Source organism: Ranitomeya variabilis, chromosome 1 (genome assembly GCF_051348905.1).
Source record: "Ranitomeya variabilis isolate aRanVar5 chromosome 1, aRanVar5.hap1, whole genome shotgun sequence".
Lineage (NCBI taxonomy): Eukaryota > Metazoa > Chordata > Amphibia > Anura > Dendrobatidae > Ranitomeya > Ranitomeya variabilis.
The window spans coordinates 1,111,098,460-1,111,242,638 of record NC_135232.1 but is presented as its reverse complement, the minus strand read 5'-3'; the positions used below and the strand labels follow the sequence as shown (position 1 = coordinate 1,111,242,638).

Sequence of the window (144,179 nt, the reverse complement as noted above, 5' to 3'; positions counted from 1 at the left end):
GTATTCTCAGGCTTTGAGCACTGAGTGCTACCTCAATAAATTCCCAAATGTTTCTATAGTTATTGTAATGGAGAGGGGGAGTAAGATTTGGGGACACAGTTTGAAGAGTGAGGAAGGGATAGTTGCAGACACAATATGGGGACTTGGGAGAAGTGGGAGAAATTTGAGGACACAGTATGAAGAGCAAGGTGGAAGATAAAGGGCATGTATGAGGAAACAGTATGAGGGGTGCATGTGTATGTATGAGGACACAGTATGTTTAGTGGGGTGGATTGGTGCGGACTCAGTATGAAGAGCGAGGGAGTAATGTATGCTGACACAGAATGGGGAGCAAGGGATGGTATGGGTGCACACACTGTATGGTGAGTGGGGGGATGGTGCAGACACAGTATAAGTAGCAAAGGGGAATGTATGCAGACACAGTATGAGGAGCGAAGGGAAAAATGTATGCGGACACAGTACAGGGAGCAATGGTGATGGGAGCAGACACAGTATGGGGAGTCCGGTGATTTGTGAGGAAGCAGTATGGAGAGCGAGGGGGTAAATATGTGAGGAGACAGTATGGTTAGCAGGGGGGATGTGAGAGGAGACCATATGAGGAGGGAGGAGGAAATGTGTGAGGAGACTATTGAGGGAAATAGTGTGAGGAAACAGTATGGGGAGAAAAGTGTGAGTAGGCACAGAACAGAGTCTGAGTAGTTTGGGGGGTAGCATGGGGGGACAATGTAAGGACACAGCCAGGCAGGGACAATATAACAAAGAGGGGGCGTGTGATGAAGGGGCACAGTGTAGAGACTGGGTCCTATAGAGGGGAATCAGTGTAAGAAGACAGTATGAAAAGGGGGAGCACTTACCATAAGAAGGAAAGGTTATGGGTCGTATTTTGTGCAGGGACAACTATTTATTTAGGGGCATAGCATAGGGCAGATATTTGTATTCAGGAGCATTACAATAATAAATAATAACTATAATAACACTGCTATGTTTAATCGTATCATGTGGGGATGTGCTGTACAAGACCGGAGAAGATGAAAATCTGTAGAGACAAGCTTTGGCCGTGAAAAGTCATCATGGTGTCTGGACAAGATGAAGAAAAGAAAGAAAATTACTCCAATCACAGACAAAGTCATCTATAAGATACCTGGATATAAATGTTTATTAGTGATACCGACTAATTCTCATCAGTACTGTGGTTCCTATATGGTCCGCAGTCTGAAGATGACTTATAGCAACAACTGCTAGTATTTCGTATCTCAATATCAGTATTTAGGATGTACTGGAAGTTGTAGGCTCATGCAATACATATGTATATGAGTCTGACCTGACATAACAATTGATGTACCATGTACTGATGGTATTCCTAGTGATGTATTCAAGTACGGATGGTGGGCCTGGTGATGTATTCCTGTACTGATCGTGGTGCTTGCGATATATTCCTGTACTGATGAGGGATTTGATGCTATATTTCTGTACTGATGGTGGTTCTGATGATGAATTTATGTACTGCTGGTGGTTCTGGTGATGTATTTCTGTACTGATGGAGGGTTCTAGAAATGCATTTATGTACTGCAGGTGGTTCTGGATTCTTGTGCCCTTATTTGTTCTGATCTTGAATAAATGTAACAATCCATAACTTGTAAGGCTGGTTTCACACTTGCGTTTTTATCTGCATGCGTTGTGTGAAAAAACGCATGTAAACGCGGTAAAACGCATGCGTTTTTTAGACGCATGCGTTTTTATAGAAAAACACAAGAAAACACAAGAAAACCCTAACCCTAACCCTACCCCTACCCCTAACCCTAAACGTGACTGAAATACGTGGCACTGAAACACGTGGCACTAAAATACGTGATACGTGGCACTTAAATACGTGGCACTTAAATACGTAGCACTGAAACACGTGGCACTTAAATACGTGATACGTGGCACTTAAATACGTGGCACTTAAATACGTGGCACTGAAATACGTGATACGTGGCACTTAAATACGTGTCACTGAAATACGTGGCACTGAAATACGTGATACGTGGCACTGAAATACGTGGCACTTAAATACGTGGCACTGAAACACGTGGCACTTAAATACGTGATACGTGGCACTTAAATACGTGGCACTTAAATACGTGGCACTGAAATACGTGATACGTGGCACTTAAATACGTGGCATTTAAATACGTGGCACTTAAATACGTGATACGTGGCACTTAAATACGTGGCACTGAAATACGTGATACGTGGCACTGAAATACGTGGCACTTAAATACGTGGCACTATGACTGTCAGAAAATGTTCATTAAACGGTTAGGGGTGAGGTTAGGGATAGAGTTAGGGTTAGGGTTTGGATCCCTTTATCACCTTGATGGTGGTGGGTGGCTTTTCAGTGTGTTTTCTGTTTTTTTGCGTTAAAAACGCATGCGTTTTTAACGCAAACAAACGCATGTGCTTAAAAACGCATGCGTTTTTTCGCGGCAAAAAAATGCGCAAAAAAATACTACAGGTTGCATTTTTGAAAATGAACGCATGCAGAAAAAAAACGCATGCGTTTGAAAACGCGACCAAAGGCTACGTTCACATTTGCGTTGTGCGCCGCAGCGTCGGCGCCGCAGCGCACAACGCAAACAAAAACGCGGCAAAACGCACGCTAAACCGCTGCGTTTTGCGCCGCATGCGTCCTTTTTGGCCGAAAGTTGGACGCAAAAAAAATGCAACTTGAAGCGTTTCTTGCGTACAACGCTTGCGGCCATGCGGCGCAAAACGCAGCACAACGCATGTCCATGCGCCCCCATGTTAAATATAGGGGCGCATGACGCATGCGGCGACGCTGCGGCGCCCGACGCTGCGGCGCTGACCGCAAATGTGAACGTAGCCAAACGCGTACAAAAAAAACGCATGCGTTTTCAATGTTAAATATAGGGAAAAAACGCATGCGTTTTTTGTGCAAAAAACGCTGCAGACAAAAACGCAAGTGTGAAACCAGCCTAAGATTACGTGATACATGGCTATGTTAAAGTGTTGTGCTGTCTGACAAGTTAAGGGTTACTATGTTTTTTTATGTTAAGAGCATTAAAGGGGTTGTCCAAGTTCGTGACGTATCTGCAGTCATACTATGTGACCATAGACTTCTGAATTTTCACATCACGCACTGTAAGCTGTCAGGATTCTCTGGTGCCGGCAGTGAAAGTGGGAGGTCGTTAAACCGCAAGTATGCGATTTGCATACGTGCGGTCACATTCTGACTAGACATGTGTGGCCTCACTCAATGAATTGAGTGAGGCCGGACACAGCTAGTCAAAATGTGACCAGAAGTATAGAAATCGCATACTTGTTCTCACATGACCGTCCACTCTTGACACCAGCAAAGGAGAATCCTAAAACTGTGCATGATAATTCAGAAGCCTACATAGATAGGGCTAAGCCTACAGTGAAAGCAGACCTAAGGTCTGTCTAGTCAGCAGAGCTGCGTGACGTGGGTGACCCTGACATGAGTGGAGACAGAGGCAGTTGATAGCAAGATCCGGAGCAGAGATGAAGAAAAGTGACAGAAAAACAGAGTGATGCACTGGAGACGGGTCCTGAGACAGGATGCCAAGTGGTACGGCCTAGAGTTCGCAGGATGGAGAGGAAACTGGCCAGAACGGAACAGGGAATGTGAGGTGAAGAAAGAGCCCAGGGTGGGAGTTCCAAAGAGTTAAAAGCAGAGCAGCTAACCAACGGCCATAGTGGCAAACTCGCTCCCCGAGGGGGAAAAAGGGACGCAGAGCCGCAGGACGAGGATAGGACTCTAACTTACTGGACTGTAGTACTGTGCTGGGTTGTGGTGAAGGCAGATAAATTTGGGAACAGAAGCAAATAACACTGTGAGAGATAGAGAGACTGTGTGTGAAGATGCCCTATGTTGTAAAGGAAACGTTTGTGAAGTTATACACCCGCTATCTATTGTATATAATTCCCAACAAGTTACTGTTGAGTAAAAAATTGTTTATTGTTGACTGGTGGTCTCCCTCATTGAACCTCTCAACATCTGGTCCTGGCCAGCCGAAGTCACTGGCATCATGCGGCCTGGATGGGCGTAATGCCCCCATAGCTAATGTCCACACATCCAGCCAGGACCCACATTTCTTGTAGTGTGCCAGGGCGTGAAAGACAAGTACTTCGCCCGCTGCTACTGCCATGCACCACGTTATACCCCCTATATACACAGGCATGGTGAATTTTAATGCAAGATTCTTTTCTTATCCTCTTCTGCCAAAGATGTCTGTTACTCTGCTCTCCCCACTGAAAACACGTACATCCACACACCGTGGTGTACAGTCTCTATAGCAGGTCTACTGATCCCGTACACCACTATGTGCTTACTAATACAGAAGCTTAGCTATTCCGCATAATGTGCGGGTCATATATCCTGAAACCCCACGGCTACAACATATAAAAACATGAAAAACTACAGTTACACTTTAAAGTCCCTGGGCCCAGAGGTGTAGCTAGGGTTTCAGCTAAGAAAAATCTGAGTGGGACCCTAAGCAGGTAATCCTGAGTACAGCTACGCTGCACACCCTAATTGTGAGTATAGGGGAAAATCAGCAGATGACCATGCTGTGATTGAAAATAAATCTATATACAAAAATAAACACTGATATTACTATATGTAGACCAGTGTCAGCCGGAGACTTCCTGCTGCTGCTGCCGGCTGTCATGTGTGCCGATACTTAAGAGAAATGAATATTCATGGAATGGGGTAAATATTAATTTCTCTTAAGTAGCGGCACACATGACCGCCGGCAGCAGCAGGAAGTCTCCGGCTGACACTGTGCTCGCTAGAGAGCAATGTATACTCACTGCTTTGTGCGCACACAGTCCCGGCGTGCAGAGCATTCATTATTCCGGCAGCTGTGCTCTGCTTGTGAGTAGCGCATGACGTCCCTACCACGCGCTGCTTACAAGCATAAAGCAGTTGCTGACATCGGAACAGGACGTTGCGAGGGAACGCTGGGAAGGTAAGTATAATGGTTTGTTTTTTAATGTTTTCTGATGGGGCCGTGCATACCAGGATGGGGGTGGGGGCCAATCATAAGGATGGGCCCGTGCATACCTGGATGAGGGTGGGTAGGGGCTAATCATAAGGATGGGGCCATGCATACCAGGAGTGGGGTTTGGGGCCAATCATACCAGAATAAGGATGGGGCCAATCATACCAGGATAAGGATGGTAGAATGCATAACAGGACCGGGATAGGGGCCAATCATACCAGGTTAAGGATGGGGCCCTGCATACCAGGATAGGGATGGAGCAATGCATACTAGGGCGAGATGGGGGACCCTGCATACCAGGATAGTGATGAAGGGGCCCATTCCTACCAGGATAGGGATAAGGGGGGCATGCATACCAGGATGGAGATGAGGGAGCCATGCATACCAGGGTAGGGATGAGGGAGCCATGCATACCAGTATGGGGATGAGGGAGTCATGCATTTCAGGGTATGGATGAGGGAGCCATGCATACCAGGATGGGGATGAGGGAGTCATGCATACCAGGGTAGGGATGAGGGGGACAATGCATACCAGGAGTGGGATAAGGGGGACAATGCATACCAGGATTGAGGGGACCATACAGTATATACCAGGATAGGGGACATTAAGTATAGAATTGACCACATTTTTTGCTTCAATTTTTTTTCCTAATTTCCGCTTCAAAACCTAGGTGCGTCTTATGGACCGGTGCGTCTTATAGTCCGAAAAATACGGTACACTGATTAGAGACTTCTGCTCCGCTCCATGAAACACTGGAGCAGCAGACAGGTCGCAAACTGCAGGAGATGGAACGGAGCGGCGGTGAAAACAGATGAAAACACTGGAAAGTATCAGACAGTCAGTAGACGTCTTGGATTTTAAAGTGCCACTCCAGCGGTAACATAAAAAAAATGCTGAAATAGTGCTTTAAAGGGAATCTGTCACCCTCCGGGATGTGTATGATCTATTAATATAGGCATACAGGTTATAGAAATGTTACACTTTTCCTACCTGTATGCCTCATATTAATGGTCTTGTTGCTGAGAAATGTTATATTTTTTCTTTATGTTAATGGTTTCTTCCAGGCTCCGAGGCGTGCAGTGCTTGTAAGAAATCCCTGCCTCCTGTCCTCATTGTAATACTCGTCTCTTCCATCAGCGTCAGTTACGGCTGTGGAATCCCGCGCCTGCGCCCTGTACTCCCTTAGGAATACATACCTCATCTTCCCTTCTGTGGGCACTACATTCAGGGATTTTCTGCGCAGGCAAGTCACTGTTACCTCCGGTGTGCGCGCCAATAAGATGATCTCCCCACTTCCTCCCTGCACAGCAGAGGCGTACCTAGGGTTTTGGTTTGGGGGGGGGGGCGAAGCTTCTGAGTGGGCCCCTAACTAGGTACCCTTGATTATAACTGGGTGACGCACCCTAATAGTGGAGGAGAATCTCAGCAGATGACCGCGCTGTTACTGAAGATAATCTCTATATAAAGACCAATATGGATATTACCGCCATATGGTCAGTGGTAGATACCAGCCCTGCAGAACATATAAGAGATCACAGCACAGTTACAGATAATGTCTTACCGCTGACGTTCTTTCTGATGGAGTCGTCACTTTTTCCCGTCTTTTCCATCTGGCCCAGACCGACATGACAACTTCTTCCAGTCACAACTCGGCTGCAGAGAAAACAACAAAGACACATTTCACATCTCATATTCCAGCCATCACCATCTATTCCCAACCTGCACAAACTCCTCATCCTGCTGATACCCCAATACTGAGCCACTGCTGCCGTATGTGACTCCATTACTGCACCTGCTGTGTGGTTCTCTGTGCCTTCTAAATTCTAAAGCACCCCTCTATAATATAGTAATGCCGGGTGCTAGTGCCCTAGAAAACAGTGCCCATATTTTGCCCTCTAGAAAGTAATAATGCCCTGTGTGCTCCTTTGATAGTCACAGTAACCTGAGTTTCCCTATAACAATAAGTGCCCACACAACATTGAATAATGTCCTGAGTATCCTCCACTTACAGCTCCCCTATACACAGTATGATGCTCTTTTATACACAGTATAATGCACCCTCACTGTATAGTGCCTGTTATGACCCCAATGGCGAGGGTCTCAGAGGAACGTGGAAGTCTGCAGAATACAAAAATCCAGCTCATAGGGCAGTGGTAACTGGGATGACCATATATCTACTCCTAACGCCAACACTAGAAGTAGCCGGGGATCATTCCTACGTTGATTCTAGATGACACGCGCCAGCCGGAGAATCTAGCTACCCCTAGTAGAGGAAAACAAAGACCTTTCTTGCCTCCAGAGAAGGGGACCCCAAAGCTGGATAGAAGCCCCCCACAAATAATGACGGTGAGGTAAGAGGAAATGACAAACACAGAAATGAACCAGGTTTAGCACAGAGAGGCCCGCTTACTGATAGCAGAATAAAGAAAGGTAACTTATATGGTCAACAAAAACCCTATCAAAATCCACACTGGAAATTCAAGAACCCCCGAACCGTCTAACGGTCCGGGGGGAGAACACCAGCCCCCTAGAGCTTACAGCAAAGGTCAGGATGTAGATTTGGAACAAGCTGGACAAAAATACAAAACCAAAACAAATAGCAAAAAGCAAAAGGCAGACTTAGCTGATATAACTGTAACCAGGATCAGTAGACAAGAGCACAGCAGACTAGCTCTGATAACTACGTTGCCAGGCATTGAACTGAAGGTCCAGGGAGCTTATATAGCAACACCCCTAACTAACGACCCAGGTGCGGATAAAAGGAATGACAGAAAAACCAGAGTCAAAAAACTAGTAACCACTAGAGGGAGCAAAAAGCAAATTCACAACAGTACCCCCCCCTTAGTGAGGGGTCACCGAACCCTCACCACGACCACCAGGGCGATCAGGATGAGCGGCATGAAAGGCACGAACTAAATCGGCCGCATGAACATCAGAGGCGACCACCCAGGAATTATCCTCCTGACCATAGCCCTTCCACTTGACCAGGTACTGAAGCCTCCGCCTGGAGAGGCGAGAATCCAAGATCTTCTCCACCACGTACTCCAACTCGCCCTCAACCAACACCGGAGCAGGAGGCTCAGCAGAAGGAACTACAGGCACAATGTACCGCCGCAACAAGGACCTATGAAATACATTGTGAATAGCAAACGACACAGGAAGATCCAGACGAAAAGATACAGGATTAAGGATTTCCAATATCTTGTAAGGCCCAATAAAACGAGGTTTAAATTTGGGAGAGGAGACCTTCATAGGAACAAAGCGGGAAGAAAGCCATACCAAATCCCCAACGCGTAGTCGGGGACCCACACCGCGGCGGCGGTTGGCAAAGCGCTGAGCCTTCTCCTGTGACAACTTCAAGTTGTCCACCACATGATTCCAGATCTGCTGCAACCTATCCACCACAGAATCCACCCCAGGACAGTCAGAAGGCTCCACATGACCCGAAGAAAAGCGAGGATGGAAACCAGAGTTGCAGAAAAAAGGCGAAACCAAGGTGGAGGAACTAGCCCGATTATTAAGGGCAAACTCAGCCAACGGCAAGAATGTCACCCAATCGTCCTGATCAGCAGAGACAAAACACCTCAAATAAGCCTCCAAAGTCTGATTGGTTCGCTCCGTCTGTCCATTAGTCTGAGGATGGAAAGCAGACGAAAACGACAAATCAATGCCCATCCTACTACAAAAGGATCGCCAGAACCTGGAAACGAACTGGGATCCTCTGTCTGACACAATATTCTCAGGGATGCCGTGCAAACGAACCACGTTCTGGAAAAAAACAGGAACCAGATCGGAAGAGGAAGGCAGCTTAGGCAAAGGAACCAAATGGACCATCTTGGAGAAGCGATCACATATCACCCAGATAACGGACATGCCCTGAGATAGCGGAAGATCAGAAATGAAATCCATGGAGATATGTGTCCAAGGTCTCTTCGGGACAGGCAAGGGCAAGAGCAAACCGCTGGCACGAGAACAGCAAGGCTTAGCTCGAGCACAAGTCCCACAGGACTGCACAAATGACCGCACATCCCTTGACAAGGAAGGCCACCAAAAGGACCTGGCCACCAGATCTCTGGTGCCAAAAATTCCCGGGTGACCTGCCAACACCGAGGAATGAACCTCGGAAATGACTCTGCTGGTCCACTTATCCGGGACAAACAGTCTGTCAGGTGGACAAGACTCAGGCCTATCAGCCTGAAATCTCTGCAACACACGTCGCAGATCCGGAGAAATAGCTGACAAGATAACTCCATCTTTAAGAATACCAACAGGATCAGCGACTCCAGGAGCATCAGGCACAAAGCTCCTAGAAAGAGCATCGGCCTTCACATTCTTTGAACCTGGTAAATACGAGACAACAAAATCAAAGCGGGAGAAAAACAATGACCAGCGGGCCTGTCTCGGATTAAGGCGTTTAGCAGACTCGAGATACATCAGATTTTTGTGATCAGTCAAGACCACCACACGATGCTTAGCACCCTCGAGCCAATGACGCCACTCCTCAAATGCCCATTTCATGGCCAACAACTCCCGATTGCCCACATCATAATTTCGCTCGGCAGGCGAAAACTTCCTAGAGAAAAAGGCACAAGGTTTCATAACAGAGCAACCAGGGCCTCTCTGCGACAAAACGGCCCCTGCCCCAATCTCCGAAGCATCCACCTCAACCTGAAAGGGAAGTGAGACGTCAGGCTGGCACAAAACAGGCGCCGAAGTAAACCGGCGTTTCAACTCCTGGAAAGCCTCCACGGCAGCAGGAGCCCAGTTAGCTACATCGGAGCCCTTCTTGGTCATATCCGTCAAAGGTTTCACAATGCTAGAAAAATTAGCGATAAAACGACGGTAGAAGTTAGCGAAGCCCAAGAACTTCTGAAGACTCTTAACTGACGAGGGCTGAGTCCAATCAAGAATAGCTCGGACCTTGACTGGGTCCATCTCCACAGCAGAAGGGGAAAAAATGAACCCCAAAAAGGGAACCTTCTGTACACCAAAGAGACACTTTGAGCCCTTGACAAACAAAGAATTTTCACGCAAAATTTTAAAGACCAACCTGACCTGCTCCACATGCGAATCCCAATTATCAGAAAAAACCAAAATATCATCCAGATAAACAATCAAAAATTTATCCAGATACTTCCGGAAAATGTCATGCATAAAGGACTGAAAAACTGAAGGCGCATTGGAGAGCCCAAAAGGCATCACCAAGTACTCAAAATGACCTTCGGGCGTATTGAATGCGGTTTTCCATTCATCACCTTGCTTAATGCGCACAAGGTTGTACGCACCACGAAGGTCTATCTTGGTGAACCACTTGGCACCCTTAATCCGGGCAAACAAGTCAGACAACAGCGGTAAAGGATACTGAAATTTGACAGTGATCTTATTTAAAAGCCGATAATCAATACAAGGTCTCAAAGATCCGTCCTTTTTTGCCACAAAAAAGAATCCCGCACCAAGAGGGGAAGAAGACGGACGAATATGTCCTTTCTCCAGAGACTCCTTGATATATGAACGCATAGCGGTATGTTCAGGTACCGACAGATTAAACAGTCTTCCCTTAGGAAATTTACTGCCTGGGATCAAATCTATAGCACAGTCACAGTCCCTATGAGGAGGCAGTGCACTGGACTCAGACTCACTGAAGACATCCTGATAATCAGACAAATACTCCGGAACTTCCGAAGGCGTAGAAGAAGCAATAGACACAGGCAGGGAATCCCCATGAATACCACGACAGCCCCAACTTGAGACTGACATAGCCTTCCAGTCCAAGACTGGATTATGGGTCTGTAACCATGGCAGCCCTAAAACAACCAAATCATGCATTTTATGTAAAACCAGGAAACGTATCACCTCGCGGTGTTCAGGAGTCATGCACATGGTAACCTGTGTCCAATACTGCGGTTTATTTGCTGCCAATGGTGTAGCATCAATACCCCTAAGAGGAATAGGATTTTCTAATGGTTCAAGAGTAAAACCACAGCGCTTAGCAAATGAGAGATCCATGAGACTCAGGGCAGCACCTGAATCTACAAACGCCATGACAGGATAAGATGACAGTGAGCAAATCAAAGTTACAGACAGAATAAATTTAGGTTGCAAATTACCAATGGTGACAGGACTAACAACCTTAGCTATACGTTTAGAGCATGCTGAGATAACATGTGTAGAATCACCACAGTAGTAGCACAAGCCATTCCGGCGTCTATGAATTTTCCGCTCATTTCTAGTCAGGATTCTATCACATTGCATTAAATCAGGTGTCTGTTCAGACAACACCATGAGGGAATTTGCGGTTTTTCTATCACATTGCACCGAATTAGGTGTCTGTTCAGACAACACCATGAGGGAATTTGCGGTTTTGCGCTCCCGCAACCGCCGGTCAATTTGAATAGCCAGTGCCATAGTATCATTCAGACCTGTGGGAATGGGAAAACCCACCATAACATTCTTAATGGCTTCAGAAAGGCCATTTCTAAAATTAGCGGCCAGTGCACACTCGTTCCAATGTGTCAGCACGGACCATTTCCGAAATTTTTGGCAATACACTTCAGCCTCGTCCTGCCCCTGAGACATAGCCAGCAAGGCCTTTTCTGCCTGAATCTCAAGATTGGGTTCCTCATAAAGTAAACCGAGCGCCAGAAAAAACGCATCAAGATCAGCCAATGCCGGATCTCCTGGTGCCAGCGAAAAAGCCCAATCCTGAGGGTCGCCCCGTAAGAACGAAATAACAATTTTTACTTGCTGAGCAGAATCTCCAGATGAACAGGGTCTCAGGGACAAAAACAATTTACAATTATTCACGAAATTCCTAAACTTAAACCTGTCTCCGGAAAACAGTTCAGGAATCGGTATTTTAGGTTCTGACATAGGATTTCTGATAACATAGTCTTGTATGCCCTGCACACGAGTAGCCAGCTGGTCCACACTTGTAATCAAGGTCTGGACATTCATGTCTGCAGCAAGCATAGCCACTCTGAGGTAAAGGGGAAGCAGAAAAAAAAACAAAAAACAAAACTCAGAATCTTCTTTCTTATAATCCCTCTTCTGCAATGCATTAAACATTTAATACTGGCCTGGCAAACTGTTATGACCCCAATGGCGAGGGTCTCAGAGGAACGTGGAAGTCTGCAGAATACAAAAATCCAGCTCATAGGGCAGTGGTAACTGGGTTGACCATATATCTACTCCTAACGCCAACACTAGAAGTAGCCGGGGATCATTCCTACGTTGATTCTAGATGACACGCGCCAGCCGGAGAATCTAGCTACCCCTAGTAGAGGAAAACAAAGACCTTTCTTGCCTCCAGAGAAGGGGACCCCAAAGCTGGATAGTAGCCCCCCACAAATAATGACGGTGAGGTAAGAGGAAATGACAAACACAGAAATGAACCAGGTTTAGCACAGAGAGGCCCGCTTACTGATAGCAGAATAAAGAAAGGTAACTTATATGGTCAACAAAAACCCTATCAAAATCCACACTGGAAATTCAAGAACCCCCGAACCGTCTAACGGTCCGGGGGGAGAACACCAGCCCCCTAGAGCTTACAGCAAAGGTCAGGATGTAGATTTGGAACAAGCTGGACAAAAATACAAAACCAAAACAAATAGCAAAAAGCAAAAGGCAGACTTAGCTGATATAACTGTAACCAGGATCAGTAGACAAGAGCACAGCAGACTAGCTCTGATAACTACGTTGCCAGGCATTGAACTGAAGGTCCAGGGAGCTTATATAGCAACACCCCTAACTAACGACCCAGGTGCGGATAAAAGGAATGACAGAAAAACCAGAGTCAAAAAACTAGTAACCACTAGAGGGAGCAAAAAGCAAATTCACAACAAGTGCCACCCAAACAGTATACTGGCCCCTTAGTAGCCCCCAAACTGTTTGATGGCTCCAACACTGTAAGATGACCCCCTCACTGTAATTTCCACACTGTATGATGGCCCCTAGATAGCCTCCATATAGCATAATGCACCAAATAGCCCACAATATAGTATAATGCACCCCCATAGGACTCCATATAGTATAATGCACTCCTATATGCCTCTATATTGTATAATGCACCCCCATAGGCATACTCTATAGCATAAGGCAGCCCCCATAGGCCGACTCTGTATCATAAGGCAGCCCCCCATAGGCAGACTCATAGTATAAGGCAGCACTCCATAGGCAGACCCTGTAGTATAAGGCAGCACCCCCCCCCACAGGCAGACTCTCTTCTTCCTGTTTCCTGTGCTGCTCCCTGCTCCCACTCACCGCTGGGCAGTGACGTCATCGCACCCCCTGTCAGTGTCGGCGTCTGTGACATCAGATGCTGACAGGGGGATGATGGAAGATGGAGCGTAGCGCTCCTCCCCTCATCAATACGGTCAGCTGCATCAGCCACTACTGTCACCGCCCCCCCGCCTGCTCAGGGTCCCATAGCGGCCAGGCGGCAGAGCAGGGAGATAGATTCTCCCTGCTCCGCTGCAGAATGTAACTGTATTGGCGTGCTGTGCACAGTCATCGCTAGGAATCGTGTACATGGTGATGACTATGCAGGGAGGAAGTGGGGAGAGCTAAGAAAAAACAACAGAAAAATATTTCAGCTCCCCCTTCAGGAAACATTTCGTCATAGTCCTTGCAAGATCCGAGTACGGAAAGAGCTGCTGCCCCAGCACTCCTGAAGTAATGTAATTGAAGAGAAAATCCAGCTCAGAAAGTATTTAAAGATAAAAAATTATTTATTCCAAAAATTATTAAAAATGGAAACACTGCATGTCAAAATCAGCGAAAAACATATTTACAGAGGGACATCCATGAACTAGCTGAACGCGTTTCGAACACTCTCGGTGTTCTTAGTTCACAGCAAGTGATCCGAATGAGAAGTTCATATAGAAAAACATTCTTTGCCAGGTGAAGTAAGTATAGCAGGTGATCAAGAAACTCCTTGTGACATGACTAGAAATATTCCACACATGATGCTGAGCCTTTCAATCTATGAGGCAAAAAAATTAGATCACAAAAAAACCAAAAAACAACATTCATACAAGTATATATTACAAAATATATAATGAGAAAATATATATAACAATACAATTGCAAGAAATAGAAAAATAATGATTAAATGAAACAAACAGAAAAAAATATAATAAAAAAAATAAAAATATAACCTGAGCAAAAAATAATAATAATCAGTAATGCAACATGATTTATTTTCTAAGGTTTAAACCCATAGGTGTGCGTGTGTTTAATAAATAAATCCAGAAAGCTTCTCTGTCTCGCAACTTTTTTTCTTTATCGCCTCCTCGTATATCCTTATGAATTTTTTCGATTGCATATATTTTTAGATGTCATTTAAATGCACACGAAATCTATCTTTTAATTTGTCCCTCTGTAAATATGTTTCCATTTTTAATAATTTTTGGAATAAAGTGGGGAGAGCACCTTATCGGCGCGCACATCAGATGTCACTCGAGCAGAAGTCGTCGGCGCCTGAACAGAAAATCACTGAATGCAGCGCTCACAGAAGGGAGGAGGTGGTTTGTATTTCTGAGGGAGTGCAGGGTGCAGGTACTGGATTCCGGGGACATAACTCCATACAAGTCACTAGTTCGACCACACTTACAATACTGTGCACAGTTCTGGTCTCCGGTGTATAAGAAAGACATAGCTGAACTAGAGCGGGTGCAGAGAAGAGCAACCAAGGTTATTAGAGGACTTGGGGGTCTGCCATACCAAGATAGGTTATTACACTTGGGGCTCTTTAGTTTGGAAAAACGAAGACTAAGGGGTGATCTTATGTTAATGTATAAATATATGAGGGGACAGTACAAAGACCTTTCTGATGATCTCTTTAATCATAGACCGGTGACAGGGACAAGGGGGCATCCTCTACGTCTGGAGGAAAAAAGGTTTAAGCATAATAACAGACGCGGATTCTTTACTGTAAGAGCAGTGAGACTATGGAACTCTCTGCCGTATGATGTTGTAATGAGTGATTCATTAATTAAATTTAAGAGGGGACTGGATACCTTTCTGGAAAAGTATAATGTTACAGGGTATATACACTAGATTTTTTGATAGGGCGTTGATCCAGGGAACTAGTCTGATTGCCGTATGTGGAGTCGGGAAGGAATTTTTTTCCCCATGGTGGAGTTACTCTTTGCCACATGGGTTTTTTTTGCCTTCCTCTGGATCAACATGTTAGGGCATGTTAGGTTAGGCTATGGGTTGTACTAGATGGACTTAAAGTCTTCCTTCAACCTTAATAACTATGTAACTATAACTGACGCTGATGGGAGGAGGTAAGTATTACGATGAAGACAGGAGGTAGGGATTTCATACAGCACCGCATGCCCCGCAGCCTGCAAGAAATCATTAACATACAGAAAGAATATAACATTTCTCAGCAAGATAGCTAATATGAGGAGGCATACAGGTAGCACTAGCGGAACATTTCTATTACCTATATGCCCATATTAATAGGTCATACACGTCCCAGGGGTGACAGATTCCCTTTAAATGTGATGCAGCTCATGGTTACTATATGGGGGCTTGTTATACTAAGGCTAGGGTCACATTGCGTTATGTGACCCGCGTTTAACGGACTACGTTACACCGCGGCATAACGCGGTGTTAACGTAGTCCGTTAACGCCGCCATAGCCTGTAATGGTGAGCACGTCGCTAGCGCCCGCCCACATTGGGCGTGCGCTAGCGATGTCGCGTCATGTGAGTGACGGACCTCGGACGCTGCTTGCAGCGTCCGCGGCGCGCCCGAGGTCCGTTCCTCGCTAGTGCAGATCGGGGATCTGCGCTAGCGGGGACACCGAACGCGGACCCTAGGGAAGCATTGCGTTAGCGCAACCCGCTAGCGCTATGCGCTAAACGGATTGCCCTAACGCAATGTGACCCTAGCCTAATACTCATAAAAGACCCAGCTGGTAAGTATCCCCTGACCTCCCCATCGGCAGCCCCCCAGACAGCAACTATTACATGTAATAGAGTGTATATAATCTCCTAACAAAACAATATAATAAACAGCCCCCCAGTGCCCTGTCGCCCCTCACCCACCTCAGCCCTCACAATAACCCCCATCCTCTCACATTCACCCCCCAGTGCCCTGTCCCCCCTCCCCCACTTCAGCCTCCATCCTCTCACATTCACCCCCCAGTGCCCTGTCCCCCCTCCCCCACTTCAGCCACCACAGACCCCCATCCTTTCACATTCACCCCCCAGTGACCCTGATATGCCTTCATTTAATCAATCTAATAAAGTCCATCCCCACTTACCGACGAAGTTTGCAGGCAGTGAGGCAGGACCAGGAAGTGTCTGAGAGAAATGCAAGGTCGGCACTAGGACACAGTGTGCCTGAGCCAATCGGAGCGTGCACAAAACTGCAACCTGACATATGATCCTCAGGTCAGTAAGCCTGTACAGTGCAGGAGGGAGACTCTGCAACTGCCCACTGTGCTAACAGCCTGCAGAGTCTCTGTCAGGCAGGAGAGCAGGCATTTTGCTGCTCTCCTGCTGTGCTGTGTTCTGCCTCATCAAAGAAGTGGCAAAGAAGTGGCCCCTTCATGTGACTGGGCCCGAGGCGATGGCCACCTCTGCCCCCCCCAGTAGCTATGCTACTGCCTGGGCCCCAATGAAAAACCTGTAATAAAGTTCCCAATCTTTCGACTGAATTATTATAGTCATGTTTTCTCATGTGGGAAAAGGAGGAGACACAGGGTTGACAACTTGACTTTTTATTTATTCTGGCCAGCTTATCAAAAAAATCACAGACAGATAATATTTTTTTACAGACACATTGGTAAACCATAATAAATCATTATGATTATAAGTGATCCATGTCTAATTCTAATAAGATGTCAGCTACATTGACTGTGAACCATAAAATGATGATAATTACAGTCAAAATAATCTTTATAGGTTTTTCAGCTTCAAAACAATCATGGACACCTTCCATGTTTTTACAGACAGGGCAAAGAAGTGCCCTCTTTTTACGGTCTGTCCTAGAATTTCTGGATGTTTGGTAACCCAGAGGTGACACCACGGCTAGGGTGAGACCGGTACCTCAGCCCACCATACAGATACACCCTGACCCATATGTAAACCTAATGCATTTATTGCATACAGCACTATTTACAGACAGAGGTATATCCGGCACCCGGGGCGAGAATTCAGTTTGGTGTCCCCGTCAAGCACATATGTTATTTGCAGAGCTGAATCCTGACAGTGAGGATATTAAACGCTGTTAGGATTGGCATGCTACAGGTCCAGCACCCGAGATCTAGTGGCCGGCTCATGCTGACAGCCTGTGGGTTCAGGAGTTCAGCGTCTTGATTGACTGACTTTATAATTAAAGGGCTTGTCCAGATGAAAGATTTGAGATGAAAGTCTGCAATCACGCTAGGTGACTGAAAGCATCTGAATTTGCACAGTGCATGCACTGCAGACCTAGGATTCTCCCTTGCCGGTGGCAAGAGTGGACGGTCATGTCAGCACAAGTATACCTTCTGGCCACATTCCGACTAGACATGTCCGACCTCGATCAATTTACTTTCACTGAGTGAGACCACGCATGTCTAGTCGGCATGTTACCACACGCAAATCACATACATGCGATTTCATGACCTCCAACTTTCACTGCTAGCACCAGAGAATTCTGATAGCATGCAGTGCACGCTGTGAGGATTCAGAAATCTGCAGTCACATAGAATAACTGCAGACTCATCACAAATTTGGACAACCCCTTTAATGCTCCTAACATTTTCAGTACAAGAATGCATCACAAAAACCACCCTCCGTCCAGGAATACTTCACCAGGACCACCATCAATACATGAATATATCAGTAGAACCACCTACAGTACATCCCTCCTCATACTGTCTAGTTTCATATCCTCCCTGCTAACCATTCTGTCTCCTCACATATTTACTCCCTCGCTCTCCATACTGCCTCTTCACACATCCCCTAACTCCCCATACTGTGTCTGCACCCATTCCATCACCATTGCTCCTTATACTGTGTCAGCATTCATTTTTCCACTTGCTCCTCATACTATGCTGCATACATTACTCCCTCGCTCCTCATACTGTGTACGCACCCATCCCCCCACTCACCATACTGTGTCTGCACCAATCCCCCATCCCTGATTCCTCATACAGCGCCACTGCCCCTCTTAGCTGCTCACCCCTGCTCCTCCAAAACCAGCTTCTCCACCATGACAGAAGATCAGCTCTCCACCCTCCTGTCAAGATCACACCTCACCACCTGCACACTCGACCCACTCCCATCCCACCTCATCCCTAACCTTTCCACGGTCTTCATCCCAACCCTAACGCACCTCTTCAACCTCTCACTCACAATAGGTGTCTTCCCCTCATCCTTCAAACATGCGAAGATCACACCCATCCTCAAAAAGCCCTCCCTCGACCCATCCTCTGTGTCTAGCTATCGCCCGATATCTCTTCTTCCTTATGCCTCCAAATTGCTGGAGCAACACATCCATCTTGAACTGTCCTCTCACCTCTCCTCCTGCTCCCTCTTTGATCGATTACAATCTGGCTTCCGTTCCCATCACTCAACTGAAACTGCCCTAACTAAAGTCACCAATGACCTACTAACTGCCAGGAGCAAGCGACACTACTCTGTCCTCCTTCTCCTGGACCTGTCTTCTGCCTTTGACACTGTGGACCACTCCCTTCTGCTACAAATCCTCTCATCTCTTGGCATCACAGACTTGGCCCTTTCCTGGATCTCATCATATCTGACAGATCGGACATTCAGTGTCTCCCTCCGCCACACCACCTCCTCACCTCGCCCCTTGTCAGTCGGTGTTCCTCAAGGCTCTGTTCTAGGACCCCTACTCTTCTTCATCTACACCTTCGGTCTGGGACAGCTCATAGAATCCCACGGTATGCAGTACCATAATAATAATAATAATAATAATTTTATTTATATAGCGCCAACATATTCCGCAGCGCTTTACAACTTATAGAGGGGACTCTATGCTGATGACACGCAGATCTACCTATCCGGACCTGACCTGACCTCCTTACTTACCAAAATTCCACAATGTCTGTCTGCTATTTCAGCCTTCTTTTCTGCTCGCTTTCTACAACTGAACATGGACAAAACAGAATTCATCATCTTTCCCCCTCACTCTACCCCTCCACCAGACCTATCCATCAATGTCAATGGCTGCTAACTTTCCCCAGTCCCACACGCCCGGTGCCTCGGGGTGATCCTCGACTCTGCCCTCTCTTTCAAGCCACATATCCAAGCCCTTGCCTTCTCCTGCCGCCTCAAACTCAAAAACATTTCCCGGATCCGCGCATTCCTTGACCGTGACACCGCAAAAACACTAGTGCATGCCCTTATCATCTCCCGCCTCGACTACTGCAACCTCCTACTCTCTGGACTCCCCTCTAGCACTCTGGCACCACTCCAATCCATCCTACACTCTGCTGCTCGACTAATCTACCTGTCTCCCCGCTATTCCCCAGCCTCTCCCCTATGCCAAGCCCTTCACTAGCTTCATATCGCTCAGAGACTCCAGTTCAAAACCCTCACAATGACCTACAAAGCCATCCACAACCCGTCTCCTCCATACATCTGTGACATGATCTCCCGGTACCTACCTGCACGCAACCTCCGATCCTCTCAAGACCTCCTTCTCTACTCCCCTCTCATCTCTTCTTCCCACAACCGCATCCAAGACTTCTCCCGTGCTTCCCTCATACTCTGGAACTCTCTACCCCAGCACATCAGACTCTCGCCTACCATAGAAACTTTCAAAAAGAACCTGAAGACTCACCTCTTCCGACAAGCCTACAGTCTGCAGTGATCCTGAACCTACTGAACTGCCGCACAACCAGCTCTACCGTCTCCTAGTGTATCATCACCCATCCCCTGCAGACTGTGAGCCCTCGCGGGCAGGGTCCTCCCTCCTTATGTACCCGTGTGCCTTGTTTTTGCTCATGTTTAATGTATTTGTCTATATTTGCCCCGTATTTCACATGTAAAGCGCCATGGAATAAATGGCGCTATAAAAATTTATAATAATAATAATAATAATACTGTGTCCCCACCAACCCCCAATCACCATACTGTCTGCACCCGTTCCCTCCCTCGCTCCCCATTCTGTGACCAAATACAATCCCCCTCGCTCGTCATGCTGTCTCTTCACATATTTACCCCCTCACTCTCCGTTCTGCCTCCTCACACCCACCGACTCCCCATACTGTCTCTGCACCCATCCCATCACCCTCACTCTCTATACTGTGTCAATATACATTCTTCCCTCGCTCTTCATACTGTATCTGCATACATTCCCTCTCGCTCCTCATACTGTGTCTGCACCATCCCCCTACTTACTCATTATACTGTGTCTGCACCTATGCAATCCCTTGCTCCCCATTCTGTGTCATCATACATTCCCCCTCGCTCCTCATACTGAGTCGACACCAATCCCCATCTCAACATACTGTATCCATACCCATGCCCCCTCATACTGTTTCCTCATGCATTCCCCCATCTCCTCCCTTCCCTTCATCACTCATCACAATGTGTCCTCAAATCTTACTCCCCTCACTCTCCTATTACAATATAACTTCAGTCTCAGTGTTCTCTGGACTAAGGCAGTTTGTGCCTCTGCAGCACAGGGAGTGAAGTCACATCACCTGATCACATGACCGAATCATGTTGCTGATATCCCCTGACCTGTATTTTACACTGGGAGCCTCTGCACCTTCTCTGAGCTGGCTGTCAGTTTGACAGCCTGCTCAGAGAGCGGCTGACTCCCAGTGTGGGGTAAAGCACATGCCCCACCTGCTCCTCCCCCCTCCAGATATGCCTCTGATAAGGAAGAACATGGAGTTCTGGAAGTGATGATACAGCCCCTGCAGAGTCCTGATCTCATATCATCTAGTCTGTCTGGGATTACATGATGAGACATTAGGATTTTCACAAGCGACATCCACAGAAGATCTGTGGTTAGTTCTCCAATATGTTTGGAACATCGTTCTTTCAAAAACTGTGTGCAAGTGACAAATATCAAGAAGAATTGATGAAAGCAAATAGTAATCACCAAATATTGAGGTGATTCATATTTCACTTTTGTGCATTCACTAAAATTAGCTATTCAAATATCTTCCATTTTTTAAAGCATTCTTACTCTGCAGTATTTTTTCCCACGCTTGACTACAACTTTTGCACAATTTTTGCAATATTTTTGTGCTCATGTATCATTACAGATTAATTATTAAAGGAGTAAAACTAGTATACTAATAATACATTCCTAAAATATAGTGAACTATTCTGAACCCTTTAGGTATATTGTGACATCTGTGCAGACATCACTAGAGTGTCTGTTCCATCACACAAGGAATAAGAGGTGGGGTGGGCCGGACCCTGGTATCTACCCAAATCAAGTCTTCAATGAACCGCCTGACTCTGTGTGAGGATCTGTGCAGTTTTCAAGGGCTGTCAGTGCAGCGCCCCAGAGTCCTGGTCGTTGCAGTACTGTGGCTCTGCCACTAAGGGGAGCCATGGTACGTTCGATGGCACTGAAGGAGTTCCTCCAATCAGGTATCACAGACACCAATATGTTTCACAGCAGGGCCTCCGGGGGGAGCTAAGGGTGCTATTCATTAGGCCACTCCCCACCATAGTGGGTAAACTGGGGGTCAGGCAGGAAGTTAGAGAGAGAACGCTGACGGGATTGAACAGAGCAACACCCTGTGGCAGAGGGTGTTGTGAAGGGAGAGACTGTAGGGTCTCTGCCAGGGGTGGGATCCTGGCAGAGGCTTGGCATTGAGAGAACGTAACGGGACCGTGCCTGCTCAGCTTAGCGGCGGTGCCCAAGAAAGGACTAGAAGCGAGGCAGATTGTGCTGAGTGAGAAACGAGATCAAGCAGAAGGAGAATACCAGCAGGGGTTTTGTTGAAAGAGGCAGCACCCTGCTGAGGCGCAATACCGGTGGCCGGAACGCCGAGGGAGTGGATTAGAATACAGCTTCAAGCCATACTCCAAACAGCGGCAGGACAGTCGGTCTCAGGCGGGCTGTCTACCACATATCACCTATGAAGTCTTGGGGGGCAATTGCGGGAGAGGGGCGTCTCTAGGGTCCCGGAAGAACTCCAGGCCTACCTGACAAACGGGTGCCATTCCAACCTGAATACAGGGAGGGGTGGATTACAGAGGAACATCAAATCGAGTTGTGAGGGAACTTAAGAAACAGACACAACCGTTGTGGGGTCACTTTCCGTGAGCACAGCAGGGAAGGACTACAACACATAGCGCTAGAAGGAAGGCACAGATTTCCACCTGAGAGGAGGACTCTGGAGGTGCCATTGGACCGGCTGGACTTGCGTAGCCTGGTGAACCGTGTTCTGGACTGAGGACTCAGAGATCTCCAGTAAAGAGGTAAAGAGACTGCAACCTGGTGTCCTTGTTATTTACTGCGACCTGCACCCCACAACTGCACCGCTACATCGCTATCATTACTACCAACACCCACACCTTGCATTCTACTGTGCGCCCCATGGCAGGGTCACGGACCGGGGCCTAGCCGCCGTGACAACCCCAGAAGCAGAGACTCAGAGGCCCGGTACCGGGTACCCCTCGGCCCTGCGGCGGTGGAGGGGGCGCTACAGAACTTGGCGTCACGAACAGGATCTACTTAAGCCTGAAGAATCAGGTCATGTGTGCCTAGAGACTGTGATTTACTGTGCTTGTACTTTATTGAGAGGACTGTGTGTTGTGCTATTTGCCGCCAAAATCCGCCGCCATTGCAGCGCTGAGGAGAGCGCAGGAAGAGAAGAGGGGCGTGGAGTGGGCGTAGACAAGCTGGAGAGCGCGAACAGCAATGGCCGCCCAGTCTAAGTATTTCTGTGTCCTGAGGACGTGCCCGTCAACAGCCGAGGTACGCCTCCTGATCTTGGTCGGAGGGTGGAGACCAGGGGGATGGGGCCGCCCACGGAAGAGACCGCGGGAGGAAGACGCGGGAAAAGAACGAGAAATGGCGACACCCGGAGCACCACGCGGCGCCGACCCGGTTCGGCCTGAGCCTGCACAGCCTGAAATAACCCCGGGGACGCCAACACTGCGGGGTCTGATCCCCACAGAGCCACCGATGGGTCGACCCCCTTTGCCGCTGTCCGAGGAATGTGTGGCTGCAGCCGAGGCCAGACAGCTAAGCCGCCGGCTGAAGGCCGCTGCCCGAGTGCTCACCCGGTTAGGTGAGCCCACGGAGATCCGTCTGACTCCAGCGTCTCCTGTCCCCTCCCAACTGACCGCGGCTGGAAGTACGCTATCAACACCGGATTTAAAGATCATGCCGGACGCCGAGCATCTACGGCGTCTGATGGCAGCATGGCGGAGCCGGCCCCAACTTGCAGAGCAAATTGATCTGGTCAGTGTTCCAGAGATTCCGTCCTCACACTGGGGTGTAGTGGTGGCCTTCAATCCCCGGTATGGAAGAGGGGTGATTCAGGAAATTGGAGAGCCGCTGCAGGTCCGCGTGGATCGGGAGGAGGTGGAGCCTTGCAGCGGGAGGCTCGATCGTGACCTGGAGCCAGGAGATGCCGTCACCTACACGAGGTGGAGGAAGGACACTGGCGAGACGGGCTGGTTCGCCCGAGGTGTTCAGCGATGCGTTGCCCTCCAGGCTGCTGGAACACAAGAAGGGGATGATCCCGTAGGGAAGGCAGCGGGACCCGGCCCCGTGGAATCACGAGAAGCACAGCCTCGCCGCGCCCCAGAAGGACGGGTGCACCTGCCGACAAGGAGGACCTCCCGGCGAGGGATTTTATCATTACTGGGACCGGAACGGCGTCCTGGCTCACCGGTGCGATCTGTTGGCCTGGTGAGGCCGGATAAGAGGTCGCCTTCCGCAGAACCCCAGTAAGATTTTATTGCTTTATAAAAATGTAAATAGTTTTCCTTTAACTGTTCCTGATTGTTTGTTGCTAAACCCGTCCAGGGTAAACTTTAAAAGGTGACCCCTTTGTTGACCCGGGGTCACTATTGTTGTTTTCCAGAAGTTTTACACAAACTGCAGTAATCATGGACTGTGCATGATTCGAACTTCCTTGTAAATAGTTGCACCTTCTTAAGGGTGCCTCCTACTGGTTTTAGTTAAAAGACACTTTGCGAAGATACCTTTCCTACTGGTTTTAGTTAAAAGACACTTTGCGAAGATGCCATTCCGGAGCCTTTGCGTGGACTGGTAGGCTGAGAAGACGAGCTACCTCAGAAAGGCTTGGTCCCCTCTTAAAGGGGATGCGTGGAATTGAACTTGAAAGCGATACTGTTTTAGAACGGTAATAGGATGATGCTTTGAGAAAGAATGTAACTGTTTTACATGAAAAGTTATATGTGTTTAAATTGTTTGAATTGTGAAATCTGAAAATAATGTTTTGTGAAAGGAAAAGATGCAGAGAGCCCGCAGGGGTAGAAGTAGAGATCTGCGTAGTTGAAAGTAAAGAAGTAATGATGAAGGTGAGGATAGAAGGTAAACCCTGCGTCCCCATAGAAAGTTACTTTGTTACTAAGGACAGAAAGCGAACCCGTAGGGGTTAGAGAGTGAGTCCTTAAAGGAGCCGAGTAGAGCTGGCTCAGAGTTCTTTAAACGAAAGGAATGTTATGTCTATACTATGTATAGTAGCGAAAGGCAGTAGGCCCTGGCTGAACGGGGCGGTCCTGTAAAAGAAAGGAGAGGCAGTAGGTCTGGTGCCATAGGGACAGGCGGTCCTGCAGGTTCAAAGTAGGAGAATGTGAAGTTACCCTACCCTGTAATGTGATTATAGGAAGGCCTTTGGTAAACTAAGAGTGTATGTTTCTTAAAGGCAATGTTAATTTATTGTTCCAGAATTTGCACTAAGTAGAATACCCGGTTGGGTAACAGGAGTTATGTATAGCCTGTAATTTATAATGTTGACTATGTTTGTAATGTTAAAAGTGTCCTCACCTCCCATAAAGGGAAGCCTGTTCAAGTATACTTATTGTTTTGCACTCAACAAAATTGTATGTCTGTTTACTAATCTGTATTGTTGTTTTTCTTCCCAGTCCCGGAGTACTGTGTTTAACCAGGGGGGAGTGCAGCGCCCCAGAGTCCTGGTCGTTGCAGTACTGTGGCTCTGCCACTAAGGGGAGCCATGGTACGTTCGATGGCACTGAAGGAGTTCCTCCAATCAGGTATCACAGACACCAATATGTTTCACAGCAGGGCCTCCGGGGGGAGCTAAGGGTGCTATTCATTAGGCCACTCCCCACCATAGTGGGTAAACTGGGGGTCAGGCAGGAAGTTAGAGAGAGAACGCTGACGGGATTGAACAGAGCAACACCCTGTGGCAGAGGGTGTTGTGAAGGGAGAGACTGTAGGGTCTCTGCCAGGGGTGGGATCCTGGCAGAGGCTTGGCATTGAGAGAACGTAACGGGACCGTGCCTGCTCAGCTTAGCGGCGGTGCCCAAGAAAGGACTAGAAGCGAGGCAGATTGTGCTGAGTGAGAAACGAGATCAAGCAGAAGGAGAATACCAGCAGGGGTTTTGTTGAAAGAGGCAGCACCCTGCTGAGGCGCAATACCGGTGGCCGGAACGCCGAGGGAGTGGATTAGAATACAGCTTCAAGCCATACTCCAAACAGCGGCAGGACAGTCGGTCTCAGGCGGGCTGTCTACCACATATCACCTATGAAGTCTTGGGGGGCAATTGCGGGAGAGGGGCGTCTCTAGGGTCCCGGAAGAACTCCAGGCCTACCTGACAAACGGGTGCCATTCCAACCTGAATACAGGGAGGGGTGGATTACAGAGGAACATCAAATCGAGTTGTGAGGGAACTTAAGAAACAGACACAACCGTTGTGGGGTCACTTTCCGTGAGCACAGCAGGGAAGGACTACAACACATAGCGCTAGAAGGAAGGCACAGATTTCCACCTGAGAGGAGGACTCTGGAGGTGCCATTGGACCGGCTGGACTTGCGTAGCCTGGTGAACCGTGTTCTGGACTGAGGACTCAGAGATCTCCAGTAAAGAGGTAAAGAGACTGCAACCTGGTGTCCTTGTTATTTACTGCGACCTGCACCCCACAACTGCACCGCTACATCGCTATCATTACTACCAACACCCACACCTTGCATTCTACTGTGCGCCCCACGGCAGGGTCACGGACCGGGGCCTAGCCGCCGTGACAACCCCAGAAGCAGAGACTCAGAGGCCCGGTACCGGGTACCCCTCGGCCCTGCGGCGGTGGAGGGGGCGCTACAGAAGCCGCCAGCATAATTCCGCCATTCACCTGCTCCCAGTGCATAGTTCTGTGTTTGGGGTGGAACAGGGGGAGGACAATGTCCTCATTCATTTGTATTTGGTGATGAGGCTGGGGAGGGTGAGCCCAAGGGAGTCTTCAGAGGGAGACGTTGGGGTAAGGCCAATGCTTCCACATCGCAAGACAAATTGCTGTTCTTTTTTTCCTAGAAGGCACTCACTAGGAACAAGATGACATTGAGAGAATAAGGAAAAAAGACAGGAAAATTGATACGTGATTTGTAAAGTAAGAAATCAGAGATGATGGGAGCAAAGAATGGGGGCGAAGGGGATAAATGTAGAGGCGCAAATCTCTGATCGCTAAACTTAATGCTGGAGTTGGTGTCAGCAGAAAAGAAAACGGCAAAGACGAATGTCCGGAGAATACAAAAAAGCAAATCCAAATCCAACCACTTTGTCAAAGCGTGAACTGCAGCAGTAGCAGAATTTATTGCCACAGATTACATTGGTGCTGTACAAATAGATAGCAATACTGGGGTCAGACGTGCCAGAAACCCCCATAGTCTAGGGAAACGTCAGTGTTATAGATGGCACATGGCAGGTTGGAGCCCTGATGCAGGTTTTGTTAAGACTGGGATGTGATGAAAACCATCAGCATGGAGGAACGATCAGCAATGGTTATTTAGATATCAGCATCAATGAGAGAGATTAGAGACCCCCGTATACCAGCAGCACAAAAGGACAAGCGACAAACTTTATAATGGCTCATTACGGACAATGGCAGGATGATGGATGCACAAGTCGGATATAATCAATGGGCAAAAATTGGGAGTTAATATGCGGGAAGTAATGTCTCTGTTATATCAGGCTGGTAGCTGAGTATTATACACATTAAAGGTTGACGTCTTAAAAACTGTGATTATAGCCTATTAGGGAATATGTGCGTCATAGGCTGTGGTACCCCATTCAAACCCCTTTATTGAGCCAGAGCAGCGATCCCCTAAGAGCGGCTCCATCTCTAGCCAACATGGGATGTTCATGGATTACATATCAGATAGTCGGTAATTCCCAAATAAACAAATTATTCTCTATCCACAGGATAAAGGAGAACTTCCTGATCACTGGGGGTCCAACTTCTGGGATTAATGGCAATGTCGGGATTTTGGAACCCCCAAGAACTGAGCTCTGCAGTGCCCTGTCTTGAATGGAGTGGACGTCTGAATACTTGACTTCCTCTCCATTTATTGTCTATGGGACTGTGAGAGAAAGCCAAGCACTGCCCTCAGACATTTTTAACAGTCCCATTACTTACTGTATTTTTTTTCTTTTATGATAACCTTTTACATATTGTATAAGGCTAATTCCCTTGAATGGAGCCACACTGCAGCGGGGGGGGCCTTGTGCAATGAAAAAATGATTAAAATGTCACAGTGGAGATGGGAATATCCCTTTACTCCTAGGAGATAGCAATACCCCTTTAATAGAGGGGGTATCAAGATCCAGACAGCTTTCCTGCCTCTGGATGTGAGCAAAAATGTTTGACCTACTGACAACAAGCAATGATCTTGTAAAAGTTCTGGAAATGAAATGCAAAGCATAGTAGGAAATTGTAGACATTTTCTTTCCAGGAATCTAATTCATGTCTGTCTGAAAATGTCTCGGTTGTCTCACTGCCAATACATAGGGACCCATTCATCAAGGCGTTTACACCAGAATTCTGATGTTAGACACCTTAATAAGTCACAAAAATCTTGCAACACTTGGCGTTTACATGGCAGTCTCGTCCAACAGCATAAATATGGTCGGGACTGGGAGAGACTTCACCTACCTGTAAAATTCATGAAAACTTATGCTGGCGCAACTTACACCTTCAGCACCCGCCTGGTAACAGATGCACCTAATTTATTAAGTGGCCTCATAATGAATTATTGTCGTTCCCAGCGAGCCCCTTCATTAAGACTTGAGAGCAATTCTAGCAATTATATTTATGAACTAGGAGGCCCAGAATGAACAGAACTACAGACTCTCAGCCTAAACCTATCATTACTTAATGCTTGGTTTGTCTTGTAAAGAACACAAATACAGTGGGTGAAATAAGTATTGAACACCTCACCAATTTTCTAAGTAAACATATTTCTAAAGGTGCTATTGATATGAAATTCTCCTCAGATGTCGGTAACAACCCATCCAATCCACAGAGGCAAATAATTCAAACCATAGATGTCCATAAATTAAGTTATGTGCAATAATGAGAAATGACACAGGGAGAAAGTATTGAACACATGAAGTAAGAAAGAGGTACAGAAAGCCATGGAAAGTCATGACACCATCTAAAATCTATCAGCAGTTAGAAAGCAATTCTGCCACTTAGTGAAAAATAATATCAGCTGGTTCAACTGATGGCCTATAAAAAGGTGTCTCATTACCAAGGTGCGAGGCAAGAAATGATGAGTAAAATCAGTGAGTTTTCTCAAGACATTTGCAACCCTATTGTTGTAAAACATACTGATGGCATTGGTTAGAGAATAATTTGTAAACTACTGAAGGTTCCAGTGAACTCTGTTGGGACCATAATCTGGAAGTGGAAAGAACATAATTTCAGAGGAGTAAGGGTACCGTCACACAGTGAAATTTCCATCGCTACGACGGTACGATTCGTGACGTTCTAGCGATATCGTTACGATATCGCAGTGTCTGACACGCAGCAGCGATCAGGGACCCTGCTGAGAATCGTACGTCGTAGCACATCGTTTGGAACTTTCTTTCGTCGCTTGATCACCCGCTGACATCGCTGGATCGTTGTGTGTGACAGCGATCCAGCGATGTGTTCGCTTATAACCAGGGTAAACATCGGGTAACTAAGCGCAGGGCCGCGCTTAGTAACCCGATGTTTACCCTGGTTACAAGCGTAAACGTTAAAAAAACAAACAGTACATACTCACATTCCGGTGTCTGTCCTCCGGCGTCTCAGCTCCTCTGCACTGTGTGAGCGCCTGCCGGCCGGAAAGCGAGCACAGCGGTGACGTCACCGCTCTGCTTTCCGGCTATGGTGCTTACACAGTGCAGAGAAGCAGAACGCCGGGGACAGACACCGGAATGTAAGTATGTACTGTTTGTTTTTTTTACGTTAACGCTGGTAACCAGGGTAAACATCGGGTTACTAAGCGCGGCCCTGCGCTTAGTAACCCGATGTTTACCCTGGTTACCCGGGGACTTCGGCATCGCTCCAGCGCCGTGATTGCAAAGTGTGACCGCAGTCTACGACGCTGGAGCGATATTCATACGACACTGCGACGTCACGAATCGTGCCGTCGCAGCGATGGAAATTTCACTGTGTGACGGTACCCTAAAAAGAATTATCAGAAGAGTTGTCCAAAAGTCAAGGACCACCTGTAGAGAATTACACAAAGACCTGTAATCAATAGGTACAATTGTTTCAAAGTAAACAATAAGTAATGCACTCAACCGCCATGGCCTGTATGCACAGTCATCACACAAGACTTAATTGAGAACAAAAGGCATGTTTAAGCATATTTAAAGTTTTCTAAACAACATTAAGAGAAGCCTGTGAAATACTGGGAGAATACAGTGGCTTGAGAATATATTCACCCCCTTGGAATTTTTCGTGTTTTACTACCTCACAACCATGAATTTCGCTGCTTTTTTAGGGTATCTATCAGTTCATGTAAAAAAACATGCCTACAGCTGTTAAAATTTGGGTTTCCTTTTATTGTAAATCAAAGAACAAATAGGACAAAATAAGTGAAAACGTCAGTGTGCATAACTATTCACCCCCCCAAAGTCCGTACTTTGTAGAGCCTCCTTTTGCGGCAATTACAGCTGCAAGTTGATTTGGATAAGTCTCTATGAGCTTTCCACATTTAGCCTGGGATTTTTGCCCATTCTTCAAGGCAGAACTGTTCCACATCCTTCAAGTTATGGTTTCCTCTGGTGAACAGTAATCTTCAAGTCTGACCACAGATTCTCCATTGGATTAAGGTCTGGGCTTTAGACTAGAGCACTCCAAAACATTTACACATTTCCCCGTTAACTACTCGAGTGTTGCTTTATCAGTATGCTTTGGAACATGTCTTATTAGAAGCTGAACCTCTTTCCCAGTCTTAAATCACTGACAGACTGAAAGAGATTTTACTCAAGAATATCCCTGTATTTCGCACCATCCATCTTCCCCTCAATTTCATTGTCCCTGGTGCCAAAAAAACATTCCCACAGCATGATGCTGCCACCACCATGTTTCACTGTGGGGATGGTGTTCTTTGGGTGATGAGCTGTGTTGGTTTGGGGCCAGACATAGTGTTTATCTTGGTGGCCAAAAAGTTAAGTTTTGGTCTCATCTGACCACAGCACCTTCCACTATACATTTATGGAATCTCCCACATGTCTTTTGGCAAACTCAAAAAAGAGTAATAGTTCACAGAAAAACCACAAAAATCCTTAAAAAATCTCTTTATTAACTAATTAATTTAAAAACTAGTGTATACAAAACCATCACCAGATAATCGACACTTGAAAATAGAAAAAGAACCTAGGGAGGTGCCTGTCCCTAGTAGCCTATCACTTGTAAGTACCCTACCTGTCAGCGGAGGTTGGCATCCTAGACCTGCGCAATGGCTCCCCCGCTCACCGTTGACTGTCCCTTCTAACCTGATACTCCCTATATGGGAAGGGAGGAAAAAGTGTGCAAGTGTGGTCCTAAGAAGTAGGGGCAAAAAATGAGGGTAGGAACTGTCCCTTGATCTCACCCTACCTACCAGCGGAGGTTGGCACCCTAGACCTGCGCAGTGGCGCCCCCGCTCCTCAACGGCTGTCCCAAGAAAAATTGCCCTATTCAAAAGATATCAGAGCCTCCTGTGTAGGGTGCTGAGATGTGAGACCGTGGTGAACCAGGGGGAAGAAAAAAAAAGGGGAAAAGGTGGTTCTCACACTTGGGATTTTGCAGAGGATGTTATAATCAAAATCACTATGTTATATCATATTGATCCAGATTTTGACAGCCCTAAATCTTAATATAAGAAAAAGGCACAAGATGATAATTTAGATAAAGGCAGTCAACCTCAATGGTACAAGATATATTGCACAATGCCCACAGTGATAATAGGACAAACTCCACATTGTATACAGATATTCATATATGGACAAAACTGCATTCCCCCCCCCCCAAAAAAAAAAAAAAAAGAGCAGAGCTGAATGCTGGCAGTGAGATTACTACATTCTGTTAGGATTGGCTGCAGGGCTTCATTTTATAATTAAATGGTGCGTCCAGGTTTGAGATGAAAGTCTGCAGTCACTATAGGTGGCTGCAGGCTTCTGAATTCTCACAGCGCATGCACTGTACACTTTTAGGATTATCCCTTGCTCAAGTATATGATTTGTATACTTCTAACCACTTTCCAACTGTGTCCGCCCTATAGGACTCAGTCTCTATACTGTGCCACCTCACCCTCCCTCTTTGGCTTACTATCCTTTCTTGACTGTGCCCTTACACTGTCACCCCATGCTACCCCCATACCACTCAGTCTTTAGTCTGTGCCCACTTTAGTCTGTGCTTCCCTCAATACTGTATCCTCACACTATTCCCCTCAATAGTCTCCTCACAAGTTTCCCTCCCTACTCATATATTTACCATCTCACTTTCCATGCTGCCTCCTCACACAACCCTCTGACTCCCAATACTGTGTCCACACTCATCCCATCACTCTTTTTCCTCATACTGTGTCCGCATACATTTTGCCCTCGCTCCTCATACTGTGTCCGAACCTATCTCTCAATCACCATACAGTGTCTGCACCCATATCCCCATACTGTTTCTTCATACATGCCCCATCTCACAGCTTGCTCTTCATATTGTCTTCAAATTTCTCCTGCTCCCCATATTGTGTCTGCATCGGTCTTCCTTGCTCCCCAAACTTGTGTCCTCATCTTGCCCTGTTACACTAAATCTCCCCCACAGACAATGTAAATCTCCCCATTACACACAGTAAATCTGCCCCACCACACACAGTAAATCTGCCCCACCACACACAGTAAATCTCCCCACCACAGTAAATCTCCCCCACACACAGTAAATCTCCCCCAGCCCCATTACACTAAATCTCCCCCACACAGTAAATACAGACTGCGGAGACCAGTGTGTCGTAAACAGTGCCTTCCCCCCTCCGACCAATACCATAATGAAAACACCTACAGGCCTGGATGGGTTGAACAGGTCGGTCACAGTTTATTAATTTGATGAGCAGAGAGAGGCAATTACATTTTGCAACGGGCTCATCGCTGAAGGTCCCGTCTGTGACCGCCAGGCCAATGAGGGCTACGAACCTTTGCCCCTCTCTACACTTCCGCTGTGATGTAATAATGACAGGAATAGTAATAAAAAACATTTTTTGCTTTTAACAATAGCAGCGCAGAACATCAATGAGTATATAAGGGAGGGAAGATGGGACAACAGCTTCCAAGGGTCAGCCGGGAGAAAGAGGAAGGTACTGACCCCGGGCACCTGAATTTAACCCTTGTGAGTATGGCCAGACGCTCCTTCCTCTTACCTCCCATTGGTCAGTTGGGCGTCCCAATTACTGCATCACCTGGGGAGTAGTGGGAGGGGGGAATTGGACACTGCACAGAGTTTTCTTTTAGCTTTCCCATAAGGGGCTCCGCTGTCAGAGGCACGTTTCTTAATTAGTACCGTGCCTGCCACCCTTAAACCTTTGCCATAATGCTGGCAGCACTCATGTCTTTTTTCAAAAGACAATCTCTGGATATTACGCTGAGTATGAGCATTCAACTTCTTTGGTCGACCATGGTGAGGCCTGTTCTGAGTGAAACCAGTATTGTTACACCACTGTATGGTTTTGGCCACCAGGCTGCAGCTCAGTGTCAGGGTGTTGGCAATCTTCTTATAGCCTCAGCCATCTTTATCTAGAGCAACAATTCTTTATTTCAGATCGTCAGATAGTTCTTTGCCATGAGGAGCTATGTTGAGCGTCCACTGACCAGCATGAGAGAGTGTGAGAGCGATGACACCAAATTTACCACATCTGCTCCCTATTCACACCTGAGGCCTTGTAACACCAATGAGTCACATGACACTGGGGAGGGAAAAAGGCTAATTGAGCACAATTTGACCATTTTCAATTGGCAGTGGCTTATTTTCTCTGAAGACAAAATTGTGACACCCCAGGGTCCTGGTTGTCACAGTGGCATTGCTTTCCTAATGGAGAGAGTGATATCACACTTGGAAGGGAAGGAAGATTTTCTTTATCAGGTAAACACAAACATACAACATGTTCACACTTCAGGCCAGAAGGGGGAGCTCTGATCCAGCTTATGGGTGGTTCCCCTATATATATATTCTGGTCTGGAGGGAAAGTTTGTTAGTGCCAGACAGCATACTGGAACACTCTGAGGCAGAAAGACGTGTGAGGGGCCGTGCAGCCAAGAGGTGCTGCAGCTCCTGGAGTGAGAGAACGCAGAGAGAAGAACACATTGTGGAGAGCGTGCAGGAGAGCGGAGCACAGAAGAGTGAGACCAGGGGAGAATAGCTGCGACAGCTATCTCCCTGCTGAGCACAGATACTGGTAGCCGGAAGACCGAGGTTGTGTCGGACTCCATGAGGCAAAGCAGAAACCGGCACCTGTCCGCCCTAACACCCAGGAGACACAGTGGTGCATAAAGCCCGGGTCGTGAGAGAGACCCTGTAAAAAGGCTCGAGCTACCTGTCATACGGGTTTGTTTCCTACCTTTAAGGAGGACAGAGAGAACTGTGAGGACCTTGACAGAGGCCATAGACCGCACTCAGAGGCGTAGCTAGGGTTTTGGTTCAGGGGGGGTGAAACTTCTGAGTGAGCCCCTAACCAGGTAACCTTAAATGCATGCCTAAGGTATGCTAGAAAAATGTTATGGGGCTGATGACTTAAGGATATTTTGCAGTGAGTGTCCAGCCAGCATACAGGGATCCGGAGAACGGCAAACAGGCTATGGATAGACTCAAATATGACTTTTTATTTCCCGCTCACAGAGCTGAGGGTTTGTTATAAGATTTTTAATACACTATAACAAACAATGCACCTGAGCGAGATGGAAAAGATGGGGACACTTTTTTTTAGCCACTGAATGTTTCCAGTCACTCTTAGCAACTGGTCGTTTTGAAATCGATGACGAATTGGAACGCAGAATGAAATATTCATCAATGTATTTTTGTATTCTGATCCCTGTAAAATATTTTTCCAACACTTAAGAACATGCCCCAGTGGGGAAAGTAACTTAATAAATCTATCTGGAAACTCACAGAACTTTTCAATAAGGTGAAATCCCAAGAAACAATGAAAACCCTATATTAAGGGTCACCAATCTAACCCAAGAAGAGGTGCGAAACCGGCTAAATAAGATTAAAATAGATAAATCTCCGGGTCCGGATGGCATACACCCACGAGTACTAAGAGAACTAAGTAATGTAATAGATAAACCATTATTTCTTATTTTTAGGGACTCTATAGCGACGGGGTCTGTTCCGCAGGACTGGCGCATAGCAAATGTGGTGCCAATATTCAAAAAGGGCTCTAAAAGTGAACCTGGAAATTATAGGCCAGTAAGTCTAACCTCTACTGTTGGTAAAATATTTGAAGGGTTTCTGAAGGATGTTATTCTGGATTATCTCAATGAGAATAAGGCCATGTGCACACGTTCAGTATTTTTTGCGTTTTTTTCGCGTTTTTTCGCTATAAAAACGTGATAAAAATGCGAAAAAAACGCTTACATATGCCTCCCATTATTTTCAGTGTATTCCGCATTTTTTGTGCAAATGTAGCCTTTTTTTCCGCGAAAAAATCGCATCGCGGAAAAAAAAGCAACATGTTCATTAAAATGCGGAATTGCAGGGGATTCCGCACACCTAGGAGTCCATTGATCTGCTTACTTCCCGCACGGGGCTATGCCCACCATGCGGGAAGTAAGCAGATTATGTGCGGTTGGTACCCAGGGTGGAGGAGAGGAGACTCTCCTCCACGCACTGGGCACCATATAATTGGTCAAAAAAAAAAGAATTAAAATAAAAAATAGTCCTATACTCACCTTCGATGTCTTCCCGCCTCTCCACTGCATGCTGCCGCTTCGGTTCCTGTAGCTGGTGTGCGGTGAAGGACCTGCGATGATGTCGCCGTCTTGTGATTGGTCGAGACCGGTCATGTGACCGCTCACGTGACCGCGACGTCATGGAAGGTCCTGCGCGCACACACCAGCTATACGGAACGGACGCCGGTGAGGAGATCAGCTGTCTGCGGGTGAGCATAAGCATTTTTTTTTTTTTTTTTAATTATTTTTAAACATTCTATCTTTTACTATAGATGCTGCTAAAGCAGCATCTATAGTAAAAAGTTGGTCACACTTGTCAAACACTATGTTTGACAAGTGTGACCAACCTGTCAGTCAGTTTTCCAAGCGATGGAAAACTTTAGCATCGCTTGGAAAACTTTAGCATTCTGCAAGCTAATTACGCTTGCAGAATGCTAAAAAAAACCGCAAAAAAAACGGAAAAAAAACGCAAAAAAAAAAATGCGTATTTCTTGCAGAAAATTTCCGGTTTTCTTCAGGAAATTTCTGCAAGAAATCCGGACGTGTGCACATACCCCAACTGTTTAACTCCATATCAGCATGGGTTTATGAGAAATCGCTCCTGTCAAACCAATCTAATCAGTTTTTATGAAGAGGTAAGCTATAGGCTGGACCAAGCTGAGTCATTGGACGTGATATATCTCGATTTTTCCAAAGCATTTGATACCGTGCCGCACAAGAGGTTGGTACACAAAATGAGAATGCTTGGTCTGGGGGAAAATGTGTGTAAATGGGTTAGTAACTGGCTTAGTGATAGAAAGCAGAGGGTGGTTATAAATGGTATAGTCTCTAACTGGGTCGCTGTGACCAGTGGGGTACCACAGGGGTCGGTATTGGGGCCTGTTCTCTTCAACATATTCATTAATGATCTGGTAGAAGGTTTACACAGTAAAATATTGATATTTGCAGATGATACAAAACTATGTAAAGCAGTTAATACAAGAGAAGATAGTATTCTGCTACAGATGGATCTGGATAAGTTGGAATCTTGGGCTGAAAGGTGGCAGATGCAGTTTAACAATGATAAATGTAAGGTAATACACATGAGAAGAAGGAATCAATATCACCATTACACACTGAACGGGAAACCACTGGGTAAATCTGACAGGGAGAAGGACTTGGGGATCCTAGTTAATGATAAACTTACCTGGAGCAGCCAGTGCCAGGCAGCAGCTGCCAAGGCAAACAGGATCATGGGGTGCATTAAAAGAGGTCTGGATACACATGATGAGAGCATTATACTGCCTCTGTACAAATCCCTAGTTAGACCGCACATGGAGTACTGTGTCCAGTTTTGGGCACCGGTGCTCAGGAAGGATATAATGGAACTAGAGAGAGTACAAAGGAGGGCAACAAAATTAATAAAGGGGATGGGAGAACTACAATACCCAGATAGATTAGCGAAATTAGGATTATTTAGTCTAGAAAAAAGACGACTGAGGGGCGATCTAATAACTATGTATAAGTATATAAGGGGACAATACAAATATCTCGCTGAGGATCTGTTTATACCAAGGAAGGTGACGGGCACAAGGGGGCATTCTTTGCGTCTGGAGGAGAAAAGGTTTTTCCACCAACATAGAAGAGGATTCTTTACTGTTAGGACAGTGAGAATCTGGAATTCCTTGCCTGAGGAGGTGGTGATGGCGAACTCAGTCGAGAGGTTCAAGAGAGGCCTGGATGTCTTCCTGGAGCAGAACAATATTGTATCATACAATTATTAGGTTCTGTAGAAGGACGTAGATCTGGGGATTTATTATGATGGAATATAGGCTGAACTGGATGGACAAATGTCTTTTTTCGGCCTTACTAACTATGTTACTATGTTACTATGTAATAATCAAAAGTAAAAAGTAAAAGTTTTAAAGGAGTTGTCCAAGACAGAAAAATGGTGGTTGCTTCTTTGCAGTTCAGTTTTATTAAAGTGAATAGGACAGAGTTTTAATACCAGACACAACCTGTGGATAAAGGTGGCACTGTTTTTAGTTGGAAGCAGTTGTTTTCTAACCAAGGACAAAATGAACAAAAAAAAGGGAATCCCTTAAGAACTCATGCACAAAGTGGGCAGAGCTTGTATGGAGTCCAACACTTGAGCAATACTTCTAGAGAGAATACCTTTGTCTTGAGCTAAAGTGTAAGCCCAGTGACTAGTCTGTCAAGAGGGACAGACAGCAGAGCAGGCACTTTATACCGTTTCCACACCTTACCAGTCACATTCTTGGTCTACTGCAAAAAAATAGTGTGGACGACAGTATATATGCAATGCACACAGACTTGAGGTATTCCAGCTCTTCTGTCTTTCAGCAACAATTCATATTGTTCAACATGAAGAACGAGATTACCCATATGGTTTGCTGCAATGTGTGCTATATGTTTACACAATTGACAGAGGAAAATACAAACTTTACGTGCCGAAATGTAAGCTTGTGACTCTGTTAGAAGAAAACATGAAACATATTAAGGAGAGAATAACTACATTGTAGCTCATCAAAGATTATGAGAATTTCCTTGACAGAGCAGAAGAATCTCTTTGGAATGTTGCAAGAGAAGAACTTTTCAGTGTTCCTGAAGAAGAAGAGAAATGGAAGCATGTGACCCAAAGAAGCAGGAGGATAAGGAGGCAGTCAGCACCTATACTGCTGAAGAACCGCTACCAAGCTCTCACGCAGGACAACAATGAAGGTATGCATATCAAAAATGCTTTGCCCACATAGAAATTTTTCCTATTGGTTCATTGTGATCACTGTAGTAGACCCTATCACAGTGATCAAAATAAATACATAGTAAATCAAACCCCCCTTTATCACCCCCTTAGTTAGGTAAAAATACTAACATAAAAAAGGATGTATTTCCATTTTTCCATTAAGGTTAGGGTTGGGGTTAGGGTTAGGCTAGGGTTAGGGTTGGGGTTAGATTTGGGCTAGGGTTAGGGTTGAGATTAGGGCTAGGGGAGGGGTTAGGGTTATGGTTAGCGTTGGGATTAGGGCTATTGGTGAGGTTAGGGTTGTGGTTAGGGTTATGGTTAGTGTTGGGATTAGGGCTAGGGGTGAGGTTAGGGTTGTGGTTAGGGATATGGTTAGGGTTAGGAGTGTGTGGAGGTTAGGGTTCTGATTAGGATTGTGGATAGGGTTGGGATTAGGGTTAGGGGTGTATTGGGGTTAGGGTTGGAGTTAAAATTAGGGGGTTTCCACTGTATAGGTACATCAGGGATCTCCAAACGCGACATGGTGCAAACCATTGATTTCAGTCAATTTAGCGTTCAAAAAGTCAAGCCTTGCTCCCTCCCTTCTGAGCCCTGCCATGCGCCAAAACAGTGGCTTTCCCCCACATACGGGGTATCGGCATACTCAGGAGAAATTAAACAGCAAATTTTGTGGTTCATTCTCTCCTCATACCCTTGTGAAAATAAAAAAATTTGGTTCCAAAGTAAATTTTTTGTGAAAAAAGTAAAATGTTCATTTTTTCCTTCCACATTGCTTTAGTTTTTGTGAAGCATTTGAAGGTTTAATAAACTGATTGAATGTTGTTTTGCACACCTTGAGGGATGCAGTTTTTAGAATGGTGTAACTTTTTTGTATTTTCTGTTATATTGACCCCCCAAACTCACTTCAAATGTGAGGTGGTCCCTAAAAAAATGGTTTTGTAAATTTTGTTGGAAAACTGAGAAATCGCTGGTCAACTTTTAACCCTTATACCGTCCTAACAAAAAAAATATGTTTCCAAAATTGTGCTGATGTAAAGTAGACATGTGGGAAATATCACTTATTAACTATTTTGTGTGATATATCTCTCTGATTTAAGGGTACAAAAATTAAAAGTTTGAAAATTGCTAAATTTTTGCCAAATTTCCATTTTTTTTAAATAAATAAATGCAAGTTATATCGAAGAAATTTTACCACTATCATGAAGTACAATATGAAAGTTGAAGATGAAAAAATCTCTAAAAGGACTAAAGTTAACCCCTTCCCGACCCATGACGCCACGTAGGCGTAATGAAAACCCGTGCCAATCCGACCCATGACGCCTATGTGGCGTCATGGAATGATCGCGTCCCTGCAGATCGGGTGAAAGGGTTAACTCCAATTTCACCCGATCTGCAGGGACAGGGGGAGTGGTACTTCAGCCCAGGGGGGGTGGCTTCACCCCCCCGTGGCTACGATCACTCTGATTGGCTGTTGAAAGTGAAACAGCCAATCAGAGCGATTTGTAATATTTCACCTAAAAAACTGGTGAAATATTACAATCCAGCCATGGCCGATGCTGCAATATCATCGGCCATGGCTGGAAACACTGATGTGAGCCCCACCCCACCGATCGCCCCCCCAAGCCACTGATCTGTCCCGTAGTCCCCTCCGTCCTGTGCTCCGCTCCCCCGTCCTCCTGTCCGCTCCCCCCTGCTCCTATGCCACCCCCCCCCGTGCTCCGACGCCCCCCCCGTGCCCCGATCTCCCCCCCTTATACTTACCGAGGCTCCCGGTGTCGGTCCGTCTTCTCCATGGGCGCCGCCATCTTCCAAAATGGCGGGCGCATGCTCAGTGCGCCCGCTGAATCTGCCGGCCGATTCGTTACAAGTACATTTTGATCGCTGTGGTAGGTTCTATCACAGCGATCAAAATAAAAAAAATAATAAATAAACCCCCCCTTTATCACCCCCATAGGTAGGGACAATAATAAAATAAAGAAAATATATTTTTTTCTTTTTCCACTAGGGTTAGGGTTAGAACTAGGGTTAGAACTAGGGGTAGGGTTAGGGTTAGGGGTAGGGTTAGGGTTAGGGGTAGGGTTAGGGTTATGGCATGTGCACACAGTGCGGATTTGGCTGCGGATCTGCAGCGGATTGGCCGCGGATTCGCAGCGGATTGGCCGCGGATCCGCAGCGGATTGGCCGCGGATCCACAGCGGATTGGCCGCTGCGAATTCGTAGCAGTTTTCCATCAGGTTTACAGTACCATGTACACCTATGGAAAACCAAATCCGCTGTGCCCATGGTGCGGAAAATTCCGTGCAGAAACGCTGCGTTGTATTTTCCGCAGCATGTCAATTCTTTGTGCAGATTCCACAGCGTTTTACACCTGTTCCTCAATAGGAATCCGCAGGTGAAATCCGCACAAAAAAACACTGGAAATCTGCTGTAAATCCGCAGGTAAAACGCAGTGCCTTTTACCTGCAGATTTTTCAAAAATCGTGCGGAAAAATCTCACACGAATCTGCAATGTGGGCACATAGCCTTAGAGTTAGGGTTGCAATTAGGGCTACGGTTGGAAATAGGGTTAAGATTAGGCTTGTGGTTAGGGTTACGGATAGGGTTAGGGGTGTGTTGGGGTTACAGTTGTGGATAGGGTTGGGATTAGGGTTAGGGTTGGGATTAGGGTTAGGATTAGGGTTAGGGTTGGAATTAGGGTTACGGGTGTGTTGGGGTTAGGGTTGTGGTTAGGGGTGTGTTGGGGTTAGGGTTGTGATTAGGGTTATGGCTACAGTTGGGATTAGGATTAGGGGTGTGTTGGGGTTAGTGTTGAAGTTAGAATTGAGGGGTTTCCACTGTTTAGGCACATCAGGGGTCTCCAAACGCAACATGGCGCCACCATTGATTCCAGCCAATCTTGCGTTCAAAATGTCAAATGGTGCTCCCTCCCTTCCAAGCCCCGACGTGCGCCCAAACAGTGGTTTACCCCCACATTTGGGGTACCAGCATACTCAGGACAAACTGGGCAACAACTGTTGGGGTCCAATTTCTCCTGATACCCTTGCAAAAATAAAAAATTACTTGCTAAAACATAATTTTTGAAGAAAGAACAATTATTTTTTATTTTCACGGCTCTGCGTTATAAACTTCTGTGAAGCACTTGGGGGTTGAAAGTGCTCACCACACATCTAGATAAGTTCCTTTGGGGGTCTAGTTTCCAAAATGGGGTCACTTGTGGGGTGTTTCTACTGTTTAGGCACATCAGGGGCTCTGCAAATGCAACGTGATGCCCCCAGACCATTCCATCAAAGTCTGCATTTCAAATGTCACTACTTCCCTTCCGAGCCCTGACGTGCGCCCAAACAGTGGTTTACCCCCACATATGGGGTACCAGCACACTCACAACAAACTGGGCAACAACTATTGGGGCCCAATTTCTCCTGTTACCCTTGTGAAAATAAAAAATTGCTTGCTAAAACATCTTTTTTGAGGAAAGAAAAATGATTTTTTATTTTCACGGCTCTGCATTGTAAACTTCTGTGAAGCACTTGGGGGTTGAATGTGCTCATCACACATCTAGATAAGTTCCTTGGGGGGTCTAGTTTCCAAAATGGGGTCACTTGTGGGGGGTTTCTACTGTTTAGGCATATCAGGGGCTCTGCAAACGTAACATGATGCCCGCAGACCATTCCATCAAAGTCTGCATTCCAAAACGTCACTACTTCCCTTCCGAGCCCCGGCATGTGCCCAAACCGTGGTTTACCCCCACATATGGGGTATCAGCGTACTCAGGAGAAACTGGACAACAACTTTTGGGGTCAAATTTCTCCTGTTACCCTTGCAAAAATAAAAAATTCTGGGCTAAAAAAATATTTTTGAGGAAAGGAAACACATTTATTATTTTCACGGCTCTGCGTTATAAACTTCTGTGAAGCACTTGGAGGTTCAAAGTGCTCACCACACATCTAGATAAGTTCCCTTGGGGGTCTAGTTTCCAAAATGGAGTCACTTGTGGGGAGTTCCTACTGTTTAGGCACATCAGGGGCTCTGCAAACGCAACCTGACGCCCGCAGAGCATTCCATCAAAGTCTGCATTTCAAAACGTCACTACTTCCCTTCCGAACCCCGACGTGTGCCAAAACAGTGGTTTACCCCCACATATGGGGTATCAGCGTACTCAGGAGAAACTGGACAACAACTTTTGGAGTCCAATTTCTCCTGTTACCCTTGGGAAAATAAAAAATTGTGGGCTAAAAAATCATTTTTGAGAAAAGAAAAATTATTCTTTATTTTCATGGCTCTGCGTTATAAACTTCTGTGAAACACTTGGGGGTTCAAAGTGCTCACCACACATCTAGATTAGTTCCTTGGGAGGTATAGTTTCCAAAATGGGGTCACTTGTGCGGGAGCTCCAATGTTTAGGCACACAGGGGCTCTCCAAACGCGACTTGGTGTCCGCTAATGATTGGAGCTAATTTTCCATTCAAAAAGCCAAATGGCGTGCCTTCCCTTCCGAGCCCTGCCGTGCGCCCAAACAGTGGTTTACCCCCACATACGGGGTATCATCGTACTCAGGACAAACTGGACAACAAAATTTGGGGTCCAATTTCTCCTATTACCCTTGGGAAAATAAAAAATTCTGGGCTAAAAACCATTTTTGAGGAAAGAAAAATTATTTTTTATTTTCATGGCTCTGCGTTATAAACTTCTGTGAAGCACCTGGGGGTTATAAGTGCTCACTATGCATCTAGATAAGTTCCTTGGGGGGTCTAGTTTCCAAAATGGGGTCACTTGTAGGGGAGCTCCAATGTTTAGGCACACAGGGGCTCTCCAAACGCGACATGGTGTCCGCTAACGATTGGAGCTAATTTTCCATTCAAAAAGTCAAATGGCACGCCTCCCCTTCCGAGCCTTGCCATGCACCCAAACAGTGGTTTACCCCCACATGAGGTATCGGCGTACTCAGGAGAAATTGCCCAACAAATTTTAGGATCCATTTTATCCTGTTGCCCATGTGAAAATGAAAAAATTGAGGCTAAAAGAAATTTTGTGTGAAAAAAAAGTACTTTTTCATTTTTACGGATCAATTTGTGAAGCACCTGAGGGTTTAAAGTGCTCACTATGCTTCTAGATAAGTTCCTTGGGGGGTCTAGTTTCCAAAATGGGGTCACTTGTGGGGGAGCTCCAATGTTTAGGCACACAGGGGCTCTCCAAACGTGACATGGTGTCTGCTAGCGATGGAGATAATTTTTCATTCAAAAAGTCAAATGGCGCTCCTTCCCTTCCGAGCCTTACCATGTGCCCAAACAGTGGTTTACCCCCACATGTGAGGTATCGGTGTACTCAGGAGAAATAGTCCAACAAATTTTAGGATCCATTTTATCCTGTTGCCCATGTGAAAATGAAAAAATTGAGGCTAAAATAATTTTTTTGTGAAAAAAAAGTACTGTTTCATTTTTACGGATCAATTTGTGAAGCACCTGGGGGTTTAAAGTGCTCACTATGCTTCTAGATAAGTTCCTTGGGGGGTCTAGTTTCCAAAATGGGGTCACTTGTGGGGGAGCTCCAATGTTTAGGCACACGGGGGCTCTCCAAACGCGACATGGTGTCCGCTAAAGATTGGAGCCAATTTTTCATTGAAAAAGTAAAATGGCGCTCCTTCCCTTCCGAGCCCTGCTGTGCGCCCAAACAGTTGTTTACCCCCACATATGAGGTATCAGTGTACTCAGGACAAATTTGACAACAACGTTCTTGGTCAAGTTTCTCCTTTTACCCTTGGGAAAATAAAAAAATTGTTGCTAAAAGATCATTTTTGTGACTAAAAAGTTAAATGTTCATTTTTTAGTTCCATGTTGCTTCTGCTGCTGTGAAACACCTGAAGGGTTAATAAACTTCTTGAATGTGGTTTTGAGCACCTTGAGGGGTGCAGTTTTTAGAATGTTGTCACTTTTGAGTATTTTCAGCCATATAGAACCCTGAAACTGACTTCAAATGTGAGGTGGTCCCTAAAAAAAATGGTTTTGTAAATTTTGTTGTAAAAATGAGAAATCACTGGTCAAATTTTAACCCTTATAACTTCCTAGCAAAAAAAAAATTTGTTTCCAAAATTGTGCTGATGTAAAGTAGACATGTGGGAAATGTTATTTATTAACTATTTTGTGTCACATAGCTCTCTGGTTTAACAGAATAAAAATTCAAAATGTGAAAATTGCGAAATTTTCAAAATTTTTGCCAAATTTCCGTTTTTTTCACAAATAAACTCAGAAATTATTGACCTAAATTTACCACTAACATGAAGCCCAATATGTCACGAAAAAACAATCTCAGAATCGCTAGGATCCGTTGAAGCGTTCCTGAGTTATTACCTCATAAAGGGACACTGGTCAGAATTGCAAAAAACGGCTAGGTCATTAAGGCCAAAATAGGCTGGGTCATGAAGGGGTTAAAGATGACACACTTCCTTTGTATTTTAGGCAAAAAAATAATATATATTGTCATCTTTTACATTTTAAAATTTGCAAAAAGGAAAATGGGCCGATGTAAAAGTTTGGACACCCTTGGAGATTTGTGCGCTCAGATAACTTTGACCAAGGTTTCAGACCTTAATTAGCCTGTTAGGGTTATAATCGTTAGGAAAGGCCAGGGTGATGCAAATTTCTCAGCTTTATAAAATCTCAGCCTCCTCTAACCTTGTGCCAAAAAACAGCCGCCATGGGTTTTTCTAAGCAGCTGCCTAGCACTCTGAAAATGAAAATGGTGGAGGCCCACAAAGCAGGAGAAGGCTATAAGAAGATGGCAAAGTGTTTTCAAGTTGTCCTTTCCTCAGTTCAAATTGTAATTAAGAAAAGGCTGTTACCAGGAACAGTGGAGGTAAAGATAAGGTCTGGAAGACCAAGCAAAATTTCAGTCAGTGCTGCATGTAGGATTGCTAGAGAGGCAAATCAGAACCACTGCTTGACTGCAACTTGACTGCAAAAGACCTTCAAAAACATTTAACAGACTCTGGAGTTGTGGTGCATTGTTCTACTATTCAGAGACACCTGCACAAATATGGTCATTATGGAAGAAGAAAACCTCTCCTGCATCCTCACCATAAAATCCAGAGTTAGAAATATGCAAAAGAACATATAAATAAGCCTGATGCATTTTGGAAACAAGTCATGAGAACCGATGAAGTTAAAATAGAACTCTTTGGCCACAATGATCAAAGGTATGTGTGCACTCCGGAACTGGGAAAAACACAAGCCAGTGCACCGCTTACCGAAGGTTAGGAGGTAAATGGAGCTGGCTTTCCCACATGAAGTCCGGGCTCCTTTGTTACTGCAGAGGCCTTCGCTTCTCTTTCATCAGTATCCTGGCTTGGCATGGAGAGGGGTGAGTCTCACATGCTGCTCAGCCATGATGGCACCGATGCTTTCCCTATTACTTTTGGAGCTATGACACAGATAGACTTACAAAGTTTTCATGTCCTGACTAAAGCTTTACCTACTAGGCAAGATCTGGACGCTTTAATTGCTAGAGTGGAAGCTACACAAGAAAGGGCACTTACAGCTGTTAGAAGTGACCTAGAGTCCTTATCTACAAGAACTGTGTTTACTGAAGAGGCCTCTACCTCATTGTCAGATAGGGTCACACAATGTTGTGACCAAGAGAACAGAGGGAGATTAAATATTATCCGTCTTAAAGGGACCCTTGAAAGTATTAAAGGTACCGTCACACTCAGCGACGCTGCAGCGATATAGACAACGAGCTGATCACTGCAGCATTGCTGTTTAGGTCGCTGGGGAGCTGTCACACAGACAGCTCTCTCCAGCGACCAACGATCAGGGGAACGACTTCGGCATCGTTGAAACTGTCTTCAACGATGCCGAAGTCCCCCTGCAGCACCTGGGTAACCAGGGTAAACATCGGGTTACTAAGTGCAGGGCCGCGCTTAGTAACCCGATATTTACCCTGGTTACCATTGTAAAAGTAAAAAAAAAAAAACAGTACATACTCACCTTAGTGTGAAGGTACCTTAACTCCAAAAATTATCTGCAAAATGTAATTATCTTTAACCCCTTAACGACCGCCGATACGCCTTTTAACGGTGGCAGTTAAGGGTACTTAAACCACAGCACCGTTAATTAACGGCGCTGTGGAAAAAGTATATAGCGACCCCCAGAGTCGGAATTTCTCTGTGGTCTCGGTTGCCGGGGGTTGCCGAGACCCCAGAGAACATGATTCGGGTCAGTTTTTACAGACCTCCAGGTTGCGATCACCGGTAAATAACCGTTTACCGGCGGCCGCAAAAAAACCCAAAAAACGCGATTTCCCATTTAATTTCTCTATCCTCCGATGTGATCGCACATCAGAGGACAGAGAAATGGGTCCCTGATAGCCCCCCGATACTCACCCATCTCCCCCGATCCTCCTCGTGGCTCCCGATGGGCGCTTCCATCTTTTTCCGGGAAAAAAATGGTGGGCGCATGCGCAGTGCGCCCGCCGTCCGGCACCCGGAAGATCTTTGAGGTCTTGGCTGCCGGGGGTAGCCGAGACCCCAAAGAACATGATCAGGGTCGGTTTTTACCGACCCCTGTTTTGTGATCGCTGGTAAATGACCGATTACCAGCGACCACAAAAAAAAAACGGCGTGTCATTCTCTGTCCTCTGATGTGATCGCACATCAGAGGACAGAGAAATAGGGGGATTCAGGGACGCAATCATACTTACCGGCATCCCTGGGTCCTCCCCCATCCCCTCCTGGCCGCCAGCTTCTTCCTCCGGGAAGAAAATGGCGGGCGCATGCGCAGTGCCGTGATGTGCCGGCCGGCAGAGGAAGATTCTTCCTCTTGTTTTATTTTGGTCACTGTGAGATACTATCACAGTGATCAAAATAAAAAAAAATAGTAAATAACCCCCTTTATTACCCCCTTAGTTAGGAAAAAATGATAAAATAAAAAAATAATGTATTTCTATTTTCCAATTAGGGTTAGGGCTAGGGTTAGGGTTAGTTCTAGGGTTAGGGCTAGGGTTAGGGTTAGCGTTAGGGTTGGGGCTAAAGTTAGGGTTAGGGCTAGGGTTAGGGTTGGTGCTAAAGTTAGGGTTGGGGCTAAAGTTAGGGTTAGGGTTGGGGCTAAAATTAGGGTTAGGGTTGGGATTAGGGTTAGGGATTTGGGTTTGGATTAGGGTTGGTTTTAGGGTTAAGGTTGGCATTAGAGTTACGTTTGGGATTAGGGTTAGGTTTGAGGTTAGGGTTGAGATTATGATTAGGGGTGTGTCGGGCTTAGAGATTTGATTAGGGTTAGGGTTGGGATTAGGGTTAGGGGTGTTTTGGAGTTAGGGTTTTGATTAGGGTTATGGATTGGGTGGGGATTAGCGTTAGGGGTGTGTTGGGGTTACGGTTGGAGTTAAAATTGGGGGTTTCCACTGTTTAGGTACATCAGGGGGTCTCCAAACGCGACAGCCAATTTTGCGTTCAAAAAGTCAATTGGTGCTCCCTACCTTCTGAGCTCTGCCGTGCGCCTAAACAGTGGTTTACCCCCACATATGGGGCATCAGCGTACTCAGGATAAATTGGACAACAACTTTTGGGGTCCAGTTTCTCCTTTTACCCTTGAGAAAATAACAAAAATGTGGGCTAAAAAATCATTTTTGTGGGGAAAAAATGATTTTTAATTTTCATGGCTCTGCGTCAAACTTCTGTGAAGCCCTTGGGCGTTCAAAATGCTCACCACATATCTAGATAAGTTCCTTGGGGGGTCTAGTTTCCAAAATAGGGTCACTTGTGGGGGGTTTCTACAGTTTAGGTACATCAGCGGCTCTGAAAATGCAACATGACACCCGCAGACCATTCCTTCAAAGTCTGCATTTTAAAACGTCACTACTTCCCGTCCGAGCCCTGATGTGTGCCCAAAGAGTGGTCCCCCCCACATATGGGGTATCAGCGTACTCAGAACCAATTGGACAATAAATTTTAGGGTCCAATTTCTCCTGTTACCCTTGGGAAAATAAAAAATTGGGGGCTAAAAAAATCATTTTTGTGGAAAAAAATATATATTTTCACGACTCTGCATTATAAACTTCTGTGAAGCACTTGGGCGTTGAAAGTGCTCACCACACATCTAGATAAGTTCCTTGGGGGGTCTAGTTTCCAAAATGGGGTCACTTGTGGGGGGTTTCTACTGTTTAGGCATATCAGGGGCTCTGCAAACGCAACATAACGCCCGCAGACCATTCTATCAAAGTCTGCATTCCAAAACGGCGCGCCTTCCCTTCCGAGCTCTGCCATGCACCCAAACAGTGGTCCCCCCCACATATGGGGTATCAGCATACTCAGGATAAATTGCCCAATAAATTTTGGGGTCCAATTTCTCCTGTTACCCTTGTGAAAGTAAAAATCTGGGGGTGAAAAGATCATTTTTCTGTAAAAAATATGAATTGTATATTTTCATGGCTCTACATTATAAACTTCTGTGAAGCAGTTGGTGGTTCATAGTGCTCACCACACATCTAGATAAGCTCTTAAGGGGGTCTAGATTCCAAAATGGGGTCACTTGTTGGGGGTTTCTGCTGTTTAGTTACATCAGGAGCTCGGCAAATGCAACATGACGCCCGCAGACCATTCCATCAAAGTCTGCATTTTAAAACGTTACTACTTCCCTTCCGAGACTCGATGTGTGCCCAAACAGTGGTCCCCCTCCACATATGGGGTATCAGCGTACTCAGGACAAACTGGACAACAAATTTTGGGGTCAAATTTCTCCTGTTACCCTTGAGAAAATAAAAAATTGAGAGCTAAAAAATAATTTTTGAGGGAAAAAAAAGGATTTTCTGTTTTCACGGCTCTATGTTATAAATTTCTGTGAAGCACTTGGGGGTTCAAAGTGCTCACCACACATCTAGATAAGTTCCTTAATGGGTTTAGTTTCCAAAATGGGGTCACTTGTGGGGGGATTCCACTGTTCAGGTACATCAGGGGCTCTCCAAACGCGACATGGCGTCCGATCTCAATATCAGCCAATTCTGCATTGAAAAAGTCAAACGGTGCTCCTTCTCTTCCAAGCTCAGCTGTGCGCCCAAACAGTGGTTTACCCCCACACATGGGGTATCGATGTACTCAGGAGAAACTGCACAGCAACTTTTGTGGTCTAATTTCTCCTGTTACCCTTGTGAAAATAAGAATTTGTGGGCGAAAATCATCTAGATAAGTTCCTTAAGGGGTCTATTTTCCAAAATGGTGTCACTTGTGGGGGGGCTTCCACTGTTTAGGCACATCAGGGGCTCTCCAAATGCGACATGGCGTCCGATCTCAATTCCAGCCAATTCTGCATTGAAAAAGTCAAATAGTGCTCCTTCTCTTCCAAGCCCTGCCATGCGCCCAAACAGTGGTTTACCCCCACATATGGGGTATCTGCCTATTCAGGAGAAATTGCACAACACATTTTGTGGTTCATTTTCTCTTTTTACACTTGTGAAAATAAAAAAAATTGGTTCTGAAGTAAAATGTTTAAAAAAAAAAAAAAGTTAAATGTTCATTTTTTCCTTCCACATTGTTTCTGTTCCTGTGAAGCACATCTAGGGTTAATAAACTTCTTGAATGTGGTTTTGAGCACCTTGAGGGGTGCAGTTTTTAGAAAGGTGTCACGTTTGTGTATTTTCTGTCATGTACACCCCTCAAAGTGACTTTAAATGTGAGATGGTCCCTAAAAAAATGGTTTTGTAAATTTTGTTGTAAAAATGAGAAATCGCTGGTCAACTTTTAACCCTTATAACTTTCTAACAAAAAAAAAATTTGTTTCCAAAGTTGTGCTGATGTAAAGTAGACATGTGGGAAATGTTATTTATTAACTATTTTGTGTGACATATCTCTCTGATCTAAGGGCATAAAAATTCAAAGTTTGAAAATTGCAAAGTTTTAAAAATTTTCGCCATATTTCCATTTTTTTCATAAATAATCGCAAGTAATATCGAAGAAATGTTACCAGTAATATGAAGTACAATATGTCACGAAAAAAAATCTCAGAATCAGCGGGATCCGTTAAAGCGTTCCAGAGTTATAACCCCATAAAGGGACAGTGGTCAGAATTGTAAAAATTGGTTCGGTCATTAAGTACCAAATTGGCTCTGTCACTAAGGGGTTAACCAAATTACCCAGAGACCCCTGGAAGCTACATATACAGTAGATAGAATACATTGGGTCTCTCGAGAGCGCTCCCTAGACTCTGCTAACCTTGAGATGTGTTGTGCAGACTACACTTTTTGTTACTGACAAAGAAACCATACTCAGGCATGCTTGGTCCCATGGGAGAATTTCTATGGAAGGAGCCGAGATCCGCTTGTTTCCTGGCATTTTTAGCCGCACTTTATGAGAAGACAACTCCAAACCCTTCTTCATAAAATTAAAGACAGTGGGGTCACATATCACTGTAAGGAAAAATGGTTCACATTATTTTTTGAAAAAAATGGAGGATCTAGAAGTACTATTTAAATTCTGGGAATTCCTCCTTTTCCAGTCCCCAATTGGATGATCACAGACAGATCCCCTCAAGAGCACCAAAGAAAGAAGAGGAAAGAACTACAGAATACTATGTCCTCCTCAGACTTTTAACCCCTTTATGACCGGAGCTTTTTCAGTTTTGCGGTTTGGTTTTTCGCTCCCCTCTTTCCCAGAGACATAACGTTTTTATTTTTCTGTCAATATGGCCATGTGAGGGCTTATTTTTTGCAGGATGAGCTGTACTTTTGAACGACACCATTGGTTTTACCATCTCAAGTACGAGAAAACAGGAAAAACATTCCAAGTGTGGTGAAATTGCAAAAAAAGTGCAATCCCACACTGGTTTTTTGTTTGGCATTTTTGCTAGGTTCACTAAATGCAAAAACTGACCTGCCGTTATGATTCTCCAGGTCATTACGAGTTTATAGACACCAAAAATGTCTAGGTTCTTTTTTATCTAAGTGGTGAAAAAAATTCCAAACTTTGGTAAATAAAAAAATAAAAAAAATTGCACTTTTTTTTTCTCGCTACGCTGTTTAGCGATCAGGTTAATCCTTTTTTTATTGATGAATCAAGCAATTATGAAGGCGGCGATACCAAACATGTGTAGGTTTGATTTTTTTTTTACTGTTTTACTTTGAATGGGGCGAAAATGGGGTGATTTAAACTTTTATATTTTTTTTATTTTTTTCAGATTTTTTGAAAAACATTTATTTTACTTTTGCCATGCTTCAATAGCCTCCATGGGAGGCTAGAAGCTGCCACAACTTGATCGCCTCTGCTACATAGAGGCGATGCTCAGATCGCCCCTATGTAGTAGAATTACAGACTTGCTATGAGCGCCGACCACAGGGTGGTGCTTATAGCAATCTGGCATCAACAACCATAGAGGTCTTCAGGAGACCTCTGGTTGTAATGCCGATGCACCGATGATGCCCGATCACGTGACGGGGTCACCGATGCCCGCATTTTGGACCCGATGACTGGAAGCGCTTGTTAAATGCCGCTGTCAGAGTTTGACAGCGGCATTTAACTAGTTAATAGATGCGGGCTGATCGCGCATCTGCCCGCGCCTATTGTGGGCACATGTCCGCTGTTCAAAACAGCTGACATGTCCCGGCTTTGATACGTGTTCACCACCGGGGCCCACATCAAAGCGGAGGTTAGTCCACCTTCGTGACCGGTTGCCGTGAGCGACTGCACCGCCATGTTAATGTTCAACTCACAAAAAACACAGCACACGATATCCTCCGGGAACCATATGCTCTGGATTGCAGCCAATAAACACACCAATCCACCTTTGTGACTTGTTACCGTGGGCGACTGCACCGCCGTGTTAATCTTTAACTGACAGCACTACACAGTTCACGATACCCTCCGGATCACAGCTGGGCACCATATCCTCTGGATTGCAGCCGATAAACACTCCAGTCCACCTCCTGAGACCAGTTGCCTTCCAGTTGCCTTGGCTGTTTGGCTCGCTTGCCTGTGTTGCCTTCATTTTGACGCATGGCACAAAATCATGTTCATTTAACTTGAGTTCTTTGAAAGTGGCAAAAAAAAAGTAATGAATGCAGCACAGATGTGCACTTTATTGATATGTGCACTATCGTCCATACGAGAGAGAAGTCACTGTGTGTTGCTGTGAGGGTGGGCCAGAGCGGTAGTCGTGGCTGAGAGCATTTGTGTTAGCGTGCCCTGCCCTCCCATCACATGCAAACAGTGTCCATTACTTCTCATAACTGTGGCTTTATTTTCTGCCCCGTCAGGGTCTCCTCGGTATTGCTGAAGGCTCCCTGTATACGGTTCCGCACAGAGACACAGTCCATTTCAACTTTCAAACGAACAACTTTACTGGTTGTACATCCATATTCTCATCCGACTACATGCACTACCAACCAAATTCCCTCACACCTTCCAGTCTCTCTCTCCAGTCATCACAACTCACCTATCTTTAATCTCTCCCTCTCCTCTGGCATTTTCCCCTCCTCCTTCAAACACTATCATTACTCCATTACTAAAGAAACCCACCCTGGACCCATCCTGCACAAACAACTACAGACCAGTCTCCAATCTCCCCTTCATCTCTAAACTCCTGGAGCGCCTAGTCTACTGCCGCCTTACCCGTTTCCTCTCCACTCACTCCCTCCTAGACCCGTCACAGTCCGGTTTCCGCCCCCTACATTCAACAGAAACTGCACTCATCGAAGTGACCAATGACCTTCTGACAGCAAAATGTAACGGTGACCACTCTCTGCTCATTCTTCTCGACCTTTCTGCAGCTTTCGACACTGTTGACCACCCTCTCCTACTCTCTAGGCTCCAGTCACTAGGCATTAAGGACACTGCTCTCTCCTGGTTCTCTTCCTATCTTTCTGACCGCTCCTTCAGTGTTCTGTTCTCTGGCTCCACTTTGTCTCCTCTTCCTCTCACTGTCGGGGTACCCCAGGGCTCAGTCCTTGGCCCCCTTCTCTTCTCTCTCTACACGGCCCCAGTTGGACAGACCATCAGCAGATTTGGCTTTCAGTACCATCTTTATGCTGATGACACACAACTATATACATCATCCCCTGACCTTACCCCCGCTGTACTACAGAACGCCACTGACTGTCTGTCCGCAGTCTCCAAAATCATGTATGCTCTCTATCTGAAACTAAACCTCTCCAAAACTGAACTTCTTCTGCTCCCCCCATCTACTAACCTCCCTAAATCTGACATTTCCCTCTCCGTGGGTGGCACCATAATAACACCCCGGCAGCAGGCACGCTGTCTGGGTGTTATGTTTGACTCCGATCTCTCCTTCACATCCCATATACAATCTCTTGCCCGCTCGTGCCGCTTACACCTTAAGAACATCTCTAGAATCCGCCCTTTTCTCACCATGGAAACAACAAAAACCCTCACTGTCGCCCTGATCCACTCCCGCCTGGACTACTGCAACGCTCTATTAATTGGCCTCCCCCTCACTCGACTTTCCCCTCTCCAGTCCATCCTTAATGCAGCAGCCAGGGTCGTCCATCTGGCTAATCATTACTCGGATGCGTCCGCTCTTCGCCAGTCGTTACACTGGCTGCCCATTCATTACAGGATACAATTCAAAGTACTTGTTCTCACCCACAAAGCTCTCCACAGTGCGGCACCCCCTTACATCTCCTCCCTTATTTCTGTCTATTGGCCTAACCGACAGCTGTGCTCTGCAAATGACTTTCGACTAACCTCTGCACTAATCCGTACCTCACACTCCCAACTCCAAGACTTCTCCCGTGCTGCACCAATCCTCTGGAATGCTCTACCCAAAGTTATTAGGACCATCCACAATTTGCATAGTTTTAGGCGCTCGCTCAAAACACATTTGTTCAGAGCGGCCTACCACGTTCACTAATCAAAGTCATTTTATGTTTGTGTGTGTAGCCCATTCACTATCCCCATCCATCCCCCGCCCCCTGAAGATGGCTGGACCATCATTGTAAATACATCATTGTAAATACACACCTGTACTTTGTATCTCCCCCACCTCATAGTAGATTGTAAGCTCTCATGAGCAGGGTCGTCTTATTGTGCTTTAATTATTGTATTGTTAACGTTGTTACTTATGACTGATGTGTTTGAAACTGTTAAACTGTAAAGCGCTGCGGAATATGTTGGCGCTATATAATTAACCCCTCTGTGACCTTAGACGTACTATCCCGTCGAGGTGACCTGGACCTATCTGACCCTCGACGGGATAGTACGTCATAGCCGATCGGCCGCGCTCACGGGGGGAGCGCGGCCGATCGCGGCCGGGTGTCAGCTGACTATCGCAGCTGACATCCGGCACTATGTGCCAGGAGCGGTCACGGACCGCCCCCGGCACATTAACCCCCGGCACACCGTGATCAAACATGATCGCGGTGTACCGGCGGTATAGGGAAGCATCGCGTAGGGAGGGGGCTCCCTGCGGGCTTCCCCGAGACCCCCGGAGCAACGCGATGTGATCGCGTTGCTCCGAGGGTCTCCTACCTCCCTCCTCGCCGCAGGTCCCGGATCCAAGATGGTCCCGGATCCAAGATGGCCGCGGCATCCAGGTCCTGCAGGGAGGGAGGTGGCTTACCGAGTGTCTGCTCAGAGCAGACACTTAGTAAGCCTGCAGCCCTGCACAGCAGATCGTCGATCTGACAGAGTGCTGTGCACACTGTCAGATCAATGATCTGTAATGTCCCCCCCTGGGACAAAGTAAAAAAGTTAAAAAAAAATTCCCCACGTGTGTAAAAAAAAAATAAAAAAAATATCCTAAATAAAGAAAAAAAAAAATATTATTCCCATAAATACATTTCTTTAGCTAAATAAAATAAAAAAAACAATAAAAGTACACATATTTAGTATCGCCGCGTCCGTAACGACCCAACCTATAAAACTGCCCCACTAGTCAACCCCTTCAGTAAACACCGTAAGAAAAAAAAAAAAAAACGAGGCAAAAAACAACGCTTTATTATCATACTGCCGAACAAAAAGTGGAATAACACGCGATCAAAAAGACTGATATAAATAACCATGGTACCGCTGAAAACGTCATCTTGTCCCGCAAAAAACGAGCCACAATACAGCATCATCAGCAAAAAAATAAAAAAGTTATAGTCCTGAGAATAAAGCGATACCAAAATAATTATTTTTTCTATAAAATAGTTTTTATCGTATAAAAGCGCCAAAACATAAAAAAATTATATAAATGAGGTATGGCTGTAATCGTACTGACCCGACGAATAAAACTGCTTTATCAATTTTACCAAACGCAGAACGGTATAAACGCCTCCCCCAAAAGAAATTCATGAATAGCTGGTTTTTGATCACTCTACCTCACAAAAATCGGAATAAAAAGCGATCAAAAAATGTCACGTGTCCGAAAATGTAACCAATAAAAACGTCAACTCGTCCCGCAAAAAACAAGATCTCACATGACTCTGTGGACTCAAATATGGAAAAATTACAGCTCTCAAAATGTGGTAACGCAAAAAATATTTTTTGCAATGAAAAGCGTCTTTCAGTGTGTGACGGCTGCCAGTCATAAAAATCCGCTAAATAACCCGCTATAAAAGTAAATCAAACCCCCCTTCATCACCCCCTTAGTTAGGGAAAAATAAAAAAATAAAAAAATGTATTTATTTCCATTTTCCCATTAGGGTTAGGGTTAAGCCCCCGTCTCACTAAGCGAGATCGCTAGCGAGATCGCTGCTGAGTCACAAGTTTTGTGATGCAACAGCGACCTCAATAGCGATCTCGCTATGTGTGACACGTAGCAGCGACCAGGCCCCTGCTGTGAGATCGCTGGTCGTGTCGAAATGGCCTGGACCTTTTTTTGATCGTTGAGGTCCTGCTGGGTAGCACACATCGCTGTGTTTGACACCTTACCAACGACCTCGTTGACGACTCAGAGACTGAATCGTCATAATAGCTCCCATGTGACATCGTTGTACAGGTCGCTACAGGTCGCTGGTGAGATGTCAAACAGCGAGATCGCAGCAGCGATCGTTGGGAAGATCTCACTGTTTGACATCTCACCAGCGACCACATAGCGACGCAGCAACGATCCCTGACAGGTCGTATCGTTGTCGGGATCGCTTTAGCGTCGCTAAGTGAGACGGGGCCTTTAGGGTTAGGGCTAGAGTTAGGACTAGAGTTAGGGCTAGGGTTAGGGTTAGGGTTAGGGCAAGGGTTAGGGCTAGGGCTAGGGTTAGGGCTAGGGTTGGGGCTAGGGTTAGGGCTAGGGCTAGGGTTGGGGCTAGGGTTAGGGTTAGGGCTAGGGTTAGGGCTAGGGTTGGGGCTAGGGTTAGGGCTAGGGTTAGGGCTAGTGATAGGGCTAATGTTATTGCTAGGGTTAGGGCTAGGGTTGGGGCTAGGGATGGGGCTACAGTTAGGGTTGGGGCTAAAGATAGGGTTAGGGTTTGGATTACATTTATGGTTGGGAATAGGGTTGGTGTGTCTGGGTTAGAGGAGTGGTTAGGGTTACTGTTGGGATTAGGGTAAGGGGAGTGTTTGGATTAGGGTTTCAGTTATAATTGGGGGGTTTCCACTGTTTAGGCACATCAGGGGCTCTCCAAACGGGACATGGCATCCGATCTGAATTCCAGCCAATTCTGCGTTGAAAAAGGAAAACAGTGCTCCTTTCCTTCAGAGCTCTCCCGTGTGCCCAAACAGGGGTTTACCCCAACATATGGGGTATCAGCTGTCATGAATCCCAATGGCTAGGGATAGCACAGGACAAGCAAGGTACAAATATATAACGGACGAGCTCTAGGGTGATGGAACCTGGGCTGACCGCTGCCCTACGCCTGACAAACGCAACTAGAGATAGCCAGGGAGCGTGCCTACGTTGGTTCTAGACGCCACGCACCAGCCTAAGAGCTAACTAGTACTGCAGAGAAAATAAAGACCTCACTTGCCTCCAGAGGAACGAACCCCAAAAGGTATAGTTGCCCCCCACATGTATTGACGGTGAAATGAGAGGAAGGCACACACATAGAGATGATATATATAGGTTTAGCAAATAGAGGCCCGCTGTAAACTAGAAAGCAGAACGATACAAAAGGGGTCTGAGCGGTCAGCAAAAAACCCTAATCAAAAAACCATCCTGAGATTACAAGAACCCATGTGCCAACTCATGGCACATGGGGAGAACCTCAGTCCACTAGAGCTACCAGCTAGCATAGAGACATAATAAGCAAGCTGGACAAAAAAACCAAACAACTGAAAATCAGCACTTAGCTTATCCTGAAAGATCTGGGAGCAGGTAGGCAGGAACAAAACAGAGCACATCTGAATACATTGATAGCCGGCAAGGAAATGACAGAAAGGCCAGGTAAAATAGGAAACACCCAGCCTCTGATGGACAGGTGGAAACCAAAGGCCGCAACCCACCAAAGTCACCCAGTACCAGCAGTAACCACCAGAGGGAGCCCACAAACAGAATCCACAACAGTACCCCCCCCTTGAGGAGGGGTCACCGAACCCTCACGAGAACCCCCAGGGCGATCAGGGTGAGCTCTATGGAAGGCGCGGACCAAATCAGTCGCATGAACATCGGAGGCGACCACCCAGGAATTATCCTCCTGACCATAACCCTTCCACTTAACCAAATACTGGAGTTTGCGTCTGGAAACACGAGAATCCAAGATCTTCTCAACAACATACTCCAATTCTCCCTCCACCAGCACCGGAGCAGGAGGCTCAACCGAAGGAACAACGGGCACCTCATACCTCCGCAACAACGACCGATGGAACACATTATGAATAGCAAACGATGCTGGGAGATCCAAACGAAAAGATACAGGGTTAAGAATCTCCGAGATCCTATAAGGACCGATGAACCGAGGCTTGAACTTAGGAGAAGAGACCTTCATAGGGACAAAACGAGAAGACAACCACACCAAATCCCCAACAAGAAGTCGGGGACCCACGCGGCGACGGCGATTAGCAAACTGCTGAGTCTTCTCCTGAGATAACTTCAAATTGTCCACCACCTGATTCCAAATTTGATGTAGCCTGTCCACCACCACGTCCACTCCAGGACAATCCGAAGACTCCACCTGACCAGAGGAAAAACGAGGATGAAACCCCGAATTACAAAAAAAAGGAGAGACCAACGTGGCAGAACTAGCCCGATTATTAAGAGCAAATTCGGCCAGTGGCAAAAAAGCAACCCAGTCATCTTGGTCAGCAGAAACAAAACACCTCAAATAAGTTTCCAAGGTCTGATTAGTTCGCTCCGTCTGGCCATTCGTCTGAGGATGGAATGCAGACGAGAAAGACAAATCAATGCCCATCTTGGCACAAAATGTCCGCCAAAATCTAGACACAAACTGGGATCCCCTGTCAGAAACGATATTCTCCGGAATCCCATGCAAACGAACCACGTTCTGAAAAAATAAAGGGACCAACTCAGAGGAGGAAGGCAACTTAGGCAAGGGCACCAAATGAACCATCTTAGAAAAGCGGTCACACACAACCCAGATAACGGACATTTTCTGTGAAACCGGGAGATCAGAAATAAAATCCATGGAAATGTGCGTCCAAGGCCTCTTCGGGATGGGCAAGGATAACAACAACCCACTGGCCCGAGAACAGCAAGGCTTAGCTCGAGCACACACTTCACAAGACTGCACAAAGGTACGCACATCCCTAGACAAGGAAGGCCACCAAAAAGACCTGGCCACCAAGTCTCTAGTACCAAATATTCCAGGATGACCAGCCAACACAGAAGAATGGACCTCGGAGATGACTCTACTGGTCCAATCATCCGGAACAAACAGTCTTTCTGGTGGACAACGATCCGGTTTATCCACCTGAAACTCCTGCAATGCACGTCGCAAGTCTGGGGATACGGCGGACAATATTACCCCATCCCTAAGGATACCAGTAGGCCCAGAATCTCCAGGAGAGTCAGGCACAAAACTCCTGGAAAGAGCATCTGCCTTCACATTCTTTGAACCTGGCAGGTATGAAACCACGAAATTGAAACGAGAAAAAAACAACGACCAACGAGCCTGTCTAGGATTCAAACGCCTGGCAGACTCAAGGTAAATGAGATTCTTGTGATCAGTCAAGACCACCACACGATGTTTAGCACCCTCAAGCCAATGACGCCACTCCTCAAATGCCCACTTCATGGCCAAAAGCTCCCGATTACCCACATCATAATTGCGCTCGGCGGGCGAGAATTTTCTAGAGAAGAATGCACATGGCTTCATCACCGAGCCATCAGAACTTCTCTGTGACAAAACCGCCCCCGCTCCAATCTCGGAAGCATCAACCTCAACCTGAAAAGGAAGTGAAACATCTGGTTGACACAACACAGGAGCAGAAGAAAACCGGCGCTTAAGTTCCTGAAAGGCCCCCACAGCCGCAGGAGACCAATTAGCTACATCAGCACCCTTTTTAGTCAAATCAGTCAAAGGTTTAACAATACTGGAAAAATTTGCAATGAACCGACGATAAAAATTAGCAAACCCCAAGAACTTCTGTAGGCTCTTAACAGATGTAGGTTGTGTCCAGTCACAAATAGCCTGAACCTTGACGGGATCCATCTCAATAGTAGAAGGAGAAAAAATGTACCCCAAAAAAGAAATCTTCTGGACTCCGAAGAGACACTTTGAGCCCTTCACAAACAGAGAATTGGCCCGCAGAACCTGAAACACCTTCCTGACCTGTAGAACATGAGACTCCCAGTCATCAGAAAACACCAAAATATCATCCAAATACACAATCATAAACTTATCCAGATATTCACGGAAAATATTGTGCATAAAGGACTGAAAGACTGACGGAGCATTGGAGAGTCCAAAAGGCATTACCAAATACTCAAAATGGCCCTCAGGCGTATTAAATGCGGTTTTCCACTCATCACCTTGTTTTATCCGCACCAGATTATACGCACCGCGAAGATCTATCTTAGTGAACCACCTAGCCCCCTTAATGCGAGCAAACAAGTCAGTCAATAATGGCAATGGATACTGATATTTGACTGTAATCTTATTCAGAGGGCGATAATCTATACAAGGCCTCAGGGAACCATCTTTTTTTGCCACGAAAAAAAACCCTGCTCCCAGAGGGGACGAAGATGGACGAATATGTCCCTTTTCCAAGGACTCCTTAATATAATTCCGCATAGCAGTATGCTCTGGCAGTGACAGATTAAATAAACGACCCTTAGGGAACTTACTGCCAGGAATCAATTCTATAGCACAGTCACACTCTCTATGAGGAGGGAGCGAATTGAGCTTAGGCTCCTCAAAAACATCCCTATAGTCAGACAAAAACTCAGGGATCTCAGAAGGAGTAGATGAAGCGATTGAAATCGGAGGTGCATGATCATGAACCCCCTGACATCCCCAGCTTAACACAGACATTGTTTTCCAGTCCAGGACAGGATTATGAGTTTGTAACCATGGCAGCCCCAGCACTAGTACATCATGTAAATTATACAGTACAAGGAAGCGAATCACCTCCTGATGAACGGGAGTCATGCGCATGGTCACTTGTGTCCAATACTGCGGTTTATTCATAGCCAATGGTGTAGAGTCAATTCCCTTCAGAGGAATAGGAACTTCCAGAGGCTCCAGACTAAAACCGCAGCGTTTAGCAAATGACCAATCCATAAGACTCAGGGCAGCGCCCGAATCCACATAGGCATCAACGGAAATGGAAGACAGTGAAAAAATCAGAGTCACAGACAAAATGAACTTAGGCTGCAGAGTACCAATGGCAAAAGATTTATCAAGCTTTTTTGTGCGTTTAGAGCATGCTGATATAACATGAGCTGAATCACCACAATAAAAACACAATCCATTTTTCCGCCTATAATTTTGCCGTACACTTCTGGACTGAATTCTATCACATTGCATAGTCTCAGGTGCCTGTTCAGAAGACACCGCCAACTGGTGCACAGGTTTGCGCTCCCGCAAACGCCGATCAATCTGTATGGCCATAGCCATAGACTCATTCAGACCTGTAGGCGTAGGGAACCCCACCATAATATCCTTAATGGCCTCAGAAAGACCATTTCTGAAGTTTGCAGCCAGGGCGCACTCATTCCACTGAGTAAGCACCGACCATTTCCGAAATTTTTGACAATATATTTCCGCTTCATCATGCCCCTGAGAGAGGGCTAACAAAGCCTTTTCAGCCTGAATCTCCAGGTTGGGTTCCTCATAGAGCAATCCCAATGCCAGAAAAAACGCATCCACACTGAGCAATGCAGGATCCCCTGGTGCCAATGCAAATGCCCAATTCTGAGGGTCGCCCCGCAGGAAAGATATTACAATCCTGACCTGTTGAGCAGGGTCTCCAGAGGAGCGAGATTTTAAAGAAAGAAACAATTTACAATTGTTCCTGAAATTCAGGAATGTAGATCTATCTCCAGAGAAGAACTCTGGAATAGGAATTCTAGGTTCAGACATGGGAGTGTGAACAACAAAATCCTGTATGTTTTGAACTTTTGCCGCGAGATTACTCAGGCTGGAAGCCAAACTCTGGACATCCATGTTAAACAGCTAAGATCAGAGCCATTCAAGGGTTAAGAGGAGGTAAGAAGCAGCTAGACAGCAATTAAGGGCTAGGCAGCAAAACTCTGAAGGGAAAAAAAAAAAAAAAAAAAATTTTTTTCCCTTAAACACTTCTTATTCTCCTGCTTCAGCCCAAACAATTAACACTTTGCAGGCCGGCTATACTGTCATGAATCCCAATGGCTAGGGATAGCACAGGACAAGCAAGGTACAAATATATAACGGACGAGCTCTAGGGTGATGGAACCTGGGCTGACCGCTGCCCTACGCCTGACAAACGCAACTAGAGATAGCCAGGGAGCGTGCCTACGTTGGTTCTAGATGCCACGCACCAGCCTAAGAGCTAACTAGTACTGCAGAGAAAATAAAGACCTCACTTGCCTCCAGAGGAACGAACCCCAAAAGGTATAGTTGCCCCCCACATGTATTGACGGTGAAATGAGAGGAAGGCACACACATAGAGATGATATATATAGGTTTAGCAAATAGAGGCCCGCTGTAAACTAGAAAGCAGAACGATTCAAAAGGGGTCTGAGCGGTCAGCAAAAAACCCTAATCAAAAAACCATCCTGAGATTACAAGAACCCATGTGCCAACTCATGGCACATGGGGAGAACCTCAGTCCACTAGAGCTACCAGCTAGCATAGAGACATAATAAGCAAGCTGGACAAAAAAACCAAACAACTGAAAATCAGCACTTAGCTTATCCTGAAAGATCTGGGAGCAGGTAGGCAGGAACAAAACAGAGCACATCTGAATACATTGATAGCCGGCAAGGAAATGACAGAAAGGCCAGGTAAAATAGGAAACACCCAGCCTCTGATGGACAGGTGGAAACCAAAGGCCGCAACCCACCAAAGTCACCCAGTACCAGCAGTAACCACCAGAGGGAGCCCACAAACAGAATCCACAACAATCAGCGTACTCAGGACAAATTGGACATCATCTTTTGGGGTCCAATTTCTCCTGCTACCTTTGGGAAAATACAAAACTGGGGGCCAAAATATAAGTTTTGTGGGAAAAAAAAGATTTTTTATTTTCACGGCTCTGCGTTGTAAACTGTAGTGAAACACTTGGGGGTTCAAAGTTCTCACAACACATCTAGATAAGTTCCTTGGGGGGGTCTAGTTTCCAATATGGGGTCACTTGTGGGGGGTTTGTACTGTTTGGGTGCATCAGGGGCTCTGCAAATGTAACGTGACGCCTGCAGACCAATCCATTTAAGTCTGCATTCCAAATGGCGCTCCTTCCCTTCCGAGCTCTGTCATGCGCCCAAACAGTGGTTCCCCCCCACATATGGGGTATCAGTGTACTCAGGACAAATTGGACAACAACTTTTGGGGTCCAATTTATCCTGATACCCTTGTGAAAATACAAAACTGGGGGCTAAAAGATCATTTTTGTGAACAAAAAAATAATTTTTATTTTCATGGCTCTGCGTTATAAACTGTAGTGAAACACTTGGGGGTTCAAAGCTCTCAAAACACATCTAGATAAGTTCCTTAGGGGGTCTACTTTCCAAAATGGTGTCACTTGTGGGGGTTTTTAATGTTTAGGCACATCAGGGGCTCTCCAAACGCAACATGGCATCCCATCTTAATTCCAGTCAATTTTGCATTGAAAAGTAAAATAGCGCTCCTTCCCTTCCGAGCTCTGCTATGCGCCCAAACAGTGGTTTACCCCCACATATGGGGTATCGTCGTACTCAGGACAAATTGCACAACAACTTTTGTGGTCTAATTTCTTCTCTTACCCTTGGGGAAATAAAAAAATGGGGGCGAAAAGATCATTTTTGTGAAAAAATATGATTTTTTATTTTTACGGCTCTGCATTATAAACTTCTGTGAAGCACTTGTTGGGTCAAAGTGCTCAACACACATCTAGATAAGTTCCTTAAGGGGTCTACTTTCCAAAATGGTGTCACTCGTGGGGGGTTTCAATGTTTAGGCACATTAGGGGCTCTCCAAACGCAACATGGCGTCCCATCTCAATTCCAGTCAATTTTGCATTGAAAAGTCAAATGGCGCTCCTTCCCTTCCGAGCTCTGCCCTGCGCCCAAACAATGGTTTACACCCACATATGGGGTATCAGCGTACTCAGGACAAATTGCACAACAATTTTTGGGGTCCAATTTCTTCTCTTACGCTTGGGAAAATAAAAAATTGGGGGCGAAAAGATCATTTTTGTGAAAAAATATGATTTTTTATTTTTACGGCTCTGCATTATAAACTTCTGTGAAGCACTTGTTGGGTCAAAGTGCTCACCACACATCTAGATAAGATCCTTAGGGGGTCTACTTTCCAAAATGGTGTCACTTGTGGGGGGTTTCAATGTTTAGGCACATCAGGGGCTCTCCAAACGCAACATGGCGTCCCATCTCAATTCCAGTCAATTTTGCATTGAAAAGTCAAATGGCGCTCCTTTCCTTCCGAGCTCTGCCATGCGCCCAAACAGTGGTTTACCCCGACATATGGGGTATCAGCGTACTCAGGACAAATTGTACAACAAATTTTGGGGTCTATTTTCTCCTGTTACCCTTGGTAAAATAAAACAAATTGGAGCTGAAATAATTTTTTTGTGAAAAAAAGTTAAATGTTAATTTTTATTTAAACATTCCAAAAATTTCTGTGAAACACCTGAAGGGTTAATAAACTTCTTGAATGTGGTTTTGAGTACCTTGAGGGGTGCAGTTTTTAGAATGGTGTCACACTTGGTTATTTTCTATCATATAGACCCCTCAAAATGACTTCAAATGAGATGTGGTCCCTAAAAAAAAATGGTGTTGTAAAAATGAGAAATTGCTGGTCAACTTTTAACCCTTATAACTCCGTCACAAAAAAAAATTTTGGTTCCAAAATTGTGCTGATGTAAAGTCTATGTGGGAAATGTTAATTATTAAGTATTTTGCGTGACATATGTCTGTGATTTAAGGGCATAAAAATTCAAAGTTGGAAAATTGCAAAATTTTCAAAATTTTCGCCAAATATTCATTTTTTTCACAAATAAACGCAAATTATATCGAATAAATTTTACCACTAACATGAAGTACAATATTTCACGAGAAAACCATGTCAGAATCGCCAAGATCCGTTGAAGCGTTCCAGAGTTATAACCTCATAAAGGGACAGTGGTCAGAATTGTAAAAATTGGCCCGGTCATTAACGTGCAAACCACCCTTGGGGGTGAAGGGGTTAAAGATTATTATTATTATTATCCATATTCTTCACAGCATTAACATCAGCTTCCACAATGCACATTCCTTCCTTTTTCTCTGTTCTACGCTTTCTGTCACATAGCACGTATCCGGGTCGGACCATCTCATACGGTTCCTCAGCGTCCTCCCTTTTCAGCTCTGTCACAGTCAGGCGTCCTGCAGTCTGTTTTGCCCCAGACACAAGAACTACAGCCCCTGAAGTCAGCTGCAAAATGGTGACCGACCTGCCCTTCTGTGCTGGTGTCACTGCTCCTGCTGTTCTTCCTACGGCCTTCAGTACATTACCGGGCCATACCACCTTTAGCGGTAACGCAGCGTTCTCTCTGTTCAAACTCACTGCGCTATGGGGTTTCCTCAGCCGTTTTGCTCCAGAACTGAGGGCATCAGCCCATGCGATAAGTTGCCACATAATGGAGCCACCTGCGTCCCTGTACTGTCCTGGCCTTTCCTTCAGCCTCTGTTCCAACACTGCTGTAGCCTGCTGTTGTGGAATTTTCCTGCAGCTCCAATTCTCACTAAACGCTGTCACTGCTGCTGGTTCTGGATGGCTGGGCTTCTCCCTTGGCAACATTACGTGGCCACTGTGTTGTCCTGGGCATTAAGCCCATCTGGACTGTCAGGGCACTCTGGCCCTCCTGAGCTCAGCTCCCAAGCTACACTGAGCTAAAACAGGAAGCTCTCTGTCTTATCCCACAGAGGCCCCTCCTAACTTAACTATTCACAAGCTAATTCCCTTATTATAATGTATACAGTTCACTGATCTCTGTGCCCCCATCTAGTGGCTAAATTTAGTACTGTGCTTTCCAAATAATCACACATTAAACATTGTGCCACAGAAGCTAAAATACTATACATATGTATACAGCACTAGACAAAGAGAATTATACAATCCTAACAAACCACATTTACATTGTGCCAGGACGTGCTTTAAAAGGGGTTAGCTGCCGATACTGTTCATTGTAACCCTTTACATTGCTTGTAAATGCACCAATGGTAAACAATTATGTGGAATCTCATGCTGGGACAGTTCCTGTGCTGTGTCACTAGGCCACGTTTACACTAGGGTCTGCCTAATACCCAACATGTTGGCTGACGCTTGGATTTTTGCCGCTGATTTACAGCAGATTTGCACAAGATTAGCCTTACTATCACTCTGCGGGACAAGTTCTTGGCGTTTCCACCCAAGATAAGTAGTAAAGCCAACACATATTTTTGTTGCACGTGAAAGGAGATGTAGAAACCAAAGAACATATATAAGTTGCAGATTGTTATTGAATTCAGAGCAGAATCCACAACAAATCCGCACCTGATCTAACACATGAGAATGGAGCATGAACCATGAGCAAGAATTAAAGGGGCTATCCAGGACTATTTTTGTATTATTATTATGGCTTATGTTGTACCTGATGTCGATCTCTGTGGTCACAGACCGCTACTGCTGACGATTCAATGGCTACCTCTGACATCACGTTGACAGAGCAGCGCCTTCTCTTCCGCACTGCTCTATTGACAGGGTGTGACTGCCAACGTCATGCTGATTGACAGCTGGCTCCCTGCTTCCTAACTGCGGGAAGCCATCAATCAATCAGCATGATGGCAGCAGTCCCATCCACAGAGCAGTAGAGGAAGAGGAAACGCTGCTCTGCTGAAGTGGAGCAGCTGATTCTCCGTCAGTGACTTCTCTGAGCTGGAGCTGGGTACGACAGACAGGTAGATAGCAACTATCTGCTGGCTCCTTTCTACGCCCATAGTAATAAAAAAAAAATCCAGGACAACCCCTTTAAGACTGGCATAAGTATATCAAAGCTATGTGACCTGTATTAGAATAAGTCTTACTGTGTAGACCGGAATCTTCATGCAATCTCTTCCAAACAGCCTTGAGTTATATGCAGGTGTGCTGGTACTTGTAGTTCCCTTGCAGTATCATCATTAGTGCATTATAGAGCAGGTTGCATGGTCTCGGTGTTGCGTGCAGTATTACTTCTGTAAGTATACATGATAAAGGACTGGGGTATCCTGCACGGCAGAGAATGACCATCTGGTAATGATCACTTACAGTAAGGCTATGTTCACACTAGGCGTTTTTGCTGCGTTTTTTTCTGCAGTTTTTTTCTGCAGTTTTTTGCTGTGTTTTTATAACGCTACCTTTGACTCTTGTGCATGCTGATAAAGTTTAGTGACAAAAAAAATCTAATTTTCCACTTCATAAGGTTTTGACACAAAAAACGCAGCAAAACCTGATACTTGCGTTTTTGTCAGAGTTTTTTCACCACCCATTACTTTCAATGGGTATAAAACACTGAAAGAAGTGACCTGCTCCATTCTGTGAAAACCAAGAAAAGCACAAAATACTGAGGACAAAAAAAACTAACTGTGTGCGTGAGATTTCTGAAATCTCATAGACAGTGCTGGTACTGTAAAATGCAGCTGAAAATTTGCATTAAAAAACTGCATTGAAAAACGCAGCAAAAACGCCCAGTGTGAACATAGCCTAAGGATTTGTACACACAACCATAATCTCGGTCCGTCGAAACAATCAGATCAATGTTGGCCCAATGATATTCACTGGGGCAGGTGGACGATCTTTGTCACTGACTGAGCCAGGGTCACACAACATATAAAACAGCGCTCGGAGTTTCATCCAGAAAAGTTGGAGGATTTTTTACTCTTTGTCCTCCAGGTACAATCCGTTATTAATCCTTAGGCTATGTGCACACGTTGCAGATTTACCTGTGGAATTTTCTGTGCGGATTCTGCATCTCTTGGCAGAAAACGCAGGTAAAAATCCGTGCGGTTTTTACATGCGGATTTGTCTGCATTTTTGTAATCTAAGTAAAGATCTATTATTTAACAAAAAAAAAAGAACGGTGATGTAATTTCTTTGTCCAACCTCTTATTTTACATACTCCATTGAAGAATAATGTTTACACACAGAGACAGAGATGATAGATAATAGATAGATAGATAGATAGATAGATAGATAGATAGATAGATAGATAATAGATGATAGATAGATAGATAGATAGATAGATAGATAATAGATAGATAGATAGATAGATAGATAATAGATAGATGATAGATAGATAATAAATAGATAGATAGATAATAGATAGAGAGATAATAGATAATAGATAGATAGAGATAAATGGATATATAATAGATAGATAATAGATAGATAATAGATATAGACAGATAATAGATGATAATAGAAATATAATAGATAGATAAATGGATATATAATAGCTAGATAATAGATATAATAGATAGATAACGGTATATATAATAGATAGATAATAGATGATAATAGATAGATAGAGATAAATGGATATATAATAGATAGATAAATGGATATAAGATAGATAGATACATAATAGGTAGATAATAGATATATATATAATAGATGATAGATAGATAATAGATAGATAGATAAATGGATATATAATAGATAGATAATAGATGATAATAGATAGATAAATGGATATATAATAGATAGAGAGATAATAGATAGATAGATAATAGATAGATAGATAGATAGATAGATAGATAGATAGATAGATAAATAATAGATAGATAGATAAATAATAGATGGATAATAGATAGATAATAGATAGATAGATAGATAGATAGATAGATAGATAATAGATATATAATAGATAGATAGATAATAATCCATAGATATCTAAATAACTAAATAGATCTTTATTCAGGTTACAAAACGCATACAAATCCCCATGAATAAAAAAAAACGCAACAAAAACGCGCAGATTTTTACCTGCGTTTTTTGCCAAGAGATGCAGAATCTGCACAGAAAATTCAACAAGCAAATCTACAACGTGTGCACACAGCCATACAGTTCCTGATGTTACAGAATTGCAATGTGCCCGCTATATTCCCGCTGTGGCTCTGACTTTTTTCTCGCGCCCGCGGACGAGTCTCATCAGATTTTCGGAGGACGTTCATGCTGAGATCTGATCACAACGCAGGTTCAGTCAGTGAAAAAAAATGTTTTCGTCTGCACCGCCCCATTGGGAAACATTGGTCCGAGTGCAATCCGATTTTTTTTTTTTACCGGAAATACAGTCTTCTGCAAGAGAAAAAAAGTCTATGGGTGCGAGGAAAAAAAAATGCAAACAATTGTCCCACTTTTCGGGATGAAGCTCTGAATGATGTGTACCTGGCCAGGACCCTGTGTAGGGGAGGGAGGCCATTCCAGCACCCCACCCAGGTGGCATCACATGGGGCCGGCGCTAGGACCCGGGAGGCCCGTGCTGCAGGCAGAGCCGGCTTTGCAGCAGTATAAATACCGGTGTGAGGAGCACAGTCCGCAGCATCCGCCTCCGTCCTGCGCCCCTCACTCCCTCTGCGACCCCTTTTTTCTCTCCTCTGGCCATTTGCATGCATTTTATTCCTCCAAAAATGGTTTGTGAGACAGGAATCCTGGCAGACGACCCCAGCTCCATAGCAGGAGCCCAGAAAGACCCTGTGCTCGTCTCCTCATCTCCAGTGTGGACCCCCGTGGCCAGTGCAGCCAGCAGCACCTCTCCTGTGGTGCCCCCCACGACCACCACTAGTGCCAGCCCGGGGGGTGCAGCTGAGGAGGGCACCAAGGAGCAGCTTTATATTCGGGAATTCCAGCCCTCAGATCAGGAAACTGCAAGGAGAATATTTTATGAAGGGATTAAAGAAAGGATTCCCAGCTCAGCATTTAGAGGGTTAACACACCAGCCGCTGCTCCAGTGCATCTATGCCCTGCTCACATGTAAGTAGGGGGTCTTATTACTACTGCATTACTATTAGTGCCCCCCATGATAACTGCAGTGCAGGCACAGGGGATGGGACACTGCGGAGGCTGGGAACTTCATACTTGTTCTATTTCTTGTTTTGCTTAGAACTGATACATTGTTACATGGCTGTGATCCTGGTATAGGCAGGCTGAGAGCTGCTGTCACCTGCTGCCCACTGTCACAGGCAGGCTGAGAGCTGCTGTCACCTGCTGCCCCCTGTCACAGGCAGGCTGAGAGCTGCTGTCACCTGCTGCCCCCTGTCACAGGCAGGCTGAGAGCTGCTGTCACCTGCTGCCCCCTGTCACAGGCAGGCTGAGAGCTGCTGTCACCTGCTGCCCACTGTCAGAGGCAGGCTGAGAGCTGCTGTCACCTGCTGTCCCCTGTCACAGGCAGGCTGAGAGCTGTTGTCACCTGCTGCCCCCTGTCACAGGCAGGCTGAGAGCTGCTGTCACCTGCTGCCCCCTGTCACAGGCAGGCTGAGAGCTGCTGTCACCTGCTGCCCCCTGTCACAGGCAACCTAAGAGCTGCTGTCACCTGCTGCCCCCTGTCACAGGCAGGCTGAGAGCTGCTGTCACCTGCTGCCCACTGTCAGAGGCAGGCTGAGAGCTGCTGTCACCTGCTGCCCCCTGTCACAGGCAGGCTGAGAGCTGCTGTCACCTGCTGCCCCCTGTCACAGGCAGGCTGAGAGCTGCTGTCACCTGCTGCCCACTGTCAGAGGCAGGCTGAGAGCTGCTGCCCACTGTCAGAGACAGGCTGAGAGCTGTTGTCACCTGCTGTCCACTGTCAGAGGCAGGCTGAGAGCTCCTGTCAGAGGCAGGCTGAGAGCTGTTGTCACCTGCTGCCCACTGTCACAGGCAGGCTGAGAGCTGTTGTCACCTGCTACCCCCTGTCACAGGCAGGCTGAGAGCTGCTGTCACCTGTTGCCCCCTGTCACAGGCAGGCTGAGAGCTGCTACCCCCTGTCACAGGCAGGCTGAGAGCTGCTGTCACCTGCTGCCCCGTCACAGACAGGCTGAGAGCTGCTGTCACCTGCTGCCCACTGTCACAGGCAGGCTGAGAGCTGCTGTCACCTGCTGCCCACTGTCACAGGCAGGCTGAGAGCTGCTGTCACCTGCTGTACCCTGTCACAGGCAGGCTGGGAGCTGCTGTCACCTGCTGTCCCCTGTCACAGGCAGGCTGGGAGCTGCTGTCACCTGCTGCCCACTGTCACAGGCAGGCTGGGAGCTGCTGTCACCTGCTGCCCACTGTCACAGGCAGGCAGAGAGCTGCTGTCACCTGCTGCCCCCTGTCACAGGCAGGCTGAGAGCTGTTGTCACCTGCTGCCCCCTGTCACAGGCAAGCTGGGAGCTGCTGTCACCTGCTGCCCACTGTCACAGGCAGGCAGAGAGCTGCTGTCACCTGCTGCCCCGTCACAGGCAGGCAGAGAGCTGCTGTCACCTGCTGCCCCCTGTCACAGGCAGGCAGAGAGCTGCTGTGACAGGATGTCAGTCTCACTATACATGTTGCCCATTGATCTGGGTCCTCAATGTGTGACTTTTGAATAGAAGCAAAGTCTGACAGATGCTATAGTCAGACGCTGACATGACGCTGGATGAGACAGTGTGGGCTACTGTGTGTATGTATATATTTATTATGACCCATATACTGTGCAGTAAAAATGATCTCAATACGTCTTTTAGAGGGGGAGTGGATAAAAACCAGTTCAATCCAGTGTAGTCTGCTGCAACGGATGAGGCGTCCCATAGGGTAATTTGGAAAGTTTTCCTTCTGTGATCATTATAATGTACCGGTTATGGATCACTAGAGATCCGCTACACCTGCCGGTGCATTAATGTGACACCCTGGAGCAGGTTGTGCTTTCTAATGGGGCAGAGTATTTAAGCACAGTTTGTACGTTGGGAACCTTTGCATGAATATGGACATTATTTCCACTATTAGAACATTTACAGATCTGCTACATCAGACCGCATGCAACACTGCGTAGCAGAGCCACTTTTTGCATGTCCCCAGGCTGCAGTGATTACAGCTCACGGTCCCACTCCTAATGGCCAGGAGGGGTTTCCGAGTCCCTTCTGGGGCATCTTGGTGCCAGCCTTGATCTATCATGTGTGACTGGTACTTGTAGTCCTATACAATGATGCTGGAGAATTTTTGCAGATATGGAGAGGAGGTGGTGCGCGCTGGAGGAGGTGGTGCGCCCTGGAAGTTTCTGGCTGGCATAGTGACTTCATTGCATACAGCGTGCCATGCTGCAGATCATTTATTGCTGCTGGGTATCTGGCTTTTGTGGCCTCTGGGAGAAAAGGAAATTGTATTAGTAAGATCTGCAGTGTGCGTCTGCACCAGAGACACCTTGTGGTTCGGACATTGCAGTGGGACTAAGGCGGCTGCTGCATGCAAAAAAAAACCCAGGGTAGCAATGCAGGAAACAGTGTGAACGGCAAGAAGGGTCTCATCTACAAGCCCCTCTTGTGTAACGGTTACCTAGATACAGAAAGGAATGTAGGCCAATGAGACGCCGGCCAGGCCCCTTCTCACACCCTAGTACAATGCAGATGTAGAATAATTGTCTCCTTTGCAGCTGCGCAGATACAACACGTGCAGTTCCATCAATAAGATATATACAGATATAACAGAGAAGTTTGTCATTGGTTTGAATTTTGCATAGGACTGCCTTAACAGTGCCCCAATATCCTCCCTCTCATGTCCTGATTCTGCTCTGAAGCATTACAGTGAAACCCTGCCAAGTGCCCTGGATGAAGCTGCACCTCCTATACATAGAGCAACTCGGCACAAATGGCGACAACCGTGGCACACGCTGCAAACACGTTTCCTGCAGCAGTGCTCCAGGTGCGCCGAACGTCTGTGGAGAAAATCAAATCTACCCGATGATTTCATCCATTATAAGTTCATGCTAAAAACATACAACTCTGCCCTTCACCTCGCCAAACAAACCTATTTCAACACCCACATCACCTCGCTGTCCAATAACCCTAAATGTCTCTTTGACACTTTCCAGTCCCTACTCAACCCAAGAGTGCAGGCCCCAACCACAGATCTCCGCGCTGACGATCTGGCCAATTACTTCAAAGAAAAAATTGACCACATCCGACAGGAAAATATCTCCCAATCCCTTCATACCATTCACTGTCCTCCCTCCCCCACTGCATCCAGTTCACTCTCTGACTTTGAACCAGTTACAGAAGAAGAAGTAATCAGGCTCCTGGCATCTTCTCGCCCGACCACTTGCACCAGTGACCCCATTCTGTCACATCTCCTCCAGTCCCTTTCCCCTCTGTCACCTCTCACCTAACAAAAATATTCAACCTTTCTCTCACTTCCGGTATTTTTCCATCCTCATTTAAGCATGCCATCATACATCCATTACTTAAAAAACCCTCCCTCGACCAAAATTGTGCCGCTAATTATAGACCTGTCTCTAATCTTCCCTTCACCTCTAAACTCCTCGAACGCCTGGGCCACTCCCATCTTATCCGCTATCTCTCAGATAACTCTCTTCTCGACCCTCTTCAATCTGGCTTCCGCTCTTTACACTCTACTGAAACTGCCCTCACTAAAGTCTCTAATGACCTACTAACAGCTAAATCTAATGGTCACTACTCCATGCTAATTCTCTTGGATCTCTCCGCAGCATTCGACACTGTGGATCATCAGCTCCTCCTCACTATGCTCCGCTCCATCGGCCTCAAGGACACCGTTCTCTCCTGGTTCTCCTCCTATCTCTCTGACCGATCCTTCACTGTATGTTTTGCTGGTTCCTCCTCCTCTCACCTTCCCCTTACTGTTGGGGTTCCTCAAGGATCAGTCCTAGGCCCCCTCCTCTTCTCTTTGTATACTGCCCCTATTGGACAAACAATCAGTAGATTTGGTTTCCAGTACCATCTCTATGCTGATGACACCCAATTATACACTTCTTATCCTGATATCACGCCGACCTTTTTAGAAAACACCAGTGATTGTCTTACCGCTGTCGCTAACATCATGTCCTCCCTCTATCTGAAACTGAACCTGTCAAAAACTGAACTCCTCGTGTTCTCTCCCGCCACTAACCTACCTTTTGCCTGACATTGCCATCTCCGTATGCGGTTTCACCATTACTCCAAAGCAACATGCCCGCTGCCTTGGGGTCATACTTGATTCCGAGCTTTCATTCACCCCCCACATCTGATCACTGGCTCGCTTTTATTATCTGCATCTCAAAAACATTTCTAGAATTCGCCCTTTTCTTACTTTAGACACTGCCAAAACTCTTACTGTCTCACTTATTCATTCTCGTCTGGACTATTGTAACTCTCTACTAATCGGCCTCCCTCTTACCAAACTCTCCCCGCTCTAATCTGTCCTGAATGCTGCAGTCAGGATCATATTCCTCACCAACCGTTACACCGATGCCTCTACCCTGTGCCAGTCTTTACACTGGCTACCCATCCACTCCAGAATCCAGTACAAAACTACTACCCTCATCCACAAAGCACTCCATGGCTCAGCAGCACCCTACATCTCTTCCCTGGTCTCAGTCTACCACCCTACCGTCTCCAAGACTTTACACGTGCTGCGCCGATTCTTTGGAATGCACTACCCAGGTTAATACAATTAATCCCCAATCCCCACAGTTTTAAGCGTGCCCTAAAAACGCATTTGTTCAGACTGGTCTACCGCCTCAATGCATTAACCTAACTATCCCTGTGTGGCCCAGTCAAAATAAAAAAAAACAAAAAAAACTTAAACCATAATCATGTTCCTCGCATCATGTTCTCATACACTTTATACAGTTAATAGCCCTCTGTGTCTGTACTGTTACATACTTAAGCAGTTAAGGCTGCTTTCACACTAGCGTTGGTACGGGGCCGTCGCGCTGCTTCGGCCCGACGTATCGACACATACTGAAAAAAATGCCCGACGTGGGCAGCGGAAGCAGTCTTGCGACGCTTCCTCTGCCCCATTGCAAGGTCTGGGGAGGAGGGGGCGGAGTTTCAGCTGTGCATGCGCGGTCGAAAATGGCAGTCTCGACGCACAAAAAAAGTTACATGTAACCTTTTTTTGTGGCGGCGGTCCGCCAAAACACGACGCATCCGTCACGCAACGGTTGCGACGTGTAGCAATGCGTCGCAATGTGTCGGTAATGTTAGTCTATGGGGAAAGAACGCATCCTGCAGACAACTTTGCAGGATGCGTTTTTTTCTCCTGAACGACGTATTGCAAATGACGCTAGTGTGAAAATAGCCTAACTGGTTCATGCAGCTTTACATGAACACCCGAGCCTTACACTATGGCTGGTCCGAACAACGAAAGCAATTGTTACCATCCACCTCTCGTGTCTCCCCTTTTCCTCATAGATTGTAAGCTTGCGAGCAGGGCCCTCATTCCTATTGGTATCTGTTTTGAACTGTGATTTCTGTTATGCTGTAATGTCTATTGTCTGTACAAGTCCCCTCTATAATTTGTAAAGCGCTGCGGAATATGTTGGCGCTATATAAATAAAAATTATTATTATTATTATTATTAATAATAAATGCCGCTTTGATGGGTGCAGCTCTAACTTACACAATATCTGTATCTGATCTGATTTGTATAGCGATGTTGCAGTATAGATGACGGCTACATTTTCCATCTCTCCCTTGAGTGAGGACCTTATCCCTCCTCGCTGTAATGAACGGATCCTTTTATTTGCTTCAGTTACTGTCTTTGCCTATTGAGTGATATTGATTGAAGCCGCTGACATTTCCGTTTTCACCACGTTACATTCCCCCCTCCTCGTCCCTTGATTACTTCTACCATAACAGAGTTGATGAAGTTTTGGGATGTTCACACTAAGTTTTTATCGTGCATTTTCTGTGCCAAAATCCGAATGAAAACGGACAACATTTTGGGGAATTGTTTTAGTGAGAAATCCACATATTATCCTGCCAAACATAAACTACGTCCGGTAACCACCTGTGGATTAACCCTATAGCATGGAGAAATCAATGGATGAAGTTGATGGACAATAGACCATATTCTAGAAGTGATGCTCCTAGGGGAATAATATGATGCATCATGGAAGTAATATGTGGTGGTGCTCAAAGCGCCTGTAGGCTGATAATAAAGGTTATGTGTTGTGAATTCCGTTCGCGAACTCCCTCCTGTGGTCAGGAATGGTACTTCTGTGAGTTCTGTCCGTGGACTCCCTCTGGTGGCTGTAAGTGGAGCTGCTGGTCTTGAAGCTGCTTCCTCAGCTGCCCTCGTTTGTGGCTGGGCTGGCTTCTCTATTTAACTCCACTCAGATCGTTACTTGATGCCAGCTGTCAATGTATCAGTACTGGTTCAGATTTCTCTTGGATCTTGCTGATGACCTGTCTACTCCAGCAGAAGCTAAGTCCCTGCTAGTTTATTTGTTGTTCATTGTGTACTGAATATTTTTCTTAGTACTTGCTAAATTCTAGTCCAGCTTGCTATCATGATATTGCCTTGCTAGCTGAAAGCTCTGGGTGCAGAGTGGCACCTCCGCACCGTGAGTCGGTGCGGGGGTCTTTTTGCACACTCTGCGTGGTTTTTGTAGTTTTTTGTGTTGACCGCAAAGATCCCTTTTCTATCCTCTGTCTATTTAGTAAGACTGGCCTCCTTTGCTGAAACCTGTTTCATTCCTGTGTTTGTGACTTTCCTCTTAACTCACAGTCAATATTTGTGGGGGGCTGCCTTTTCCTTTGGGGAATTTCTCTGAGGCAAGGTAAGGCTTTATTTCCTATCTTTAGGGGTAGTTAGCTCTTAGGCTGTGAAGAGGCGTCTAGGCAGAGTTAGGCACGCTCCACGGCTAATTCTAGTGTGTGTGATAGGATTAGGGTTTGCGGTCAGCAGAGTTCCCACTTCCCAGAGCTTGTCCTATTTTTCAGTTTAACCATCAGGTCATTCCGTGTGCTCCTAACCACCAGGTCCATAACAGTTATGTGCCTCCATGCTGCCACAAACAAAGCTTTAGTAATTGTAAGCACCCTACGACGACCTTTTAAATCCGCCGAGTGCTATCTGTGGCTGTGACGGATTGCGCTCGTACCTGTGTTATTCTATGGGGCCTTGCACCTGTATGATTTTTTTTCCTTGGGATGAATGGTCCAAGAAACTTTTTTTTTTTTTTTTGGCTTTCTCCATTTCTGATAACATCAGATCCCATTCTGATCAAACTCTGATTAGCATAATCGGACCGATTTCTCAGATGTGTCCAGCGCCGTTCTTCTCCTCTCCATGTCATTTGTGACTCTCAGCTCTCTCTATGCTCTATGTGTGAGCAGGGAGTCTCTGTTACCATGTAAGTCTATGAGGCCTCGTTCTGATGCTTTAAAGGCTAAAGAGACTTACTGACGGTCTGCGGAGCGTTAATGTCGCACAGAAGCAGAGAAGAATGGCGCTGGGCACCCAAGAGAGCTGTAGGGGAGGATATTAATCCGCTTGTCTTGTGTAACATCTGTGTTACAATAGAATGCTGGATGCAGAATGAGTTAACAGAGAATCCATCAGTGAGTCTGCCATGACAGTCTAAGACTATGTTCACAAGTTGCTTTTTTTTCTGTGGGAAAAACCTGCTCTTTTAGCAGTAAAGAAGCTGCTTAGAAAAAAACAGGTTTTGCTGCGTTTATTGCTGTGTTTTTGTTGCTTTTTTTATCAGGCACACTTTTTTCTCTTGTGCATGCTTATAAAGTTTAGTGCATAAAAAAAAAAAAAAAACATGATGCAAATTCCTGAGGTTTTTGCACCAAAAACACAGCAAAACCTGATACCTGCGTTTTACTATCGAGGGAGTTTACATCCACCTTATAGATTACTGACATGCCATAAATATTTCACTGGAGGCAGTCAGGATAACTGGTGAGTTGGGCTGAGTTACCGGGTGCTGCTGTAAAGCCTGAAGCTGCACCATCAAACACTACAAACATATCCTAAGGAAAGACCTCAATGTTTTAATGTTACTTTTGGCATATTGATTATTCTTCATTAATCTCAATGGGAGATACGTCTGTTTCCACACATTGCACAGGCTGTAAATCTGCCGCCCCACCTGTTAAAGCGGATCTATTTCCAGATTTCCCAAGGCAATCTGCATACATTATTAAATAGATCTCTTAGACTTGATGAGGCTGTTGTAATTACTTTGAAAATCCATATCAGAATGACTGTATAATCCTGATATTAAGATGGACAAGAGTACAGCTATAGAATGAAATGGCTCATGTGTCCAAGAGAATTCATTCTCACCCACACACCCAACCTGATTGCTCATTACAAGCTGCAGCTGTCAATGTCAGATCCCCAACAGTGGCAGGGAGGAGGGAGGCTGAGGAGATTTTCAGTTAAGATATGTGGGCAGAGATGCAGCAGGGAGGAGGGACATTGATGAGATGTCAGGATATGTGTGAAGAGGGACAGTGAGGAGCTGTCAGTCAGGAGATGTGGATGGAGATTCAGTAGCAGGGAGGAGAGACAGGAGCTGTCAGTCAGGAGATGTGGACGGAGATTCAGTAGCAGGGAGGAGAGAAAGGAGCTGTCAGTCAGGAGATGTGGACGGAGATTCAGTAGCAGGGAGGAGAGAAAGGAGCTGTCAGTCAGGAGATGTGGACGGAGATTCAGTAGCAGGGAGGAGAGACAGGAGCTGTCAGTCAGGAGATGTGGACGGAGATTCAGTAGCAGGGAGGAGAGACAGCGAGGAGCTGTCAGTCAGGAGATGTGGATGGAGATTCAGTAGCAGGGAGGAGAGACAGGAGCTGTCAGTCAGGAGATGTGGACGGAGATTCAGTAGCAGGGAGGAGAGACAGCGAGGAGCTGTCAGTCAGGAGATGTGGATGGAGATTCAGTAGCAGGGAGGAGAGACAGGAGATGTCAGTCAGGAGATGTGGACGGAGATTCAGTAGCAGGGAGGAGAGACAGTGAGGAGCTGTCAGTCAGGAGATGTGGACGGAGATTCAGTAGCAGGGAGGAGAGACAGTGAGGAGCTGTCAGTCAGGAGATGTGGACGGAGATTCAGTAGCAGGGAGGAGAGACAGTGAGGAGCTGTCTGTCAGGAGATGTGGACAGAGATTCAGTAGCAGGGAGGAGAGACAGTGAGGAGCTGTCAGTCAGGAGATGTGGACAGAGATTCAGTAGCAAGGCAGAGGGACAGTGAGGAGCTGTCAGTCAGGAGATGTGGACAGAGATTCAGTAGCAAGGCAGAGGGACAGTGAGGAGCTGTCAGTCAGGAGATGTGGACGGAGATTCAGTAGCAGGGAGGAGAGACAGTGAGGAGCTGTCAGTCAGGAGATGTGGACAGAGATTCAGTAGCAGGGAGGAGAGACAGTGAGGAGCTTTTAAATAAGGATATGTGGATGGAGATTCAGCAGCAGTGAGGAGGAACAGTGAGGAGCTGACAATCAGGATAGATATGTAGATGGAGATTCAGTAGCAGTAGGAAGGAGAGACAGTGAGGAGCTGACAGGATATGAAGCTGGGCACATAACCCTACTACTGGCTGGCACAGACAGAAGAGGGTCCCTGTGAAATAACAATATATGGGCCCCTTGCAGCCCAATAGCTCCTGATAATGCACAATTCTACCTGTTTTGAGGTAGAAAGAAGCCCCTTTACCTCTTGGGTCTGTGTACACCTGCCCAGGTTGTACCAATGGTGTGTGCTCCCCTGAATCTTACCCATCCAAGCAATTATAGCCTTTCTAACATTTTTAGGGAGTAGTATATAGTGCTGACCCCATCTGTATGTGCCGTGGAGATGGCATACTGGATGTTTTTCAAAAACTCCCTAAACTGATTCCCTAAAATCCTGCGACAGTGAGAGAAGCGTTCAGGAGCTGTCAGACATAATGTAACAGATCTGTTCTAACAAGCCGAAGTGACAGCGGCCACATCTGACAGCAGCACTCACCGCAAACTCTCCAGGAATGAGCGCTCACCTGTCAGACCTTACCGGTATAAAGCAAATTAGATAGAAACCCGGGTGGACGGGTTCAGATTCTGCAAGAAATGTTACCGTAGACAGCAACTGGAGCAAGTTTCTGTCGGAATTTACACCTCTTTTGTGGCATAAGCTATGTTGAATTTTTCGGTTGCACACCACAAGGTATCCACCCGGGCTAAACGTTACCCACTTTTCAAAAAGATGGCAGAGCCTAAACGCCACAAGTTAGAAAGTGCTTGCACAACTATGAGACATTTCAATAAATTTTAAACATGAATTCTGGCAAAAGCTGATAAATCCGAACCTTTAATCAGAGGGTTCCTTTAGGACATGATGGACATCTTTGAAGATGTTGTACAGGATTAGAAAGTCATTGCTACTAGCATTTAAAAAAACAGCGCCGCACTTGTGTACAGGTTGAGTGCGGTGTTGCAGCTCAGTCCCATTTTTAGAGTTAAGTTTTAATATGAGCGAAAACCCATTGTGTTTTTTTTTTATCCTGTAAAATAGTTTTTAGGAATGATAAAAAAAACTTTGGGATTTGAAGGGTTCAGTGGCATCTGGTCGGTCATTGTGGTGAGTGGTCCACCAGTCGTGGACAGTTGGAGATAACCCTCAGCTGGAGCAAATGATTGTGACTGTATCTGCAGATGGTTATAGGATGTTTCGCCCCCAGAAGTTCGCCCCCGGGTACATCCTGTTTGTGACGCCAAATTGAGTCGCCCGCCAGGGCAGTGGGTTACTCGGTACCTGGTCCGGTACTTGAAGGGGACGTCACGGTGGCTGCGACCCAGTCCGTGGCCCTGGGAGCCCAAGTAAAGGGAAAGGTCTTTAAAGGGAGTTTAGAATAAAGTTTGTTCGTGACGCCACCTGTGTTATTCGGTCAGTAGGGACCGATGCTGCTTAACCCCTTCACCCCCGGAGCTTTTTTCATTTTTCCATGTTCGTTTTTCGCTCCCCTTATTTCCAGAGCCATAACTTTTTTTATTTTTCCATCAATATGGCCATGTGAGGGCTTATTTTTTGCTGGACGAGTTGTACTTTTGAACGATACCATTGGTTTTAACATGTCGTGTAACAGAAAACGGGAAAAAAATTCCAAGTGCGATGAAATTGCAAAAAAAGTGCAATCTCACACTTGTTTTTTTGTTTGGCTTTTTTGCTAGGTTCACTAAATGCTAAAACTGACCTGCCATTATAATTCTACAGGTCATTACGAGTTCACAGACACGAAACATGTATAGGTTCTCTTTTATCTGAGTGGTAAAAAAAATTCCAAAGTTTGCTAAAAAAAAAAAAAAAATTGCACAATTTTCCGATAATGGTAGCTTCTCCAATTTTTGTGATCTGGGGTCGGGTGAGGGCTTATTTTTTGCGGGCCGAGCTGACGTTTTTATAGATACCATTTTGGTGCAGATATGTCCTTTTGATCGCCTGTTATTGCATTTTAATGTAATTTTGCGGCGACCAAAAAAATGTAATTTTGGCGGTTTGATTTTTTTCTCGCTACGCCATTTAGCGATCAGGTTAATCCTTTGTTTTTATTGATAGATCGGGCGATTCTGAATGCGGTGATACCAAATATGTTTTGGTTAGATTTTTTTTTTTTTTTTAATTTTGATTGGGTTGAAAGGGGGGTGATTTGAACTTTTATATATTTTTTATTTTTTTTATATTTTTAAACACTTTTTTTTTTCATTTTGGCATGCTTCAATAGTCTTCATAGGAGGCTAGAAGCATGCACTACACGATCGCCTCTGCTACATAGAGGTGATCTGTGCTTTGAACGTCGACCACAGGGTGGCGCTCAAAGCAATAGGCCATCAACAACCATAGAGGTCTCAAGGAGACCTCTGGTTGTTATGGCAATGCACCGATGACCCCTGATCATGTAACGGGGGTCAGCGGTGCGAGCACTTCCGGCCGCGCGGCCGGGAGTGCTAGTTAAATGACGCTGTCAGCGTTTGACAGTGGCATTTAACTAGTTAATGGGCGCGGGCGGATCGCGATTCCGCTCGCGCTCATTGCGAGCACATGTCAGCTGTACAAAACAGCTGACATGTCGCGGCTTTGAGGTGGGCTCACCGCCGGAGCCCACCTCAAAGCGGGGGTTCTGTCAGCTGACGTACTATTCCGTCAGCTGGCAGAAAGGGGTTAAAGAGGTCCTCTGGGGTGGTGGTATGGCAGCTGGATGGTATAACCTCCCACAGTTGAAGTAAATGTACCAGGGGGCGAACTGCTGAGGGCGAAACGTCCAAATCCCCTGCAGACAATTGGTCATTTTTGGGACTGTTTGCCCCCAGTATGAATGAAAAATGTTTTTTTTTTTTTTGTTAAGACCCAATGTGGAGGATCGGACACCACAACCGACCAGGCTTTCATTGCTTGTTATCCTGACACTTTATATGGGTGACAAATAATCAAAGGCAAAAAATTATGATCTGATAAGGAAAAAACTTTCCATGATACAAATTCACTTTTAATTCAAATATTAAACATTTCTATAAAAACATATACAGTTCACACAACAACAAAAAAATACACAGCTGACCTGCGCGCTTCGGCATTCAGCTACTATACCATAACTAAAGCTGAACACCGAAACGCGTTAGTGTCTTTTTTCTTCACTTGTGTGGGCTGGATATATTTTGATGGAGTTTTTTGTTATCATGGAAGATTTGTTTTCCTTGCTGGACCGCACTTGTTTCCTTCATTTGGATTACTGCCGTGGCTCTGACTAGTCTCCGCAAGGTCTTCTGCGATTTTGAAGCATAGATGCGAGGCACGGAGAGCCGAGCCTCACTTCTTCTGCAGATAGTCATACTTATGACTCAGGACTGTTGTCAAAAGTTCATGGCTACGGAGCAGTCGTGTTTCTTTTCAATATCCAGTGGAGTAATGAGGAGGTAGCGTGAATTTGGGTTATTACCGTACTTAAAAAGTCTAATGGTGCTCTGTGCAGATGATGATAATGTTTCGTTTGGTGCCCATAAACGTCAGGCATTTATCTGCAGAAATAGATGATTTTGGTGGGATCAGTAAACAGTGTAATGATGGACTTTAGCTGGCCTTAAGTTCCTCTTCTTATTCCCATGCTTCCATAAGCATGTGCGGTGAGGAGTGAGCATGCAAGCTGCTGAACATGCATGGGCTCTGATGAGTGCGCGTATGGTCTCGAGTGTGCATGTATATGGATGATCGAGCATGCAAGCTGCTGAGTATGCATGGGCGCTGAGTGTGCATGCTGATTAGTGTGCGTTGAGCATGCATATGCTCTCGAGTGTACATGCATGCTGATGATCGAGCATGCTAGCTGCTGAGCATACATGCACGCTGATGAGGGTACATGCACACTCATGAGAATTCATGCACGCTGATGAGCATGCATATGTGCTAATGAGTGAGCTGATGAGTGAGTATGCAAGCTGCTGGGCATGCATGTGCGCTGATGAGGGTGCATGAGCACTGATGAGCCTGCATGCACGCTGATGAGTGAGCATGCAAGCTGCTGAGCATGTATGCTGATGAATGTGTATGAGCGCTGATGGAGAAGCTGCTGCCACATTCCTTGCTATCAAAGGATTGTAATATTGAAGTTAAACAAGCCCAATATTTCTGCCCAGTCCTTCTTTCCTATGATTTCCGCCAATGGGGAACTGTCAAAATTATTTTTGAGATCCCCCTGTCTCATGTATATGGAAAGCTTTATATTGCTAAAAAAAAAAAAAAAACATCAAAATTGACTGGATCATCCAACACATCTCCAGTTTATGACCAGTTGGATCACAAATTCTGGGAATATTTCCAAAACGCACTGCAAAATAGTTTTCAACACTAATACCAACCAATCGAATGTCAGCTGCCACATCTAGTTATAACCGAACTATCGAAACAGAAAGAAGTGTATAAATCAGTGACGTATCTTCGGATCCACTGACTTAGTGATGTAGCAGACCTGTACTTGTCACTTACTCTTTGCGGCTGCAAAAGTTGAGTAATCCTGTGCATCACAATAATTGGTGCGAAGTGACACACTTGGCACTGCTATATCTGTGCATCGATCATGTGTATAAATGTTTGCTCTTTTGTTATTGCATTGTTGTTGTCTGTTGCCTTTTGTCCTGTAACCTGTACTATCTGTTTCTTGTTGTTTGGGATTTTTCTATTCCGAAATCAACACTAAATTCTCTTTTCTGACAGGTATCGTTTATTTCTCTTCCTTATCTCCATAGTAATATGCTTTGTTGTGACCAACTCCTTGGTGCTGGCGTCCTGTATGCCCATCATTCTATTGGGCATGAGATACTACTACAGTAGGAAAATAATCCTTCACCATCTGGAGTGTGCGCTCCACACGGACATGTCTGATATTGAGCAATATTACATGAAACAGCCAGGTGAGTATAATCCCCCCTACCATAAAGGAACATTCTCCGCTGAGACCCCTATCGCCCCCAAGACAGGCATTTTATTCTTGCTTCGAGTCAACGCTGAGAAATGGCAAAGACGTCTTCTCATTTTTTTTTTCTTTTAACTAAGCCCAGGAATCTCCATGCATGTTGTTCTATCTAGGGTAGGAAAGCGGCCATGATTGTATGGTTATATTCTGTGTATATCCACCTGCAAGATAAAGCTGCCGGCGACCACGTGTCCTGGAGGCTGGAGGAGCCGACAAGGTAGGTATGGCTTCTCTTATTCATGGGTAATATTGATGTATGTGTCATGTATGTGTGATGTAGTCACTGGAAGAACTGGGAACTTCATACCTGTACTATCCATGTATTATGGATAATGTCAATATATATTCCTACAATGAAATGTCAGCACCCGAGAGGGCACTCAATGGTGGAGGAACTGAAAACTGGTCACAGGAAATCTGATCAGGATCTTCCCATAGGATTATAGAAGTGGTGATAGATAGATAGAATGTTAGGTTTGTCATAGATAGATAGATAATAGATCATAGATAGATCATAGATAGATAGATAGATAGAATGTTAGGTTTGTCATAGATAGATAGATAATAGATCATAGATAGATCATAGATAGATGATAGAATGTTAGGTTTGTCATTTGCCAGGATATAATTATTTACTCCTTGATGTTACATAATAGAACTTAAGGCTCTCATACACCATATATTAGTTATCAGCTGGACACGCCGACTATCTAATAATGGGTTTGGGGGCTCCTGAGTGTCCCTAACAGATGACGTCTGGGGAAAAAAACATTTCTGGCAGTTCTCAAGGAGAGAAAGTGCTGCCAGAGGATATATCTATCTTTTAGATTTATCTGTTTAATATGTTTGCCTTCAAATCTATCTATCTACATATTATCTATCTATCTATCTATCTATCTATCTATCTATCTATCTATCTATCTATCTATCCCATATCCGTCTATTATTTATCTATCATCTATCATAAGCTTTATTATAATAAATATTTTGACACATTACTTTGCAATATATATTGCGGATATAATTGTTAAAATACTATTATTACTACTAATAATAACACTAATAATAATAATAATTATTGATATCTATCATCACTCTTCTTACCTCCATAATTATCTTTCCCGCTATTTCTTGTTTTTCTCTCTATTGATTCATCTACAAACTTCCAGATAAGAAACAAAATAGAAAATCAGAATTTGTCTGTCCATCAAACTAAGTATAAGACATGTATTGCACCTACTAGCTGACATTTTGTAACCAAAACGACCTCTCGGGACGTCAGGGAGAATGTGTAATGTAGTGGTCCTGACTCGGCCATCCATTGGTACTGCTCATCCAGCATACGCGTCCTCATCTCAGTGATGCCCTGAAGACCTTCATCTGTTTCTGCAGAAGGCGAGTGAATTGGGTTGTAAATGTGATATATTTCGAGGGCACTTTACTCCTGAGTGCTACCCTAATGAGTTTATTTTAATACTTGCAAGCTTAAGAAGGAGCAAAACTCTTGAAGTGTCAGGATCTCAGTAATCTCACATGTTGGTGTCACTTTCCGATTCCCACATGTTTGGAACTCATCTGTAACTTATGTCACAAATCTAATTTTTGATATATTTTTACTTGTTAAATACATTTTTATAATAAAACTTGTATTTGTTTTTACCACCATCCTTATTACAGAGGGTCTTGTATTTGTAATATTGGGGTTTTGGTAGCACCCAGGATAGTTGCCTATTCTTCTGGGAGTTTTCCCCTTTTTTCCCAGAAGCCTTCGAATTACTTGGAAAGTTGATCTTAAAGGTTTTTTCCAAAGGGTTCCTTTTAGGTAGAGTTCAACTAAAAGATTTGCAAGACCCTTTCCCAGCAGCCACATTGGTAGTTTATGACCGCCAGACCAGAGCCCCGCGAGACTCCTCTTCCTGACAGCATCTCCAGTCCAATATCATCATTGCGTCTTGACCCTGGTGCCACATCTACTAATCAGAAGAGGCACCGTTGACACCACAGGGATCTGGTCCGGCTGCCACGGACTATTAATGTGTCCATTGGCTCAAGTCCTTGTGAATCCTTTTACTTAACTCTAATATTAGACCAGCTGTTGGCGACCATCGGTAATGCAACATTTCGAGAGCCGCTCTCCACTCCAGACATGTAGAGGTGGGTTCTCGATGACATCCATATGGTCTTATAAGGCAGATAACCAGGTGATGCCCCGAGTATACAGCCAATTTAAGACTATGAAGACCAGGTTTTATTACACGACCATGTCGCCAACCATCTGTATTCAACATGCTGTGCCTTGTGAAACGCAAACCTATCTGCAAAACAGCAGTGGACACAATTGGGATAAAGTAAAGAAGTGGGCACCCAAAAGTCCTACTCCAACCCAACCAAGGCCGAAAGGACACTTGTGTAGCCTTTGTCGGGTAAAAACAGCTCTATGGACGTACTTGCCATGTATGCCGGGACCTTTATCCAAATAACACGACAAATGTAGATAGCTAATGCAATATGAACAGGTAGGTTCTTTGTCTAGGTCAAATTCTTAGATTTTTTTCTTTCCCTGAGAGATGAGCAGTGCCTGATTACCTTTATCCTCCCCACCATTATATATTTAGTCACTTGAGAACATCAAAGAAATCAAGAGGTTATGATCTCATGTCTATGGCCCACATGAGAAACAAAGAATGTAGGTTCATGACTACGGATTTTACCTGTAAATTGAGTGAATGATTAGTCCAGGAGGAGAAAGAAGCAGATTTGTCTGATAAGATATCTTACAAAGTTTCTTATTTTCATGTATTATGGATTTATGACAAAAATTAAAACGATTAATCTTTATTTTTCCTATCCAATGCCTCACCAACATGAAATGCCTCATTTACTCAGCTTATCTTATGGTGTCAGATCTTAGGTTTAAAAAAGTGGTGTTTCTACTGAACCTCTCCTGGCCGAGTCTTATAACCTTTCATCTTCAATCTGAATTTAAAATCAAGAGATTAACTAAGGACAAACTACACCGGAAGCCTTATATGCTGATTTACAGAACATCGAGCAGCAGTAGATTAGTCATTCCAAGAAACGGCTTTCATTGTGCCTATTAATTGCTAACTAAAGTGAAGACATGAGAAGCAACCTCCGTAACATGTCCTGCAGCTGCTGCACTGTCGCAGCGCCGAGAAGTGTGTGAATCGTATACCGACTGCAAATGCATCAATATATCAGTAATCAGGAGCTCTGGTCAGAGGTTCTCCGCATTATGTATAAGGTCGGGGTCACACTAGAGAAATACGGACGAGTGAGAGGCACAAAAACAACGCATTGCACTCGGACCAATGTTTCTCTATGGGTTAGCTCCTATCTGCTGTATATTTCTCGGCCGTATTTAACAGGCTGAGAAAATCGCAGCATGCTGTGTTTGTCAGCGTATTCCTCCAAAAATACGCCAATGCAAGTCTATGGGGGCGAGAAAAATAAGTCCTTACCAAACCCGACAGGATTTGAGACATGGTTTACATACAATAAACCATTTCATATCCGTTATATTTTTAAATATCCCTCACTAATAATGTTAAACGTGTGTGTGTGCAAAATTTGGGAGCTCTAGGTGTTAAAATAAAGGGTTAAATCACGGAAAAAACTGGCGTGGGCTGCCGCATAATTTTCTCCGCCAGAGTGGGAAAGCCAGTGACCGAGGGCAGATGTTAATAGCCTAGAGAGGGACCATGGTTATTCGCCCCCCCCCCCCGGCTAAAAGCATCTGCCCCCAGCCACCCCAGAAAAGGCACATCTGTAAGATGCGCCTATTCCAGCACTTAGCCTCTCTCTTCCCACTACCCTGTGGCATTGGCATATGGGGTAATAAGGGGTTAATGTCACCTTGCTATTGTAAGGTTACATAAAGCCTGGTTAATAATGCAGAGTAGTGATGAGCGAGTTTACTCGTTGCTCGGGTTTTCCCGAGCATGCTCAGGTGACCTCCGAGTATTTATGACTGCTCGGAGATTGTTTTCATCGCGGCAGCTGAATGATTTACAGCTATTAGCCAGCTTGATTACATGTGGGGATTCCCTAGCAACCAGGCAACTCCCACATGTACTCAGCCTGGCAAGTAGCTGTAAATCATTCAGCTGCCGTGATGAAAACTAAATCTCCGAGCAGTTACAAATACTTGGAGGGGAAAACCCGAGCAATGAGTACACTCGCTCATCACTAATAGAGAGGTGTCAATAAGACACATCCATTATTAAGCCACTAGTCTGAAAGGGTTAAAAAAAAACCACACACACATTAAGAGTAAAGTATTTTAATGAAGGAAAGAAAGACACAGGGTTTTATTATCTTTATTGTACGCTCAATCCAACTGAAGACCCTCGTTCTCCTGTAAAAAAAAAATCCAAAATAAAAAAGCAACAATATCCCATACCTGTCTGCTGTACAGTCATGTCCCACACTCTAAATCCATCTGAAGGGGTTAGATACATTTACAACCAGGAGCGCTGCTAATGCTGCCGCTCCCAGCTGTAAAAGACTGGGGAATTAATGAAATGCAGGGCGCGGAGCTTCGGTGACTAGCGGTGCCGTCACCGAAGCTGCGCCCCCTGGTGGCATAAACTCATATGAACTCTGTAGTGTGGGAAAGTTTCTGAATATTTTCTAACTCTACAGTTCATATGAGTTTATGCCACCAGGGGGGCGCAGCTTCAGTGACGGCACCGCTAGTCACCGAAGCTCCGTTACCTTCACTTCATTCTTTCCCCAGTGTTGTACAGCTGGGAGCGGCAGCATTAGCAGCCTCCCGGTTGTAAATGTATTTAACCCCTTCAGATGGATTTACAGCGTGAGACATGACTGTACGGTGGACAGGTATGGGATATTATTGCTTTTTTATTTTGGAATTTTTTACAGGAGAACGAGGGTCTTCAGTTGGATTGAGCATGCAATAAAGATAATAATACCCTGTGTCTTTCTTTCATTAAAATACTTTATTCTTAATGCTTGTTTTTTTTAACCCTTTCAGACTAGTGGCTTAATAACGGATAGGTGTCTTATTGACTCCTCTCCATTATTAACCAGGCTTAGTGTCACCTTACAATAGCATTAACCCCTTATTACCCCATATGCCAACGCCACATGCTAAGTGCTGGAATAGGCGCATCTTACAGATGTGCCTTTTCTGGGGTGGCTGGGGGCAGATGTTTTTAGCCAGGGGGACAATAATCATGGTCCCTCTCTAGGCTATTAATACCTGCCCTCAGTCACTGGCTTTCCCACTCTGGCGAAGAAAATTGCGCGGGAGCCCACGCCAGTTTTCTCCGTGATTTAACTCTTTATTTTAACACCTAGAGCTCCCAAATTTTGCACGCACACTCTACTAACATTATTAGTGAGGAATATATAAAAATATAACGGATATGAAATGGTTTACTGTATGTAAACCATATCTCATATCCTGTTGGGTTTGGTAAGGACTTAGCAAAAGCCAGCAATTGAAGGCTTCCAGGTGATTGGAGAGATGGGTGGGTCTAGTCACCTACAAGCCCACCCAAAGAGGCGTGTTTGAACACCTAAGATGGTTTTGTGTTGAAGGACCTGTGGTGATGTCACGCTCACCTGACTGGCCATGTGACAGGTACCTGGGTGTGGTTACACCTATGTAAAGGAGGTGTGTGTAGCACATGGTGTGAGTGTGTGGGAGTCTGTCAGGGTGGACACACTTCCATGTGTCCTGGCTGGACACTGCAGAGTGGCCTGTGTGTTGGACGGTTCCAAGTGGGGACAGACGTCCTGAACAGCACACAGAGACCATATTTAGGCTGAAGAGCCTATGAGCTGGACATAGCACAGTCTGTGTGCCCACAGACCTGAGAGAGCGGAGCTCTACTATGGACATTGAGGATTCATCTGTCTGATGTAAGACTGTTTACCTGTTGTTCCTGTTGCTATGTGGTTTATGGAGCAATAAACCCTCTTTAATGGAACGTGTCTCCTGAGTGTCACCCGCCGCACCTGAGTGAGTACAACCCTTACAATATATATATCTATATATATATAATTGTCTAAGGGTTTTTCTGTCTGTCTGTCCTGGAAATCCCGCGTCTCTGATTGGTCGAGGCTGCCTAGGCTTCGACCAATCCGCGACGGGCACAGTATCGACGTAGATGTCATAATGGTTGCCATGGCGACGATGATATCATAAAGGTTGCCTCGAACAATCAGCGACGGGCACAGTCTGCCGCGAATTCTGGAATCATCATTGTCCATATACTACGGGGACATGCATATTCTAGAATACCTGATGCGTTAGAATCGGGCCACAGTCTAGTATATGTGTGTGTGTACAACCAAATCCCATCCAGTTCATCATAGGGACAAAGAAGAGATCCCACAAAAATATATATAAAATCAATATTTTATTTAGTCACATGTGACAATATAAAAACCACAATAAAAAGCAAAATACCGTCTAGAGGACGCCAGGTGTACATAAAGAAAAATTCCCCACACAAAGTAATCACATATAAAGAAAGTCCCAAACAATAGTAAATCCCAGAGAACATGCCCTATCAGTAGCCTGAAAAGCCTGTGTTATAATTAACATTCAGACCAATATCTGCAGACGCTACCTCTCTATATTGAAGAGTACTATAAGGCCTGGAACATGTTGGACTATAACATAAAATAGTGAATTCTAGATTTTTAAATTTTAAAGAAGTAGTATTTACCTATAGCGTGGATGGTCCTGGCGTCCCCTCACCCCGACGCGCGTTTCGCCGCCAGCTTCTTCCGGGGGCGTCCCGGTTGTTTGGGACTTTCTTTATATGTGATTACTTTGTGTGGGGAATTTTTCTTTATGTACACCTGGCGTCCTCTAGACGGTATTTTGCTTTTTATTGTGGTTTTTATATTGTCACATGTGACTAAATAAAATATTGATTTTATATATATTTTTGTGGGATCTCTTCTTTGTCCCTATGATGAACTGGATGGGATTTGGTTGTATAGTTATTTGAAGTGCCCCCTTTTGATTTTTCAGGACTTTAGTTGATTTATATGTGTGTGTGTGTATAATCTTTATTTATATAGCGCCAACATATTCCGCAGCGCTTTACAGTTTAACAGTTTCAAACAACAATCATAGGTGACAATGTTAGCAATACAATAATAAAGCAAAAGAGTGATGGGGTGCTACGCCAGATGACCTGGCCTCCAGTCACCAGACCTGAACCCAATCGAGATGGTTTGGGGTGAGCTGGACCGCAGAGTGAAGGCAAAAGGACCAACAAGTGCTAAGCATCTCTGGGAACTCCTTCAAGATTGTTGGAAGACCATTCCCGGTGACTACCTCTTGAAGCTCATCAAGAGAATGCCAAGAGTGTGCAAAGCAGTCATCAAAGCAAAAGGTGGCTACTTTGAAGAACCTAGAATAGAAGACATAATTTCAGTTGTTTCACACTTTTTTGTTAAGTATATAATTCCACATGTGTTAATTCACAGTTTTGATGCCTTCAGTGTGAATGTACAATTTTCATAGTCATGAAAATACAGAAAAATCTTTAAATGAGAAGGTGTCCAAACCTTTGGTCTGTACTGTGTGTGTATATATATATATATATATATATATATATATGTATGTGTTCACAAATATTTGAGCCCATGGATCTATCATATGTCCATTTTGCAAGCCGGCGAGAAAAATCTCGTCATACGGATGACAGATACTTTTTGGAGAAAAAAAAAATTGCATCCTCGCATTGAATACAATCACTGTTCAGGACCTTTTCTGCGTATCTCGGGCGTAAAAATGGGACCGTATTTTTATACTTTAAGTGTGACCCCGGCCTTACTGATGAGTGAACGTGCTGGGATAAGGTGTTAGCCGAGCATGCTCGATTGCTAACCGAGTGACTTTGGCGTGCTTGAAAATACATTCGAGTCCAGTCGGCTGTTCGTCAGATGTCACGCATACAGGGATTGCATAACAAACAGGCAGTCCCTGCATGTTCGCCTATCACTATTTTGTATGTTTTTGGCAAAAGAGAGAACATACAGCCAATAGATGCTTCACCTACAACGTTTCATTCATAAATCCATAATACTAGCGGCTTCCTATATGGCAGAGGGGCCTTAGGACCCTCTATGTTTCAGGGTTTTCATATAACCACTACATCTAGCGGACACAAGCAGAAGAAGACCCCTGTAGGAAAACAGTCCAATAATGTATCTGTGATGGAAGCTACTTGCTGCTTTGGAGGTGGTAGTGCCCCCATTACCTCTCGGGCTCCTGGTTGCATCAGTGCTCTGCCATACCTATAACTACCCCTGCGTGCATTACAGAATTGAACCTGCAGGAGCAAACCAAAGCTGGAGCACGTGGCGTATGGGCACGCAGGGCTTTTAAAGCAGAATCTTGCTTTTTCAGGCAGATTCCGGAAAGAGGTTACGGTATGTAAAAAGTGACATGCTCATTCTTTGCACTGCTTCCGCTGGTAAACCGTCCGCGCTATACTTTACAGTATAGAATGCAGCAGCCACGTCTCGGAACACTCCTGGTCTGTGCCAGCACCATGTGCACGTACCCACTGAGCGGAAAATTTCCAAATCCTCCCCAAAAACGTAAAAGCTATTCTTTCGCAAAGGCGCTTCAGGAAAAAGCTGGCACATTTTTTTTCCTAAGGCTGTTCTACCATTTTCGCTGAGTCTTTTCCTTGTATGTTCTGTTGAGAGAGCGAGCAGAAGCCGCCTATAGAAGGATCGTGATAGCTGCTGTTGATGGATCTAATTATGGATTCATTCTTCTAATTCAGGATTGTGTGTATACTAGGAAAGCGGAGCTTAATAATATATGAACATAAAGTCTCACTAGGCTATAGAGAACAATATGTTAAAGAGCACCTGTCAATATGTATTTTTCTTAACCTGGTGTAAAGGCCGCTGTTCTCCTGAATCCGGCGCTGTTTTTCTTTTGTTCCTGCGCCTCTCCGTTCCTGGGATACGGCCTCCTCTTCCCTGTATATAAACATAGTCTTTTTTAGCCAATTAGGCTTGGTCCCGATGAACACGCCCACAAGGAAGTGTTGAGGATCACGCCTACTTGGCTAGCAAGACTAGATTTATATACAGGGAAAAGGAGGCCGTATCTTAGGAACGGAGAGGAGCAGGAACAAAAGAAAAACAACGCCGGATTCAGGAGAACAGCGGCATTTACACCAGGTAAAAACATTACATATTTATGACGAGAAAAATGTCCTGTTTAAAACTCATGGGCCCCAATGCAAAGTTTGGAACAGGGTTCATACCTACCGTGGGCCATTTGTAATACTGGCATCTTATGTGGTAGATGAGCCTTTGGGCTCCTCGACCACCATGGTCTTTTTGTGACTTCTCCGCTGTATCGCCATCTTTAGACAATCTAGTTTTCAATTGTTAGATGGTTTACTTTGTGCCAGAAATTTTTTTTGCAAAAATTTTAGTCCATTTTTTTTTGCCAAGTAGTTTCGTACTTTGACCCAAAGTTTTCTTTTGCAGCAGCAAATTGTACATTTAGCTTGATTAATCTGCCCCTCTGTCCTTTTTTCGGCCAGTGTAGATTGTGTCTGAGCCCCGTGTTTGGCACGTACCCTGGAGAAATCTATGCCTCAAACATATCCATGGGGCTCCATTCACATGACAGGGACAGAATTTGTATCTTTTTGACCTGTGACTATACGAAAAAAGTGGCACTATGGATAAAAGTGGCCATTTGGGTGAATTATTCCGCCGTACACCTATACAGCACATTGATATATGTTGGGCATGAATGCAGACTACACAGAGCGCGCAGTAGGGGGCGCCATGCCCTCTGAACCCATACATAACATGCAAGTTCTGTGGAGTATGTCTGAGTAATGCATGAAAGCTTCTATCAGGGAGAAGTGGCACGATTAATGAGGCGCGCGCTCGCTCGGAGCGATTTTAATTATTCTCTCTAAGTGCAGAGTGCTCAGTCCATTATTCTTCATTCATAAGGCGGAAAATACTGAAACGACAATCACATCTTCAGCGCTAATGAAGAGGGAAAATAAATACATATCTCTGCTTGCTGTGGATGGAAACACTTCTCATTTACATCAAAATCATGTCCAGCTGACTGTGGTGTCGGGCGGCGTTCACACATGATCATTCTGATGCAGTCTGTAAAAATCGGTCCCTTTTTTTTTCTCTGTCCGTAAAAAAAAAAAAAAAAAAATTACGGCATTCGGGATTTTTTGCGAAGCAGAAGAAACTTCTACAGATTATTTTGTCTGTAATTATCATGATTTTACAGTGAGTGCCGCAAAGTAAAGTTGGCAACCCTGCTGGCTTTACCATATGGGAAAGTGGGGAAATCAGCAATATAAGTTGACATTCTGTGGGTGACAAATTTTGCAAAAAAAATTTTCTTAAAAAAAAGTTGCGCTAATTTTTCTGATAAAATTATGGCCACCAAAACGGATTTGATAGCGCCAACTGTGACCATTGTGGGACAGATCCGTTCCTTGCAGAAGTTTCTTATATAAATAAATCTCTATTGTCCTAATTCGCTGATTACTTTAGAATCAGATCTGTTTTGTGGATTAAGAATAGATCCTGTCGGGGGATCCATTTGTTAGATCCTTTAAATTTTTTTTGTTTTTTTTTAGATGCAGTTTTTATCTAGAAATTATACTTTGATTATGCATGTTACGGATTAAACAAAAATTGGATTCCAACTCTGTGTTGGCTTTTGTTTTTGCAATTTTTCATCCAAATGGGGTCATTGACTAATCGATTCAGTCTGAATTGTAATCTGCACCCAAAAAACGCTGCAAAAATGAAGAAAAGGAGGCTGTAAAAAGAGCTGCAGATAAAAAATGCTGCATGTGAACTAAAGGATAGTTTGACTGACGGTTATCGCTCCTGACTCCCCCCATATACAGGGGGCTCGGCTCAGGTGAGCGCCCCAGATTCATCATGCAGTCAAAAAGATGGAAACTTCTCTCCTACGAAATCATCCGATTGCCAGCCCCGCTGATATCGACAGGATCAGCTGACTTTAGTCTGATTTGTATTAGGATATTTGGACGTTATCCCCTATCTATTAATAGGGCAAATTTTGCTGTGGTCCGACTGCTGGAACCCCCACCAATCCCAAGATCCGGGGCTCTGAATGGAGCGGTGGTTGATCATGCGCAGTGCCGCTCCGTTTGGGACCGCCGGAGATGCACTGACCTTGGCTGGTCTTCTGACACTCCTATAAGAATCAATGGAGCAGATGTGAGCATGATCAATCTCCACACCAGAGAGCCCTGGTTCTCGGAATCGGTGGGGGTCCCAGCAGTCAGACCACCAACAATCGGGAAGTTTTTTCCTATCCAATGGATAGAGGATAAACTTAAGAATACCCCTTTAAAGTTCAATACAAGTGATCGCTCACACAAGGTGGCGATAGAGTTCTAGTCCTCTTCCTCTCTGAAGAGACAATTTGCACATTTAATTTCCCAGAGGAGCATACATGGCCTAAAAGTCTCCTCACTCTGACATACCAGGCTTGGCTTGTCACTCCCACAAGGATAAATGTTACCCCTTATATTCAAATCCCCAGCCATATGTCCACTAACCCTCGGCCACCAACCACTGGTCTCGGCTCTTTTGTAGACATTGCCGTTAAGGTCAACGTATCCAGGAATGCTGGGTGGAAGTCACCTTGTGGATTACCATGTGAACTTTTAGCATCCCAAAAGCTGCTACATACCTTCAGATGAAACGTCACGTCCCACAAAGTAATCCATCTGAAGGGGTTAATTATTTTACAGGCAGGAGCCCTGCTAATGCAGCTGTGCTCGTGCCTGTAATTCCCCGGCGAATGAATGAAATGTAGGTCATTGACCTACATTTCCTTTAGTCGCGGTGATGCGCCCCCTGCTGGATGTCCTCATATGACCTGGAGCGTGGGAAAAAGTTCCCAGGCTGCAGTTCATGAGAACTTCCACCAGAGGGCGCCTCACCGCGACTCAATGTAAGTACAGATCCAGCTTTCCTTTCAGCACCCGGGGATTACAGACACGAGCGAGTGGTTTATCGCAGCTCGTGCCTGTAATATTAGTTAACCCCTTCAGATGGATTACTTCGTGGGACGTGACGGTTCAGCTGAGGGTATGTATCTTGTGCGTTTATTATTTTGCCAAGCGAGGGTGTTGCTGATGGATTGAGAGAGCAATAAATTATTAAAACAACCGCTGTGTTTATTTCATTAAAATACTTTTAAATCACGTGTGTGTGTGTGTGTGTTTTTTAACCCTTTCAAACAATTGGATTAATAATGGATAGGTGACATAATTGACGCCTCTCCATTATTAATCTGGCTTAATGTCACCTTACAATAGCAAGGTGGCATTAACCCTTCATTACCCCATATCCCACCGCTACACGGGAGTGGGAAGAGAGTGGCCAAGTGCCAGAATAGACGCATCTTCCAGATGTGCCTTTTCTGGGGTGGCTGGGGGCAGATGTTTTTAGCCACGGGGGGGGGGGCAATAACCATGGACCCTCTCCTGGCTATTATCTGCCCTCAGTCACTGGCTTTACCATTCTGGCGGAGAAAATTGCGCGGGAGCCCACGCCAATTTTTTCCGCCATTTAACCCTTTATTTTCGCAGCTACAGCGCCCACATTTTGCACATACACACTACTAACATTAGTAGTGTGGAATATGCAAAAAAAAAGGGATATGAGATGGTTTACTGTATGTAATCATGTCTCATATCATGTCGGGTTTGGGCAGGAGAAATGAAAAGCCGGCAATTGAATTACCGGCTTTTCACAGATATCGCGCTGAATGAAATCTAAATACAGAATATATATATATGTGTCTCAATGACATTATATATATATATATATATATATATATATATATATATATATATATATGTTTTCCCGAACATTTGAGCACATAAATCCATTAGATGTCGGTTTTGCAAGCCTGCGCGAAAATCTCGCAGTACGGATGCCATACGGATTACATACGGAGGATGCCATGCGCAAAATACGCTGAGACACCCTGACTACGGATCAATATTTTGGGAACATTTTTCCGTATTACGGCCGTAGTACGGACGTATAATACGTGGCGTATTGTCTTACGCCAAGTGTGACGCCGGCCTAAAGGTTACAAATCCTCAGTAAATTTGTACGGTTCCAAGGAGAAAACTATCTCCATTTCCATCATATATCCCCAGCTACCAATCTTGGATCAGTAACGATTTGACCCCCATCACCAGTGAGCTGCATCCTAGTTGGTAGTGTGACCTCTGAGATCCCCATAGATCCCCAGAACACAACGTTTGGCTGTAGCGGTGGTCGATCATACTCACTACCATTCCATTCATTCTCTTGGGGAACACATTAGATAATAGGTGACAAGGGACCCCCATTCTGGTCATTAGCTGAGCGTTGTTACCCCACTGACCTAGAAGTTATTATGTATCCTTTAATAGATGATAACGTCTTATTGCAAAAATATCCTTTTAAAGAGAACTTGACATTTGCCATAAATGTGCTTTTTTTTTTTTTTTACCCGATGTTCTCCTGATTCCGGCAATGTTTTTCTTTTGTTCCTGCGCCTCTCCGTTCCTGAGATACAGCCTCCTCTTCCCTTTCTATAAATCTAGGGGGTTTTAGCCAAATGGGTGCGGCCAATCTACTCCCAGTTGGCTAAAAAAGACAAAGGAAGAAGGGGCCGTATCTCCGGAACGGAGAGGCGCAGGAACAAAAGAAAATCAGCGCCGGATTCAGGAGAACGACGGAAGCGGGAATAACATAAGAGCAAAAAGTGAGCATTTTTTGACCTAGTGACAGGTCCTTGTTAAAGAACCTTTGCTGTGATCTAACAAGCTATATCAGTCTCCGCGCCCGCGCTGATTTATACTGGTTGATTTGCTGCTGATAAAAAATTATAATCAAGGCCACATAAAAGATATAATCACGCGATGAATGAGCGCTTGCTGATTGCTTCCATGTTTACACGGGCCAATAATCACAGCCAGCATTATGCTGATTATCAGCCCTGGTATCGAGGGCTTTATCCTCAGATGATAAGGGAGCGGGCGAAACATCAGTGCCTCAAGGGTACAGCAGTAATATACTGACATTATGTCATTGAAAAAGAGCTAAATGAGATAAATTAAGGCATAATTTGCACTCCCCCACCGTTCTACATTGATTTTGCCGATTTTTCCCATTTTCTAGGTTTACGCTGATGCCCGAGTTTCTCTAAAACACACTTAGACAATATATGGGTGGCATAGAAAACAATCTTAATGAATTTACCTGTTTTCTTGATACTGGAGCTTGGGATCTGAACCAGGAAATCGTTTTAGTTCGTTCATTAAATCCTAAATGATTGCAATCCCCGGTCTTAATTTCCACTGGGAAAGTAACTTTGTGAGGATTTAACTCCCCGGGGTTCGGAGCTGCAAAAGTGATTATAAAGTAAAGTAGATTAAGCCTTCTAACGAGAGAAAAACCAATACAAACATGCAGAAGTCTGTAACTAAGTATTTTAACCCCTTCATGACCTTGGGATTTTCCATTTTTTCGTGTTCGTTTTTCGTGCTCCCCTCCTTCCCAGAGCCATAACTTTTTTTATTTTTCCGTCAATTTGGCCATGTGAGGGCTTATTTTTTGCAAAACAAGTTGTAATTTTGAACGACCTCATTGGTTTTACCATGTCGTGTACTTGAAAACGGGAAAAAAATTCCAAGTGTGGTGAAATTGCAAAAAAAGTGCAATCCCACACTTGTTTTTTGTTTGGCTTTTTTGCTAGGTTCACTAAATGCTAAAACTCACCTGCCATTACGATTCTCCACGTCATTACGAGTTCATAGACACCAAACATGTCTCGGTTCTCTTTTATCTAGGTGGTGATAAAAAATTCCAAACTTTGCTAAAAAAAAAAAAAAAATTGCGCCATTTTCCGATACCCGTAGCTTCTCCATTTTTCATGATCTGGGGTCGGTTGAGGGCTTATTTTTTGTGCGCCAAGACGGCGTTTTTAGTGATACCATTTTAGTGCAGATACGGTCTTTTGATCGCCCGTTATTGCATTATAATGCAATGTCGCGTCGACCAAAAAAACGTAATTCTGGAGTTTCGAATTTTTTTCTCGCTACGCCATTTAGTGATCAGGTTAATGCTTTTTTTATTGATAGATCGGGCGATTCTGAAGGCGGCGATACCAAATATGTGTAGGTTCGATTTTTTTTTATTATTATTGATTTATTTTGATTGGGGCGAAAGGCGGGTGCTTTAAACTTTTATATTTATTTTATTTTTTTCACATTTTTTTTTACTTTTTTTTTTTTTTACTTTTGCCATGCTTCAATAGCCTCCATGGGAGGCTAGAAACTGGCACCACTCGATCGGCTCTGCTACATAGCAGCAATCATCGCTGCTATGTAACTGAATTGCAGGTGTGCTGTGAGCGCCGACCACAGGGGGGCGCTCACAGCTACCAGTGATCAGTAACCATAGAGGTGTCAAGGACCTCTATGGTTATCTTGCAGAAGCATCGCTGACCCCCGATCATGTGACGGGGGTCGGCGATGCGCTCATTTCCGGCCGGATGGCTGGAAGCGCCGGTTAAATGTCGCTGTCAGCGTTTGACAGCGGCATTTAACTGGTTAATATAGTGGCGGGTGAATCGCAATTTCCGCTATTGCGGGCACATGTCAGCTGTACAAAACAGCTGACATGTCCCGGCTTTGATGCGGGCTCACCGCCGGAGCCCTGCATCAAAGAGGGGGATGTGACCTCGGACGTACTATCCTGTCCGAGGTCAGAAAATTAAAGGGGTATATATTATTTTTTAATTTTTTTGTTTACATACTTATATGAATGTATTTGGAGCTGAAAACACATTTTGCAATTAGGTTTAAAAATGTTGCACCGTTTGGTTTTTACAGGCTCGTTGTACATTCTACTTCAATGTGGATGGTGGTTATAAATCAGCTGAGAGGAGCTCAGAAAAAAAAAAAAAAACAGATATAAGGGTTACACACTTGTGATCAGGGTGTCATAGTGAGCTCATTGATGGATTCTCAGTTAACCCATTCTGCAGCCAGCAATAAACATTGTAAGGCCGGAGTCACACTAGAGAGGAATACAGACGAGTGCTATGCAAGAAAAAAATCACATAGCACTCGGACCAAAGTTAATCTATGGGGCAGCTCACATCACCTTTTTTTTTTTCCAGCCGTATTATACGTGCGAGTGAAAATCGCAGCATGCTGCGATTTGCACAGTATATCGTCCGAGACTCGCCAATGCAAGTCTATGGGTGTGGAGCCATTCAGTGTCTATGGTGCTGACGGACACAGCGAAGTAGAACAGCAATAAGTCTCTGACGCCATGAATGAAGCTACGACTGCGGTGAAAAGAAACCAGAGATCAGGACCCAGGTCCTAGTGATCAGTGGGGCTGCCAACGAGCAGACCAGCACTGATTCGGTCATACATATGTGACCTCTGCAGCCAATCATTAGCCATACCAGTAATGAATTGGTCAATGTTGTAGTGAATAGATCCATGTTCATTTTGTCATTCAATAGTCTCACACAGTCAGCACAGTGTCCCAGTGTAGAGACGCACCCCTTTAATGGAGACTGAAAAACACCCAGTTTTATATTTGTTTGTACGTTACCAGGAGTAATTTCAGGGGAACGGCACAAGGCAGAGTTCTAAGAAAGGATGATCGAGAATGCGTAATTATGACAAATATACATCAAGAGAGGTTTTCTGTAAGAGAACCTCTTCAGCAAATCAAAATGATCAGTTTTTACGCTTATTTATCCCGGCTGTTTTCATGAGTATTCTGCTTTTCGTCATGTTCTTAAATCCAGAGTTGTGGGATTTTTTGTTCAAAAGATCCTTGGGGGCGAGTCTTTAGGTTACACTACATAATTATCATGTGAACCACACCCCATTAGTAAAGACCATAAAAATGATCACTAAATAATATCTCTGAGACCATATGCCTGAATAAAAGAGAAAAAAATACTCGCAGGAGTAGAAATTAGACTCCCCTCAATGGTAAGGTACCATGGATGTAGAGAACTGGGTCACGGAACCTCTCTTGCATTGTTTGAATGGCTGAGAGGGCTCCTAGTGGGCGGGGATAGATGACCATGAGGTACAATTGTATCCATTGCTTCCTCTTTATTATGTACTAATGGATGTTTATTGATTCTCTTTTTCTATTTTTTTTGCAAGAATGTTATAATTCCTTCACAACAAGCTATCTTATTCCAAGCATATTAAAAAAAAAGGGAACACTCCTTAAAATCTAAGCTTGGCATATAATCTATCACTGCACAAAGAGCATCCAGGATTGGTTTAGTTTCCTCTATTTCTTTATTCCCTATTATTATTTTTTTTTTTAGTTTTTTTTTTTTACTAAAGTTTGTTTTTCCCAAATGTCCGTAATATATATTCCCAACAATTAACTAGGATTTCATAGACGAACAGCACGCATACGGGTTTATACATCGTACATCCCAGTATAGTTTATGTATAGTACAGGTCCTTCTCAAAAAATTAGCATATAGTGTTAAATTTCATTATTTACCATAATGTAATGATTACAATTAAACTTTCATATATTATAGATTCATTATCCACCAACTGAAATTTGTCAGGTCTTTTATTGTTTTAATACTGATGATTTTGGCCTACAACTCCTGATAACCCAAAAAACCTGTCTCAATAAATTAGCATATCAAGAAAAGGTTCTCTAAACGACCTATTACCCTAATCTTCTGAATCAACTAATTAACTCTAAACACATGCAAAAGATACCTGAGGCTTTTAAAAACTCCCTGCCTGGTTCATTACTCAAAACCCCCATCATGGGTAAGACTAGCGACCTGACAGATGTCAAGAAGGCCATCATTGACACCCTCAAGCAAGAGGGTAAGACCCAGAAAGAAATTTCTCAACAAATAGGCTGTTCCCAGAGTGCTGTATCAAGGCACCTCAATGGTAAGTGTTCTGTCCTTCTAACAGGACAGGGGTTCGTTTCAAGCATAAAAAGGTTAACTATTATTATAGTTCTGGTTTTGTTGTGTTATAGCACCACCAGTGGTGGATAAATTTATAACCTGTGTTTTCCATGAATAATAGAGTGTTGCATTGTGGGTTTCAGCAAAGCATCCTGGGATTGGGAAATTCCCCAGCCTTTTCTCTTGTATTTCCTGTTCACTCTGTTATTCAGCTGTGTTGGAACTACTTCATTTACCTGCCACCCTGGTTAGTTTATCCGGTAAGATTGCTATCCTTGTTTTTGTAATATATTGTTCTATAGAATGTGATTACTGTATAGCAACTAGTACCCGGGAAATCTATTATCTGTGAGTTACTGTATGTAGCTGCATGTAGAAGTTGCATCATCCTGTATGCTTTCCCTGTTAGTTATAGTATCAGTTGTGCTGTTATGTGCCCAATACTTACTCAAATCATTTGTATTCTTATAGTTTTACCGCATTTCAATACCTGTTACCAATAAACAAGTTAGACTACAGAAAACAGTCTGCTTACTTTGGAAGACAGAAGTGGTTTATGCTGTATGTTGGATCACACACCGTATCAACGTGTATGAAGACAGAACAGTAAAACGGGTGCTAAATACCAGCGGAGGCCAGTAAAACGGAAGCTAGGCGCCGGGATTACAGTAAAGGGAGGCTAGACGCCAGCGATAGCAACTAACTCTTACGGAGCCGCTTGTACCATACCGCACTGCCTGCAGATACCGCAGCGGCCGCTATACAGTCACAAGTACCGAGAGTGCAGCCCACCAAGCATGACACGTCTCAGTCCACGCTGAAGTCATTCCTACCCGCTCTGAGACATCCTACAGCCTGCAAACGGACACAAAATGCAAGTCGAGCATCTTCACTCAGGACGAGGTCCCAAACAAGCCGCTCTAGCAAGTCTTCCTCGAAAAGGTCTGTCACCCTCGCCCGAGCAGAAGCTGAGGCGGCGAAAGTAAGATCCTCCTTCGCTGCACAAGAGATGCAGTTAAAGCTAAGACAAGCAGACCAAGAAGTAGAAAGCGCCCGCCTGCAAGCAGAGCAAGAAGCAGAAAGCGCCCGCCTGCAAGCAGGGCAAGAAGCAGAAAGAGCCCGCCTGCAAGCAGAGCTAGAAGCAGAAAGAGCCCGCCAAGAAGCAGAAAGAGCCCGCCTGCGAGCAGAGCAAGAAGCAGATAGAGCCCGCCTGCAAGCGACCTTAGAAAGGCTTTCCGCTGAAAAAGAAGCAGCAGCCGCAATAGCCAAAGCTGAGTTTTTAGAAGCCGTGGAGTTTCCTGAATCCGAGCGAGGCAGCGACATACGCGGACCAGACCTTGATCATCAGGACCCTGCTCAACGCGTCTCAGAATATGTCCGCCAACATCCCAAAGTGGAAGACGACTCTGATCCGTTACACCAACCAGCCTATACAGATTACCAGAGATCCTTCCTCCAAACACCGTACTGGAAGCAGGAAAGTATACTGCGAAACGACATTGATCACCACTACCGTCCTACGGAACAGAAGGTACGGCTTCCGCCCAGACTGACAGGGACACCCTTCGCCACTGAACGGGTTTATACAGACTTTCCTATGCCAGAAGCTCCTACCAGGTATGAGGATGCACCACAAACACCGCATAACAACAGCACACCAGCTCACGTCGGCACAGACTCAGCCACTATGAACTTTGCAAGGTTCTTTACCCGCCGGGAGCTGGTGACCAAGGGACTTGTAAAGTTCACTGATCGAGCTGAAAGCTACAGAGCATGGCGAGCCTCTTTTCAGAATGCCATCAGAGACTTGCATCTTTCCAGTAGTGAAGAGTTAGATCTATTGGTTAAGTGGCTTGGGAGCGAGTCAGCTGAACATGCCAAAAGAATCAGGAACATTAACATAAAGTACCCACACACAGGACTTCGTATGGTGTGGGAGAGACTTGAAGAATGTTATGGGTCAATAGAAGCTATAGAAAATGCTTTGTATAAAAGAATTGATGATTTCCCCAAGATAGCAAATAAGGGTTATCAAAAGCTCAGGGAACTGAGCGACTTGTTAATGGAGGTACATGCTGCTCAGGCAGAAGGTGATCTACCAGGGTTGGCATTCCTGGACACTGCCAGAGGTGTCAACCCGATTGTCCAAAAGCTCCCTTACAACTTACAAGAAAAGTGGGTCAGTCACGGGTCCCGTTACAAACAGGCTCATAAGGTACCATTTCCTCCCTTTGGGGTGTTTGTAGACTTTGTTGCTCAGCAGGCTAAAGTTAGAAATGACCCTAGTTTCGATTTCACTATGTCATGTACCACTGCCTCTGGTGTAAAACCCAGTAAAACACCAGTGGCAGTCCACAAAACTAATGTTACCTCCACAGGTTTTCCTTACAGGGCAAGTAAGTCCTTTCCAGAAGAGGACACACCGCAGGATCTCAGCAAATACTGCCCCCTACACAAGAAACCTCATCCTCTCCTAAAATGTAGAGCCTTCAGGGAGAAGTCTCTAGAAGACCGTAAGAGTTTCCTAAAGGAAAACAAGATATGCTTCAGATGCTGCGCGACAACCTCACACTTCGCCAAGAACTGTGAAACCAGTGTGAAATGCACAGAATGTAGTAGTGTGGAGCACAACACGGCCTTACATCCTGGACCACCCTCAGGGGTATCGTCACGAGTAGAAGAGTCTGCCGAAAAACAGACGGACCCCGACGTGGACACCCCAGTGGTCACTTCTCGGTGCACAGAAATCTGCAAGGAACTCGTAGCAGGAAGATCCTGCTCAAAGATCTGTCTTGTCAGAGTATTCCCAGCGAGCCAACGGGATAAGGCGATCAAGGTATATGCAATCTTGGATGATCAGAGCAACAGGTCTCTAGCTAAATCCTTTCTCTTCGACACCTTCAACATTGCTGGTCCCGGCTCTCCGTACTCCTTGAAGACATGTGCAGGTACTGTCGAGACGGCGGGGAGGAGAGCAACTGGATTCAAAGTAGAGTCTATAGACGGTCAAACCTGCTTATCCTTGCCATCAATACTGGAGTGCAACCAGATTCCAGACAACAGGTCTGAGATACCTACACCAGAGGTAGCAACTCATCACACCCACTTGAGATGTATAGCTCACCTGATACCAGAGCTCGACCAAGGAGCTCCTATCGTCTTACTTCTCGGAAGAGACATACTACGGGTCCACAAGGCTAGAGGACAGATCAACGGCCCACAAAACGCCCCATATGCTCAGAGACTTGACCTAGGATGGGTCATTGTGGGAGATGTCTGTTTGGGTGGAGCACACAGGCCGACATCAGTCAACAGCATGCTCACCAATACCCTCGAGAATGGACGCCCGTCTCGCTTCCAGCCATGCGAGAGCAGTTTCCTGATTAAAGAATTGCCACACCACACCCCTCCACCTTGTCCGTTAGCTGATCCTTCCTGTGAAGACCATGCATGCGACGGTGAGCAAGATCATATAGGGTGCACAGTTTTCCACAGGACAAGAGAAGACAACCAGGTAGCAATGTCCATAGAGGACAGACTGTTCTTGGACATCATGGAGCGAGAGATAGTAAAAGATGAATCAAAGAGTTGGGTCGCACCTTTACCATTCAAACCACAGAGGCAACGCTTACCCAACAACCGAGAACTTGTCTACAGTCGATTTGTCTCCCTTACGCACAAACTGCAGAAGGCACCAGAAACAAAACAACACTTCTTTACCTTCATGGAGAGAATATTCCAGAGTGGCCACGCGGAAATTGCACCTGTACTTCAAGATTCCGAGGAATGTTGGTACTTACCTATTTTCGGTGTGTATCATCCGAAGAAACCAGGTCAGATAAGAGTGGTATTTGACTCAAGTGCCAGATACGAAGGTGTTTTTTTAAACGACGTCTTCCTGTCTTGTCCAGACCTCAACAACAGACTTCTGGGAGTACTTCTTCGTTTCCGCAAAGACGCAGTAGCATTTATGGCCGACATACAACAGATGTTTCACTGCTTCCTTGTTAAAGAAGAACACAGAAACTACTTGAGGTTCTTCTGGTACCGCAATAATGACCCCTACAAGGACATCGTGGAATATCGTATGAAGGTTCACATCTTCGGGAACAGCCCTTCCCCTGCTGTTGCTATCTATGGCCTTAGACATTCAGCCAGAGAAGGTGAAGCGAAGTATGGATCGGATGTAAGATCTTTCGTGGAAAAGGATTTCTACGTAGATGACTGCCTGAAATCCACACCCACAGAGGAGTCGGCAGTCAGTCTCCTGAAAAGGGCACAAGAAATGCTCGCTTCATCCAATTTGAGGTTGCACAAAATTGCTTCCAACAGCCAGAAACTAATGGCAGCCTTTCCCTCTCAAGATTACTCAACCGACTTAAAAGACTTGGATTTAAGCACCGACTCCCTTCCCATGCAGCGGAGCCTGGGTCTACTCTGGGATTTGAAAAAGGATGCATTCACCTTCCAGATCAGCGAAGAAGAGAAACCCTTCACGCGTAGAGGCGTCCTGTCCGTTGTGAACAGCTTGTACGATCCTCTGGGATTTGTAACCCCTGTAACTATCCAAGGTAAAATGATGTTGAGAGTCTTCACCCAAGAGACATCTGATTGGGATGACCCGCTTCCCAGCGATAAAAGAGAATTGTGGGAAAGATGGAAAAATTCTTTAGAAGCCCTGTCGAGTCTCTACGTGGCACGACCATATGCTTCTGTGCCTTCATCAGAAATCAAGGTGCAAAAGCTTTGTATCTTCTGCGATGCTTCAACCAAGGCAATTGCAGCAGTGGCGTATTTGAAAACAACTGACATCAATGAACAATGCCACGTAAGGCTTGTTATGAGCCGGACAAAATTGGCCCCACTCCGTGAACACACAGTACCCAGACTGGAACTCTGTGCAGCTGTGCTGGCAGTAGAGTTAGCTGAGCTTATCTCGACAGAAATGGACCTGGAAATCAAAGAAGTCGAGTTCTACACTGACAGCAAGGTAGTGCTGGGGTACATTTGTAATGAAACTCGTCGCTTCTATGTCTACGTCAGCAATCGGGTGCTAAGGATCAGGAGATCCACCGAACCTAAACAGTGGCACTATGTGTCCACGCACCACAATCCGGCGGACCACGCAACCAGATCCGTTGAAGCAAGACAACTTAAGGACACAACCTGGTTCACCGGCCCTACATTCTTATACCGTTCGACGCCATATGTGGACGAGTCAAACATCTTTGAATTGGTGGATCCAGAGGCAGATGAGGAAATCCGCCCTCAGGTATCCGTTCTACGTACGGTGACTAAAGACAATCACCTCAAATCCCACCGCTTCAACAGGTTCTCAACTTGGGACTCACTTGTTCGTGCCCTCGTTTGTTTAATTCATGTGGCTCAATCCTACAAGTCAACGTCATCCGCCATCCAGAAACCTTGCAAAGGTTGGCACCACTGCAAGCGTGCCTTTACCGTTCCAAGCATGGAAAATGCCAAGAACGTTATAATTCGTACCATACAACGTGAATGTTACGCCAAAGAAATAGATAACCTTAATAAAAGCCAACCTGTTTCCAGAGATAGTGTCTTGAGGAAGCTTGATCCAATTATTGACCAGGATGGGCTGTTAAGAATTGGAGGTCGTCTTCAAGAAGCTGAAGTGGAATTCGGGGAGAAACACCCTATAATAATTCCTGGACATCATCATGTCACGACCCTGCTTGTGCAACACCACCACGTCTTGGTGAAACATCAGGGACGGCTGTTTACTGAAGGAAATCTACGAACTGCTGGACTATGGATAGTCGGAGCAAAACGATGCGTGAGTAAACTCATTTACAATTGCGTGATTTGTCGCAAACTCCATGGCAGGGCTCAAAAGCCGAAGATGGCCAATCTCCCACCAGACAGACTTAGTACAGAACCTCCCTTTACCAACGTCGGACTGGACGTATTCGGGCCATGGTCTGTGGTTGCACGGAACACTAGAAGAGTCCAGGCCAATGCCAAACGCTGGGCTGTTATGTTCACCTGTATGTCCATTAGAGCAGTCCACATTGAAGTAATTGAGTCCATGGACACTTCAGGGTTTATAAATGCACTCCGACGTTTCATCGCCATCAGAGGTCCCGTGAAACACATACGCTCCGATAGAGGTACCAACTTTGTAGGAGCAGTGAAAGAACTTCAAATTCCTTCCAACCTAGACACCACCGGTGTGGAAAGATACCTTAGTGAGCAGGGATGTACCTGGACTTTCAATCTACCACACTCTTCTCACATGGGAGGCGCTTGGGAGAGGATGATAGGAATAGCACGCAGAATCCTTGACTCCATTTTCTTGCAAGCAGGTAGTGCAAGACTCACACATGAAAGTTTGACCACATTCCTAGCAGAAGTTTCGGCCATCATTAATGCCAGACCATTGACTTCACTTTCTAGTGACTCTGAAGATCCGACCATTCTCACTCCTGCCATGTTACTTACTCAGAAGGCCAGCGTTCTCAGCGCTCCACCTGGAGAATTTAGCAACAAGGACCTCTACAGACGACAGTGGAGACAAGTCCAAAGTCTCCAATACCTTCTGGGACAGATGGAGGAAGCAGTACCTCTCCACCTTACAACCAAGGAGGAAGTGGCAGACCGACAAACCAAACATCAAAACCGGTGATGTCGTTCTCATGAAAGACAGCCAGTCACACCGTAATGAGTGTCCACTAGGCCTCATCACTAAAGTATTCCCAAGCAAAGATGGGAAGATCCGTAAGGTCGAGGTCAAAGTAGGCAAGTCTGGGGAAAGCAAACTATTCCTCAGACCAATGGCGGAACTTGTCTTACTGTTTTCGCCAAAAGAACCTGTAGGTGGCATCGGTTGATGCCAAGCGGGGAGTGTTCTGTCCTTCTAACAGGACAGGGGTTCGTTTCAAGCATAAAAAGGTTAACTATTATTATAGTTCTGGTTTTGTTGTGTTATAGCACCACCCAGTGGTGGATAAATTTATAACCTGTGTTTTCCATGAATAATAGAGTGTTGCATTGTGGGTTTCAGCAAAGCATCCTGGGATTGGGAAATTCCCCAGCCTTTTCTCTTGTATTTCCTGTTCACTCTGTTATTCAGCTGTGTTGGAACTACTTCATTTACCTGCCACCCTGGTTAGTTTATCCGGTAAGATTGCTATCCTTGTTTTTGTAATATATTGTTCTATAGAATGTGATTACTGTATAGCAACTAGTACCCGGGAAATCTATTATCTGTGAGTTACTGTATGTAGCTGCATGTAGAAGTTGCATCATCCTGTATGCTTTCCCTGTTAGTTATAGTATCAGTTGTGCTGTTATGTGCCCAATACTTACTCAAATCATTTGTATTCTTATAGTTTTACCGCATTTCAATACCTGTTACCAATAAACAAGTTAGACTACAGAAAACAGTCTGCTTACTTTGGAAGACAGAAGTGGTTTATGCTGTATGTTGGATCACACACCGTATCAACGTGTATGAAGACAGAACAGTAAGTCTGTTGGAAGGAAACAATGTGGCAGAAAACGCTGTACAACGAGAAGAGGTGACCGGACCCTGAGGAAGATTGTGGAGAAGGACCGATTCCAGACCTTGGGGAACCTGAGGAAGCAGTGGACTGAGTCTGGTGCGGAAACATCCAGAGCCACCGTGCACAGGCGTGTGCAGGAAATGGGCTACAGGTGCCGCATTCCCCAGGTAAAGCCACTTTTGAACCAGAAACAGCGGCAGAAGCGCCTGACCTGGGCTACAGAGAAGCAGCACTGGACTGTTGCTAAGTGGTCCCAAGTACTTTTTTCTGATGAAAGCAAATTTTGCATGTCATTCGGAAATCAAGGTGCCAGAGTCTGGAGGAAGACTGGGGAGAAGGAAATGCCAAAATGCCTGAAGTCCAGTGTCAAGTACCCACAGTCAGTGATGGTGTGGGGTGCCATGTCAGCTGCTGGTGTTGGTCCACTGTGTTTCATCAAGGGCAGGGTCAATGCAGCTAGCTATCAGGAGATTTTAGAGCACTTCATGCTTCCATCGGCTGAAATGCTTTATGGAGATGAAGATTTCATTTTTCAGCACGACCTGGCACCTGCTCACAGTGCCAAAACCACTGGTAAATGGTTTACTGACCATGGTATTACTGTGCTCAATTGGCCTGCCAACTCTCCTGACCTGAACCCCATAGAGAATCTGTGGGATATTGTGAAGAGAACGTTGAGAGACGCGAGACCCAACACTCTGGATGAGCTTAAGGCCGCTATTGAAGCATCCTGGGCCTCCATAACATCTCAGCAGTGTCACAGGCTGATTGCCTCCATGCCACGCCGCATTGAAGCAGTCATTTCTGCCAAAGGATTCCCGACCAAGTATTGAGTGCATAACTGAACATTATTATTTGATGTTTTTTTTTGTTTGTTATTAAAAAACACTTTTATTTGATTGGACGGTTGAAATATGCTAATTTATTGAGACAGGTTTTTTGGGTTATCAGGAGTTGTAGGCCAAAATCATCAGTATTAAAACAATAAAAGACCTGACAAATTTCAGTTGGTGGATAATGAATCTATAATATATGAAAGTTTAATTGTAATCATTACATTATGGTAAATAATGAAATTTAACACTATATGCTAATTTTTTGAGAAGGACCTGTACATCATAATCTGAATCGCTTGGCTCTTTACTTGTTGGGTTCTTTGTTCTGCAGTCTTCCCATATATTTATGTTGGATCTTGTATGATGCATTGATCCCCCTTAGTATATTACCACTCCTTGAATGTCTTGGAGGCTTCTGGAATAAAGGAGAACCTCTAGGACTTTTAGAAGAGTTGTCAAGTCTCCTTGGAAAGCATCACTCCTCCATTCTCTTGGATGACACCGAGTCCTGAGACATAGGGTTGAGCGACTTTCATTTTTTTAAGATCGAGTCGGGTTTTGTGAAACCCGACTTAGTCCAGAGTTGAGTCGAGTGAAGTCGGCCGATTATCGCTAAAAGTCGGGGATCGACCGAAACACGAAACCCAATGCAAGTCAATGGGGAAGCATAGCCGGCAGTGAGTGGAGGCCAGGAAAACACCTACAGTGCCCATTTTAATGCCAAAAACATCCATTCTTGTTTTCTGAAGCTTGTCAATCTAAATTAACTTTATAATAATAGTTGGGCACTGGAAATTGGGGGTGATTTGGCAAAAGTTGTGGGGGGTAGGGTTGGTTCAAGGTTTTAGTGGGCACAGGAAACATGGAGTACGTCACGGCGGTGGAGCAGTGAGAGGTAAGTATGTCAAGTTTGCAAGTGCTGTGATCCTAAGCAAGCAGGGGGGCCCACTCATTGGCATTGGCACTGGCACAGGGCCCCTCAAAGTACAGCGGTGTGTTTGCACGGCGGGGGCGCCTCCCACCAGCAGCGACACTTTTGCGTACTCTGAGGGGCCATGTGCCAGTGACGTCGCCAACGAGTATGCCCCCCCCCACCTGATGAAGGAACCTGCACTTTCATCTGCACCTTCCTCTTTGTCCCTGTGTAAGGTGGTATAACATGCGGGAAGGGGAACCTGACTTTCAGCAGGGTCAGATTCTGGCTGTGTAGAGTGCAAGGGGAATGTAGTGGTCTAGGTCAATGTACCAGCAGACTCATGTAGCAGTGGCTGGGCAGTGGGCAGGATGAGGAGGAAACAGATATAGGGCCAAAGAATAAAGTAGGCTAAATGCAGTTCAAAATTGGTAACAGGACTAAACAGGCGGCATTGCTTTGTTGAGTGGAGTAGCAAACCCAGGAGCAGCAGACACTGTTTTAAGGGCCCAAACACACTAATAGGCCAAATGCAGTTTAATATCTGATACTATAGGCCGAAAGCCATAAGGTTGAAGCTCAGCTTTTTTTAGTTGAGGACAAACACCAGGGAGGAGCAAACAGAACTATTAGGCCCCATCCAGCAATTTAAAAAAAAAAAAAAGAGCCAGAAGGTGGAAACTCAGCTTTGTTCAGTGGAGGACAACACCAGGCAGGGGCAGACACCGTTAGTAGGCCCTAACCACCAATTTTTAAAAACACAGCACTTAATGAGAGCCAGAAGGTTGAAGCTCAGCTTTATTCAGTTGAGGGCAACACCAGGGAGGGGCAGACACCGTTAGTAGGCCCTAACCACCATTTTGTTTTTTAAAAAACACTTAATGAGAGCCAGAAGGTTGAAGCTCAGCTGTATTCAGTTGAGGACAACACCAGGGAGGGGCAGACACCGTTAGTAGGCCGTAACCAAAGTTGAAGGCCAAATGCAGTTTAATATCTGATACTATAGGCCGAAAGCCACAAGGTTGAAGCACAGCTTTATTCAGTTAAGGGCAACACCAGGGAGGGGCAGACACCGTTAGTAGGCCCTAACCACCAATTTTTAAAAACACAGCACTTAATGAGAGCCAGAAGGTTGAAGCTCAGCTTTATTCAGTTGAGGGCAAGACCAGGGAGGGGCAGACACCGTTAGTAGGCCCTAACCACCATTTTGTTTTTTAAAAAACACTTAATGAGAGCCAGAAGGTTGAAGCTCAGCTTTATTCAGTTGAGGGCAACACCAGGGAGGGGCAGACACCGTTAGTAGGCCCTAACCACCATTTTGTTTTTTAAAAAACACTTAATGAGAGCCAGAAGGTTGAAGCTCAGCTGTATTCAGTTGAGGACAACACCAGGGAGGGGCAGACACCGTTAGTAGGCCGTAACCAAAGTTGAAGGCCAAATGCAGTTTAATATCTGATACTATAGGCCGAAAGCCACAAGGTTGAAGCACAGCTTTATTCAGTTGAGGACAACACCAGGGAGGGGCAGACACCATTAGTAGGCCGTAACCAAAGTTGAAGGCCAAATACAGTTTAATATCTGATACTATAGGCCGAAAGCCAGAAGGTTGAAGCACAGCTTTATTCAGTTGAGGGCAACACCAGGGAGGGGCAGACACCGTTAGTAGGCCGTAACCAAAGTTGAAGGCCAAATGCAGTTTAATATCTGATACTATAGGCCGAAAGCCAGAAGGTTGAAGCACAGCTTTATTCAGTTGAGGGCAACACCAGGGAGGGGCAGACACCGTTAGTAGGCCGTAACCAAAGTTGAAGGCCAAATGCAGTTTAATATCTGATACTATAGGCCGAAAGCCAGAAGGTTGAAGCACAGCTTTATTCAGTTGCAGCTTCTTTGCAATAATATAAAGAAGACGCGACAGGACAACACTCGGTGGATGCCATATCTGTGTTTTCAATGGAAAAAAAACCTTTCAGTTAACTACTTGCAGGAGAAAGTTTTTGTAGCTGGTGGCCAATTTTGGTACTGTACCAGTTTTTGGTTGTATGTGTTTTTGTTTTTAATGTTAAAATGTATGCATTTGATATCTCTCCAGTATTTTCTTTATTATAAGTAGTGTTGAGCGATACCTTCCGATATCGGAAAGTATCGGTATCGGAAAGTATCGGCCGATACCGTCAAAGTATCGGATCTAATCCGATACCGATACCCGATCCCAATGCAAGTCAATGGGACGAAAATATCGGAATTAAAATAAACCCTTTCTTTCCTTGTAGGTTCATTCTACATGAAGGAAAACAACTAAGAATAATGTAGGATGTATTGGGGGAGGTGGCGGAGACATTAAAGGCACAGAGGTTTAGCCCAAACAAATAGAATAGCAGGTTTTTGGTTTTTTTTTTATGACGGTCGGCGTTAGAAAGATTTTGACTATTTTTATTTTTTTATTTTGTCAGATATTGATGTTTCACTACTTCCACGTCCTTCACCTTCTTTTTTACTTCTCCCACACTTTCTTCTTCATTATCCTCATCATCAGCTTCTTTGACATCAACTATCTTCACCTTATTCATCTTCTTCTACCTCTAATTTTTTTTTTTACATTGTTCATATTCTTTTTATTTAACTATTATCTTTTTCATATTCAACTTCTTCATCATATTCTTATTTGTGACAGGCATTCCCGTAGTTGTTATCTATAAAAGTTTGAAGATTACACCTTCCGTTCTGCCTGTCACAAAAGAGTTACATTTGTCCGCGTTCAGTTTGGCCTGCAGCATCAGGCTTTATCCAGGGGCACCACGAGGAGGAACGGACTCACCCCCATACACTGCTTAGTTTTCTTCTGCTTATAATTTAGATAATATCTTTTGCTCTGATATTTAGTGTTATGCTTAATGTTCTTCTGCTCTTTGTTCTGCAGCCTCTTGTTCTTCTGCTTCTCGGTCTCCCATGTCGTCGTCGTCTCCAGGGTCGTCGTCTCCGGGGTCGTCGTCATCGGGGTCGTCGTCATCGGGGTCGTCTTCAGGGTCATCGTCTCCAGGGTCGTCGTCATCTCGGTGGTTATCGTCTCTGGTGTCGTCATCATCTTAGGGGTGGTCTTCCGGGTCATCGTCTTTAGGGTCTTGAACTTGGAAATGTAGCAGAAGGTACAAGAAGGCTGAGAAAATGCCGAGAAACAGCTGATGGATCTGGAACTCGGATGGCTACCCGAAGGTCCAAGAGCCAATGGAACTACCGTGGACCAGCTGACGTTACTGGAACCCGGTTACTAAGCAGGAGGTACCCGTGCCTGAAAGCACTACCAAGGACCACCTGACGTTGGTGGAACTCGGATACCCAGAGGGAGGCACCTAAGCCAAAGGCTCTGCCCGGAACCAGCTGATGGTACTGGAACCAGGATGGGGAGCAGAAGGTACAAGAGCAAAAGACACTGCCGAGAACCAGCTGACGGTACTGGAACCCGGATGGGTAGCCGAAGGTCCAAGAGCCAATGGAACTACCGAGGACCAGCTGACGTTACTGGAACCCGGTTACTAAGCAGGAGGTACCCGTGCCTGAAAGCACTACCAAGGACCACCTGACGTTGGTGGAACTCGGATACCCAGAGGGAGGCACCTAAGCCAAAGGCTCTGCCCGGAACCAGCTGACGGTACTGGAACCAGGATGGGGACCTATTCAAGCTTGTCTTCCTAGAGCCCCAACTGGCGGTGTTAGAGCCCAGGGTCAGCAGAAGGAGGAGCAGGGGGAGGGGAGTGTAGGCCAAAGCCTGCACTGGCGGCAGCTTTGGGTCTGTTGTGCCTGCGTGGCGGTCGCAGGACACGTTGCCGGCTACACAGCAGGGGAACAGCTGGCGGTGCTGAACCCCACTGACACATTGGCGAGGTGTTTGGCTCTGTGCAGCCAGCACTTCCGGACAGCAACTAGCGTTGTTGGAGCCCGGGCTCTGCCGGTGGAGCAGAGTGTAGGCCGAAGCCTAATTGAACCGATTTCAAAGGTAACCTTTAACCCCCCCTCAGGGGTTACAAACTAGAAGAGCCACAGCTTATGCAACAGTAGTGCCGCACAAGTCAAAGGTTGCTCTTTTAATTTTTCTCCTTGCACACGCCGAATGAAACACGTATAACATTTAGCCCTTTATACAGTCAAACTGTGTTGGAGGCGCGAGTTCCCTTCGTAATGAGACGCAGCACAGATGTCAAGAATCCCACCTTGGTGCTGGGTGCAGCCTCCTGAGCGTTGTTATTTGCTGTACAGGAGTCTGCGCTGTCGTGTTATCCCTTGGCCTTGCGCTGTTAGCGCTGCCCATCCTCTGACATCATGTAATGTCGGCCGTTGCGGTTTGCGATGACCATGAATCCCAGCCCCGCAGTGTCTTAACATTGTTAAAACACTGCGGGGCTGGGATTCATGGCCTGGTGCAGTACATATGTTCGCCTCTCGCTTGGTTTCTTACACCCGCTTCAGACTATGCGGCGTCAGCTGATCCCTTATCGCATGCCACGGCCATGAAGCCGCACAGTCCGAAGAAGGCGGAAGGAGATGAGGGACAGGCGAAGAAATGCACCGTTCATGCCCATCAATCACACCCTCGCAGTCCAAATAAATAAGACACTGAGGGGCGTTGTGTGGGGCAAGGCGGCCGCAGAGGCGCAGGCAGCCAAACAATGATGCCAGAAGACGGGCAGCGCTACCAAGGAGCTTGTTGCGTGTCAATACAAAGGAAAATCACACCTGAGGGACGTTTTAATGGTCGCAGAGGACTCATTTTAGACGTGTTCAGTTCCCCATGGGCAAGGAGAATAAGTTTCTGAGCCACCTTGCACACATGCAGCATTACTGTCGTACAAGGTGGCTGTAAAACGTAGAAACACCTGGGGGAGGGGGGACAGGTTTCCTTCAATTCCAGTTCTTGTGTCTGCGTGGCTGTTGCAGGACACGTTGCTGGCTGCACAGCAGGGGAACAGCTGGCGGTGCTGAACCCCACTGACACATTGGCTGGTGTTTTTCTCTGTGCAGCTAGCACATCTGGGCCCCAACTGGCGGTGTTAGAGCCCAGGGTCAGCAGGAGGAGGAGAGGGAGCAGAGTGTAGGCCGAAGCCTGCACTGGAGCAAGTTGAAAGGGAAACTTTAACCCCCCCCCCCAGGCGTTTGTAGCTGAAAGAGCCATCGTGTACAGCACTAATGCTGGAAAAGGTAAACTTAGCTCTTTTAATTATGGTCCTTGCACATGCTGAACCTAACACTTATGAAAAGTGTCCCCTCCTACCGTGATACCGTCCGGTAGGTGGAACTTTCCTTTGTGATGTGACGCAGCACAGCCGTCATTCTTACCCCCTTGGCGCCGTGCGCCGCCTCCTCAGCGTTGTTTGAATCAGTCCCGGAGCCTGCGCTGTTAGGCTAGCCCTTGGCCATGCACACATTTTGCGCTGCCCGTCTTCTGACATCATTTGGTGTCAGGCTGGCTGCGCCTGTGCGGCCGCGCTGGCCGAGATCCCGCCTCGTACTGTCTTCTGATTTAATCCCACTGGGGGCCTGAGATCCGTGGCCATGCGCAGTGCATATCCTCGCCTCTCACTCCCCTCCCTACGGCTTCTTCAGACTGTACGGTGTCACGGCCGTGGCATGCTATTAGGGACCAGCTGGCACCGCACAGTTTGAAGAAGCCGTAGGGAGATGAGTGAGAGGTGGAGGTTCAGATATGCACTGCGCATGTCCATGGATCTCAGGCCCCCAGTGGGATTAAATCAGAAGACAGTACGAGGCGGGATCTCGGCCAGCGCGGCCGCACAGGCGCAGCCAGCCTGACACCAAATGATGTCAGAAGACGGGCAGCGCAAAATGTGTGCATGGCCAAGGGCTAACCTAACAGCGCAGGCTCCGGGACTGATTCAAACAACGCTGAGGAGGCGGCGCACGGCGCCAAGGGGGTAAGAATGACGGCTGCGCTGCGTCACATCACAAAGGAAAGTTCCACCTACCGGACGGTATCACGGTAGGAGGGGACACTTTTCATAAGTGTTAGGTTCAGCATGTGCAAGGAGCACCACGAAAAGAGGCACTTTTTCCCTTTGCATCATTACTGCTGCACAAGGTGGCTCCTTCAGTAACAAACGCCTGGGGGGGGGACAGGTTCCCTTAAATTTAACTTGTTGTGCCTGCGTGGCGGTCGCAGTACACGTTGCCGTATACACAGCAGGGGAACAGCTGACGTTACTGAACCCCAATAACAGAGGAGGGACTGTCGGGACTGCGCGTACAGCACTACCAGGCAACAACTAGCGGTGTTGGAGCCCAGGGACAGGTGGAGGAGGAGGAGGTGGAGGAGGTAGGAGGGATTGCCACACACACAGCAGGGGAACAGCTGACGTTACTGAACCCCAATAACAGAGGAGGGACTGTTGACTGTGCGTACAGCACTACCAGGCAACAACTAGCGGTGTTGGAGCCCAGGGACAGGTGGAGGAGGAGGAGGTAGGAGGGATTGCCACACACACAGCAGGGGAACAGCTGACGTTACTGAACCCCAATAACAGAGGAGGGACTGTTGACTGTGCGTACAGCACTACCAGGCAACAACTAGCGGTGTTGGAGCCCAGGGACAGGTGGAGGAGGTAGGAGGAGGTAGGAGGGATTGCCACACACACAGCAGGGGAACAGCTGATGTTACTGAACCCCAATAACAGAGGAGGGACTGTCGGGACTGCGCGTACAGCACTACCAGGCAACAACTAGCGGTGTTGGAGCCCAGGGACAGGTGGAGGAGGAGGAGGTGGAGGAGATAGGAGGGATTGCCACACATACAGCAGGGGAACAGCTGACGTTACTGAACCCCAATAACAGAGGAGGGACTGTTGACTGTGCGTACAGCACTACCAGGCAACAACTAGCGGTGTTGGAGCCCAGGGACAGGAGGAGAAGCAGAGGAACACAATGTAGGCCGAAGCCTGATTGGAGAAAGTCGAAAGGGAACCTTTAACCCCCCCCCCCCCAAGGCGTTTGTAGCTGAAAGAGCCAGCTTGTGCAGCAAAAAAGATGCAAAAGGAAAAGGTGGCTCTTTTCATGATGCTCCTTGCAAACACAGAACTAAACACTTATAAAATGTGTCCCCTGATACCGTGTGACCGTCCCGGAGGTGGGACTTTCCTTCGTAATATGACGCAGCACAGCCGTCATTCCTACCCCCTTGGCGCCGTGCCCCGGCTCCTCAGCGTTGTTTGATTCCGTCCCGGAGCCTGCGCTGTTATGTTATCCCTTGGCCAGGCACACTTAGCGCTGCCCATCTTCTGACATCATTTGGTGTCAGGCTGGCTGCGCCTGTGCGGCCGCGCTGGCCGAGAGCCCGCCTCGCAGTGTCGTCTAATGTAATCCCACCGCGCGCCTGGGATCCGTGGCCATGCGCAGTGCATATCCTCGCCTCTCACTCCCCTCCCTACGGCTTCTTAAGACTGTGCGGTGTCACGGCCGTGGCATGCTATTAGGGACCAGCTGACACCGCACAGTCTGAAGAAGCCGTAGGGAGATGAGTGAGAGGTGGAGGTTCAGATATGCACTGCGCATGTCCATGGATCTCAGGCCCCCAGTGGGATGAAATCAGAAGACACTGCGAGGCGGGCTCTCGGCCAGCGCGGCCGCACAGGCGCAGCCATCCTGACACCAAATGATGTCAGAAGACGGGCAGCGCTAAGTGTGCCTGGCCAAGGGATAACATAACAGCGCAGGCTCCGGGACGGAATCAAACAACGCTGAGGAGCCGGGGCACGGCGCCAAGGGGGTAGGAATGACGGCTGTGCTGCGTCATATTACGAAGGAAAGTCCCACCTCCGGGACGGTTTTACGGTATCAGTGGACACATTTTATAAGTGTTAAGTTCTGCGTGTGCAAGGAGCTAAACAAAAATAGCTACCTTTTCCTTGTGCAGCATTACTGCTGTACAAGGTGGCTCTTTCAGTAACAAACGCCTTGGGGGGGGGGGACAGGTTCCCTTACATTTCAGTTGTTGTGTCAGCGTGGCGGTCGCAGGACACATTGCAGGCTACACAGCTGGGGATCAGCTGACGTTACTGAAACCCAATAACACTGGGTCGTATGTTTTGACTGTGCAGACGGCACTTCTGAGCCTCAACTGGCGGTGTTGGAGCCCAGGAATTTAAGTTCGGGTGGTAGAAAGATGAACACAACAGGAGACCTGGATACTGTAGACAGTCACCTAATTATTTAATCAGGAAGAGGAGTGGCAAATTCCTGCGAGATCCAGGCCTTGTTCATTTTCAGGAAAGTAAGCCGGTCAACGTTATCGGAGGATAGTCGCATGCGACGGTCAGTTAGTACATCACCTGCAGCACTAAAGACACGTTCCGATAATACACTGGCCGCAGGGCAAGACAGCACCTCCAATGCATACTGGCTTAGCTCTGGCCATGTATCCAGCTTTGAGACCCAAAACTTGAAAGGGGAAGAGCCGTCTGGGAGTACAGCAAGAGGGCAAGACATGTAGTCTGTCACCATCTGACGGAACCGTTGCCTCCTGCTGACTGGAGCCGTCTGTGATGGTGTAGACTTTTGTGGCGGGCACAGAAAACTGTGCCACAGTTGGGCCATACTGGTCTTGCCTTGGGCAGAGGCACTGCTTCTGCTCCCTCTTTGTGCAGAGCCTCCACCACTGCCTGGACGCACTGAGCTGCTTTGGAATGCACTAGCAGCACTTCTCTCACTTGGAATGGAGAAGATGATGGAATTCACCAGTGTGTCTTGGTACTCCCGCATTTTTCGCTCCCGGTTCAACGGTGTGTTGAGGCTTTCTACGTTGTCCCGGTAGCGAGGATCGAGGAGGGTGAACACCCAATAATCAGACATGTTGAGAATGTGGGCGATGCGGCGGTCGTTTCTCAGGCACTGCAGCATGTAATCCACCATGTGCTGCAGACTGCCAACTGCCCAAGAAACGCTGTCCCCTGCTGGAGGCGTGATCTCTGCCCGCTCGTCATCACCCCACCCTCTCTGTACACACTGACTACTGGACAATTGTGTAACTCCCTCCTCTGGACGGATGTCTTCCTCCTCCATTGACTCCTCCTCATCCTCCTCACAAACTGTCCCCTGCCTACACGTTTGTGAGGAACCACGTGGCGCTGACTGTCCAGAAGATGATGGAAATGCTGAATCCTCATCCTCCACCTCTTCCACAACATCATCCCTTAGCGCTTGCAGTGATTTTTCAAGCAGGCAGATAAGGGGGACAGTCATGCTGACTAGTGCATCATCTGCACTCGCCATCCGCGTGGAATAATCAAAGGGACGCAAAACCTGGCAGACGTCATTCATAGTGGCCCACTCTGTGGTTGTGAAGTCTGTACGGCGCTGAGTGCGACTTCTTTGCGCCTGAAGCAGCTGGTACTCCATTACAGCTTGCTGCTGCTCACACAACCGCTCCAACATATGTAACGTGGAATTCCACCTGGTAGGTAGGTCACATATGATGCGATGTTCCGGCAGGCGGTGTCGGCGCTGCAGAGCCGCAATGCGCGCTTTTGCCGTGCTGGAACGCCGCAAGTGAGCACACTCTAGGCGGACCTTGTGCAGCAGTGCATCAAGATCCGGATAGTCCCTCAGAAAACTCTGCACGACCAAATTAAGCACATGTGCCAGACATGGGATGTGAGTGAGGTTGCCGAGGCCCAGAGCTGCCACCAGATTTCGGCCATTATCACACACTACCATGCCTGGCTGGAGATTCGCTGGCACAAACCACACATCGCTCTCCTGCTTGATGGCATTCCAGAGCTCCTGCGCTGTGTGGCTTCGATTCCCCAAAGAAATTAATTTCAAGACGGCCTGTTGACGTTTGGCCACGGCTGTGCTCATGTCGGTCGTAACAGGTACACGTTCATCACGGGTCCATGTGGAGGTGGACTGTGACGGCTCCTGCAGCGATGATTCTGAGGAACTGGTGTAGGAGGAGGAGTCAATGCGTACAGAATGGATTCCTGCAATCCTTGGAGTGGGCAGGACACGTCCTGTGCCACTCGCACGGTCTGTACCCGGCTCAACGACATTAACCCAATGGGCAGTGAGGGAAAGGTATCGCCCCTGTCCATGGTGACTGGTCCACGCATCGGTGGTGAGGTGGACCTTGCTACTGACGGCGTTCAGTAGCGCGTGTTTTATGTGTCCCTCCACATGCTTGTGCAGGGCAGGGACGGCTTGCCTGCTGAAGTAAAAGCGGCTGGGCACATTGTACTGGGGGACTGCCAATGACATCAAGTCACGGAAGCTGTCAGTCTCCACCAGCCTGAATGACAGCATTTCCAGTGACAGAAGTTTGGCAATGCCTGCAGTCAGAGCCTGTGCTCGTGGGTGGTTTGACGAGAAAGGCCGCCTTTTCTCCCATGCCTGTACTACCGATGGCTGTAGACTGGGCTGGGAGTGTGTGGATGACTGGGAAAGTGGTGCTGCGGGTGGAATTACAGCGGGTCTCTGGACAACAGGGCCAGAGGTTCTTCCACGGCGATCCTGGGAGGAAGCCGAACCAGCTGCGTGTGAGCTGGAGGAAGAGGCAACACGAGCTGAAGAGGTGGTAGCTGCCGCTGTTGGTTGGCCTAGCTCTTCAGTGTGTTTTTCTAACAACGCCGCGTGCCTGTTGCGCACATGTTTCCACATGTTGGAGGTATTGAGGCTGCTGACATTTCGACCTCTTTTGACTTTCTGATGACACACCTTGCATTTGACATAGCAAATGTCATCTGCAACTGTGTCAAAAAAGGCCCAGGCACTGCAAGTCTTGGGAGCGCCCTTTTTGGCTTTTGGAAGAGACATGCTCCTAACGGGTGCCAAAGCGGAGGCTGCAGGATCCGCAGTCTTCCCCCTCCCTCTCCCTCTTTGGGCCGTACGGGGAATCTCTTCCTCAGAGCTGCTCCCACCACCTTCCTGTCCCTCACGCCAAGATGGGTCAAGGACCTCATCATCTACACTACCCTCTGCCCCCAACTGCTCCTCCTGGGTAGTCTCAGCAGCAGAGCACGCACCAGTAAGTGGCACCTGAGTGTCATCATCAGCGGATGCGGCCTGCGATGTGGTGACCGGAGCCACTGGCCCACCCGCCTCTTCAGAGGAAGAGAGAAAAAGCTGTTGGGCATCACTGCACCCTGCCTCTTCTTCCATTTCTCCAATGCTGCTTGGCTGGCCCCCTGTTTCCGAGCCAAGAGATTCAGAGAACAGAAGTAGAGACGGCTCCTGTCCTGGGCTCTCTGTCTGCCTGGGCAATTTGGCAGGTGGTGAAGAGACAGATGGCTGCTCTCCAGTGCTCTGTGTCTGAGAGGATGTGGCACTAATTGAAGTTGATGCATTAGCTGCCATCCATCCGACAACGGCTTCTATTTGGTCTTCACGCAGCAGCGGTGTACGGCGCTCTGCGACAAAGCTGCGCATGAATGACTGTTCCCTTGTGAAAGTGGGTGCTGATGAGTCACCGGTGCCCGCAGCGGGCACAGAATCCCCACGTCCCCTCCCTGCTCCGCGCCCACGCCCACGTGCCTTACTCACTGCCTTCTTCATCTTGGGTGACTGATAAAGATAAGCAGAAAAGTACTAACGGCTTTGTGTGCTTATTCCTGAACAACTCCTCCTAACAGGTATAAGAAACACTAATTTTCTAAAGTGTGGACTAGACTTTAATATGAGCTAATGTGGCCTACAGAAATGTAAAGTGGTGTCACTGGTGTGTTTGGTGAACTTTATTATTTATTTATTTTTTGGGGGCTGAACTGACAACAGAGAGAGCTGCAGTCACACGGAGACCGTGCAGACAGCCGTAAACGGCGCTGCAAGGCCCAAAAACCCTCCTCTACGTTATCCTATGTAGTGTTTTTCCACAAGTTAGCTGGAGACGGGTGGAAAGACACTAATAGGAATTTTTTGAAAAAATGTGCAGCAGCCTGCACTACTTAAAACAAAATGAAAATTGATTTTGCGGTATGACGCAGTGAAGAACCCTGAGCTGGAGACAACCAGGCTATGGCTGCTCACAGACTACAGGGCGAGCTGCAGTCACACGGAGACCGTGCAGACAGCCGTAAACGGCGCTGCAAGGCCCAAAAACCCTCCTCTACGTTATCCTATGTAGTGTTTTTCCACAAATTAGCTGGAGACGGGTGGAAAGACACTAATAGGAATTTTTTGAAAAAATGTGCAGCAGCCTGCACTACTTAAAACAAAATGAAAATTGATTTTGCGGTATGACGCAGTGAACAACCCTGAGCTGGAGACAACCAGGCTATGGCTGCTCACAGACTACAGGGCGAGCTGCAGTCACACGGAGACCGTGCAGACAGCCGTAAACGGCGCTGCAAGGCCCAAAAACCCTCCTCTACGTTATCCTATGTAGTGTTTTTCCACAAATTAGCTGGAGACGGGTGGAAAGACACTAATAGGATTTTTTGTTAAAACTTAGCAGCAGACTACACTACTTGGAAAAAAAAAAAAAAAAAAAAGAACAGTATGAGGCAATGAACCACCCTCCCTGAACTGAATACAACCAGCAATGGATGGCCTATGTGGCTGCACTCAGACTAGAGAGTGGGCTGCACTCACACACACACACACACAGACCTTGCAGAACGCTGTGAAAACAGCGCTACAAGGCAAAAGCAAGGTGAATAGTAGGTGAACACAGCGGTTGCTAAATTAGCCTTTGGAAAGCACAAAGAAGCAAATCGCTATCTCTACACTGGCCCTCAGTCAGCAAACAGCGTCCTGTCACTAACTGAATTCACAGCAGAGTGATTGCAAAATGGCGCCAGCGACTTTTAAACTGCATCATGACATCATTTCAGCAGCTAATCACAGCCATGCCAGTAGTTTCATGCCCTCCATGCTGAACAGGATGTGCCCACACTTGAAATCATTCTCATTGGCTGAATTTGTGCATTTTGAATCTGGGAACTTCCGATTCCGGTATCCGATACGCGGCAAGTATCGGAATCCCGGTATCGGAATTCCGATACCGCAAGTATCGGCCGATACCCGATACTTGCGGTATCGGAATGCTCAACACTAATTATAAGCAAAATACTTATTTTTATATTTTCTGATGTTTTATACCGGAATGTTCCTCGGGACACGCTTATAAACTTGATAATTGGTTCCAGGGGTACACGGGCAGCAGTGGTCTGGTCAGTGGAGGCCTAGTGGAAGGAGGGACCGCAGACAGGCTTCGAAGGCCTAACATGATAAAATGGGCTGGCTGTAGGCACTTTATAATTGGTTCCAGGGGTACACGGGCAGCAGTGGTCTGGTCAGTGGAGGCCTAGTGGAAGGAGGGACCGCAGACAGGCTTCGAAGGCCTAACATGATAAAATGGGCTGGCTGTAGGCACTTTATAATTGGTTCCAGGGGTACACGGGCAGCAGTGGTCTGGTCAGTGGAGGCCTAGTGGAAGGAGGGACCGCAGACAGGCTTCGAAGGCCTAACATGATAAAATGGGCTGGCTGTAGGCACTTTATAATTGGTTCCAGGGGTACACGGGCAGCAGTGGTCTGGTCAGTGGAGGCCTAGTGGAAGGAGGGACCGCAGACAGGCTTCGAAGGCCTAACATGATAAAATGGGCTGGCTGTAGGCACTTTATAATTGGTTCCAGGGGTACACGGGCAGCAGTGGTCTGGTCAGTGGAGGCCTAGTGGAAGGAGGGACCGCAGACAGGCTTCGAAGGCCTAACATGATAAAATGGGCTGGCTGTAGGCACTTTATAATTGGTTCCAGGGGTACACGGGCAGCAGTGGTCTGGTCAGTGGAGGCCTAGTGGAAGGAGGGACCGCAGACAGGCTTCGGAGGCCTAACACAATAAAATGGGCTGGCTGTAGGCACTTTAAAATAGGTTCCAGGGGTACACGGGCAGCAGTGGTCTGGTCAGTGGAGGCCTACTGGAAGGAAGGACCGCAGACAGGCTTCGAAGGCCTAACATGATAAAATGGGCTGGCTGTAGGCACTTTATAATTGGTTCCAGGGGTACACGGGCAGCAGTGGTCTGGTCAGTGGAGGCCTAGTGGAAGGAGGGACCGCAGACAGGCTTCGAAGGCCTAACATGATAAAATGGGCTGGCTGTAGGCACTTTATAATTGGTTCCAGGGGTACACGGGCAGCAGTGGTCTGGTCAGTGGAGGCCTAGTGGAAGGAGGGACCGCAGACAGGCTTCGAAGGCCTAACATAATAAAATGGGCTGGCTGTAGGCACTTTATAATTGGTTCCAGGGGTACACGGGCAGCAGTGGTCTGGTCAGTGGAGGCCTAGTGGAAGGAGGGACCGCAGACAGGCTTCGAAGGCCTAACATAATAAAATGGGCTGGCTGTAGGCACTGTAAAATAGGTTCCAGGGGTACACGGGCAGCAGTGGTCTGGTCAGTGGAGGCCTAGTGGAAGGAGGGACCGCAGACAGGCTTCGAAGGCCTAACATGATAAAATGGGCTGGCTGTAGGCACTTTATAATTGGTTCCAGGGGTACACGGGCAGCAGTGGTCTAGTCAGTGGAGGCCTAGTGGAAGGAAGGACCGCAGACAGGCTTTGAAGGCCTAACATGATAAAATGGGCTGGCTGTAGGCACTGTAAAATAGGTTCCAGGGGTACACGGGCAGCAGTGGTCTGGTCAGTGGAGGCCTAGTGGAAGGAGGGACCGCAGACAGGCTTCGGAGGCCTAACACAATAAAATGGGCTGGCTGTAGGCACTTTAAAATAGGTTCCAGGGGTACACGGGCAGCAGTGGACTGGTCAGTGGAGGCCTACTGGAAGGAAGGACCGCAGACAGGCTTCGAAGGCCTAACATGATAAAATGGGCTGGCTGTAGGCACTTTATAATTGGTTCCAGGGGTACACGGGCAGCAGTGGTCTGGTCAGTGGAGGCCTAGTGGAAGGAGGGACCGCAGACAGGCTTCGAAGGCCTAACATGATAAAATGGGCTGGCTGTAGGCACTTTATAATTGGTTCCAGGGGTACACGGGCAGCAGTGGTCTGGTCAGTGGAGGCCTAGTGGAAGGAGGGACCGCAGACAGGCTTCGAAGGCCTAACATAATAAAATGGGCTGGCTGTAGGCACTGTAAAATAGGTTCCAGGGGTACACGGGCAGCAGTGGTCTGGTCAGTGGAGGCCTAGTGGAAGGAGGGACCGCAGACAGGCTTCGAAGGCCTAACATGATAAAATGGGCTGGCTGTAGGCACTTTATAATTGGTTCCAGGGGTACACGGGCAGCAGTGGTCTGGTCAGTGGAGGCCTAGTGGAAGGAAGGACCGCAGACAGGCTTTGAAGGCCTAACATGATAAAATGGGCTGGCTGTAGGCACTGTAAAATAGGTTCCAGGGGTACACGGGCAGCAGTGGTCTGGTCAGTGGAGGCCTAGTGGAAGGAGGGACCGCAGACAGGCTTCGGAGGCCTAACACAATAAAATGGGCTGGCTGTAGGCACTTTAAAATAGGTTCCAGGGGTACACGGGCAGCAGTGGTCTGGTCAGTGGAGGCCTACTGGAAGGAAGGACCGCAGACAGGCTTCGAAGGCCTAACATGATAAAATGGGCTGGCTGTAGGCACTTTATAATTGGTTCCAGGGGTACACGGGCAGCAGTGGTCTGGTCAGTGGAGGCCTAGTGGAAGGAGGGACCGCAGACAGGCTTCGAAGGCCTAACATGATAAAATGGGCTGGCTGTAGGCACTTTATAATTGGTTCCAGGGGTACACGGGCAGCAGTGGTCTGGTCAGTGGAGGCCTAGTGGAAGGAGGGACCGCAGACAGGCTTCGAAGGCCTAACATAATAAAATGGGCTGGCTGTAGGCACTTTATAATTGGTTCCAGGGGTACACGGGCAGCAGTGGTCTGGTCAGTGGAGGCCTAGTGGAAGGAGGGACCGCAGACAGGCTTCGAAGGCCTAACATGATAAAATGGGCTGGCTGTAGGCACTTTATAATTGGTTCCAGGGGTACACGGGCAGCAGTGGTCTGGTCAGTGGAGGCCTAGTGGAAGGAGGGACCGCAGACAGGCTTCGAAGGCCTAACATAATAAAATGGGCTGGCTGTAGGCACTGTAAAATAGGTTCCAGGGGTACACGGGCAGCAGTGGTCTGGTCAGTGGAGGCCTAGTGGAAGGAGGGACCGAAGACAGGCTTCGAAGGCCTAACATAATAAAATGGGCTGGCTGTAGGCACTGTAAAATAGGTTCCAGGGGTACACGGGCAGCAGTGGTCTGGTCAGTGGAGGCCTAGTGGAAGGAGGGACCGCAGACAGGCTTCGAAGGCCTAACATAATAAAATGGGCTGGCTGTAGGCACTGTAAAATAGGTTCCAGGGGTACACGGGCAGCAGTGGTCTGGTCAGTGGAGGCCTAGTGGAAGGAGGGACCGCAGACAGGCTTCGAAGGCCTAACATAATAAAATGGGCTGGCTGTAGGCACTGTAAAATAGGTTCCAGGGGTACACGGGCAGCAGTGGTCTGGTCAGTGGAGGCCTAGTGGAAGGAGGGACCGCAGACAGGCTTCGGAGGCCTAACACAATAAAATGGGCTGGCTGTAGGCACTTTAAAATAGGTTCCAGGGGTACACGGGCAGCAGTGGTCTGGTCAGTGGAGGCCTACTGGAAGGAAGGACCGCAGACAGGCTTCGAAGGCCTAACATGATAAAATGGGCTGGCTGTAGGCACTTTATAATTGGTTCCAGGGGTACACGGGCAGCAGTGGTCTGGTCAGTGGAGGCCTAGTGGAAGGAGGGACCGCAGACAGGCTTCGAAGGCCTAACATGATAAAATGGGCTGGCTGTAGGCACTTTATAATTGGTTCCAGGGGTACACGGGCAGCAGTGGTCTGGTCAGTGGAGGCCTAGTGGAAGGAGGGACCGCAGACAGGCTTCGAAGGCCTAACATGATAAAATGGGCTGGCTGTAGGCACTTTATAATTGGTTCCAGGGGTACACGGGCAGCAGTGGTCTGGTCAGTGGAGGCCTAGTGGAAGGAGGGACCGCAGACAGGCTTCGAAGGCCTAACATAATAAAATGGGCTGGCTGTAGGCACTGTAAAATAGGTTCCAGGGGTACACGGGCAGCAGTGGTCTGGTCAGTGGAGGCCTAGTGGAAGGAGGGACCGAAGACAGGCTTCGAAGGCCTAACATAATAAAATGGGCTGGCTGTAGGCACTGTAAAATAGGTTCCAGGGGTACACGGGCAGCAGTGGTCTGGTCAGTGGAGGCCTAGTGGAAGGAGGGACCGCAGACAGGCTTCGAAGGCCTAACATAATAAAATGGGCTGGCTGTAGGCACTGTAAAATAGGTTCCAGGGGTACACGGGCAGCAGTGGTCTGGTCAGTGGAGGCCTAGTGGAAGGAGGGACCGCAGACAGGCTTCGGAGGCCTAACACAATAAAATGGGCTGGCTGTAGGCACTTTAAAATAGGTTCCAGGGGTACACGGGCAGCAGTGGTCTGGTCAGTGGAGGCCTACTGGAAGGAAGGACCGCAGACAGGCTTCGAAGGCCTAACATGATAAAATGGGCTGGCTGTAGGCACTTTATAATTGGTTCCAGGGGTACACGGGCAGCAGTGGTCTGGTCAGTGGAGGCCTAGTGGAAGGAGGGACCGCAGACAGGCTTCGAAGGCCTAACATGATAAAATGGGCTGGCTGTAGGCACTTTATAATTGGTTCCAGGGATACACGGGCAGCAGTGGTCTGGTCAGTGGAGGCCTAGTGGAAGGAGGGACCGCAGACAGGCTTCGAAGGCCTAACATAATAAAATGGGCTGGCTGTAGGCACTTTATAATTGGTTCCAGGGGTACACGGGCAGCAGTGGTCTGGTCAGTGGAGGCCTAGTGGAAGGAGGGACCGCAGACAGGCTTCGAATGCCTAACATAATAAAATGGGCTGGCTGTAGGCACTGTAAAATAGGTTCCAGGGGTACACGGGCAGCAGTGGTCTGGTCAGTGGAGGCCTAGTGGAAGGAGGGACCGCAGACAGGCTTCGAAGGCCTAACATGATAAAATGGGCTGGCTGTAGGCACTTTATAATTGGTTCCAGGGGTACACGGGCAGCAGTGGTCTGGTCAGTGGAGGCCTAGTGGAAGGAAGGACCGCAGACAGGCTTTGAAGGCCTAACATGATAAAATGGGCTGGCTGTAGGCACTGTAAAATAGGTTCCAGGGGTACACGGGCAGCAGTGGTCTGGTCAGTGGAGGCCTAGTGGAAGGAGGGACCGCAGACAGGCTTCGGAGGCCTAACACAATAAAATGGGCTGGCTGTAGGCACTTTAAAATAGGTTCCAGGGGTACACGGGCAGCAGTGGTCTGGTCAGTGGAGGCCTACTGGAAGGAAGGACCGCAGACAGGCTTCGAAGGCCTAACATGATAAAATGGGCTGGCTGTAGGCACTTTATAATTGGTTCCAGGGGTACACGGGCAGCAGTGGTCTGGTCAGTGGAGGCCTAGTGGAAGGAGGGACCGCAGACAGGCTTCGAAGGCCTAACATAATAAAATGGGCTGGCTGTAGGCACTTTATAATTGGTTCCAGGGGTACACGGGCAGCAGTGGTCTGGTCAGTGGAGGCCTAGTGGAAGGAGGGACCGCAGACAGGCTTCGAAGGCCTAACATAATAAAATGGGCTGGCTGTAGGCACTTTATAATTGGTTCCAGGGGTACACTGGCAGCAGTGGTCTGGTCAGTGGAGGCCTAGTGGAAGGAGGGACCGCAGACAGGCTTCGAAGGCCTAACATGATAAAATGGGCTGGCTGTAGGCACTTTATAATTGGTTCCAGGGGTACACGGGCAGCAGTGGTCTGGTCAGTGGAGGCCTAGTGGAAGGAGGGACCGCAGACAGGCTTCGAAGGCCTAACATAATAAAATGGGCTGGCTGTAGGCACTGTAAAATAGGTTCCAGGGGTACACGGGCAGCAGTGGTCTGGTCAGTGGAGGCATAGTGGAAGGAGGGACCGCAGACAGGCTTCGAAGGCCTAACATAATAAAATGGGCTGGCTGTAGGCACTGTAAAATAGGTTCCAGGGGTACACGGGCAGCAGTGGTCTGGTCAGTGGAGGCCTAGTGGAAGGAGGGACCGCAGACAGGCTTCGAAGGCCTAACATAATAAAATGGGCTGGCTGTAGGCACTGTAAAATAGGTTCCAGGGGTACACGGGCAGCAGTGGTCTGGTCAGTGGAGGCCTAGTGGAAGGAGGGACCGCAGACAGGCTTCGAAGGCCTAACATAATAAAATGGGCTGGCTGTAGGCACTGTAAAATAGGTTCCAGGGGTACACGGGCAGCAGTGGTCTGGTCAGTGGAGGCCTAGTGGAAGGAGGGACCGCAGACAGGCTTCGAAGGCCTAACATAATAAAATGGGCTGGCTGTAGGCACTGTAAAATAGGTTCCAGGGGTACACAGGCAGCAGTGGTCTGGTCAGTGGAGGCCTAGTGGAAGGAAGGACCGCAGACAGGCTTCGAAGGCCTAACATAATAAAATGGGCTGGCTGTAGGCACTGTAAAATAGGTTCCAGGGGTACACGGGCAGCAGTGGTGTGGTCAACGGAGGCCGATTGTAATGAGTGTCTGCCAGTTAGTAGTCAAAAACCAACAAATAAATGTGAATGTCTCGCATTAAAACAAAGACACTAAAGGGTGCAATCATTAGGTTCAGTGGTGGGATCCTCTGCGTTGTTTCAGACCTACTAATTTAGCGCAAAGTATTTACTGTGGTAAATAGAGGACACTGCCCCTGACTATGTTATGTACCATCATACATGTCAACACAATGGTATTGTCAGTGGCAGGTATGGAAGGATGTCAGCGCATAGACTAAACATTGGTGGAAGTGTGAGAGATAACTGTGGAAGTGGTAGAGCAATGTTTGACCTGGGGGTGGGTGAACTCTCTTGTGGCCGGCGGTACAGGCCCAGGGCCCCTCATGTTACAACAGTGTGTCTGACGTTGGGTGCGCACCACCACCGCCAGAGACACTTTATTGTACTATGAGGGACCCAGTACCAATGCCGTCGACCAAAAGCGAGCACACCCACCTCTTCAGGCAAACAGCTGTCTCACGGGTGCTTGCGCCAAGTCGCGATACCACGGCCCCGTGTGGTGAGTTTGGCCATTTAGGGAGGTGTAAACATGTCATATGCCGGACAATCAGCTGCAGAAAATTAGACATTAGAAAAGTAATTCACAGTAGTCCACAGGCAAGAGCTTTTCATAGGAAAGCTAGGTGTCGGCCGGGCAAGGTGGGGCAAAAGATTTTGAAATCCAGTTGTGGTTCATTTTAATGAATGTTAGATCGTCAACATTTTGGGTAGCCAGACGAGTCCTTTTTTCGGTTAATATTGAACCTGCAGCACTGAATACTCTTTCTGATAGGACACTTGCTGCCGGGCAAGCAAGCTCCTGCAATGCATATTCTGCCAATTCTGGCCAGGTGTCTAATTTTGAGGCCCAGTAATCAAATGGGAATGACGGTTGAGGGAGAACATCGATAAGGGATGAAAAATAGTTAGTAACCATACTGGACAAATGTTGTCTCCTGTCACTTTCAATTGATGCAGCAGTACCTGTCCTGTCTGCGGTCATAGCAAAATCACTCCACAACCTGGTCAGAAAACCCCTTTGTCCAACGCCACTTCTGATGTGTGCACCCCTAACACTACTAATCTGCTGCCCCCTGGAGCTCGTGTGATAACGATCACGTGCGCTGTGTGCTGGGAATGCCTGAAGCAAACGGTCAACAAGAGTTGATTGTTTGGTTGCTAATATTAGTTCCAAGTTCTCATGTGGCATAATATTTTGCAATTTGCCTTTATAGCGTGGATCAAGGAGGCAGGCCAACCAGTAATCGTCATCGTTCATCATTTTCGTTATGCGTGTGTCCCTTTTTAGGATACGTAAGGCATAATCCGCCATGTGGGCCAAAGTTCCAGTTGTCAAATCTCCGGTTGTGATTGGTTGAGGGGCAGTTTCAGGCAAATCTACGTCACTTGTGTCCCTCAAAAAACCAGAACCCGGCCTTGCCACGCAACCAATTTCCAGTGCCCCCGGGAAAGCTTCCGCATTAAAAATATACTCATCCCCATCATCCTCCTCGTCCTCCACCTCCTCTTCGCCCGCTACCTCTTCCTGTACACTGCCCTGACCAGACAATGGCTGACTGTCATCAAGGCTTTCCTCTTCCTGTGGTGCAGACGCCTGCTCCTTTATGTGCGTCAAACTTTGCATCAGCAGACGCATTAGGGGGATGCTCATGCTTATTACTGCGTTGTCTGCACTAACCAGCCGTGTGCATTCCTCAAAACACTGAAGGACTTGACACATGTCTTGTATCTTGGACCACTGCACACCAGACAACTCCATGTCTGCCATCCTACTGCCTGCCCGTGTATGTGTATCCTCCCACAAAAACATAACAGCCCGCCTCTGTTGGCACAGTCTCTGAAGCATGTGCAGTGTTGAGTTCCACCTTGTTGCAACGTCTATGATTAGGCGATGCTGGGGAAGGTTCAAAGACCGCTGATAGGTCTGCATACGGCTGGAGTGTACAGGCGAACGTCGGATATGTGAGCAAAGTCCACGCACTTTGAGGAGCAGGTCGGAGAACCCAGGATAAGTTTTCACTAAGCACTGCACCACCAGGTTTAAGGTGTGAGCCAGGCAAGGAATGTGTTTCAGTTGGGAAAGGGAGATGGCAGCCATGAAATTCCTTCCGTTATCACTCACTACCTTGCCTGCCTCAAGATCTACTGTGCCCAGCCACGACTGCGTTTCTTGTTGCAAGAACTCGGGACAGAACTTCCGCGGTGTGTCTGTTGTCGCCCAAACACTTCATAGCCAATACAGCCTGCTGACGCTTGGCAGTAGCTGGCCCATAATGGGACAACTGGTGTGCAACAGTGTCATCTGCCGATGGAGTGGTTGGCCGACTGTGGTCTGTGGAAGAGCTGTAGCTTCTGCAGGAGGACGAGGAGGAGGAGGAGGAGGTGGTGCGAACGCCTACAGCCAACTGTTTCCTAGACCGTGGGCTAGGCACAACTGTCCCGAAATTGATGTCCCCTGAGGACCCTGCATCCACCACATTCACCCAGTGTGCCGTGATGGACACATAACGTCCCTGGCCATGCCTACTGGTCCATGCATCTGTAGTCAGGTGCACCTTTGTACTCACAGATTGCCTGAGTGCATGGACGATGCGCTGTTTAACATGCTGGTGCAGGGCCGGGATGGCTTTTCTGGAAAAAAAGTGTCGACTGGGTAGCTCGTATCGTGGTTCAGCGTACTCCATCAGGGCTTTGAAAGCTTCGCTTTCAACTAACCGGTAGGGCATCATCTCTAACGATATTAGTCTAGCTATGTGGGCGTTAAAACCCTGTGTACGCGGATGCGAGGATAAGTACTTCCTTTTTCTAACCAGAGTCTCATGTAGTGTGAGCTGAACTGGAGAGATGGAGATCGTGGAACTTGCGGGTGTGCCGGTGGACATGGCAGACTGCGAGACGGTTGGAGATGGTATTGTTTCCGCCGGTGACCTAGATGCAATATTTCCTCCTACAAAACTGGTGATTCCCTGACCCTGAGTGCTTTTGGCTGGCAAAGAAACCTGCACAGATACTGCCGGTGGTGCGGAAAATGGTGGCCTTACAGTGACGGAAGGGATGTTGCGTTGCTGACTAGCTTCATTGGCCGAGGGTGCTACAACCTTAAGTGACGTTTGGTAGTTAGTCCAGGCTTGAAAATGCATGGTGGTTAAGTGTCTATGCATGCAACTAGTATTGAGACATTTCAGATTCTGACCTCTGCTTAAGCTAGTTGAACATTTTTGACAGATGACTTTGCGCTGATCAATTGGATGTTGTTTAAAAAAATGCCAGACTGCACTCTTCCTAGCATCGGATCCCTTTTCAGGGATTGCAGACTGAGCTTTAACCAGATGGCCACGCTGTCCTCCAACAGGTTTTGGCTTTGACACGTGTTTTGGGCCAGATACGGGCCCGGCAGATGGAACCTGTTGCGATGTTGATGCCTGCTGCGGCCCCTCCTCCACCTCCGCTTCTGAACTACTGCCGCCTGCACCCTGTTCCCCCAATGGCTGCCAATCGGGGTCAATAACTGGGTCATCTATTAACTCCTCTTCGAGCTCGTGTGCAACGTGTCACTGTGTCGGTCGGTGGTATAGCGTTCGTGGCGGGGCAACATAGTCTCATCAGGGTCTGATTGTGGATCAGTACCCTGAGAGGGCAATGTGGTGGTCTGAGTCAAAGGAGCAGCATAGTACTCTGGCTGTGGCTGTGCATCAGTGCACTCCATGTCAGAATATACTTGTAATGGGCATGGCCTGTTAAGTGTTTCACTTTGTAAGCCAGGGACGGTATGTGTAAAGAGCTCCATGGAGTAACCCGTTGTGTCGCCTGCTGCATCCTTCTCTCTTGTTGTAGTTTTTGCTGAAGAGGACAAGGAAGCGACTTGTCCCTGACCGTGGACATCCACAAGCGACGCGCTGCTTTTACATTTACCAGTTTCAGAAGAGGAGGCAAAAGAGCTAGAGGCTGAGTCTGCAATGTAAGCCAAAACTTGCTGTTGCTGCTCCGCCTTTAAAAGCGGTTTTCCTACTCCCAGAAAAGAGAGCGTTCGAGGCCTTGTGTAGCCAGACGACGAAACTGGCTCCACAGCTCCAGACTTACGTGGAATATTTTTATCCCCACGACCACCTGATGCTCCACTACCACTACCATCATTACCAGCTGACAATGAACGCCCACGTCCACGACCTCTTGCACCAGACTTCCTCATTGTTTTAAAAACTTAACCAAAGTAACTTTATTTGTTGCTGTCAAACAACTTACACGGTAAGCTATAACTTCAGTATGATTTCAATATCCCTTAACAGGTTGGTGAGACCACAAGGAAAATCAGGCACAATGTTACACACTCTGTTTTCTGTGGCACAAAATCACAGAGATGCCACACACGCAGGACTGTCACTCAAGCACAAATGTCAATATTAATCTCCCACCTATTTTTTTTTTTTTCCTCAGGGAGACTTTAGAAACCAAATAAGATAAATTGTTTTTTTCAGGGACAATTTAGAAACCAAATAATAATAATAAAAAAAAAAAGCTTTCTATGGCCCAGTGCCCACTGAGTGAGAGATGGCACACACAGGAGTCAGGATCAGGAGTGGCACACAAGCCCTGAGGACAATATTAATCTCCCACTGATGGATGTAGTGTTTTTTTTTTTCAGGTAGATTTTAGAACCCAAATCAAGCAAAAAAATAAATAGGCTTTCTATGGCCCACTGAGTGAGAGATGGCGCGCACAGGAGTCAGGATCAGGAGTGGCACACAAGCCCTGAGGACAGCATTAATCTCCCACTGATGGATGTAGTGGTTTTTTTTTCAGGTAGATTTTAGAACCCAAATCAAGCAAAAAAATAAATAGGCTTTCTATGGCCCACTGAGTGAGAGATGGCGCTCACAGGAGTCAGGATCAGGAGTGGCACACAAGCCCTGAGGACAATATTAATCTCCCACTGATGGATGTAGTGTTTTTTTTTCAGGTAGATTTTAGAACCCAAATCAAGCAAAAAAATAAATAGGCTTTCTATGGCCCACTGAGTGAGAGATGGCGCTCACAGGAGTCAGGATCAGGAGTGGCACACAAGCCCTGAGGACAGCATTAATCTCCCACTGATGGATGTAGTGGTTTTTTTTTTTCAGGTAGATTTTAGAACCCAAATCAAGCAAAAAAATAAATAGGCTTTCTATGGCCCACTGAGTGAGAGATGGCGCGCACAGGAGTCAGGATCAGGAGTGGCACACAAGCCCTGAGGACAGCATTAATCTCCCACTGATGGATGTAGTGTTTTTTTTTTCAGGTAGATTTTAGAACCCAAATCAAGCAAAAAAATAAATAGGCTTTCTATGGGCCACTGAGTGAGAGATGGCGCTCACAGGAGTCAGGATCAGGAGTGGCACACAAGCCCTGAGGACAATATTAATCTCCCACTGATGGATGTAGTGTTTTTTTTTTCAGGTAGATTTTAGAACCCAAATCAAGCAAAAAAATAAATAGGCTTTCTATGGCCCACTGAGTGAGAGATGGCGCTCACAGGAGTCAGGATCAGGAGTGGCACACAAGCCCTGAGGACAATATTAATCTCCCACTGATGGATGTAGTGTTTTTTTTTTTCAGGTAGATTTTAGAACCCAAATCAAGCAAAAAAATAAATAGGCTTTCTATGGCCCACTGAGTGAGAGATGGCGCTCACAGGAGTCAGGATCAGGAGTGGCACACAAGCCCTGAGGACAATATTAATCTCCCACTGATGGATGTAGTGTTTTTTTTTCAGGTAGATTTTAGAACCCAAATCAAGCAAAAAAATAAATAGGCTTTCTATGGCCCACTGAGTGAGAGATGGCGCTCACAGGAGTCAGGATCAGGAGTGGCACACAAGCCCTGAGGACAGCATTAATCTCCCACTGATGGATGTAGTGTTTTTTTTTTTTCAGGTAGATTTTAGAACCCAAATCAAGCAAAAAAATAAATAGGCTTTCTATGGCCCACTGAGTGAGAGATGGCGCTCACAGGAGTCAGGATCAGGAGTGGCACACAAGCCCTGAGGACAATATTAATCTCCCACTGATTGATGTAGTGTTTTTTTTTCAGGTAGATTTTAGAACCCAAATCAAGCAAAAAAATAAATAGGCTTTCTATGGCTCACTGAGTGAGAGATGGCGCTCACAGGAGTCAGGATCAGGAGTGGCACACAAGCCCTGAGGACAATATTAATCTCCCACTGATTGATGTAGTGTTTTTTTTTCAGGTAGATTTTAGAACCCAAATCAAGCAAAAAAATAAATAGGCTTTCTATGGCCCACTGAGTGAGAGATGGCGCTCACAGGAGTCAGGATCAGGAGTGGCACACAAGCCCTGAGGACAATATTAATCTCCCACTGATTGATGTAGTGTTTTTTTTTCAGGTAGATTTTAGAACCCAAATCAAGCAAAAAAATAAATAGGCTTTCTATGGCCCACTGAGTGAGAGATGGCGCGCACAGGAGTCAGGATCAGGAGTGGCACACAAGCCCTGAGGACAGTATTAATCTCCCACTGATGGATGTAGTGATTTTTTTTTCAGGTAGATTTTAGAACCCAAATCAAGCAAAAAAATAAATAGGCTTTCTATGGCCCACTGAGTGAGAGATGGCGCTCACAGGAGTCAGGATCAGGAGTGGCACCCAAGCCCTGAGGACAATATTAATCTCCCACTGATGGATGTAGTGGTTTTTTTTCAGGTAGATTTTAGAACCCAAATCAAGCAAAAAAATAAATAGGCTTTCTATGGCCCACTGAGTGAGAGATGGCGCACACAGGGATGGCACACACACGGATGGCACTGTAGCAGAAATGCAAATCTTAATCTCCCACAAAAAAAAAAAAAAAAAAACAGGGACTGTCCTACAATTACTATCTCCCTGCAGTAATCTCAGCCAGGTATGGCAGGCAGCAATAGGAGTGGACTGATGCACAAATTAAATAAAAAGTGTGGACAAACAAAAAAGATAGCTGTGCAGAAAGGAAGGAACAAGAGGATATGTGCTTTGAAAAAAGCAGTTGGTTTGCACAGTGGCGTACACACAGCAATACAGCTATCACGGAGCCTTCTAGGGCAGCCCAATGAGCTACAGCGCTGAGAGAAAAAAAAAAAATGTAGCTTCCACTGTCCCTGCACACCGAAGGTGGTGTTGGACAGTGGAAATCGCTACAGCACAAGCGGTTTGGTGGTTAGTGGACCCTGCCTAACGCTCTCCCTGCTTCTGACGAAGCGGCAGCAACCTCTCCCTAAGCTCAGATCAGCAGCAGTGAGATGGCGGTCGGCGGGAACGCCCCTTTATAGCCCCTGTGACGCCGCAGACAGCAAGCCAATCACTGCAATGCCCTTCTCTAAGATGGTGGGGACCAGGACCTATGTCATCACGCTGCCCACACTCTGCATTCACCTTTATTGGCTGAGAAATGGCGCTTTTCGCGTCATTGAAACGCGACTTTGGCGCGAAAGTCGCGTACCGCATGGCCGACAAGCACAGGGGTCGGATCGGGTTTCATGAGACGCCGACTTAGCCAAAAGTCGGCGACTTTTGAAAATGAACGACCCGTTTCGCTCAACCCTACTGAGACATATTAAAGTGGCGGGATGGGGGTCGTGTGACTATTTAAATAACATTTCCTAGTAAACAATTTAGAAAATTTGTCAATGTGTGCTACTTACCAGAAGGCCCCCAATGTGGTGCCAAATACAGATTCTGAAGTCTAGTATCAGCCTATAGCAGTCTATGGGCGTCATGAAGAAATGAGCAAATATCTGAAAATCTGTGTAGCAGATTCCGTTTGGTCCAAATTGAACCTAAAAATATGTTTTCTGTGCTCTGAAGTCTCTCAAGACCCCAAAGCTTAGTTAATTTAGAGTCAGGAAGGTGTTAAAAACCCAAAATGATGCTCACATGTCCCGGCAGCTTGCCGCCCGGTACTCCATTCACTTTGGATTCGTATTTGGTTTGGATCCAACATGGTTGTTTAGGGCTCATTTCCACATGGAAGACATACGTCCGTGTCTCGCAGGTTAAAACCCTCTTCTGGTGCCGGCACTCCAGAGCGGAGCGTGCGGCCGCATAGCAACACATGGAGCTGCACGCTCCACTCCCAAGTACCGGCGCCAGAAGAGGGTTTTAACCTGCGAGACACGGACATATGTCTCGCATGTGGAAATGAGCCCTTAGGCCTCATGTGGGACGCAATACGCATCCTTGATGGTAATGACACATATCATGCTCCATGTTACCATGTGAGGTCCAGTCAGCGCCAGGACATCTGATAAGACAAATCTGAAGTCATTAGCTAGATCGCCTTGGTCAACAGAATGTTCCGATTGCTCACTCATGTGCTTGTGGTTGTGTTTTGCAGGATCATATTTCTGGGTGGCTGTCCTAGAAGGAAAAGTAGTTGGAATAGTGGCAGCTAGAGGCAACGAAGAAGACGTCGTTGAGTTACGCCGGATGTCGGTGGATTCCAACTACCGCGGGAAGGGCATTGCCAAAGCCTTGGGACGTAAAGTCTTGGAATTTGCCATGTTAAACCACTACTCTTCCATTGTGCTCGGAACGACGGCTGTGAAAATAGCCGCTCACAAGCTGTACGAGTCCTTAGGGTTCAAGCACGTGGGTGTCGTGGAGCATCACACCGTTCCGGGGATGACGCATTCATTACTGGAAAGAATGTTCTTTCAGCTCCGCTACCATCGCTACTGTCTCCAGCTCCGTGAAGAATAAAGGAACTCGGCTCATCCTCCCTGTTCCTGCATTCATTTCTATTAACCCATTCCTGCAACGACAGCAGATTTTTTTTATCTCCTGGTTTGTCCTGCTTCCTTCATCTCATTGAATTTATTCTCATTCTCAAATGTGCAACCAGCTCTCCCTAGCATGCAGTGAGATGGAAGCTGTCCCGTCGTCTTCTTCATGGGTCACCTATCAGTTAGGTAGAGCTTACCTAGGCGTTGTGTCTACATAAGCACACGGACTCAAGCGGCGACCGGGTGGAAATACCGTACTATTTTTTTAAAATTGTTAAAAAAATAATAATTATGAATTACCTTTCAGGTACAGGGATGGGAAATCAACTTTGAATGCAATGCATTGCACCAGTAGTGGGCGCTATTGTTAGATCTATCAGTTAACCTATTGTCAATGTGAACACTGATGCTTGGTACATACAATGCATGAAAAGGAAGCGTCTGCACGTTCACGCACACACACAGCACTGCCAGCAAGGCATCGAGGTTGCCCTTTTCTTGAGATGCGCTTTATAATTCTGCCAGACCCGAATGGATTTTTAGCACATCCAAATTTAGGTGACTTTCCCTAGATGTTATACACCTTTTAAGCCAGCAGACAGCCTGTTACATCTAAACTGAGCCCGTTTGTAAAAATATTCTGTAGATATGTATGTAACCCTCCTAAAAAAAAAAAATGTTTTCACTTCGTAATGATAGGACTTATATTTGGAAGAGCAAGTGTCCACATGAATTTGTAAGGTTTCTGGTGGTCCGCGCTCTCATTCTCTGGCTCATAGAAGATGTCATTGAAGCACAAGAGACGCTATCATCACCGATGGATTTGCGCTTTTTTTTTACCAGGTGCAATGATTAATTCCTAGCAGCAAGGAACGTATAGTGATGAGTGAACGTGCTGGCATAGTGTTATCTGAGCATGCTCCGGTGTTAACAGAGTATCTTCGGCATGTTCGAGTCACCGCGGTTGTTCAACAGGCGCAACACATGTAGGGTTCCTTGTTTGTTAGGCAATCCCTACATGTGTGGCGGCTGTCGAATAGTCACGAGACATGCAGCCGCAAGGACTCGAACATGGTATTCGAGCACGCCGAAGACACTCGGATAGCACCAGAGCATGGTCAGATAACACCTTATCCCAGCAAGTTCCCTCATCACTAATAGACACCAATCGACTCCTTACTCAAATAATGTATATAGACCCTACACTGCAGATTCCCCTGTAAATGTGACCCGCCCTACCTCCCCTGCAAGAGTTCTGACTTGTCTAATGCAAATAGCAATGCAAAGCAGATTTGGCATGTGTCTGTACTTGGTGTGCCTGTACAGTGCCTGCCGAAACACTGAATCCAAGTCAGCGGCTTCTTCTGTCTTGAAATATAGAGACATTTTGTAAAATATTTGGGAAATCTAGATTTTGCATGTAGAATGTGTGGGGAGGGGATAGATTATAAATTTAAAACAAAAACATGTTTAAAAAAATCTAAATTGCCGATGCATTTGATATGTATGTAGAGCAAATAGTTTTAGTAACTTTTTTAGAAAACGTGATGATAGATTTCTAGTTATATTTTATTTCCTACTTTTTGGTAAATATGGACACGTGGCGATGGACAAGGCCGTCAGGAGGGTGTTTGTAAAATTACAGAGACTGGGGCATCTATGCATTTATCAATCTTCTTAGAAATAGGGGCATGTGCCACAAGCAGCGCCAACAAGCCACTTCGGGGTGCTCAGACGCAGGACAGTCAACCGATTTAGGGCGGACAACTGAACCTTGGTCCCAGCTAAGCTATGCCTCTGACATATTATGGGGATTCTCAGGAACCAAATCCCTTTTTTTTTTTTTTTACCCTTTTTCATGCTGGAAATACCCCCTGTAGCTTCAAGGCATGCACTGAATGTATAAATAATCACAGAGAAAGTTTCATGGCGATAATCACCCATCTTAACTCGGCCCAATGTACCCTCCTTGGTAAGGTACCATCCTTTGTAAGGTACCCTCCTTCATGGTAAGGTACCCTCCTTTGTAAGGTACCATCCTTGGTAAAATACCCTCCTTTGTAAGGTACCCTCCTTGGTAAGATACCTCCATGGTAAGGTACCCTCCTTTGTAAGGTTTGGCCGATATTAGTCTAATGTGTATGGAAGGGCTTAAAGGGGTATTCCCATCTCCAAGATTCTGCCCCAATATGTAGATGGTGTAATAATAGTAATATTAGCAAGTAGCTCCTATTACAAATGTAGTATAGTTTTTCTGATTCGCTATGTCTCTTTCCTCATGTTCAGGTATTGCAGGACCTTAGGTATCCATGGTTACTTACTTCCACTGATGAAGTGAAAGCTAGTTGCTAGTGGACGTAACCATGGATACCTAAGGTCCTGCAATACCTGCACATGAGGAAAGAGACCTAGCAAATCAGAAGAACTATGCTACATTTCTAAGTATAGGTATTTGCTAATATTACTATTATTACACCTGCTACGTATTGGGGCAGAATCTTGGAGATGGGTGTATCCCTTTATACCTCTGCTTTGTTTTCACTGAGATTGTCTAAATAAAGTTTGTTGAAGGTGACAGTTTAGGCCGCCATGGATTCAGCAGTGTCCATGGACAATAAACTTTTCTTTTCAATAAACTTTATTTATGCATAAACAATAAATATTGCCATAAATGCACCCAAGAAAACATAGGGTGTTATTTTCAATAAACTTTATTGATATATACAATAGAAGACAAATTTGTTTGAGGAAAACAATCTATTAAAAAACACACACACACTTCTGCATGTCTTACAGCGAATTATATATCAAATCATTTTCTGTAAAAATGTTATTTAGTACCAGCATGAAGGAACTTGACTGGTTAAACCAATAATTATGGAAACAGCGCCACTCTTGTCCATAGGATGTGCCTGATATTGCAGGTCAGCCTCATTCAATTGAAGAAAAAAAATATTTTGTGGGGGGAGATTAGGGGGGAGGATTATCTTACTTTTTTAACATTAAAAAAATGTACTTCAAAAAGAAATGAGAAAATGAAAAACGTATATGTGATTTAAACTTATTATATTAATATGTACACCCCACATAAACGGAACTGGTACCTATGTCTGCCCAGGCCTCCAAGGTATCTTACAATATGGCCCATTATAGAGCCCAATACTGGAAACTAGGGTTGAGCGACTTTTACTTTTTTAGGATCGAGTCGGGTTTCGCGAAACCCGACTTTGTCATAAGTCGAGTCGAGTGAAATTGGCTGATTATCGCGCAAAGTCGGGGATCGACCGAAACACGAAACCCAATGCAAGTCAATGGGGAACCATCTCCTCCTCCTCCACCATCTCCATCGGGTTTCATGAAACCCGACTTTGCTGAAAGTCAGCGATTTTTGAAAATGTCGGATCCGTTTCGCTCAACCCTACTGGAAACATATCCACACAAGGATGTAATCTGCTATAAATACAGACTCTGCATATTAGTCCATAATGGGGCACACAATTCGGCACCATATTGTAGGCCACAACCTGCCCCAACATCAACTGATTAACATGACAGAGAACAAATATTCTGCATATTTTTATATGATGGTGTTTATGACTCCATTAAAATGTATAACTACCATATGTGCATAAGGTCTATGGCCACCATATTCAAAGTCCATGTGATATGGTCGTGTGCTTGAGGCCTATGACCTCGTTGTTCAAGGTCTGTGATATGGTCACATGCAGGAGGCCTGCAACCTCGATGTTCAAAGTCCATGTGATATGGTCATGTGCAATGAGGCCTATGACCACCAAATTCAAGGTCCATAGGATATGGTCATGTTCACAAAGTCTATGATGGCCATGTTCAAGGTCCAAGTGATATGGTTGTGCACATGAGGCCTACGACCACTGTATACGAGGTCCATGTGACATAGTCGTGCGCATGAGGCCTATGACCACCATATTCAAGGTCCACGTGAAATGGTTGTGTGCATGAGATCTATGATCATCATATTCGAGCACGATGTGATATGGTCATGTGCATGAGACCTATTATCATCATATTCAAGCACCATGTAATATGGTCGTGTGCATGAGGCCTATGACCACCATATTTGAGGTCCATGTGATATGGTAATGTGTACATGAGACCTATGACCTCAGTATTCAAGGTCCTTGTGAGGTCGTGTGCATGAGGTCTATGACTACCATATTCGAGGTCCATGTGATATGGTTGTGTTCATGAGACCCTATGATCACCTTATTCAAAGACCCTGTGATATGGTCGTGTGTATGAGTCTTATGATCTCAATATTCTAGGTCTATGTGTTTTGGTCATGTGCATGAGACCTATGATCAGCATATTTGAGGATCATGTGATGTAGTTGTGTGCATAAGACCTATGACTACCATATACGAGGTCCATGGGATTTGGTCCTATGCATAAGATCTATGACCACCATATTCGAGGTCCATGTGATATGTTCGTGTGCATGAGAGTTTTTACCTCAATATCTGACGTCCATGTAATATGGCAGTGGGCATGAGGCC

At 46.2% G+C, this 144,179-nt stretch overlaps 1 protein-coding gene across 2 annotated transcripts; it reads left to right on the top strand.

Annotated features, from left to right (window-relative positions):
* The first annotated feature begins 69,143 nt into the window (after positions 1–69,143).
* On the top strand, positions 69,144–139,636 carry NAT8L (N-acetyltransferase 8 like). 2 transcript variants are annotated; one of them, XM_077280190.1, is made up of 3 exons: positions 69,144–69,570; positions 83,763–83,927; positions 139,257–139,636. In XM_077280190.1, the coding sequence occupies exons 1-3, from the start codon at positions 69,207–69,209 to the stop codon at positions 139,619–139,621; spliced, it is 894 nt and encodes a 297-aa protein (XP_077136305.1). In that variant the 5' UTR covers positions 69,144–69,206; the 3' UTR covers positions 139,622–139,636. The 2 variants fall into 2 exon arrangements, 1 of the variants encoding a protein (XP_077136305.1); XR_013220110.1 differs by having other exon boundaries at positions 69,436–69,570; positions 83,731–84,206; positions 139,257–139,360.
* Positions 139,637–144,179: the final 4,543 nt, after the last annotated feature.

What these genes read in the sequence shown, in the direction of transcription:
- NAT8L (XM_077280190.1), top strand. Translation starts at nt 69,207, where the DNA reads ATGCATTTTATTCCTCCAAAAATGGTTTGTGAGACAGGAATCCTGGCA. An exon ending in CATCTATGCCCTGCTCACAT is followed by an intron (nt 69,571 to 83,762) that starts GTAAGTAGGGGG and finishes TTATCTCCATAG; the next exon opens with TAATATGCTTTGTTGTGACC. An exon ending in ATATTACATGAAACAGCCAG is followed by an intron (nt 83,928 to 139,256) that starts GTGAGTATAATC and finishes TGTGTTTTGCAG; the next exon opens with GATCATATTTCTGGGTGGCT.